This window comes from Aotus nancymaae, unplaced genomic scaffold (genome assembly GCF_030222135.1).
Source record: "Aotus nancymaae isolate 86718 unplaced genomic scaffold, 86718_ANA_hifiasm-v0.15.2.pri h1tg000049l, whole genome shotgun sequence".
NCBI classification, from domain to species: domain Eukaryota; kingdom Metazoa; phylum Chordata; class Mammalia; order Primates; family Aotidae; genus Aotus; species Aotus nancymaae.
The window spans coordinates 29,533,860-29,662,406 of record NW_026988463.1 but is presented as its reverse complement, the minus strand read 5'-3'; the positions used below and the strand labels follow the sequence as shown (position 1 = coordinate 29,662,406).

The following is a 128,547-nucleotide window of genomic DNA, read 5'->3' as shown; positions in this document are numbered from 1 at the left end:
GATTGTAAAAGTAGTATATGCTTGTTATTTGGTATTTCATTATTCAGTTTCCCCTTTGGTGTGTAACTGAATATGTGTTATTTCCTAGATTGTGTAATTATCAAGAGGATATAGTATTTCACCTTGTTTTTATAAATGAATTAAAACTAATACATCCTACATATTATATGATTACCTGTGGTTTATCTTATGAGAGAGGTCTAAGATTCCTAAATAGCCATTGGAAGGATAGTGTTTTTCCAATCCTTAAATAATTTTTCCTTCCTTTGACTTGGATATGGCTATCTGCCAAGTAAAGACAGTTACAAATCCTTTTAAGCAAAGGTTGTAAATGTGCTTTAAGAGCATGTGAGCTTCCCTGTGTGGAGACACCACTAAGTGTTTTTAGTTAATAATGATTTAATCTCTTCCTGTGTGATAGACAAAGAAATTAACTAAATCTGTCCCTCCAAAATGAAAGTGAAAGGGACTCCAAACTTCTCTTTCTCCCCCTCAGATAATTCGCATGACCAGCAGACTTTACATCACTTACTTTTTTCTGGGTTAACTTGAAGGTCTAAATCTCCCAGATAATGTGGTTTTGGATTTATTCATCTTAAAATGTTTTTTAGGAATGCAGTCTCATGAAATATAACCTAATATAGGATGGGTAAACTAATTCACAGACGTAGAGTAATTCATATAGGTGGCAGGATATGTGAATATTCAATTAGTTTTACTATCTGATTCTTACAGGAGGAAATGAATGAACATTATCACCACTTCAAATCTGGACTGGCCATTTTATATGCAGGTTCTATTCCTTATGTCTGCCAAAGGCAAAGAAAGCCATATGTTCTCTTAGGGACTTTTCTCAGGTATAGGGAAATTGGCTTTAGGGTCATTTCCTGTCACTTTCCTTAATGGTCTTAAACATGTGCATAGCTGTATGCTAATAAAGTACAGACATTCATAATATTACAATTCAAAATGATCAATATCTGATTAGTATCAGATCAATCATGTGAAAAAGGTTCTAGAAGACTTTCTAATCCCCAAATTATTTTGCTTTTATTCCAACTATATAAAATAAATTCCCCTCATTAAATCCTCATTTACTGTTCCCTGTAAATAACCTGACCATTAATTTAAAAGTCATTCCTTCAAAATTTTTTATTCCCAAGATACTAAACATTTAATTGTTTCATTCTTATTGGAGGAGAAATTATATTTAGGTATATTTGGAATCAGCCTAAAGTGCACTCAAATCAGACTCCAATGCTTAGCATACTATGTGACCCGTTTGATCCTCGGGTTCCTCATCTGTGAAAAGAAGATAGTATTAATAATATGTATTTGTTAATATTAAGTGTAATACTATATGAGAACAGGTAGTCCTGACTCTCACATACATGGTAGATATGTAAATATTCAGGTATATGCTATTGTTTCATGGCCCTGAGGGAAACTGGCTGACAGTTTTCCACTTAGCTGAAAGGTCCCTCTCATGTAGATGCTGTTGACTGAGTAATAAATTGCTGAAGAAGGAGCATGGCTATGGGTTTGCTTGTGGACATTTTGAGACATGGGACCATGCATATAAAAATGTCTAGAAAGTAGATGGATACATGGAGCTACAGCCAAAGACAGTGAACTCGTGGAGCTGCAGAGCTAAGAATGTCAGCCTTTAAGTGTTAGTTGGAGCCTGTGACTTCACACACTGCTCAACAAATATTTATTAAGTACCTAGTTCATATTAGAGACTGTCTTAGGTACTGGAAACACAGGGGCAACAACACGATGCCACTGCTCTCCTGGGGTTTGTATTCAAAAGGAAAAGAAGACAATTAAAAGCCAAGAGAAGTAAGAAAGTCTCTGATGAAGATAGTATTAGGAAGAAAATAGTGTGAAATTCCAGTGCGAGACAAGTATATACAGAATAGCCAAAGAATGCCTCTCTGAAAGTTGAAAACTGAAAGAAAATCAAGAACCACCCACACAAAGATCAGAAGGAATAATAATAATCATCAATAACAACAACAACTATCCCTTGCTGCAAAGTACTAGTGTATATTGACTATGTACTCATTTTTATGCCACTTTATAGAGGTAAGATTGACATACAAAATTTCTGCATGTTTGGTGTATACAACTAAATGAACTTGGAGATAAGTATACACTTGTGAAATCATCACCACCCAATCTATGCCATAAATGTATTTAGTAAAGTTGCTGGATACAAAATCAACATACAAAAATTAGTTGCATTTCTATACACTAACAAGGAAATATCTGAAAAGGAAATTAAGAGAACAATTTTATGTACAACAGCATTAAATATAGAATACTTAGGAATAAGTATAGCCAAGGAGGTGAAAGATTTGTACCCTGAAAAGTATAAAACAATGTTAAAATAATTAAAGCAAATACAGATAAAAGGAAAGGCATCACATGTTCCTAGGCTGGAATAATTATCATTGTTAGAATGTCTGTACTACCCAAAGTGATCGACAGATTTGATGCAATTCCTAACAAAATCACAAAGAAAAAGGTCATAGTTGTTAGAGTGGTGTGTATAGCAGACAGAGGAGAATTATAGGCAAATAATTCAGGACCTTGAAAATCATAAGGCTTGTGGATTGTGTTATAAGTGAAATAGACATTACAGGGACTTAAGAGGGAAACAGTATGATTTCTATTTTTATATTTTATTTTAATTTCTATTTAAAAAATATAACTGGCTACCTTTTGGAAATACACTGTCAAGTTTAATGAGGATACAGAGAAAGGTGGTAGGAGGTGATTGCGCTCATTCAGGTGAGAACAGATGGTGATTTGATCAGTTAGCAGAAGGGAAGAGAAGCCAGGGAATATTTTTGAAACATGGCAATAGTTATGGGAATTGATTGACTATTTATGGGAATAAGGAAAACAAAGGAATTGAACGCAGCTTCTTCATTTTTGAAACTGAGCTATTAGATAGCTATTTCCTGAAGGAGGAAAATGGAGGCAGGGAAAGTGTGCTGTGGGGAATTTGGAGGCAAAAATCAAGAGCGTTTTAGGGTGCATTAGGTCTGAGAGGCCTCTTAGGCATCAATATAAAGATGCTGAGTGGGCCGCTATTGTAATACAGCACTCAAGTGGATATCAGGCCTGGATGAGAGTCCCGGGGGAGAGGATGAGAAGACAAGAAAAAGACCAAAGACAGTCTTTCAAAATTGTAGTCCCAACAAACTAGAGGTCTAATTGTATCAATCATTTGAGAAGAAATTGTATTTTGCTATTTTTGGAGTCAGCCTGAAGTGAACTCAAATCAAGCTTTGCTTCTTAGTACTTGTGAGATGTCTCTGACACTCAGGTTTTTAACCTGTGAAAAGATAATAATACATGTTTCACAGGATTGCATGAAATAATGTATGAAAACATATAATATCACAACTAGCATATATATGAAATATATGTAAATATGTATGTATACATAAACTCATACTGTAAATATACACCATATATACACATATAAAACCATATAAATTATGGAATGCAGATACATAAGATACAGATATAGAGAGATCTACAGAGATGTAGATATATATATCTCTATTCCATCATTCAACCATTGTAAGACTCAATTTCATCACCTACAATGAAGAATATTTATGAAGGAAGGAAAAAATGGAAAAGAAACTCCATACCTTGTGGATGATAGGGTCTGAGCACACGCACTTGAAACATGATTCTGAGCCACGCAGAAGGAAGAGTGCTCTGAGAAACATAGTAGGCCCCAATATATTAAATTGTCTTTTATTAAAAAAAAAAAAAAAAAAAAAACTTCAAATTAAGCCCATTTGGATATTTGACTTCCATATTCTCTATTCTTCCTTTGCCCAAACATTGTAAAATAGTACTTTGATTCTCCGCCATTTAAAAAAATCTCATTTGTTTCTCAACCCATTGAAATCTGATTTGAGGGTGATAAGTAATTGTTGAATGACCAAATCCAAACCTGCCTTCCACTACCTCATTATCTCAACAGCACCTGGTGCAGCTGGCCATCTGCATCTTCCTGAGAACCTCTTTCTCCTTTGCCTCTACAGTACCACACTGCCCTTCCTTCCAATTCTAGGACAACTCTACCTGGTATAAAGCTCAGTTTCCTGTATCTAAATGTGGGGCTAATAAAAACATGTCTTAGGGGTATGGGAGGCTTAAGCGAGCTGACCTGTGGCTCTTGGCATTCTGAGCTGGCAGAAAGGACAAGGCTGGAGGAAGCCTCAGTGTCCACTGCACCCCTTCACCCCATTTGTTTGGAAGCTCCAAGCTCAGAGCCAAACTGGTTCACTAGTGCTGGAGAATAAACCTCTTGGTTCTCGTTCAATTTTGCCTGAGCTTCAGGCTTTAACATAATTCCTTCTGTTTTTCATTGTCTAGGGATTTCTCATCATTTCCAATCTATGAACAGTTGCCTTGTTTATTTTAAAACATGATGGTAATTGTTGGAATGTGGAGCATAAGGAAAGTCCTGATGAAATAAATTAAATGTTTTATTAAACATACGTTACTACAAAATGAAGAAATTTTTGCCAATATTTATAAAATATTTCTCTTTCACTGCTTTTTAAGTTTCACACACACCCTTCTGTTAGACACCTGTCTCAGTCCTTAGTTTTACAACTTTATGCACATAAGTAGTCAAAGATATAAAATTGTACTACTTCATAGTCTGAATTCTTATTCATACAAACACAGATCATGGTATTCCCATAATATCTAACTAAATACACAGTGTTTAAGACATTTTTATACTTTACTAAATTTTGCTTTTAGACCAAAAGATTTTGAAATGACTTTCACTTCTACTGTAATATATTGATACTTTTCTTTCAGCTCTCTGAAAGCCATAGTGAGCCAATTAAGTTCAGAAATAAATATTTTTGAGCAATACAGTATTTCAGATTCTATACTGAACATTGGTAAGCCAAAATAAATAGGGCACTGGCTTCTGTTTTGTGCAGATGTGGAAACAGGAAGACATATATAATTACACTACTGTGAGACATTCACAATAATAAAATACAGACACGGCACCGAGCAGCCAGTGGCTGACTCTTTGGGAAATGGTCAGTGAGGAAATGATACCTGAGCAGAATGTTGAACAGGCAGACAATTAAGGCAAGAGCAGGTGGCAAGGTGTGAAGGTGCTGACAAGGATAGGAGGTTCCAGGAACGGCAAATAGGTCAGTCTAACCGGAGAATTATATTACAAGAAGTGAAGAAAGACATGTCTGGACAATGTGCAGGACCATTTAAAGAAAAGCCTTTCATAATGAGAAACCTAGACTTTACACTACAGATAATGAGAAGAGAATTCCATATTAAAAGAGGTGTCATGGAGGTCAGATTAGAATTCCAGATAGACCCATTTTTGTAGGAATTTGGAGGACAAATTTGGAGAAGCAAAACCCAAAGAAAAGCAATAAACAAGGGGCCAATGTTTATAGTCCAGGAGGGATGTGAAAAGAACTAGAACTCGGGTGTTGAGAATAGAATAGAGTCAAGTAAGTAAATAGGGGCCTTTTTAAAATAAGCACAAATTATTTAGGTCCACTATTATCTTTTCCATGCATGACAAGTGGTTATGAACCCAATTGTCTATATAGTCAACCACTGACCAAAGTCATTCTGACAAACTTGACATTCAGCACAATTTGTCCTTCTTGATAAATATTCCAAGGAGTCAAGACAGTCACCTGTCAAAATTGATAAGTGAGATGACAGTGGGGAATGCAGGCTTATTTGTAATGGCACAGCTGCTAGCATTTGCAGCCTGTTTACCTCTAGACTGGTTCTGTCTCACTCTGAGACTTTTCTTTGTCCATCCAAATAGCCCCCAAACACATTGAGGCCACGCCTACCTATGTGAGATACTCATTTCAGACCAGTCTGTAAGTGCAGGAGGAGGATAAAGAGGCTACTTTCATTAGGCTATTCTCACAACTGAAGAGTTTCAGTAGGTTTGAAAGAGAAAGCATGAACTTCACCAATCCTCTGTAGGCATTTAGCAAAAAGGCAGTAAATTTTGTGAAATAGAAAAGCCTACAGGATTGCGGTAGCACCTTAATCTTAAAATGTGCATCACCTCAGGCATGGACGGTGTCTGAGGAATAAGGAGCCATTTTTTTTATTAAAAAGACTTAGTTCTGAACAATAGAGTGGCTGCTATTTTTAAGTTAAATACACAAGAAGGCACTTGAACTTCATCTTCTGATTTTGTGAAAGAAAGAAATGCAAGTCTCAGAGCACCACCCAGGGGTGAAGTCCACGATGTGCCCTATACAATAAACTTCTTTCTTTTCTCTTTACAAATGGGATTGTGGTCATTTATGTACATGAACACATTGCTTGCAAGACCTAGGGAGAAAAGGGCCAAAATCTTAATGGAGCAACAGCAGGACTTTGGTTTACCCACTGTGTGGTCACTAGCAAAACTTCCATTCATGGTGGAAACTCAAAAATTCTTGAACTTAAACATGAGTGTTAGACAAACTCTAATTAAGGCAGACTCACAGCCACTCCTTTTTAGTTCCAGACCATCCTGCCTCACATTGTTTACATTAGGAAAACATATTTTTGAAAATTAAACTGATTTTTATAGAAAGAAAATAACAGTTGTTTGAAACTGCAATTTCCTTTACTTTCCAGCACACAGCAGTTAACACATAAGTTTTCAAAAAGTGTTATAACCCTGGTCATGTTCTCAAGGTCCTGTGTCTTGCCTGCTGCAGACATTTACCCTATTGACAGTTTAAATCTAAAATTTTATTGCTGTTTTTTAAGTCATTTTTTTGATACAGCCTTCACATTCACCTGCTGAGATTATTTCAAGACCTAATAGACTCCATCATTAGAAAACATTTTATAGTACTCAAATCAGCTTTTCCTATGTTGAATTTCATCCAGTTTTTCATCTCCGTTGCCCATTACAGAAGTAATTTGCAGAACCTCTGCATTTTAGCCAGGAGCATTCAGGGAGAGTGACTTCCTGGGGTGCTGGATATCAATGGCATTGCCAAGCTGGAAAGGACTGAGCTTTCTAGGGCTGGTATATATTCAAGAGAAGCGTGCAACATTTACTTGTGTGTATGTGTGTGTGTGTGTGTGTGTGAGAATTTCTGATTTCCAGTCTACCTAAATTACTGTCTCTCTCTATTACAATCATTTCTCATTCCCTTTATAAGTTGAAGGAAACATGTGTTTGCACAGGCCTCTGTCCACATCCATACATGTCCTAGATTAGATATTGAGTTAAATTTGGTTACACCTAATAGTATTAGACTAATTCAAGAGGACTTTAGTGCTACCATAATCATGCACCTTCTTTTTTTTTAAAAAAAAGATATCCCTCATATCTAGCATCAGACACACTTAAAGTTGTTTTATAGATGTTCTGTTCGATTTAATGCATTTATGCAAAAAGTGTTTATTCTTTTTCATTTGGTAAGGTACTACTAGGATGAAACACATATGCACTCTCTGGCCACAGTAATTTAATATTATTCATTATAAGTACACAAATAACAGATGCCCAGTTTTCTTAGAAAATGTGGCACACATCCACTGTGGGATACTATGTAGCCATAAAAAAGGATGAGTTTATGTCCTTTTCAGGGACATAGCCGAAGCTGGAAACCATCATTCTCAGCAAACTAACACAAGAACAGAAAATCGAACACCACATGTTCTCACTCATAAGTGGGAGTTGAACAATGAAAACACATGAACACAGGGAGGGGAGAATCACATACCAGGGCCTGTTGGGTGGTGGGGAGCTAGGGGAGGGATAGCTTTAGAAGAAATATCTAATGTAGATGATGGGTTGATGGGTGCAGCAAATCACCATGGCACATGTATACGTATATAACAAACCTGCATGCTCTGCACGTGTACCCCAGAACTTAAAGTAAAATAAAAATAAAATACCAACCTTAGGCAGTTATAAAACTATTTTCCTGACTCTGCTCTTTTCTCCATGTTTTTGTGGGAGTTCATCAAGTCACTCCTCAAAACCCTTCCAGAATATTCTGAGTGTCCTTAGGGTATGTGTCATATGTGATCTCAAACTCTTTTGTTGCTATTCCATGAAATCTGACATCTTCCTTCTCTCTGGCTTCAACTGTGCTGATCACATCCTTTTCTGAACCTAATTTTCTAAGGCCCACTCTCTTTCTCTCTCTCCACTTCTGACTGGCTCAGAGAGCTTGCCCAGATCACAGCGTAAGGCATGCCAGGTTCTAACAATTATCTCAAGGAGAAGAAGCAACCTGTGCCTGTCTTTATGCATTTGGTGTCATCAAGAGCTGAAATGGGTCTTTCATTTTCACTGTTTCTCTATTACACTTTTAGAACAATGGCATAAGACTTCAATGGCAGATCTACAATACTTGAGTGATAAATATTATGCTACGATATCAACTTGCCTTCAAAGATTCAGTGAATGATGTCTACTCAACACCCACATTTAGAAAAAGAACATGATTATGACATTGCAGTTCTGTGCATGCCTGAACCACTATTTTGAATTTTATGTTTATTGTTATCTTGCTTTATAATTATGCCACATAAGTTTGTAGCTCTAAATAATGTGTTATTTAACTTTGTATGTTTATATATTTGCAACCATACTGAATACAGAATGGTTCTTCTGAAATCTGTATATTTTTTTCTGAAAATTCTGAACCTAGTTCCTAGTTCATCCAAGTTGTAATGTGTAGCTGTAAATCAGTTGAGTTCACTGCTATATAGGATTAACATTTTTTAAAATGGTGCAGTTTATGTATTCACTTGGTGGGCATTTGGGTGTTTTAGTTTTGTAATAATATGATGTGCTGTGAACATTCTTTTATGCTCAGACTGGTGCATATTAAAAGAGTTCTCTGGGGGCACTCCTGGGCATAGGATACGCACATTGTTATAATACATTTACTAAGAAGTTAGTGCTTGAGCCAATTCTGACTCATACTAATCATGCAGAGGTGCTCCTAGAGCACCACGTTCTCACACACGCTGGGTGGGCATGATCGGACTTATGATTTTCCTTTTAATTTTCTGCAGTTGGTTTGAAATTACATTATATTGCGGTTTAAAATCTTCCTTCCCCTGATACCTAATGAAGTTGAGCATTATTTTGAAATGGGAAAAGTTCCCTTGTCCCTCTCGCATGGAGTGTGATGGGGGTGTGACTCGCTTCTTCAGTGCCCCACTGCTCAGACCTCTAGGGGAGCATACAGACCAGCAGGCGGTGGGGCTCTGACCCCACAGCAGCGTCTAGGGGTGGATGTTTACAGCTCTTGAAGCCCCGGTTGGCAGGTGCTACTGTGTGCTCTTTTAGTTTTGGCGGCTGCTGTTAACCAGCTCAGCTGGACCCTCTACTTTGTTGCAAGGACAGAGGGCTTTCTGTATCCTGGGTTCTTGCCTTGGTGTACTAGAAGAATGTTATCACATCTGGGTCTGGAGGATGAGTTGCAAGGTTTTATTGAGTGAAAGTAGCTCTTGGGAGATCAGGGAGCCAGAAGGGAGATGATTTTCCCTTGGAGTCTGCTGCTCAATAGCCCGGGCTCTCCTCCCACTGCCCCAGCCAAGCTCCTTGTCATTCTGTTGGTGGATGGCCTGCCAGTGTGCCGGTGCCTGTGGATGTGCTCCCGATGTCCTGTCGGTGTGCTCCTGATGTCCTGTCGGTGTGCTCCCGATGTCCTGTCGGTGTGCTCCCGATGTCCTGTCGGTGTGCTCCCGATGTCCTGTCGGTGTGCTCCTGATGTCCTGTCGGTGTGCTCCTCATGGCCTCTCTACATGCAGCTGCTTGTGTGCTCCTCCACCGATACGTTTCTCTGAACATGCAGGTGCCTGTATCTTCTTCCACCAACCTGCTCTTCTTGAGGTCCAGCCTCTTGAGTGTCTTCCCACTAGGGTCTCAGGTTTTTATAGGCCCAGGATGGGGCCATGGCAGGCCAGGGTGGTCTTGGGAAATGCAACATTTTGACATGAAGAAAAAAAATGCCTGTCCTCACCTAGGTCCGTGGGGCTGGAGCCCTAGCTAGGGACCATGCCATTCCGTTCCCAGCACTTCTCTTCCCCAACTTTCATATCATTTAAAAGGACCATGTTCTTGTCTATCGAGCACTTCCGTATCAGTTCGATATGTTTATTAGCCTATTCTGTTTTCTTCTTTCTTATAATGCTCATTTCTATGTGGATTGTCTTTATTTACTTTTTAGATCTTTATATATTTGAAAACCAATCCTTCATGTGCTGCAAATGCAAACACTATTTCCCAGTGTGTGACTTACTTTATGATTTTTTATGGTATTTATGATAAACACAAGATCCTAATTTTAATGCCATAAAACAGATATATATTTATGGTTCATGATTCTATCTAGTCTAAAGAAAATCCTTCTTACACAAAGAAAAAGTGGTTTCTATTTGTATTCTAAATTTTAAAAAATAATTTTGTCTTTGATTTAAGTTTTTAACCCACACAGGTTATTTTTAATTGTGGTTAGAGTTTGGGACCCAAATTTATTTTTCTGTTATGTACAACATATTCTCTCTAATTGAAAGTCGATTTTTTACCTGACATGTAATTAAAGCTCCATCATAAATCAAGTTTCTGTATATGCGTGAGTCTGTTCCAGTCTCTCCAATCTGTTTCATTAGTCATTTTGTTGAGCTCTGTTTCATACTACACTGTCTGAAATTGTTTTATATCTTTATTAGAAGTCTTGGTAGCTGGCTGACTAAGCCTCTTACTTTATTCTTCTTACCAATATCTTCACTATTCTCTGTCCTTTGGTAGTTCATATATATTTCTGAGTTAACTTTGCATGTCTACAACAATGTTGTGGATTTGAATCTATACATTCATTTAGGAAAAACTGACTCTTTTGCCGTTGATTCTTTCATATCATGAGTATGAGCTCTTCTTTTCTCTAGGTCCTCTTTAATATTGTCCACAGATTTTATAATGTTCTCCATAAGATTGCACATATTTTTATTAGCTTAATTCCCAAGTAGTGCACACTTTTCAGCAATATTATGCAGTAGGTAAGGGAACAGACTTTGGAAATCCCAGATCTTCCATTTTCTGATTGTATGACCTTGGAAAAATCACTTAGCCCTTTGTGCCTTGGCTTTCTCATCTATAAAGAGGGAATATTTCTATGCCAAATCCCTGGAATTGTTGTGAGGACTAAATGTATTCTAAATTGTTTGCAACACTGCCTGGCACAAATAAATGTAATGTGTTTGCTATTATTATGTTGAGGAGAACATTTTTCATAAAAGATTAATTCGTGCCTGAAAAATATATATATATGCATTTATTGGGAAGAATAGTCCATACTGTACACTCTATCAGCTTTTTAACCATATTGTTCAAATCATCTACATGCTTAAAAATATATTACCTAATTGATCTATCAATTACCATTATGTTAATAGATTTGTCAAACACTACCTCTAATTCTGTCATTTTTCTTTTCTGCAATTTGAGATGATGAGTTGAGATGCATCCAAGTTCAGAAATGTTTGTTTCTTCCTGGTCAGTTTAGCTTTAAAAAAAGTTTAGGGAGTCCGTCGGGTCTCAGGTCATGGCGGTCCCTGGTCCCGTGCCCAGAGCTGGCGCCAGAGCAATTGGTGATCTACCATGTTGGCTTGATCCCCAGTCCCTACTATGGGGTCCTGGGAACAAAGACTTGGAAGCATTTAAGACTCTGACATTCCTGGCTGTCATGCTCATTGTTCTGAACTCCATGGGCCGTGTGCACTACACTCTCAACGTGCTGTGCGATGACATCGATAACCCAGACCAGCGCATCAGCCAGGATGTGGAGTGATTCTGCCGGCAGCTCAGCAGCATGGCCAGCAAGCTGATTGTCTCCCCCTTCACCCTTGTCTACTACACTTACCAGTGCTTCCAAAGCACAGGCTGGCTCTGGCCTGTGAGCATCTTCGGGTATTTCATCCTGCGGACTGTGGTGAACAAAACTTTGATGGGGCCCATTGTGACGAAGCTGGTGCATCAGGAGAAGCTGGAGGGAGATTTTAGGTTCAAGCACATGCAGATTCGGGTGAATGCGGAGCCTGCTGCTTTCTACAGAGCTAGGCGTGTGGAGCACATGAGGACAGACCGCAGGCTGCAGAGACTCCTTCAGACTGAGAGGGAGTTGATGTCCGAGGAGCTCTGGCTGTACATCGGCATCAACACCTTTGACTATCTGGGCAGCATCCTGAGTTACGTTGTCATCGCAATCCCCATTTTCAGTGGAGTCTATGGAGAACTGCGTCCCGCAGAGCTTAGCATCCCCGTCAGCAAGAACGCCTTTGTGTGCATCTACCTCATTGGCTGCTTCACTCAGCTCAGCGACCTGTCCACGACGCTGCTGGACATGTCCCTGAAGTCACAGGACTGTGAGATCCTGGGTGAGAGTGAGTGGGGCTTGGACAAGGCCCCGGGATGTCCAGCAGCAGAGCCAGCAGACACAGTGTTTCTCCTTGAGCAGGTCTCCATCTCTGCTCCCTCGTCTGACAAACCCCTAATCAAGGATCTGAGCCTACAGATCTCCGAGGGACAGTGCCTGCTCATCACAGGCAACAGAGGCACTGGCAAGATCTCCTTGCTCCGGGTTCTGGGCGGCCTCTGGATGAGCACACTTGGCTCAGTGCAGATGCTGATGGTCTTTGGGCCTCATAGGGTGCTATTCCTGCCACAAAAGCCGTTCTTCACTGACAGGACCCTTCGGGAGCAGGTGATATATCCCTTGAAGGAGATTTACCCTGACTCAGGTTCTACTGATGATGACAGGATCTTGAGGTTCTTGGAATTGGCAGGCCTGTCCAGCTTGGTGGCAAGGACAGAGGGTCTGGACCAGCAGGTGAATTGAAACTGGTATGATGTTCTGTCCCCGGGGGAGATGCAACGGCTCTCCTTTGCCCGACTCTTCTACCTGCATCTGAAGTACGCAGTGCTTGATGAAGCCACCAGTGCCCTGACAGAGGAGGGGGAGAGCGAGCTCTTTTGCATTGGCCAGCAGTTGGGGATGACGTTCATCAGTGTGGGACATCGACAGAGCCTTGAGAAGTTTCATTCCTTGGTTCTGAAACTCGTGAAGGAGGAAGATGGGAATGGATGAGAATCAAAGAGGAATGAAGCTCCAGCTTTTGGAAGGAGAGCTACACTCTGGTGGATCGGCAGCCCTCAGAGAGACCAGGAGGACTGACAGGGAAGAATGAGCCCAGGTTGGCCACATAGGTCCTGTGTAGGAGCCCTGGCAGTGGTGGGCTTAGCCCAAGTCTGGGTCTCTGGTGGGGACACTGAGTCTCCCAGGGTTCTGTCTCCCAGGATTCTGCTGCCTCAGCCAGAGCCTCCATATGCTTGAAGTTCTGATTACCTACAAATGATTTCAGATCGTGTTTGCTAAAAAGAAATCTGGAAGTGTGAAATCTGTAAGAAATGAAAGGTCAGGTTGGAAAGAAATCTCTTGGAGTCAAGACATCTGGAAATCTTTTAATCAGTTAAATTTTGCAGCAATAGATTTTTAACTTTAATCAAAAGACTCTAAGTTTTTTTATATAAGTTTTTTACAAAGAAAAGCTAAACATTAAAAATAATTGCAGATTTTTCTCTTTTTTATCATTAAAAAAATTTAGTAACTGTCATTATTTATTGTGACGTTGTTTGTCCAAATATATTTTTTATTTGAAAATATAGCTATACCAGCTGTCTCTATGTATTTTGTGGCATATCTTTTGCCAATCTTTTACTTTAAACTCTTCTGAACTGTTACGTTTTAGATGTTTTTATTATAACTTCTTAAAGCTTCTAACTGCAAGTGTTTCCTGTGCATTTTTGGTATAGCTGGGTTATTATTGCTTTAAGGTTGTGGTGGTTCTCGTTCACATTTTCATTTTTGTCATTTTCTATATTTTGCTTTATTTACACTTATTATAATTATTTACTTAGAATTACTTCTAATGTGTTTAATGACTTATATTAAGGTGATTCATCAGGCCATAATATATCAGATGAATTCAAGAGGGTAGAACAGTTAGGAAAGAGATTACGTTGTCTCAAACTGTAGCAGCAACAAAGGGAGTAGGAAGGAAGGGGGAAAAGAACCCTGAAGAGAAAACCTAAACCTGGATAACTGGCAAAATGATAAGGTCATTAACCAGCTTGGGAAGAAGTTCAGATTTGTGAAGAGTCACTGAGACAAACCCGCTCATCTGGAGATCTGGTTCTGGTGCCAGCACAAAGAACTTCAGGCACTAAACTCCACAGCTGAAAAGCTTGGCTGCACTCCACCGAATCAATCAAATTCCACTTTTCTGTTGATTTTTAATTAATATTTTCTAGTAAACAGGATGATCAGATAGGAGAGAAAGAAAACAGATGAGCAGATTTTTATAGTATATCCATTATTTATTTTATTAAGGACGATTATTTGTATTTTAAAATCATTTTATTTTTCTTATTTTAATTTTAATTTATTTCTTTAACTTTAGGTGCATACTATATCTAGCATTTCTCCCCATGTTATGCCTCCCCACCCTCCCTTCCCTCCCCACGCCCCACTGTCTCTCCCCTACACCCCCCAACTGCCCCCAGTGTGTGATGCTCCTCTCTCTGAGTCCACGTGTTCTCATTGTTCAACACCCAGCTATGAGTCAGAACACTTGGTGTTTGGCTTTCTGTTCTTGTGTCAGTTTGCTGAGAAGGATGGTTTCCAGGTTCATCCAAGTCCCTACAAAGGACACGAACTCATCGTTTTTTATGGCTGCATAGTATTCCATGGTGTATATGTGCCACATTTTCTTTGTCCAGTCTATCACTGATGGGCATTTGAGTTGGTTCCAGGTCTTTGCTATTGTACACAGGGCTGCAGTGAACATACGTGTGCATGTGTCTTTATAGTAGAACGATTTATAGTTCTTTGGGTATATGCCCAGTAATGGGATTGATGGGTCAAATGGAAATTCTATTTCTGGATCCTTGAGAAATCGCCACACTGTCTTCCACAGTGGTTGAACTAATTTACACTCCCACCAGTTGTATAAGAGTGTTCCTATTTCTCTGCATCCTCTCCAGCATTGTTGTCTCCAGATTTTTTAATGATCGCCATTCTAACCGGTGTGAGATGATATCTCAATGTGGTTTTGATTTGCCTTTCTCTAATGGCCAGTGATGATAAGCATTTTTTCATATGTTTGGTGGCCTCATATATGTCTTCTTCTGAAAAATGTCTGTTCATATCCTTCACCCACTTTTGAATGGGCTTGTTTGTTTTCTTCTTGTATATCTGTTTTAGTTCTTTGTAGATTCTGAATATTAGCCCTTTGTCGGATGGGTAGATTGCAAAAACTTTTTCCCATTCTCTTGGTTGCCGATTCACTCTAATGATGGTTTCTTTTGCTGTGCAGAAGCTCTGAATTTTAATTAGATCCCATTTGTCTATCTTGGCTTTTATTGCCATTGCTTTTGGTGTTTTAGTCATGAAGTCCTTGCCTATGCCTATGTCCTGGATGGTTTTGCCTGCATTGTCTTCTAGTGTTTTTACGGTATTAGGTTTTATGTTTAAATCTTTAATCCATCTGGAGTTAATTTTAGTGTAAGGTGACAGGTAGGGGTCCAGTTTCTGCTTTCTGCACATTGCTAGCCAGTTTTTCCAAAACAGTTTATTAAACATGGACTCCTTTCCCCATTGCTTGTTTCTGCCAGGTTTGTCAAAGATCAGATGGTTGTAGATGTGCGGTGCTTCTTCTGGGGGCTCTGTTCTGTTCCATTGGTCTATGTCTCTGTTTTGGTACCAGTACCATGCTGTTTTGATTACTGTAGCTTTGTAGTATAGTTTGAAGTCCAGCAGTGTGATGCCTCCGGCTTTGTTCTTTTTGCTTAGGATTGTCTTGGCTATGCAGGCGCTCTTGTGATTCCATATGAAATTTAAAGTGTTTTTTTCCAGTTCTGTGAAGAAGGTCATTGGTAGCTTGTTGAGGATAGCTTTGAATCTATAGATTACCTTGGGCAATATGACCATTTTCACAATATTAATTCTTCCTATTTATGAGCATGGAATGTTTTTCCATCTGTTTGTATCCTCTCTTATTTCATTGAGCAGTGGTTTGTAGTTCTCATTGAAGAGTTCCTTTACATCCTTTGTTAGTTGTATTCCTAGGTATTTTATACTCCTTGTAGCAATTGTGAATGGTAGTTCGCTCTTGATTTGGCTCTCTGTTTGTCTGTTATTTGTATATAGGAATGCTTGTGATTTCTGCACAATGATTTTGTATGCTGAGACTTTGCTGACGTTGCCCCAAATCTGTTTGAGAAGATTTGGGGCTGAGACGATGGGGTCTTCTAAATACACAAACACGTCATCTGTAAATAGAGACAGTTTGACTTCCTCCTTTCCTAATTGAATACCCTTTATTTCTTTTTCTTGCTTGATTGCTCTGGCTAGAAGTTCCAATACTATATTGAATAAGAGTGGTGAGAGAGGGCATCCTTGCCTAGTGCCTGATTTCAAAGGGAATGCTTCCAGCTTTTGCCCATTCAGTATGATATTGGCTGTAGGTTTGTCATATATAGCTTGTATCATTTTATGATACATTCCATCAATACCTAGTTTATTGAGAGTTTTTAGCATGAAGGGCTGTTGAATTTTGTTGAAGGTCTTCTCTGCAACTATTGAGATAATCATGTGGTTTTTGTCTTTGGTTCAGTTTATGTGGTGGATTACATTTATGGATTTGTGTATGTTGAACCATCCTTGAATCCCCTGGATGAAACCTACTTGATCATGATGGATGAGCTTTTTGATGTGTTTGCCAGTATTTTATTGAAGATTTTTGCATCGATGTTCATGATGGATATTGGCCTGAAGTTTTTTTTTTAGTTGAGTCTCTGCCTGGTTTTGGTATCAGGATGATGTTGGTCTCATAAAATGAGTTAGGGAGGATTCCCTCCTTTTTTATTCTTAGATACAGTTTCAGAGGGAATGGAACCAGCTCCTCTTTGTACGTCTGGTAGAATTCATCTGTGAACCCATCTGGACCTGGACTTTTTTTGGATGGTAGGCTGTTGATTGCTGCCTCTACTTCAGCCCTTGTTATTGGTCTATTCAGGGTTTCAACTTCCTCCTGGTTTAGTCTTGGTAGAGTACAAGTGTCTAGGAATTTATCCATTTCTTCCTGATTTACTGGTTTATGTGAGTAGAGCTCTTTGTAGTAATCTTTGATGTAGCTTGTATTTCTGTGGGATCAGTGGTGATATCCCCTTTGTCGTTTTTATTGCATCTATTTGATTCTTCCCACTTTTCTTTTTTATTAACCTAGCTAGCAGTCTGTCTATTTTGTTGATCTTTTCACAAAACCAGGTCCTGGATTTATTGATTTTTTGAAGGGTTTTTTTGTGTCTCTATCTCCTTCAGTTCTGCTCTGATCTTAGTTATTTCTTGTCTTCTGCTAGCTTTTGAGTTTTTTTGATCTTCCTCCTCTAATTCTTTCATTTTTGATGATAGGGTGTCAATTTTAGATCTTTCCTTGTTTCTCATGTGGGCATTTGTTGCTATAAATTTCCCTCTTGACACTCCTTTACAGGTGTCCCAGAGATTCTGGTAAGTTGTGTCTTCATTTTGATTGGTTTTGAAGAACATCTTTATTTCTACTTTCATATAATTGTTCATCCACTTGACACTCAGAAGCAAGTTGTTTAGTTTCCAAGTGGTTGTGTAGGTTTGAGTGTGTTTCTTAATCCTGAGTTCTAGTCTGATTGCGCTGTGGTCTGATAGACTGTTATGATTTCCATTCTTTTGCATTTGCTGAGGATTGACTTGCTTCCAATGATGTGGTCAATTTTAGAGTAAGTGCAATGTGGTGCTGAGAAAAATGTATATTCTGTGGATTTGGGTTGGAGTCTTCTGTATATGTCTATTAGATCCACTTGGTCCTGCTCTGCATTCAAGTCCTGGATATCCTTGTTAATTTTCTGTCTCGTTGATCTGTCAAATACTGACAGTGGACTGTTGAAGTCTACCACTACTATTGTGTGGGAGTCTAAATCTCGTTTTAGGTTGTTAAGAACTTGTTTTATGTATCTGAGTGCTTCTGTGTTGGGTGCATATATATTTAGGATAGTTAGTTCCTCTTGTTAGATTGATCCTTTTACCAGTATGTAGTATCTTTCTTTGTCTCTTTTAATCTTTGTTGGTTTGAAGTCCATTTTATCAGACTAGGATTGCAACCCCTGCTTTTTATTGTTCTCCATTTGCTTGGTAAATCTTCTTCCATCCCTTTATTTTGAATTTATGTGTGTCTTAGTATGTGAGATGGGTTTCTTGAATACAGCACACCAATGGGTTCTGACGTTTTATCCAATTTGCGAGTCTGTGTCTTTTGATTTGGGCATTCAGGCTGTTTACATTCAATGTTACTATTGTTATGTGTGAATTTGATCCTGCCATTTTGTTACTGGCTGATTTTGTTTCCCATTAGTTGACTCATTTGCTTCATTGCATTTTTGGTCTTTGTCCACTGGTTTGCTTTTGCAGTGACTGGTACTTGTTCCTTTCTGTGCTTAGTGTTTCTTTCAGGAGCTCTTGTAGGGCGGGTCTGGTGGTGACAAAATCTCTCAGTAATTGCTTGTCTGTAAAGGATTTAATTTCTCCTTCACTCACGAAGCTTAGTTTGGCTGGATATGAGATTCTGGGTTGAAAGTTCTTTTCTTTAAGGATATTGAATATTGGCCCCCACTCTCTTGTGGCTTGTAGGGTTTCTGTGAGTCTGATTGGCTTCCCTCTGTGGGTGACCTGACCTTTCTCTCTGGCTGCCCTTAGTAGTTTTTCCTTCATTTCAAATCTGGTGAATCTGACAATTATGTGCCTTGGGGCTTCTCTATATCTTTGTGGAGTTCTCTGTATTTCTTGAATTTGAAATTTGGACTGCCTTGCTAGGCTTGAGAGGTTCTCCTGGATAGTATCCTGGAGTGTATTTTCCAGCTTGGATTCATTCTCCCCATCATATTCAGGTACACCAATCAAGCATAGGTTAGGTCTTTTCACATAATCCCATATTTCTTGGAGACTTTGTTCATTTCTTTTCACTCTTTTCTCTCTTGTCTTGCCTTCTTTTTTATTTCATTGAGTTGATCTTCAATCTCTGATGTCCTTTCTTCTGTTTGATCGATTCGGCTAATAAAACTTGTGTTTCTTCACGTAGTTCTCATGTTGTGTTTTTCAACTCCATCAAGTCGTTTATGTTCTTCACTAAGCTGGTTATTCTAGTTAGCATTTTGTCCAATCTTTTTTCAAGGTTTTTGGTTTCTTTGCATTGAGTTAGAACGTGTTCCTTTAGCTCAGAAAAGTTTGTTACTATCCATCTTCTGAAGCCTGTTTCTGTCAATTCATCGCATTCCTTTTCAGTCATGATGTGATCCTGTGTTGTTGAGGAGTTGTGATCTTTTGAAGGAGAAGAGGTGTTCTGGTCTTTGATTGTTTCATCTTTTTCGCTGTTTTTTTCCCATCTTTGTGGGTTTACCTGGCTGTGTTGTCAGGGAGCTGCTTGATGAGTTCACTTGTCTGCCTGTGGAGGCACTACTGGGTTTCTAAGGACTCCTTTAGGTTACTAGGGAAGCGTCCTGTATCTTTTTTTGTTTATACTGGGAGATTAAGCCCACCTCCTCTGCTGACCTGTAGGTGCTGCTGGGTTGTCAAGAATGCCGTCCCATTGCTACATAGGCTTCCTGTGTTTTTTGTTAAAACATGTAGCCCAGTCCCACCCCTCCAATGGTGGGTTGTGCCCTTCCTCCACTGGGCTGGATCATTCAGGGTTCAGCTCAGGCTGTGGCACTGGCTGCACAACCCACTAGAGTCAGAACTTCAGCCCTCTGGAGTTTGTGAGGGAGGGTAGGGACCCTCCCGGTAGCACCCAGCCATCTCCCCCATCAGCTTCCTGTCTCTCCAGTCATCGGGTAGGGGCCACCCAGCTGCTCCCGTTATAGCTCCCTCTCTCTCTGGTGTGGGTAGATGGCAATAGCTCACTTCACAAGTTCTGCCAGCCGTATACATCTGTTTAGGTCTGTGTGCCAATCCGGGATACCGTCCTGGATTATTATTAAACTCCATTCTTGTAATTCCCCTCGCTTGACTGGCAAAGATCCCCCATTCTGTGTATTGCTCAGGCTTTGGGGGAAGCACTGTACTGGACTGGAGTGCCAGAGGGGGAGCCTCCCACTCGCTGGTCAGATGCACTTTCTGGGTGAAACAGCACCCCCTCCTCCTCAGTCTGCCCTGAGTGGGCTTTGCTCACCATCAGACTAGACCTGTTGAAATGCACCTGGTACCTCAGTTGGAGCCAGGATATCTCTGTATTTCTGTGTCTCTCTCACTGGGTGTTGTGTGCTGGAGTTGTATCTATTCAACCATCTTGGATCGCTTGAATATATATTTCTAAACTACATTTAAATTTATCAAATGAACATAAATAAGAAATTTATTAAATAAATAGATGAAAAAACAATTTGCCTCCTTCTCTACTTTTAAAACTGACAAACACCCAGGATTTAAGTGCTTATTTATCTATTGTTACTGGAGTGAGAGTAGTACTCAATAAGAAATCTTTTCATATTTCTATTTATGCTGTATATGAATACATGGAAATTTGCTAACCTCAATTACACCCCAGATTGACTGGTAAGAATGAAAATGAGTTACAAGCTACTAATGTGGTCACCTTGTTTTCAGGATTAGAATTTTTTATGACTTAACAGAATCAAAAAATAAGAGCTTATACATTTCCTGTACACTTGTTGTGTGTGGAGCCCTCTTCTGGCACCTTTATTTGCATTAATTGCTTCCATTTTACCAAAACGCTAGAATTTTGGCAGTGTTATCCTCAGTGTACAGCTGAGGAGTCAAGCACAGAGAGGTCAAGAAACCGTATTCAGGTCATTCAGCCCATAAGTGGCTGAACTAAGATTCAATCAGGAATAACCTGATGCTGAGTTTCAATCTTAACCATTAGGCCAAACAAGCTCTAACCCAATTCTTGTGTTCATTCCTGACCACACATTTTAGATTTGAATTTTCTAATTTAGTAAAATAAAGAGAAATTAAAATACCACATTTTTTCAACCCTTAGCTACTACGTAGAATTTCATTTTTAGTTTAAAGTACTTATTACAAAGTCCAAAACAAATAATTTGGTAAAGGATTCTAACAATAATATCCCTCTTATGACTTAAAAAAGACAGTAATTTTACTTTTAAAATAGATTGAATTTTTGTGTTAGAAGCTAAAATGAGCCTATTATTATCTAGAAAATTTGTGGTCCGCATGCCCATCATCATCCATTGAGTTATCTAAAGTTTCTGAAAATTGCAGAAACACTAATATAAAATACTTTTTCTAATTGAATAATTAAATGATATTAAGTTTTCTCAGTGACTAAAATTATAGATTGAAATTACTGGTCAGTCACTTACAAGGTGGTTTTAAATGTTGTTTACTGAACACGTGAATTTTTTAAAAAAATATTCATTTTAATTACTTGCTTTTATTGCTTTCTCACATCTATTTTTAAAAAATTTCTGTTACTATAAATCTATAAATTTTATTCAGACATAATTATAGTCCTAATCTTAAAAAATCTATATACTTAGGAGTATGCAAAGCCTATTCTCTACACTTAGAAAATAAACTACTTCTTTCCAGTAAATCCAGTGTGGCGATTGTGACACAAAATCATAAGCTATTAAAATATTAACAGTATCCTTTAGATGAAAGTTTATGTATCAGCATGTTCAAGTTATTTACCTTAATAATTCAGAAATTAATTTTTATAAACTATAAAACAAACTAAAAATATAAAGTATTATTTTCAGTTTTTAAATATTATCATTACAGAGGTGCACCAGCAGATTTGGCTAATTTTTTAAAATTTTTAGTAGAAATGGGATTTCACCATGTTGGTTAGGTTGGTCTCGAGCACCTGACCTCGTCATCCTCCCACCTTGGCCTCCCAAAGTGCTGGGATTACAGCCGTGAGCTACATGCCCAGCCAATATCAGTATTTCTAGTTGACATACCACTAGCTTTTAGATGCTGTCTCTGTAGAAACTAAAAATGCCATGATTAACTCTGCCTTATTTTCTGCCTTCCTATTTTACATGAACACAGCAGCATAAGAAAGGCCATTAATGCTACATTTTTGTTGTTGAGATAGGGTCATGCTTGTCACCCAGGCTGTAGTGCAGTGCTGCCATCTTGCCTCACTGCACCCTCCTCCTGGGCTCAAGTGATCTTCTGCCTCAGACGCTTGAGTAGGTGGGATTACAGGTGTGCACAAGCATGCTAAGCTAACTTTGTATTTTTAGTAGAGATGGTGTTTCACCATGTTGGCCAGGCTGGTCTCAAACTTTTGACCTCAGGTGATTCACCTACCGTGGCCTCCCAAAGTGCTGGAGTTACATGCATGAGCCATCACGACTGGCCAGAAATGCTACATTTTGATTGAAACACACCAATACCCTTCTAGGGAGAATATGTGTGAGCATATTAACTTGAAATTAATGCCATCTTTTGTTGAAGTGGAGACTTCTATATGTCAAATAATAAAGCAAAAAAATCTGACACAGCAATTGAATCAGAAAAGTATTCTACAAATACTTTCTAACCCATTGTTCCTTTTTTCACCAGAACCATTGTGATGGAGTGAGCATTTGCAAAACGTACCTCAAAATAATAAAAGCTATCTGTTACAAATTCTTAGCCAACATTATACTGAACAGGCAAATGTGGATGCACTCTTCATATGAACAGAAATAAGACCAGACTATTTACTGTAAACACTCCTATTCAACATAGTTCTTGAAGTCCCAGTCAGAGCATTTTAACAAAGTGAAGAAATAAAAGGCATTTATATAAGAATAGAGAAAGTCAAATTATCTTCACCGATGACATAATTTTCTACCTAGATTTCACCAAAAGATTCCTAAGCCTAAAAATGACTTCATTAAAGTATCAGAAAACAAAATCAATACAAAAACAAATGAGTAGCATTTCTGCACACTAATGACATTGAAGCTGAGAACAAAATTAAAAACAGTTCTATTTACAATAGACACTAACAAAATAATACCTAGAAATACATTACATTAAAGAAGTAAAATAGCTCTGCAAGGAGAACTAAAAAATACAGCTGAAAGAAATCAGAGATCACACAAATGTTAATGGAAAAGCATTCCATGCTCATGACATTGAATAACCAATATAATTCAGATGTGCAGGCTGACTAAAGTAACCTGCAGATTAAGTGCTATTTCTATCAAACTATCAATTCCATTTTTTATACAATTAAACAAAACTATTCTAAAATTTATATGAAAGAATGAACCAGTCCAAATAGCCAAGGTAACTTTGCACTAAAAGTATGAACTTGGAGACCTCAAATTACCTGAGTTCAAACTGTACTACAAGCTACAGTTACCAGTATAATATGATTCTGTTACAATTATATATATATCTCCCTGGAACAGTTGAGAGAACCCTGAAATAAAGCTACACTTCTACAACCAACTTATTTTTGACAAAGTCAACAGAAATAAACAAATGGGAATTAACCCAGGTGAATAAACAGCCATGTTGCTCACACAAAGCCTGTTTGGAAGTTCTCTTTATTCAAAGCACATGTTTTTCAACAAAAAGCAATGTCCTAAAGTCAGTAGGATTTCTATACACACACTAACAACTATCTCAAAATGAAATTTAAAAACAATTTTATCTACAATAACTGTAGTAACTATATTTTGAAATAAATTCAACCAAAAAGTTGAAACACTTTACATTACACTCAAGAGTATCAAATAAAAAATTAAATAAAACACAAATGGAGAACTATTACACATTAATTAATTGGCATTAATATTGTTAAATATTTCTATTACACATAATGATCTACAGATATAATGCAACCTTTATCTAAATACTAGTAACGTACTTAAAAAGGTGACAGTTCCTTAGGGAAAAGACAGTATCTTTAATAAATGGTGTTGAGAAAACTTTATGTCCACATGCAAAGCAATAAAATAAGATTCTCATCTCAGAATTTAAAATAAATTAGTTACTTAAATGTAAGGCTGGAAACTCTGAAACTACTACAAAAAATACAGATTAAAAACCTTATAACATTGATCTGGAAAGTGAATTTTTAAATTTAACCTCAACATCCCAGGAACAAAAGAAAAAAATGGATGAGTCAGATTCTTTCAAAGTAAAAACCTGCTACACAGAATCTGATACAATCAACATCATGAGACGATTGAACAATGGGTGAAAATATTTGCAAATTTTGTGACAAGAAGATAATATAAAAAAAATGCAAGAAACTCAAATGACTACAAAACAGAAAAGAAATAACTATGAGAAGCAGGCTTTTTTTTTCAGATGGAGTCTCACTGTATTGCACAGGCTTGAGTACAGCAGCACAGTCTCAGCTCACTGCAAACTACACCTCCCAGGTTCAAGTGATCCTCCTGCTTCAGCTCCCCCTAGTAGCTAGGATTATAGGCATGCACCACCATGCCTGACTAATTCTTGTATTTTTAGTAGAGATGGGGTTTTGCTGTGTTGGCCAGGCTGGTCTCAAATCCCTGACCTCAGGTGATCCACCCACATTTGCCTCCCAAAGTGCTGGGATTACAGGCATGAGCCACCATGCCAAGCCCAGGCTTAAATATATTTTTCAAGAAAAGATATGGCCAAGAGATAAACTGAAAAATGCTTAATGTCAATTATTGTCAGAGAAAGACAAACAAAAAATACCTATGAGATATTTATAAAATTTACCTATGAGAAAAACAAAAATACTAAAACAAAAAGAAATGCCTATGAGATATTTAGGTAAAATAAAAAGAAAACATTGGTAAAGATGTAAAGGAAATGCTTACACACCATTGGTTTGGATGTAAATGAGGACAACCATGAAAAAAAAAAATAGAAATTTCTGAAAAAAAATTAAAATTGAACTACCATATAATCCAGCAATTGCACTTTTAGATATATATTCAAAATGAGAATGAAGAAATACTTGCACTTCTCTGTTGTTTGCAGCACTCTTCACAGAAGCCCAAATACGGCACCAACATTTCAACATCTAATACAGAAGTGAACACAATATGCTATATATACAAAATGGAATACATTTTACTTTTTTGAATAATTCTATTATTTTTAGTCACATGGATTAACCTGGAAGACATTATATTTGTTGAAATAAGCCAGTCACAGAAAGACTAGTATCTCATGATTCCACTTACAAACGTATTCTTAAAAAATTTAATCTCACTGAAGTACAGAATAACATGGTGAACACCAGGTGCCAAGGTAATTAGAAGAAAAGGGAGGTTGGAAAAATATCTGTTAAATAATACATAATTATAGTTGTATAGAAAAAAATAATTTCAAGAGATTTATTGTACAGCTTGATGACTATAGTTCATAAAAATGTATATGTATTTTTGAAAAATGCTAAGACAATACCATGTGGTCTCACCAAAAAAAGCTAACTCTGTTAGTTAATGCATTTATTACACAGGGCTAAGTATTCATCAATGTATATATACTTCAAAATATCATGTTTTAAAAAATAAGTACCCATTTCATGCCAAGTTAAAAAATATGTTTTTAGAACTTTATAGAAAGTTAACAATATTTCAAATATGATCTATATTTGTCATAAACTTGACTGAATAGTATTAACAATATATAGCTTTGTGCTATTCTGTCATATGTCAATTATAACCATAGAAACTTCAATACTTAACATCATGCCCTGGACCCTGCACACTGCCTGGACGAAGCTGATTTACTTTAGGACTTTAATGTTAAGTTTGGGGCACCTGAAGTTTCTGGTGCTAATGCTAATGATATAAAAGACAGTAGAAAGGCAGGTGATCCCATGACTGCTGGTGGTCCCATGACTGGCCACTCTGTGAACATACTAAACAAATTTGCATGCAGAAAAACAGAAAATATTTTAATTCAAAAACTAGCATAATCTTCACATGTTTTCCAGAGAAAATAACCAAGGAATTGGCTACAGATAGGTGACCAAGTATGAAAACTGTATGCTGAACTTCACCTCCCAAACACATATATAAAATAACAGTGAGAAATTCCTTCAAATTATAATATCAATATAAAAATTCAAATTTAAAATCTACAGAGGTTATTTTACTATTTGGCAATCTGTAACATTCACACTTAAATATAGAGATTTTGCATGAAAACATAAATTGTGCCATAAGCATGTCATGAAACATTAAAAATTTATTACCATTAACTATTAGAAATTTAATTATAAAGATATATTTCATATTTGACACACTTTCTGTAAGAATCTTTTAAAATTTTTCTTTTACAAAAAAAAATGCTAAGTAATTTAATTCTCTCCCCCTGTGAATAGTGTCTACCGTTTATCTGATGTCAAAGGTATATTGACAAACAAACTCTCCAGTTAAAACCAACTTTTACTGCATCAAAAGTTTCAGGCCAGGCAGTGTATCATGTCTGTAATCTCACCACTTTGGGAGACCAAGGTGGGTGGATCACCTGAGTTCGGGAGTTTGAGACCAGCCTGACCAACATGGAAAAAACCCACCTCTACTAAAAATGCAAAATTAGCTGGGCATTTTGGCACATGTTTACAATCCCAGCTACTTGGGAGGCTAAGGTAGAAGAAAAACCCAGGAGGCAGAGGTTTTGATGGGCAGAGATCATGCCCTTGCACTACAGCCTGGGCAAAAAGAGCAATACTCCATCTCGAGAAAAAAAAAAACAAAAACAGAAAAAAATTTTCTCATCAAAATCTACAAAGTACCATGTGAAATGACATGACATAAAAACGAAAGTGAGAAGACTGTAGCCATAACACAGAAAAAGAAGGTCTGTGATGCATATATAGTTAAAACACACATAAGAAGAAAAACAAAACTGAAGATAATCAGAAAAAAAAAAAAGAGTAGAATTCCTCTTTAAATTCAGCAAGTGTCTCCTTTGCAGCCTGGAAAAAATGTTCTCTCCACATGAAGAAGCAACATTATTTCTTTACCATTGATATTTTCCATATCTGACTTGAGCTGGCAAACTAACTCCAGCAAAAATACTTATGGCTTATTATGGAGCATCTGTTACATGAGAAGCAGTGTCATGTTTGTTTGCTACATTTATGTATGAAAACATTCTCACTGGGCACAGTGGCTCACACCTGTAATCCCAGCACTTCTGGAAGCTGAGGGTCAGATCAAATAGGTAAGGAGTTCAAGACCAGCTTGTCCAACATTGTGAAACGCTGTCTTCACTAAAAGTACAAAATTAGGTTGGTGTCATGGCAGACACTTTGAATCCCAGCTACCTGGGAGACTGAGAAAAGAATTTCTTGAACTCAGGAGGTGGAGCTTGCAGTAAGCTGAAACTGAGCCACTGCCCTTCAGCCTGGGTGACAGATCGAGACTCCAGCTCAAAAAAAAAACCCAGAAAGAAAAACCTAAAATCCTCATGATTCATGAAGCCTCCCAAGTAATTCCTTGAATAAATTGGCTTTATAGATAAATTTACTTATGCCAATTACAAAAAGTTAAAGCAACAATAACTAGAGGAGAGTAGGCTTATTGATATTTCTCCAATTGAAAACAATAAAATGCTCTAAAAACAAAACAAAACAAACAAAAAACATGAATTAGGAAATTACATCTAAAAATTATTTTGTCTGCCCTACTACATTTTATGAAAATTATCTAATAACTGGCTTACAATGAATATTTCTTATACTGTAAAACAAAAAACTAATTATAAGAAACAGGAAATTATGGGTCTGTACAATAATGAATTAAATAAAAAATAGAGTATAGATTTGCATTCAGCATTCTTGAAGGTTTTAGTTTCCTAGTAAACTAGTCACTGTATTAATTTGTTTTGTTTCAATATTGCTCTTTTTCTGAAAATTGGTAAAACTCATACACACAAAAACACTCACTCTATAATTCTATTACACTTAAGACATTTCATTAGACTAACATGTATATATTTAACTGTATGTGAATCAAAACTAAAAGCCTGTATGTATAGGTAGTTCACATGTTCAAAGAAAAATATATAACAAATTTTTTAAAATATTTGAGACATAGAAACATATTTTATTTATACTTCTATATAATTTTTATTGTGACCATAAAAATACAATATGCCACATGAAGTAAATTGTGGTTGAATTATTATTCATTTTCTAAAAATAAATCTGTAAGGTTTTTAAATGAAAAAAGTATCCTTTGAATGCAACTACGACTCTCAAATTTTCTTTTGTTAAAGTTATATAGAAATAATTTATCTAACAACTTTACTTTTGGATAAATTCTACACTCAACACTCCAATTTAGTGTAATGCCTGAAGGGTCAGTGTCTTAGTTTTTTCTACTGTGAATTATTGATGTTGACATAGACTTAATTTTGAAGTAAATGTTGTTTTCATAGTTACTGCATCTGCAAACATATATTTTATGATGAACTCTCTGGTGTTTTCTTAGCTGTCATTTTTGAACAATCCTTTAGTTAAACTCATTACTTTTATTAGTTTTTTTCTCCAATATAATATAAATTCCCTGATGTTTAATAAGTTTTGAGAAACTGCTTCAGGCTTCTTTCTAATACAAAATCTGTACAATAACATCTATGAAACAAGTAATGGTACTACAACTCTCTTTATATTTGTAATGTTTGTCTTCAGAATGAATGCTCTTCTTCACTTTAATGACATATTTTCTGAAAGCTATTTTGACAGTAATTGCACTTGCTATGCTTTTATTAAGTATAAACTCTTGGATGTTGAGTAAGATATGAGCAGGTATCAATGGATTTTCCACCTTTTTTGATATTTGTAGAATTTTTCTCTAGTATAAATGCTTTCTTGTGCAATAAAATGTGAATAGTAGTTAACAGTTTTGTCACATTTTTCAAACATGTAGTTTTCTACAGTGTGAATGATCTTACCAACAATCAAGAGTGACAACCATTTAAAGGATTTGACACATTCTTCACATTTCTGGGGTCTAGGACCATTATGATTTATTTTATATTGTGAAAAGCATTGTCCTAACTTTTAGGTTTGTAGAGTTTCTCTCCAATATAAATTATGTCTGCTAAAAATTGAGGAGTTGTAAAAGGCTTTGACACATTCTTTATGCTAGTAGGATTTCTCTCCAGTATGAATTGTGTGTAATAAATGTTGAGAGCTTGTTAAAGTCTTTGTCACATTTTTCACATTTGCTGGAATTCTCTCCAGTATGAATTACCTTATGTTTAGCAAGGGTTAACAATATACTAAGGGCTTTGTCACATTCTTAACATTAGTAGTTTCCATCCATTATGTATTATTTTGTGTTCTGTAAGGTGTAAGGACTAGTTAAAACTTTTCCACATTTTTTAAAAGTATCAGGTTTCTCTCCAGGATGAAGTTGCTTATAGTTAGTAAGGGTTGCTGCTAAAAAGCTTTCCCACATGCTGTAGTATGAATTATTTTATGTTTACTAAGTGCTGAGGATTCACAAAAGCCTTTGCCACATTCTTCACATTTGTATAGGGTTTCTCTTCAGCACAAATTCTTATATTCAGTAAAGATTAAGAATACACAAACACCTTTTCCACACTGTTCACAATTGCAGGATTTCTCTCCATTATTAATTGTCTAATGTTTAGTAAAGTTTGAGAAATGGATAAAAGCTTCACCACACTTTTCTCATTTGAAGGGTTTCTCTCCACTATGAATTCTCTTATGTTTAGTAAGGTGTGAAGAACAGTCAAAAGCTTTGCTACATCCTTCACGCTTGTAGGGGTTCTCTCCAGTATAAATTCTCTTATGTCTAGTAAGGTGTGAGGACTAGTTAAAAGCTCTGTCACATTCTTCACATTTGTAGCATTTCTCTCCACTATAAATTATCTTATGCCTAGTAAGGTGTGAGGACCGGTTAAAAGCTTTGCCACATTCTTCACATTTGTAGGGTTTCTCTCCACTATGAATTCTCTTATGTGCAGTAAGGCTTGAGGACCAGTTAAAAGCTTTGCCACATTCTTCACATTTGTAGGGTTTCTCTCCACTATGAATTCTCTTATGTCTAGTAAGTGTTGAGGACTCATTAAAAGCTTTGCCACATTCTTCACATTTGTAGGGTTTCTCTCCACTATGAATTCTCTTATGTGCAGTAAGGTGTGAGGACTGGTTAAAAGCTTTGCCACATTCTTCACATTTGTAGGGTTTCTCCCCACTATGAATTCTCTCATGTTTAGTAAGGGTTGATGACCAGTTAAAAGCTTTGTTACATTCTTCACATTTGTAGGGTTTCTCTCCACTATGAATTCTCTTATGTCTAGTAAGGGTTGATGACCAGTTAAAAGTTTTGTTACATTCTTCACATTTGTAGGGTTTCTCTCCACTATGAATTATCTTATGTGCAGTAAGTTTTGAGGACCAGTTAAAAACTTTGTCACATTCTTCACATTTGTAGGGTTTCTTTCCAGGATGAATTATCTTATGTCTAGTAAGGTGTGAGAACTGGTTAAAATCTTTGCCACATACTTCACCTTTGTAGGATTTCTCTCCACTATGAATTCTCTTATGTTTAGTAAGGTGTGAGGACTGGTTAAAGGCTCTGCTACATTCTTCACATTTGTAGGAATTCAATCTAGTATGAATTCTTTCATGTTGAATTAGATGTAAAAACATGCAAAATGATTTGTCACATTTTTCACATTTATAAGCATTCTTTTTAGCATATCTTATCTTAGATGTATTTGAATATGAAAATATATGAAAGACTTTTACATATTTATAACATAGAAATGTTTTGCACTGGGTATCTGTCAAACATTTGTGAAGTTTACTATAAACTCTTTTGTGCATTTTACAATCATCCACACTTTCACATTCGTTTCTTAGTGGTAAATTTTCATTCCCACAGTTTCCATATCTTCTCATTATCACTTTTTGAAATGATTTTTTTATGTCCTGCTCTGGCCAAAGGTCTTGGGCAAAATAAGAACACATAGCTGAAAAGAAAATAAAAGTAACAAGTTACTTCACTTGCTAGGCTAAGATTTGTATACTCTATAGATCTAACCTACAAAATTATACAAACTGCATGAGCAAGATGGCATAGAAAAGCACCACAGGCCCTACTTCCTTTATAGACATCTAAATTCAACAAAAACATACTGACCAAAACACATTTGTGGAAGATTTATAAATAAGTTACTTGTGTGCAGTACCCCAGGTGAGCACAATGCAAAGAATCACATAGAAAAATAATTCTGTTACACTTATCCAGTAAAGCTCTTCCTGCTCCCAAAACAGAATGTAGTGCCTTTAGAAGTAAACTGCCAACTTGTTTTTCAATTTTACCAAAATAAATAAATAAATTAAATAAACCCCAGAAAAATAGTGACACATACATTTCTATTTCTAGCTTCTAAGAGTCTTTTCACAAACTGGTTTCTGTCTTCCATGGCATTAAATACTAAAGAAAGTGGTGGCTAATATGGTTTGGTTCTGTATTTCCACTTAAACCTCATTTTGAATTGCAGATTTCATAATTCTCACTAGTTGTGGAAGACACCTGGTGGGAAGTAATTGAATTATGGGTACGGGTATATCCTATGTTGTTCTTGTGATAGTTAGGAGTCTCATAAAATCTGATCATTTTTATAAAAGAGAGTTCCTCTGCCCATGCCCCTTCTCTGACTACCACCATGTTAGATGCCACTTTGCTTTGTCTTTATTTTCTGCCACAATTATGAGCCCTCCTCAGCCATGTGGAACAGTGAGTTCATTGAACCTTTTTTCTTTATAAATGACATAGTCTTGGGTATGTCTTTTTGGCAGCATGAAAGCAGACTACTATAATAGCATTTTTTGGCATGACAGTTTGAATCTGCTAAGATCTAAGGTAGATGCTACAGCAGTAGAGAGACTGCAGTACTACAAAGAGAAAACACATGTAGCAAATGAGGACTGGCCATTAAGCAAAATCACTAATAAATTTCTTTAACTAAAAATAAACACAAATTTTCAGACAAGATATATCCTAAGAACGTGTCTGAGAAATTCCCAGAATCTCTGGCTAAAACAATAGGTTTCAATGTATGCCAGAAAAAAAAGCTACATTACAAAGACTGTGACAGGTAGATTTTTTTAAAATGTCCAAATCTCATCAAAAATTACAATGAATAGAAAATATTATAGCAAAATATCCCCATATAAAAATTATAAACTGTTGAGAAAGGAAACATAAAATATGATGTATAAACTAATTTTTAAATATTTAAATAAATTAAATAATAGAAAGAGGAACAGACAACTATTAAAAATTTAAAAATTAGAATAAGCACAAAAATATTTAAAATATCAAAAAATTGTAAAAGATAAATGTGCAAAAAGAAATAACAACTAAAAAATTCTAGAAGAAAAAATAATGTAAAAAGGTAGAAGTTCAATAAAACAAACTGGGATATGCACATAGATATTTATAAAAAAGATATATAAATACAATTTCAAAAGTCACAGATGAAAAGAAAATCTTGGGTGCTGCAAGAGAAAAGTGATGTGTCATTTACAAGCATAGTCTTATAAGATAACCAGTGAATTTGCCAAAAAAATTTGCAGGCCAGAAGGAAACTCTGTGTTACAGTCAAAGTCCTCAAAAAAAAAAAAAAATTCTGTTAAGTGAGAATAATATCAACAGCAAAACTGTTCTACAAAAATTAAAATTTAAAAAAAACCTTCCAAAATAACTAAATTCTGAGAAAGTATATTGACACAGCATGAGTGCCATATATCAAAGATGATAGAATTAATTTCTTTCACTGAAAATAACATGATTCAAATAGAAACACTTAATTATTTTAAAATACATTGTTCTGGAAAAGATATGCACATACAGAAAAATTGAATTCCTTAGCCTTATCATGATAGTGCAAGAAAATTTAAATTATTCTTTAAAATTTATAAAAGCATAGAAATTTTTATAAACATCTGTTAATACATGTACAACATAAAAAGATATAATTAGTCATATAAATAACAAATGAGAGAAAATGTAACAAGGAATACTTGCTTGCAACTGAAGCTTTTTTTTATAAGATTAAAGTATATTGTTGTACCTTTTAGAGGTTTTATGTAATCCCCAAGTTAACACAAAGAAAATGTCTGTATAGATATATGAAAGAAAATAAGAAAGCAAAAGCATACTAATACAGAAACTAAAAAGACACAAAGGAAGATTAGAAAGAGAGGAAATGAGGAAGAAAGATACAAGAATCAAATAAAACAACAAAATAACATTAGTAAGTCTTTCTATTTAAGAAAATTATATATGTGTATATTCAAAAACACATATATATAATTAAATTTCCAATGAAGAGACATACTTTCAATAATGAGATTTATAAAACATACTTTAAAAACAACCAAATTGCCTTTCTATAAGTCAGTTCATATTTCATGACAGAAAAAAAAAAAAAAAAAACCTGAAAGTGGCAAAATAGTAGATGTTCCATGCAAATATTAACCAACTGAGAGTAGAACAGGTAAAAATAATATATGAGCTATATTTTAAGTTAAAAACTATCATATTTTTAAAAATTTACTTTAAGTCCAAACTCCAAAGATACAAAGAAAGATATTAAGTAATAACAGATTCATTCACTGGGAACCTATGACACATTTGTATGTACATTTATTTGTGTGTGTGTGTGTTTCTGTGTGTGGTGTGTATCTCACATTAAGGTTCCAAGTATATAAAGAAAATACTGACAAAACTGAAGAATCATAGAGCATATATAAGTACAGTAGGTTATTTCAATACCCCACATTCTATAATAAAAATAAAAAACAAGACAGAATATTAGTAAAGAAAAAGAGGACTTGAAGGCAGTATAAAACAATTATTCCTAACAGAGGTATAGAGAACACTCCTCTACAAAATCAGGATACATTCATCTTTAAAACTCATACAACATTCTCCTTCCTAGACCACCTGTTAGGCCAAAACAACAACAACAACAACAATAAAGTCTTAATAACACAAGAGAGCAACATTTTTAAAACTAATATCATCAAATATCATTTAAAACAAATATCAAAATGGAATGAGAGTTTAAAACAACAATAAAAACTGAAAAATTCACAAATATATAGAAATTAAACAACAAACTGTTTAACATGCTGTTGTTCAAAGGTGGAAATAACTAATATTGTAAAGATGTTCATACTGCTCAATGTACTCTACAAATTTAAGGCAATGCTGCTGGAATTTCACATTGCATTCTTGAAGCCATGCAAATTTCTGTCACCAAATCATTCAGTAGGTATCATTTAAAATATAAAAAATACTAAACATTACTTGGTTTTCAAAAACTAGAAAATAGGAGAGGAGAGATCCAAGATGGCAGGTTAGGAGGAACTCAGGATTACAGCTCCAAGAGAAAGCACAGAGGGTGAGTGGACACCGCATTTCCAAACGGATTTTTACTGCCCACAGACCAGGAGATTCACAGGCGGAAGAGCACCACAGGTCGCCAGCACTGCTGGCTTACCCGGCGTGGCTGCTTAGCCTCCGCCCTGAGGCAGGGGGCAGTGGCACCTTCTGCAGAGTGAGTGAGACTGAGTTCCCTGTAAGCCAGCAAGCAGAGCTGAAACAGGGAGTTGAGCCAAGAGATTCCTGGGCAAAAACGTGCCATGAATCTCAGAGCCGCCCCTCCAGCTGACGCAACGGCTCACAGGGCAGCGGATTTTTACTGCCCACAGACCAGGAGATTCATAGGCGGAGGAGCCCCATGGGTCACCAGTGCCATAGGTTTGACTGGCGTGGCCACTCAGCCTGCGCCCTGAGGCAGGGGGCAGCACCTCCTTCTGTAGAGTGAGTGAGACCAAGTCCCATGTAAGCCAGCAAGGGGAGCTAAAACAGGGAGTCAAGCCAGGAGATTCCTGGGCAAAGAAAACACCACAGGAAACACAACTGAATCCGGGTTGGTCCAGCTCTGTGGGGGAGGGGTGTCCTCCATTAGGACACACCCTGCAGTTCCCAGGGCAATTTGCCGTAAACAAGGCAACCCATCATTACAGGGGCGTGCCAACATAGCGGAAGCAGCTCTAACTACACCCATATAAACAGGACTGCAGGGAAGTTCACAATGAAGCTGGGCGGAGCCCACAGCAGCTCAGCAAAGCCTCTGCAGGCTGAGTGCGACTAGGCTGCCACCTTGTGGGCAGGGAAAACAACAGCAAGACAGTGGAAAATCATAAAGCCCAAACTCCCTGGGACAGAACACCTGGGGAGAAGAAAAGGGGGTTTATGAGTTCTGCTGCTGCAGACTTAAAAGTACCAAAATCAGAAAGATAGCAACTACAAAGTCGATAGGTGGATAAATCCACAAAGATGGGAAGAAACCAGTGCAAAAAGGATGAAAACACCCAAAATCAGAACACTTCTTCTCCTACAAGGGAGCACAACTCCCCACGAGCAAGGGAACAAGATTGGATGGAGAATGAGTGTGATGAAATGACAGAATCAGCTTTCAGAAAATGGATAATAAGAAACTTTCGTGAGCTAAAAGAACATGTTCTAACCCAATGCAAAGAAACTAAGAACCTTGAAAAAAGACTTGATGAAATGCTAACGAGAATGGACAACTTAGAGAGGAATATGAGTGAATTGATGGAGCTGAAAAACACAACACGAGAACTTCATAAAGCATGCACAAGTTTCAACAGCCGAACTGACCAAGCAGAAGAAAGGATATCAGAGGTAGAAGATCAACTCAATGAAATAAAAGGAGAAGGCAAGATTAGAGAAAACAGGGTAAAAAGGAATGAACAAAGTCAACAGGAAATATGGGACTATGTGGAAAGACCTAATCTACGTTTGATAGGGGTACCTGAATGTGACGAAGAGAATGCATCCAAGCTGGAAAATACTCTCCAGGATATTATCCAGGAAAACTTCCCCAACCTAGCAAGGCAGGCCAATATTCAAGTCCAGGAAATACAGAGAACACCACAAAGATATTCCTCTAGAAGAGCAACCCTGAGGCACATAACCATCAGATTCACCAGGGTTGAAATGAAGGAGAAAATACTAAGGGCAGCCAGAGAGAAAGGTCGGGTTGCCCACAAAGGGAAGCCCATCAGAATCACAGCAGATCTCTCAGCAGAAACCCTACAGGCCAGAAGAGAGTGGGGGCCGATATTCAACATCCTTAAAGAAAAGAACTTTCAACCTAGAATTTCATATCCAGCCAAACAAAGCTTCATAAGTGAAGGAAAAATAAAATCCTTTGTGAACAAGCAAGTACTCAGAGATTTCATCACCACCAGACCAGCTTTATAAGAGCTCCCTAAGGAGGCACTACACATAGAAAAGAACAACCAGTACCAGCCACTCCAAAAACACACGAACTGGTAAAGAGCATCAACACAATGAAGAACCTGCATCAACCAATAGGCAAAACAGCCAGCTAGCATCAAAATGACAGGATCAAATTCACACATAACAATATTAACCCTAAATGTAAACGGACTAAATGCCCCAATCAAAAGACACAGACTGTCAAATTGGATAAAAAGCCAAAACCCATCAGTGTGCTGTATCCAGGAAACCCACCTCACATACAAGGATACACAAAGGCTCAAAATAAAGGGATGGAGGAAGATTTACCAAGCAAATGGAGAGTAAAAAAAAAAAAAAAAGCAGGAGTTGCAATTCTCATCTCTGATAAAATAGACTTTAAAGCAACAAAGATCAAAAGAGACAAAGAAGGACATTGCATAATGGTAAAAGGATCAATGCAACAAGAAGAGTTAACGATCCTAAATATATATGCACCTAATAGAGGAGCACCCAAATACATAAGGCAAGTTCTTAAAGAATTACAAAGAGACCTAGATTCCCACACAATAATAGTGGGAGACTTCAACACCCCATTGTCAATATTAGATCAACGAGACAGAAAATTAACAAGGATATCCAGGACTTGAACTCGGACCTGGAACAAGCAAACCTAATAGACATTTACAGAACTCTCCACCCCAAATCCACAGAATATACATTCTTCTCAGCACCACATCACACCTACTCTAAAATTGACCACATAATCGGAAGTAAATCACTCCTCAGCAAATGCAAAAGAACGGAAACCATAACAAACAGTCTCTCAGACCACAGTGCAATCAAGTTAGAACTCAGAATTCAGAAACCAACCCAGAACCGCACAGCTTCATGGAAAATGAACAACTTTCTCCTGAATGTTGACTGGATAAACACTGAAATGAAGGCAGAAATAAAGATGTTCTTCGAAACCAACGAGAATGAAGACACCACATACCAGAATCTCTGGGACACATTTAAAGCAGTCTCTAGAGGAAAATATATAGCAATAAGTGCCCGCATTAGAAGAAAGGAGAGATCTAAAATTGACACCCTATCGTCAAAATTGTAAGAGCTAGAGGAGCAAGATCAAAAAAACTCAAAACCTAGCAGAAGACAAGAAATAACGAAGATCAAAGCAGAATTGAAGGAGATAGAGACACGAAAAACCCTACAAAAAATCAATAAATCCAGGAGCTGGTGTTTTGAAAAGATCAACAAAATAGACAGACCACTAGCCAGACTATTAAAAAATAAAAGAGAGAATAACCAAATAGATGCAATAAAAAATGATAAAGAGGATATCACCACAGATGCCACAGAAATTCAAACCATCATCAGAGATTATTACAAGCAACTCTATGCACATAAATTAGAAAACCGGGAAGAAATGGATGAATTCCTGGACAGTTGCCTCCTCCCTACCCTAAACCAGGAAGAAGTTGAAACCCTGAATAGACCAATAACAAGGTCTGAAGTTGAGGCAGCAATTAAGAGTCTACCACCCAAAAAAAGCCCAGGTCCAGATGGGTTCACAGTCGAATTCTACCAGGCATGCAAAGAGGAACTGGTACAATTCCTACTGAAACTATTCCAAATAATCCAAAAAGAGGGAATCCTTCCAAAATCATTTTATGAGACCAACATCATCCTGATACCAAAACCTGGCAGAGACTCAACAAGAAAGGAAAACTCCAGGCCAATATCCATGGTGAACATAGATGCAAAAATCTTCAATAAAATACTGGCAAGCCGATTGCAACAGCACATCAAAAAGCTTATCCACCATGATCAAGTAGGATTCATCCCGGGGATGCAAGGATAATTCAATATACGCAAGTCTATAAATGTAATTCACCACATAAACAGAACCAAAGACAAAAACAACATGATAATCTCAATTGATGCAGAGAAGGCCTTCGACAAAATTCAACAGCCCTTTATGCTAAAAACTCTCAATAAACTAGTTATCGACGGAACGTATCTCAAAATAATAAAAGCTATTTATGACAAACCAACAGCCAATATCATACTGAATGGGCAAAAACTGGAAGCATTCCCTTTGAAATCTGGCACTAGACTAGGATGCCCTCTCTCACTGCTCCTATTCAATATAGTACTGGAAGTTCTAGCCAGAGCAATCAGGCAAGAAAAGGAAATAAAGGGTATTCAATTAGGAAAGGAGGAAGTCAAATTGTCTATATTTGCAGACGACATGATTGTATATCTACAAGACCCCATCATCTCAGCCCAAAATCTCCCGAAACTGATAAGCAACTTTTGCAAAGCCTCAGGATACAAAATCAATGTGCAAAAATCACAAGCATTCCTATACACCAATAACAGACTTAAAGAGAGCCAAATCAAGAATGAACTGCCATTCACAATTGTTACAAAGAGAAGAAAATATCTAGGAATACCACTAACAAGGAATGTAAAGGACCTCTTCAAGGAGAACTACAAACCACTGCACAACGAAATAACAGAGGACACAAACAGATGGAGAAACATTCCATATTCATGGTTAGGAAGAATCAATATCGTGAAAATGGCCATACTGCCCAAAGTAATTTACAGATTCAACGCTATCCCCATCAAGCTACCAATGACCTTCTTCACAGAACTGGAAAAAACCACCTTAAACTTCATATGGAACCAAAAGAGAGCCCACATAGCCAAGTCAATTCTAAGCAAAAAGAACAAAGCGGGAGGCATCACACTACCGGATATCAAACTATACCACAAGACTACAGTAATCAAAACGGCATGGTACTGGTACCAAAACAGAGATATAGACCAATGGAACAGAACAGAGGCATCGGAGGTGACACAACATATCTAAAACCACCCGATCTTTGACAAACCTGACAAAAACAAGCAATGGGGAAAGGAATCCCTGTTCAATAAGTGGTGTTGGGAAAACTGGCTAACCATATGCAGAAAGCAGAAACTCGACCCCTTCCTGACACCTTACACTAAAATTAACTCCAGATGGATTAAAGACTTAAACATAAGACCTAACACCATAAAAACAATAGAAGAAAACCTAGGCAAAACCATTCAGGACATAGGTGTAGGCAAGGACTTTATGACCAAAACACCAAAAGCAGTGGCAACAAAAGCCAAAATAGACAAATGGGACCTAATAAAACTCCACAGCTTCTGCACAGTGAAAGAAACAGTCAATAGAGTGAATTGGCAACCAACAGAATGGGAAAAAAATTTTGCAGCCTACCCATCTGACAAAGGGCTGATATCCAGAATTTACAACGAGGTAAAATAGATTTACAAGAAAAAAGCAAACAAGCCTATTCAAAAATGGGTGAAGGATATGAACAGGTACTTTACAAAAGAAGACATACATGAGGCCAACTAGCATATGAAAAAATGCTCATCATCACTGGTCATTAGAGAAATGCAAATCAAAACTACATTGAGATACCATCTCACGCCAGTTAGAATGGCGATCATTAAAAAATCTGGAGACAACAGATGCTGGAGAGGATGTGGAGAAACAGGAACACTTTTACACTGTTGGTGGGAGTGTAAATTAGTACAACAATTGTGGAAAACAGTGTGGTGATTCCTCAAGGACCTAGAAATAGAAATTCCATTTGACCCAGCAATCCCATTACTGGGTATATATCCAAAGGATTATAAATCGTTCGACTATAAGGATACATGCACACGAATGTTCATTGCAGCACAGTTTACAATAGCAAAGACCTGGAACCAACCCAAATGCCCATCGATGATAGACTGGACAGGAAAAATGTGGCACATATACACCACAGAATATTATGCAGCCATCAAAAACTATGAGTTCGCGTCCTTTGTAGGGACATGGATGAACCTGGAAACCATCATTCTCAGCAAACTGACACAAGAACACAAAATCAAACACCACATGTTCTCACTCATAGGTGGATGTTGAATGAGAACACATGGACACAGGGAGGGGAGCACTATACACTGGGGTCTGTTGGGGGGGAGTGGGGGGGACAGATGGGTGGTGGGGAGTTCGGGAGGGATAGCATGGGGAGAAATGCCAGATATAGGTGAAGGGGAGGAAGGTAGCAAATCACACTGCCACGTATGCACCTATGCCGCAACCTTGCATGTTTTTCACATGTACCCCAAAACCTAAAATGCAATAAATAAATAAATAAATAAATAAATAAAAAATTCTCAAAAAAAAACTAGAAAATATTCTAACAACTATAAAAATGCATTTCAATGGCATTATGCAAATAAAATAAGCCTGCCAGAAAAAGAAAGAGATTGTATAAGATACAGAAAGCAGTGGCACTCTCAGAAACAGAAAACCGAGTGGTGTTTGAAAAGTTCCAGGAAATGGGACCAATTTATGTTATGTAATGTGTATTGAGATTTAGCTTTGCAAGATAAAAAAATGTAGCAATATGTAGCATAATGATGTCAATGTAATTAACAGGACTAGAATGAATACTTAATAATATTGTATTGTAAATTTTGTTGTGTGGTTTTTGACAAGTAAAAATGAATAATGACTAGAATACGTTCAGATATATAATAGTTTTCAAATTATCTTCAAATGTAAGATTTTCTCCTGGCCAGGTGCAATGGCTCACACCTGTAATCCCAGTACATTGGGAGGCTGAGGCAGGTGGATCATGAGGTCAGTAGATTGAGACCATCCTGGCCAACATGGTGAAACCCCATCTCTACTAAAACACAAAAAATTAGCTGGGTGTAGTGGCAGCACTTGTAGTCCCAGGTACTCCAGAGGCTGAGGCAGGGGAATTGCTTGAACCCAGGAGGCAGAGGTTGCAGTGAGCTGAGATTGTGCCACAGTACTCCAGCCTGGTGACAGGGCAAGACTCTGTCAAAAAAAAAAAAAATTTCTTCCACACAAAAATAACATAGATTCACAAATAAATGTTGAAATTAAAAAAAAATATGATCTCAGTGAGATAGGGTTAAATAATCATTCACAATAAACATACACAACAAATACACAAGTCATAAAAAAAAGTAGGGATAATATTTATCCATGTAAAAAAACATAAGAGATCATTATATTGGCAATAGAAATATGGCTCATTCATATTTGATGCTGCTCCACACTGTCTTAAATTATAAACAGTTAAATATTGTCATATACAATTATAAACATGATTAATAATGTACTATAATTATAAAAACATTGTCATATACAATTATAAATTGTGGTTATAATCATAACACAATTAACTGGTGTGAGATGACATATCCTAAAATATATAATACAAAAATATAAAACTCTGAAAGAAAATTAAAAATGGAATGAAAAACTGATTGGACATCATCAAGTACATGAATATATTCATAAAAGGAATCTTAGAAGAACATAGGAAAAAAGGAATACAGAGGTTACTTGAAAACAAAAAAGTCAAACAACTTCCCAAATTTTGATGCAATAAAAAAATTTCTTACCACTAATACTTAATAAATTATTTTACTTCAAAATAAGATATAAATAAATACTTTCCAAAATAAAAGGTGAGAGTGTTCATCATTACTACCATAGTCCTAACTCTGCATGGAAAAAAAAAAAAAAAAAAAGGCTAAAATGAGTCCATTTGTTGATAAATAAAATGATACTGAACAGCATCATAAAACCACATACATATATAAAGCTCTCTATTAGATGTAAATATACACACATATAGAAGTCTTTACTACTGTAATCATGGTGCATAAAACTCTTAAGGTTGTACAGAATATGATAAACAAAATACAAGTCTGCATAAATCTGTTAATAGATATACAATATAAAATAATTTTAAAATCAACAACACACTGGAAAATACAGAAGTATACTTTTTGTATTCAATTGAGGTTGTTATGAGATTGAAATATATTTTTTTAACTTGAGATGCTTTATGTAATTTCCATATATCAAAATGGTTACAAAAGGAATACTTATAAAAATATGCAAAACAAAATAAAAAAATAAAACATCACTGCAAAATTAATATAAAGATTAAGGCAGCAAAACAGAAAATGAGAAAACAAAGCTGCAAAAAACACAAAAACAGTGAGAATGAAACTGGCAATACCAACTGCACTTTCTTCTTTTCTTTCTTTCTTTTTCTTTTTTTTTTTGAGATGGAGACTTGCTCTGTTGCTCAGACTGGAGTCTCGCTCTGTTGCCCAGGCTGGAATGCTGTGGTGCAATCTTGGCTCACTGCAACCTCTGCCACCCAGGTTCAAGCAATTCTTCTGCCTCAGCCTCCTGAGTAGCTGTGATTACAGGTGCCTGCCACCATACCCATATAATTTTTTTGTATTTTAGTAGAGACTGGGTTTCACCATGTTTGACATGCTGGTCTCAAACTCCTGACCTTGAGATTCAACTGCCTTGGCCTCACAAAGTGCTGGGATTACAGGTGTGAGCCACCACACCTGGCAATTAACTGAATTTTTAAAGCAGTCAAATAAAATACAAATAAATTAAACTACTTAATAAAAAGAAATGTAATTCCAGGACTTTGGGAGTACAAGGTGGACTGAATACTTGATCCCAGGAATTCAAGCCTAGCTTGCACAAAACAAAAAACTCAGAGTAACATTTTAGACTGTATTCATTACTTTGCATATAGAGGAATACCTAAACGTGGACAATTTATAAAGAAAAAAAGGTTTATTTGGCTGACAAGTCAGCAGACTGTACAAGAAGTGTGTGTCAGCATCTGCTTCTGGTGAGGGTCTCGGGAAGCTTACAATCATGCTGGCAGACAAAGAGTAACTGGACATATCACATGATAAGAGACACAGCAAGTGTGAGTGAAGTAGCCATGTTATTTTAAGGAACCAGCTCTCACTTGAATCAATGGAGTGTAAACTTATGATTACCAAGAGGATGGTATGAAGCCATTCATGAGAAACTTACCCCATGACCCAAACACCTCTGACCTGCTATGACCCAAACACCTCTGATCCCCTATGACCCAAACACTTCCCACCAGGTTCCAGATCCAACACTGAGGATTATGATGCAGGATAAAATTTGGAGAATATGGACATCTGTACCACATAATAAACCATCCATACCATATAATAAACCATCCATACTATATAATAAAAATAAAAAAGTTTTGTACTTTCCAGTCAAAAGCAAGGGAATACATAATATTCTTACTTGTACCTGGTGTACTCTGTTAGGACACATAACATGTCTTATTAAATTGAAGAATACTCACTAAGTACAGTGGCTCATGCCTATAATTCCAACACTTTGGAAGACGAAGTTAAAAGGATCACTTGGGGCCAGAAGTTTGAGACCAGCATGGCTAAAATAGTGAGATCTTGTCACTGCACATAATCAAAAACTGTGCTAGTGCATGTCTGTACTCCCAGCTACTTGGGAGACTGAGGCAGGGAGGATCACTTGAGCCAGGGAGGTTGAGGCTGCAGTGAACCAAAATCATACCACTGTACTCTGACCTGGGAAACAGAGTAACAACAGCAACAATAAATAATAAACAACAACAAATAAATGTAAGACTGTACTGGTACATTTTCAAATTGCTGATAAAGAACTACTTGGGGGTGGGGGGAGAGTTTTATTGGACTTAGAGTTTCACATGGCTGGGGAGGCCTCAGAATCATGGCAGGAGATGAAAGGTACTTCTTACATTGTGGCAGCAAGAGAAAATGAGAAAGATGCAAAAGCAGAAACCCTGATAAACCATCAGATCTCATGAGACTTGATCATCACCACAATAACAGAACAAGGGAAACTGCCCCCCTGATTAAAATGATCTCCCACCAGGTCTCTCCTACAAAATGTCAAAATTATGGGAGTGCAATTCAAAATGAAATTTGGGTGAGGACAGAAAGCCAAAATCATATCAAAGACCGAAATAATCCACATGTGCTTTTTGACCAAAACTGCATGTAACTAGGAATTAATAGCAAAAGTAAAACCAGCAAATCAAAAACCATATGAAATTAAAACACACTCTTCAAAATATTCTTGCTCAATAGTCAAAAACTTAAATTTTTGATGTCAATACAACATACAAATGTAATATAATTTCTATAAATACCCCAATAGCAACTTTTTACAAGAATATTGGTTGAAATTTTAAAATTTGATTATGAACTATACCAAACATCCATGAAAATTAACAAAGAGGCATTAGACTTCCTAATTTGAAAACATGTTAAAAGCTGCAATAACAAAAACAATATACTAGCACAAAGATAAACAGATGAAAGAACAGAATAGAGAGCTCAGAAATAAACTGTTTTGTATATGATCTAATAATCTTCCACCATGTTGTCATGACCACACAATAAAGAGAAATAATATTTTATCAAATTTGAGTAATAATTTTGATTTTATAAACAAAATATAATGTTGAAAACCAAAAATCTACACTGATAAAATCAAGTTGGATCATTCTCTTGAGCCATATACAAAAATAGTTTAAATAAAATACTTAGACACAATAAAATAACAAATCTCTTAGAAACAAAATAAGGGAAAGACCAGACATGACATTGGTCTTGGCACTATTTTCTTCGATATAACATTAAATGCAGGACCAGCAAAGAAAAGAACAGAAACATTTAACTACATTATAATTCAATATTTCTGTACACCAAAGAAAACATTCAATAGAGTGACAATACCTTTAAAATGAGTCAAAATATTTACTAATCACATATGATAGGAGTTAATATTCAGAATATATGAACAATTCTTAAAATTTAAAAACAGTTGAATAACTAGATTTAGAAATGGACACATAATTTAACTAAACAGAAAGAAGCATTTGAGAGGATATTAAAAAATTAGTAATTTGTAGAGAAATGCATGAAAATTATAATGAAAACTGAAATCACCTCACACCAATTCGAATGGCCATTACAAATCTTTTAAAAGCAGCAAATCCACTGATGATGCAATATAAATGCAACACATGCTGATTGTTGGTGGAAGACAAAAATGTAGCCATCATTTAAAAATGTTATAAATGTTTCTCAAATAATTAAGCATGAAAGTATCATCAAATACAGCATTTTCAATGATGAATCTATATCCAAAGTATGCAACTCAGGACCTGGAAGATATTTAACCATCTATGTTTATTGAACCAATATTTACAAAAGCCAAAAGGTGGAAACAACTCAGTTGTTTTTTGATTTGTAACACATCAAAAAATATAACATTTACGTACAGTGGAATATTATTTAGCCTTAAAAAAATCTTGTCACATTTGAAAATCTTGTCAGATTTTAAGATAAACCTTGAGAATAGTCTATCACCTAAACTAAGCCAGTAACAAAACAATGAATACTATATGATAACACTTATATGAGATATGTCAAGCAATCACATTTATAAAAACAGAAAGGGGAAGAAGGTTTCTCAAGGGCTAAAAAGAGGGTAAAATGGGCAGTTGTTACTTAACAGGTTTTGAGTTTTCATTTTACAAATGTAAAATTTCTTGAAGTGTTTTGAATAACAATGTGAATATACTTAACATGCCTGAAGTGTACAGTGTTTTTTTTTTTTTTTTTTTTTCAAAGACAGGGTAAGGCTAGGTGCAGTGGCTCATGTCTGGAATCCCAGCAATCTGGGAGGTTAAGGTGGGTGGATTGCCTGAGGTTGGGAGTTCAAGACCAGCCTGATCAACATGGAGAAACCCCATCTCTACTAAAAATACAAAATGAGCTGGGCATGGTGGTACAAGTCTGTTAACCCAACTACTTAGGAGGCTGAGGCATGGGAATCACTTGAACCCAGGAGGCAGAGATTGCAGTGAGCCAAGATCATACCATTGCACTCCAGCCTGGGCAACAAAAAAGAAACTCCATCTCAAAAAAAAAAAGAAAGATAGGATATCAGTCTGTCATCCAAGATTCTAAGATGAAGTGCAATGGCACAATTATGACTCAATGTAGCCTGACACCTTCAGGCTCAAGTAATTCTGCCCCATCAATCTCTCAAGTTGCTGGGACCACAATCCCAGCCATGCCTGTCTATTTTTAAATTTTATTTGCAGAGAAGAGTTCTTTATATATTTACCAGGCTGGTGTCAATGTTTTGGGCTCAAACACTTAAATCAAATACTGTGAAAATAATAAAGCTATGATGCCTTTTAGATCATGGCTACCACTCTAGTGGGATGGTTAACACACGAAAATGTGGTCTTATAAATCTCATAGTAGGACATTGCCCCTGGGAGGAAAACATAAAGTGACACCAGTTCCCACCTAAAGTCAGAGATATCTGACACTCTAAGATTGGATCCCAAAAGGGGACACCCCTGGCACAGATTCTGAGATCTAGTACTAAACCTTACTTAGAATTGTCTCTCAGGCTGCGCATGGTGGCTTATGCCTGTAATTACAGCACTTTGGGGGGCCAAGGCGGGTGGATCACCTAAAGTTAGGAGTTCGAGACAGCCTGACCACATGGAGAAACCCCATCTCTACTAAATGTACAAAAATTAGCTGGTCATACTGGCACATGCCTGTAATCCCAGCTATTTGGGAGGCTGAGGCAGGAGAATTGCTTAAACCCAGGAGGCAGAGGTTGCAATGAGCCGAGATTGCACCATTGTATTCCAGCCTGGGCAACAAGAGTGAAACTCCATCTCAAAAAAAAAAAAAAATTCTTACATTTGAAATACTGCTTCACCCCGAACAGTGTATGAAATGTAGAGTTTACCACTGAATGGGAAAGTGAAATGGCATTGTATGTATACAGACTTTTGTGCTGTGGTTCTAAGCAGTGGGCATAATTAGCATGTGATGCTCTCCTTTGGTGCTGTTTGTTCCCAGAGTTCATTGGAGTCTGGAGAGGTTGGGCCTTTAAACTACCTTACCCAAAATTTTGGTTCACAGCCTTTATTGGATTAGCTATTGGGCCAAACCAAATAAAACCAAGGAGATTGAACTGCTGTGTCATGGCTAGGGTTCCAAGCTATTAGATCTTAGTTTGCGTGTACACATGTCTAGATGTGTTTGTTTATATACTTATTGTTAAATGTTGTGTCTACCAAATTGGTCTGTAGGTAAGAGCGCTCATGTAAGTAAGTGTAAGCAATTTTTTCTTTCTTTCTTTCTTTTCTTTCTGACTTTCTTTCTTTCTTTCTTCTTCTTCCTCCTTCCTCCTTCCTCCTCCTCCTTCTTCTTCAACAGATTCTCACTCTGTTGCCCAGGCCTGAGTGCAGTGTTGCTATGTCAGCTGACTGCGACCTCCACCTCCTGAGTTTAAGTGATTCTCCTGTCTCAGTCTCCCAAGTAGCTGAGATTACAGGTGTGCCACCATGCCCAGCTAATTTTGTATTTTTAGTAGAGATGGAGTTTCCCCAACTTTACTAAATTTAGCCAGGCTGATCTTGAACTTCTGACCTCAGCTGATCTGCCCACCTCGGCTTCCCAAAGTATTGAGATTAAAGGCATGAGCCAATGCACCCAACCAGCAATTTTTAAATACATGTGACTTAAATATAACTTAAGTAAATAAGCTAGCTTTAAAATTATTGCTAAAATAAAAATAGAAATGTCTATAAAATGTAGATGTACTTTTCAAATTATGCAAGTAAGAAACTAGGTTGGTTAAATGCTTCAAGATCACTAACTGCTTCTTTGGACTTTTAAAGTTGTTTGACTTCCCTGCTTTACAGGTTGCTAAGAGCTGGAAACATATGCCATGTCCCTAGCTATGCCAGAAACAGTCAAACCTGATCTGCACCTAAGTATGTAAAACTGAAATAACTTACCAGGTATTTCACCAAAATTAAGGATTGCTAACAGTTGCCATTATAACATGTAATGAGACTACTGAAAACAGATTTGCATGCAAGGTGTGTAAAGAAAGTGAACTATGTCTTTAGTGAAAGACTGTAAGAAGGTGTGAAAATGCAAATTTTTGCTTAGTTTAGAGAGTTAAAGGATTGTTTCTAAATAAGATAAACATGAAGGTTTAAACAAGTTATGGAAAATGTGTAAAAATTATAAAGAGGATCTATGTGTCCACATATTGATTAAATTCAACAAAATATCATTTGGTTTTTCCATAAATTGAACATTGGAATAAAAGCACAACAAGGGTGTCTTGAAGCTCTGACCTACTCTTTAACACAAATTTGTAAAGGGTTATAAAAGTTTAATAATAATTGCACCTCATGGTCAAACTGGTTAAGATTGGATGAAATTATCTATAAGGTTTCATTTAAAAAGTTGGGGTTGACAATAGTAGACTAATGCAAGTGTGAAATTTGGCTTTCTTTCCCTTGAAAAAAGATTTTTCTTTGACTTATGAATAAACCATCTAAAAAAGAAGGAAAAGACAAGAAACAGATTGTTTGAAATACTGGATCTTCCCTTTTGCCAAGTTTTTGCTTTAAAAAACAAAACAAAACCAAACAAAAAAACTATGTGTCTTTTAAACAGATGACTTATGGTAACCTAAATTTCTATTAAGTGTTTTGAGTCTTTAAAGCTTCCAAATTGTCTTTTTTAACCCCTAGCTTTTGGATGCTGCAGAGGGCCCCTGGGGCATCCAAGGGAGTGGTAAGCAGGATTATTTGACATGTTTATTGACATAGGATTGTTGATCAGATAGTGTTTGATTTTCAGGTAATATTTTAGTGAAAATGTTAATGTGTGTTCCAAAAATTATATGGGATTCCTGGAATTCTGATGTCTGAGTTTGTGTTATCGATCATAATTAAAGTTATTGTGTTAGGTTATTGTAAATCACAAAGGTGACTAAATTTCTTTTGTCAATCATATTTTTCACAGGGGGTGGGCAGGATCTTCCCTCCCAGGTGCAGCAGCAGCTGTCCAACTCATGGCTACAGACCTGGGCCTCCTGCTACACAAGGACAAGCAGGAGCTCTGCCCCTTTTGAGTTGGTGGGGTTGGAGCTCCCTAGGAGCAACTGCAGCCACCCTCCCATGTAGAAGACATGGGCATCTCTGCTGCCTCCAGCCTTGGGGTCCTGGGAAGGTGCTCCCCCATTTCTGCTGCCTTGGAGGTGTCTGCTCCTGCTTCATGGCCTCTCTCCTCTCCCAGTGCCTGCACACTCCAATCTCAGAGCAGGGTTGGAGCCAAGCCCATGGGTCATAAATGGCAGTAGGAGGTAACAGATTTCTTGACAGAAAAGAGTGAGTCCCTTGTAGAGTGCCACTTTTAGGGGCCCACAGACCAGAGTGGGGACTTCTGGTGCCTCCTCCTGGACTGCCCATGGCCACCCATGGACCAACTGTAATGACCTTACTCCCCTCTGAGGTCCAGAAAATCCCTGGCCTCAGACAGAGAGGGCAGAGGACACAGAAACCATGTGATGATCAGCTGCAGAGATGAGCTACCTTCTCTGCTGGCAGCTTCAGAGACCTTCAGAGACCTCTGAACAACCTGCCTGCAGAGAGAAGCCTCTCCTCAGGGCCTCCTCTCTGCTGAGAGCTAAACACTTGATGGGATGACCTGCCTACAGAGAAGAGCTACCCACTGTGGGTCCCCTCTGAACTCTTCTAACACTAAATAAAGATCCTCTTTGTTTTCTCACCCTTCACTTCTCTGCATACCTTATTCTTCCTGGATGCAGGACAAGAACTCAAGCAATGGGGCCACTGGCCACAGAGGGTTTCCATGAAAAAAAACCTGACACCTCAAAGATTCTGTAACACATGCATAACGTGTATATTCTAACATATTGTCCTAAATGTCTGAATCTAATGTGGCAGACAAATTTGAAAGAGAAGGTAGAAAGTAGAAATCGATAGAGATAGTAACATCAGTAAAATGGAAAAATAACAGGTGCTCTATTTTCTCATTCCCCCAGAGCAAGAAAATTTATCAGCCAACCCTGACAAAAATGCCTACATACTGGAGTCAGACATCATGGCTCACCCCTATAATGACAGCTACATGGTACATTGAGGTTGGAGAATTGTTGCAGGAAAGTATTTCAAGACCAGGCTGATTTATGTGGCAAGACCCCATCTCAAAAGTAAGTGCCTTTAATAGAGCTTTGAGATCCAGGAAGGAAGTTTTGAAACTCTGCTAAAGCCCAAAATTGAGAAGTGTCCCTTTCAGAAGGCAGGCCTTCATTAATGTAGCAAACTACAGGACCTCTGCTTGGCTAAAGACCAGGAAATGAATGGTCCACCCAACTTGGTCTCACTGAGAATTGTGAACTTAATCTGTAACCATCCCAAACTCCTCCCAGCAACCATCTGGGAGAGGCCTTCCACTCCAGAGGCCTGGAGGAATATACAAATTAATAGACCTGCAGGCAGACTGGCAGACCTTGGCCTTTACTGTGATCTCTGAAGATGTTCAATGACTCAGTTTCAGCTTCCTGGACCACAGTTCATGGTCAGATATGACTACATAGAAACCCACACAGTGACCTAGAAAAATCCTATTATGGGCTGGGTGCCATGGCTTATTCTTGTAATCTCAGCACTTTGGGAGGCTGTGGTGGGTGGATCATGAGGTCATGAGTTCAAGACCAGCCTGGCCTAGGTGGTGAAACCTTGTCTTTACTAAAGCTACAAAAATTAGCCAGGCATGGTGGCAGGCACCTGTATTCCCAGCTACTCAGAGGCTGAGGCAGAGAATTGCTTAAACCTGGGAGGCAGAGGTTGCAGTAAGCCAAGATTGTGCCACTGAACTCCAGTGTGGGTGACACAGTGAGACTCTGTCTCAAAAGAAAAGAAAGAAAGAAGAATCCTCTGGTATTCAGTGAAAGCCATACTGATCCACATCCTGATATAAGGCCCACTGCAGACACCTCCCTTAGTGTCTGCTCTAAAAATCAAAGTCCTGAAGGATATTCAGTCTGTCTAAAAATAAAATGGAAATTACAACTACCCAAGCTCTTTGTCACAAGCCAACTAAAGATGGACCCTGATATAGACTCAGAAGTCTTGTGACAAACCAAACTACAAACCTTCTCCACCAAACCCAGAGAGCATCCCATCACCCAGGGGGCCTAGCAAAAGAAAATCTTTACCTTCTAAAACCATTTTACAAAAACTTGAAGAGGTATTTGCTCCTTCAAATTCACAGACACCAATGCAAACCTATATTGTGCCCATTGTCAATGCTTCTATTTTAACACAGCATTGAAACTACGTGGCAGAAGAATTAGTCAAAAAGTTTTTTAAAGACATGGAAAATGAAGACAAATAAGTAAAAAGTTGCTGTTTCCAGCTTGTATAGTCTTATATATAAAACTATAAAGAGTACATTAAAACCTGTCTAAACTAATAAATATACTCATTAAATTAGAAAAATAAGATAAAATTAAATTATAAGTTATGTTTCCATACACTTAAACTCTCTGATATAACAGAAAAACAATCTGTTTAGAATAGTATTAAAACAATAAGTTTCTAAGAAAAAAATTAAGCAAATGTAAAAAATATTTGCAAGATAGCAATAAAAGTAATAAAATTAAAATTAAATAGAAATTAAAGGAGACCCAAATAAATTTAAATTTTTTTATGTCTATGGAATGAAAGAGTATTTTTAAAGTGCCATATTATCCAAAGTAATCTATAGATTCTCTGAACTCCTTATCAAAATTTCAGTGGTATTTTTCTTAGTCATGAAAAATGCAATTATAAAATTTACATGAAACTACAATAAATTTTGAATAGTCAAAGCAGTCTTGAGGAAAAAGAACAAAGCAGAAGGACATCATACTTCATAATTTCAAACTATATTTCAAGGCTATAGTAATAAAAAGTGGATGGACTGTGTAGAAAAATGAACAACAGCAACAAAGATGGGACATAAACTACCACTCACACATTTAAGTCATGATGCTAAAAGAGAATTTAAAACAAGAGTTTAACATAGAGATTTCACAAAATTATGCAGATATGTGTGTGTCACCCAAAACAATGGAAAAGCAGTCAGATTGTGTGGTCTCTTATACTTCATGAAGAGGACTTTGGGCTCTTGAAAAGATCACCAAAGAGAAAGCAGAATCTTTGTGGAAAATTAAAAACATAAGACACAAGGTACCTCTGTGTGAGAGCAAAATACAAACTCCTCAGGCATCCCAGAAACTATTTCCTTTGGAACAGAGCTTCCCAAATCACATTTTAAGGACTATCTCTTTGACTTTTGGACCTCTCATCTGTCGCATTCATTCTCACATACCTGGTGGTTTGGCTACAGTCTCATGTCTCTTCATCAAAGGCTCTTTTCCTTGCTCAGGATAGGTGATCAGGTCTGGCTTAGAGAAAGCAGTACCTGTTTTATTAAAAATAAATAAAGTAACATGAATGTTGTTCATATTCTCCAATTCTCAAGCTAGTAATTTGCTCAGTAAGAATGACATAATAGAATATCTTAGTAAATTAATTCCAAAATAATTTACAACAAAAATTTTTAATATTTAAAAAATTTTTAATTTGTATTTTTTTTTTGTTTTTGAGATGAAACTTTACTCTTATTGCCCAGGCTGGAGTGCAATGGCACTATCTCGGCTTACTGCAACCTCCAATCCCTGGGTTCAAGTGATTCTCCTGGCTCAGCCTCTTGGGTAACTGGGATTACAGGCATGTACTGCCATGCACAGCTATTATTTTGTAACTTTAGTAGAGATGGGATTTCTACATGTTGATCAGGCTGGTCTCAAGCTTCTGACCTCAGGTGAGTGAATCCAAGCACCTCCAAAGGTTCTGGGATTACAGGCATGAGCCACTGTGCCTGGCCTAAATTTGTATGTTCTTAATTTCACTACCTAGTACTACTGAATCAAAAACTGGTGGAGGAAGGCCAGGCACAGTGGCTCACACCTGTAATCCCAGCAATATCAAAGACTGAGCCAGGTAGATCACCTGTGGTCAGGAGTTAGAGACCAGCCTGGCCAAAATGGTGGAACCCCATCTCTACTAAAAATACAAAAAAAAAAAAAGTAGTTGGGGGTTGTGATGTGTGCCTGTAATCCCAGCTACTCAGGAGGATGAGGCAGGAGAACTGCTTGAACCCAGGAGGTGGAAGCTGCAGTGAGCCAAGCTTGCACCACTGCACTCCAGCATGAGAACAGAGAAAGATTCCATCTCAAAAACAAAACAAGACAAACAAACAAACAAAAAAACTGGTGGTGGTAATTAGATTTTAAGGTACAGGAAACAATACTTTAAGCCACCAACTTTCTGTCATTACCAATAATCTACAGTAAAAAATACAGATCAGCTCAGGAATGTGAAAAATTCAGATCAACATGAAACATCTTGAAGATATTCCTCTCTAAACAAATTTTCAAAATTTTTTGCAAAAGAGGAATCTTAAACTTATTTATACCAAGCAAAAATTACCAAAAACATTTTACAAATAAAATAGAATAAAATATTTAGGGTATATTATGAATGGCTATTGAAATTATTCTCACCAAGGAAGACCAGGTTTCTGTAGTTCTCTAGCATCACATCTCTGTATAAATTCTGTTGTTCAGTGTCCAGGCATTGCCACTCTTCCAGAGAGAATTCTATGGCCACATCCATAAATGTCAATGGTCCCTGATAAACACACACACACATATACACACATATATTTATCAAGCAGCCATGGGCAGAATTTTAAATTTGACTCAAGATGAAATGAGAGTAAAAAGAAGTGCTTCTAAACTTATAGGACTGATTTATAAAATAGTTCTCAACACAGAAATATATTCTAATTCATTCTCTAACTCTGAGTAAAGAGAGTGGCATAATCCATGACATCATCGTATATATAATAGTTTTCTGGATTACAAAGTATAAAATTTAGGGCATAAACACAAATGCACATTTTTAAGTGCTGCATTTGCAACAAACAAAATGAGTTGTGTATATTTTTCAGATGGAAAAGACATATTGAGTTAGAAGATACCCCTCAAATTTCAATGTGTACAATGAACTGGAGATCTGGTCTTGCAGATTATTTTCTTCAGAAGATTAGAAATAAAGACTGATTTCTGAATTTCTATTAAGTCCAGTAATGTAACTGTTTTTGGCCTAATAAGAATATTTTGTCAAACATCCAGTAAATGAAAGAACCTGTTTTTTCCCAGTTTCTCTCACCCATAAACACAAGTAAAGAGATTTCTGCAAATTGGCCATGTAATTCTAATTAGAAGCCTGGGCTGATAATTGCTTAGCTAAGAATTACCTCTCAAGTTTGAATGACCTTATACATCTCTTGGTAATTTTGGCCCCACTCTAGGTAATGTGATTTCGGAGGTTTGCAAAGGGTCCATAAGTGTGTGTTTTAACCAAGTCCACTGTCAGTGCTGATGTTGCTCCCCCTGTGCTCATCATTAGAATTAGTTTGAGAAAACAGGCACAGCACAGAATCCCTTACACTCAGCTCTCTTGTCACAACACAAATAATTTTGGTACAAATGAAGACAATCAATCTCCACCCTACAATATCATATTATTTGCTGAATCTTTAGGAGAAAGTAGTAAGTCTGCATTTGGAAAACAGCATGTACACAGGTATTAATGCAATGTTTATTAAGCAAGTACTATGTGATCAAGAGTATGTTACAAAGAACTGTGCTGGGAATAACATATTATGAGATTTAATCTTCATAACACACTGGGGTTGGTACTGTGTCTAATAATTCCCCTTATTTAGATAAAGGGCCCAGCATTTTTATTTACTTTTCTGTTTCTCTATCATTGGTTGTTTAAAAAATGTATAGAATAAAAGCTAAATATAGTCAGATGAGAGGGATACAGAAGAGGTTAATGTAGTTTAGAGAAATCATTATTGCATTTATGTTTATTTTCTTGTTACTGCTTTAACAACTACTGGATCTGAAGGAATAGAAAACAAGTTGCTAGATGGAAAGTCTCTGCAAGCACTGGTTATAATAGAAAATTTAAAAATTAAGACAACATACATACTTGATTTTTTCCATTTATCTCCTTTTGTGTTTCAGGAAATTGTGCACAACAGCTCTAGAAAGGTAGCAGGATTCAGCCAGGCGCAGTGACTCACACCTGCAATCCAAGCACTTTGGGAGGAGGATTACAAGGTCAGAAATTTGAGACCAGCCTGGCCAACACAGTAAACCCCATCTCTACTAAAAATACAAAAATTAGCTTTGTGTGGGTACACCAGTGCTAGGGAGGCGGAGGCAGAAGAATCTCTTGAACATGGGAGACAGAGGTTGTAGGGAGCTGAGATCACACCACTGCACTCCAGCCTGGGCTACAGAGCAAGAGTCTATCAGAAAAAAAGAAGAAGAAAGAAAGAGAGAGGAAGGAAGGAAGTAAGGAGGGAGGGAGGGAGGGAAGGAAGGAAGGAAGGAAGGAAAGAAGGAAGGAAGGGTACCAGGATTCACCACACAAAACTCTGATTTTCTCTAATCAGTTCTCTGAGGCAAGACTCCAAGGTGGGGCCAGATCTAAATGAAGCCCCCAAATAAGGTTAATCTGAACAGAACTGGGTGAGGGAGAGTACCCTATGTAGAATTCTGTGCTCTATGCCTCTGGGGGGCATCTCCAGTTCTGTTTTTTCTAAGTTTACCTAGGAGAAACTTCAATGCCAGAGTTTGTGTAATTTTAATCTTTTTTAGCCACTGTGTTTTCAATTTTATAACATGTACTAATAAGCAATTAAGACAAATCTCTTAAGATTTTCCAAGGTAATTTCTAAGAGGATAAATATGTATTTCTACAAGGTAAAATAAATACAAAAAGTAATAATAACTATTCTTTCCCTAAATATCTCTTAAGATGATGACATCAGAAGTTGCAAAAACATAAAGTAGCCCAAGTAAAGCCTAAGGTTTTTTGCACACATCTATTTATTGCACCAACCATATGATTCTTTTTTTCTCCCTTTTTCGAGATGGAGTCTTGCTCTGTCACCCAGACTGGAATGCAGTGATGTGATCTCAGCTTACTGAAACTTCTGCCTCCTGAATTCAAACAATTCCCTGCCTCAACCTCCTGAGTAGCTGGGATTACAGGCACCTGCCACCACACTTGGCTGAATTTTGTATTTTTAGAAGAGATGGGGTTTTACCATCTTGGCCAGGCTGGTCTTGAACTCCTGACCACCTGATCCATCCTCCTCAGCATCCCAAAGTGCTGGGATTACAGGTTTGAGCCACCACACTTGGCCCCGACCGTGTGATTCTTAATCCAACAATGTATCTTGTCGCTAGTCTATACTAAAAGTTCCTGGATGGTAAAAACCATAACTGCTTCAAATATTTTCTGAATGGCCACAAAAAATAAAAAATACTTTATCTGTTTGAGTCTCCAGACCTTGTTTTTCACCCAAGTACCAGGAAACTGGAGAAACTTTCATCTGGATACTAAAGACATCCTTTGTATGAGGGGAGGAACAAACACAGGCTGACTCATTTCTCTTACACTGAGACAGGAGAATTAAACACTCTTGTCTGACTGACACAGTTCTGCTCTGGACATCCTCAGATTTCTCAACAACACCCAGGTGATTGTGAGAGGGCTTCCAGTGAGCCTGGGCTGATGGCTCCATGGTAAGCCAGGCAAAGGAAACTCAGGCTTATTCTAAATAGAAAATAGAACTGCCCTGGTGTAACTTTAGATCCTGAATCACCTTGTCCTGACTAGCTACCTCTTGGGTAAGAGAAAAGAGAAGAATATTGCACTACAGCATCACATTTTACAGGTAGGTGTGTTGTGAGTATGCTCTGGGTACACTGTGGTCTTGATCTCTCACTCCTAAGATGCCTTTTTACACTTGCAGATTTTGCCATCAGATTCAGTTTACACCTGGAGCCTCTCTCATAATTATATCAGGTCACTGGATAAGAGCTGAAAAGCTCAAAGTGCCACATTCTCAAAAAGAAACTTTAAGGTGTCAATGTTGACATCAGACAATGCAGAAAAGGCCTCTTGTTGGTTTTCAGTACATTTTTAATTCTACATCTGGCCCTGTTTTGTAATACCAGGCAGAGGCCAGAACTTACGTGCAGATTGTAGGTGGGATCAACCAGGCTCTGCACTCTTGGATGTTACAGCAAGTAGAGTACAATCAAATGAGAAAGCCCCTCTTACAGGCTGCTCTAGTACATTCTAAGTGATATGTCTACCTAAAAGAAAAAAGCTGAGTCAACATGAATATGAGTAGACAGTGTATTTGGGCCAAATATGAGGACTGTAACTTGAAAGCAAACATTCAAGTTGCCTGGAATCTACACTTTAATTAGCAGTAGTTACCAGTGAATTTGTAAAGGTAAAAATAGGATAGAGATTGGACTGATACAAACATTCTTATTTATTTACAGAAATAACATTAATTATTGATTGCATATACATTGTCAAGATTTAGGGTATGGGTTATAGTGTCTGGTGTGACATTAGTAGTTTAATTTATAGCTATTGTCATTTAATTAATGGCAACAGCAAACAGATTTAAGAGATGAATATAGTTCAAAGGTGAAAAAAAGACAAAGCTGTGCTCTCATCTTAATGTCTCTCTGAGTTTGACAACTGAATTCGTATTTCTCAAATAAAAGGTTTTTGTCCCACAAAATCTCAAGATTCAGAATTTGGAGCTTCAGGTTTAGGTCCTGGATTGTTGAAATAGTAACAGATGTTACCTGCACCTTTGTGGACATTTTAGTAAGAAGAAATGCATTTTAGCAAGAGGAGGAAGGGGAAAGTGAAGATTCTCATGTCTACATGTCATTACTCTGATTGGGTTTCTGGGCTGGCCCCATGGTTTGTGAATCAGTTTCAGGTCTGAAACACAACAGTCACTGAAAGAGGTCATATGATTGATTGCTGCCCTGTGAAATTTGTAAAAATCTGATCTAGCCTCTATAGAAGTGACTGTAGGAGACTACAGATAGAAAATATGCAGAGACACAATTCTGCCTGCATATTCAGGGAACAGCATGCACTCTGCAGCACAATTATGAGTTTACTGGAAGGCAGAGGGGGAAAGTCCTTGCTAGAGTTAAGCTTGGTTGGCACCTTATATGTTTATATCATTTCTGATGATTCTAGACAGTATTTGGAAAATATAATTAAGAGAAAAATTTTTTCCAGCCCCAGAGAAACTCCACAATAATAAAAAAGAAAAAAACCATTTTATTATACCATTAAACTAGAATATGACATATATCAAAGTCAATCTGCTTAAGAGATTGCAAAGACAGAAAAATGGTCACCATAATTAGTCCACAAGTAGAATTTATAGCACCATGTCACACATAGTTCATTCTAAATTCACCTGGTAACTAAGGTGGTCATCCATGTATGCTAATTACTTATATTCAATGACAAAATCAACTTTTCACATCTTTGTGACAGAAGGCAATTTTGCAATTTGAAGCCAGGTGCCTGCTGAAGGTAGACGCTCACTCTCCAACATAAATGGTTGAATAGGGTGCTACCTTTCTGGCTTTTTACATTTTAAAGCAATGGCTCTCTACTCCCTGAGCACTAGGCTATGGCCCTCCTGCTTGCCCACTCCTGGTGGCTAGTGTCCTCTCTTGATTCCTACCATCCAACACATAACACAGCTCACAGCACAGAGCTTACAGTGACATCTCACATCATATGTGAACATCAATTGCCAAAGCAGCATTCCAGTGCCACATTAGAGACTGAAGCCTGAGCTATAGGAGGAGATCCTGCAGTCCTCCTGGGTAGAACTGTAGCTTTGAAATAATAGGAACAGGAGCAGCATTTCAGCCTCAGTTTCTATATATAATAGTGTCATAGAAAAAATACTGTTGGATTTCTAGCATGAGTCTAGATAGAGACAGATCCAAGAGCTCTCACTGTGACCATGTACCTCATTCACAGATGCCATGAGATACTAAAAGGGCTTCTGAAAGACACCCAAAGTTGTAAAAAGAAAAAACAGCTCTCAGTCTAGCAAGATTACATTGAAAAAAAAAAAGTTAAAAGCATCTTAAGAAAAACCTCAGATTACATACAAGACTAAGTCAGCCAGAAAATATTTTCCCAAAAGAAATTTATCTCTAAACACCAAAAGTGTATGGCTACTCTCAGCATGAGAAACATAAGCACTATGAAGAAAGGGGTCATACTCTCAGCAGAATTTTGTAAGTTTCTCTTTTATCTCTGTTGCTCTCTCATTTCCTGCCATTGAATGGGGAATCTATATTGGAATACATTTGACAATTTCCACCATTTTGATAAAAACTTGGACTCTGACTTTGTTGGTATAGTAGAATATATTTGAGCTTGGACCATAGGCAACTAAAGAGCTATTATAGTGTTTGGGTGGCCAAATCACTTGTTTGTCCTGTAATAGCAACATTCAAATTTAGTAAAATAAAAGACACTAAACTTACACTTACCTATAGTTATTCCTACTAGATAAATTAGTAAGTGTGTCAGACTAATTAGCTCTTGTAACAATTTGGTAGTAAATATGCTCTGGATACTAGATATAAATGTCTAAGTATAAATAATTTTAATGTAGTAGTCATAATGTATGTAGGATTCTTAAAAAATGTCTTTAACCATAATTCAATTAAAACAATTTATATTTCAAAAGTATTAATGACAATATTAAAATAACTAAGAAATATATTCAGCCCAGGCATGGTGGCTTATGCCAGTAATCCCAGCACTTTGGGAGGCTGAGGCAGGTGGGTCACCTGAGGTCAAGTGTTCTGGACCAGCCTGGCCAACATGGTGAAACCTTGTCTCTACTAAAAATACAAAAAGTTAGCCTGATATGGTGGCAGGCACCTGCAAACCCAGCTACTCAAGAAGTTGAGGCAGAAGAATCACTTGAATCCTTGAGGTGGAGGTTGCAGGGAGTTGAGATCATGCCATTGCAGTCAGGCCTAGGCAGCAAGAGCAAAACTCCACCTCAAAAAAAAAATATATATATATATATATATATATATTCAAAGTAAATAATATCATGACCTTATATTCATGCTATTTTTAAAAATACTGATTAATTTATGTAAATGCATGTTGTTTAGAAACACTACACATAACTATGCTAATTGTTCTAAAGTAATAAACAGAAGCCAAAGTACAGCTACAGACTCCACTGTTCAGTTAATATACTGAACTGCTTTTGCAGTGTAAGTACTTCATCCTGCAAATATTCAATAATTACCTTGGATAATCACTTTTCTATCAAACAAACTTAATCAGCATCTTTTAGACTTTATCATTCTGTAATGCTAAATTTAATCCTGACCTTGTGTTCAACTTTTGTGTTCTCTTATAAGGAGCCTTAATCTAAACAAATCTGTGTCTACTTTAAAAGACTAAAAATAGAAAACATAAACCTTTGCCAAAGCAAAAATAAAAAGCAATGACTCTAAGGTTCTAAATGAATACAATCCTGAGTCAATAAGAATGAGAACAGGTTCATTTAGCTGTTACAATTACTTACACATATTTTCTAAAAGCACAGAACAAACCTACATATAATCTAAATGCTTTAAGAGAGATGAGCAAAATATTTTCCTTGATTTTTAGATAGGAGAATAAAGATATTTATTTCTCATTTATGTTTTCTCCAAAAGTAGCCAGGTCTCTGGACATGTTTTTGAACCCTAGGACATCTGAATTTTAGTTAATACTGGATTCAGGCATCTAAGGAGTAGCCCTGGGCACATGGTGCACTTGGAAGTATGTTTCATATTTAAAAAAGCAGAAGAGAAAAAGTGTTATAAAAAGTTCATGGTTGCACATGAATAAAGCAAGTTCTTAGAGTCCTATAAAGAGATTTAGATTCTGACACAATAACAGTGGTAGCCTACAACATCCCATAGACACTATTAGACAGAATTTTGAGACAGAAAATTAACAAATATATTAGGACCTAAACTCGACACTTGACCAAATAGTCTAAATATACATCTACAAAACTCTCCATCTAAAACCAGGAAAATATACACTCTTCTCATTACCATGTGGCACATACTCTAAAATAGGCCACACTGATGGGCATAGTGGCTCAAGCCTGTAAAGCCAGCACACTGGGAGGCTGAGGCAGGTGGATCACCTGAGGTCAAAAGCTTGAGACCAGCCTGACTGACATGGTAAAACCCTGTCTTTACTAAAAATACAAAAACGAGCCAGGTGTGGTGTTGGGCACCTGCAATCTCAGCTACACAGGAGGCTGAGGCAGGAGAATCACTAGAACCTGGGAGGCTGAGTTTGCAGTGAGCTGAGATTACATCACTGCACTCCAGCCTGTGTAACACAGTGAGACTTCATGTCAAAAAAATAAAATTGACCGCACAATAAGAAATAAAAAAATTCTCAGCAAATTCAAAAATCCCAAAAATCATACCAATCACACATACAGACAACAGGTTAATAAAAATATAATTCAATTTTAAAAAACACTTGATATTATACAATTACATGGAAATTAAACAACCTTCACTTAAATGACTTTTGGGTAAATAATAAAATTGAGGCAGGAACTAAGAAGTTCTTTGAAACATATGAGAATAAAGATACAACATAACAGAATCTCTGCAACAGAGCTAAGACAGTGTCAAAAGGAAAATTTATACCATTAAATGTTCACATCAAAAAGGTAGAAAGATCTCAATTTAAACTTAACATCATCAATAAAAGAATGTACATCTATTTTGTATTTTGAAACTCTGCTAAAGATGCTTGTCAGTTTAAAGAGCTTTTCCACTGAAACTGTAGTTAAATAAATCACTAGCTAGATTAATTAAGAACAAAGATTCAGACTTGAAATGGCAAAAGGGTCATTATAAGTGACCCCACAAAAATATAAATAACCATTGAAGTCTACAATAAACACCTCTGTGCACACAAACTAGAAAATCCAGAAAACAATGGATAAATTTCTAGACAAATACATCCTCCCAAGATTAAAAAAAAAAAAAAAAAAAAAATGAGTCCCTGAATAGACCAATAAGCTCCAAAACTACATTTGTAAATAAACAACCTACTAACCAAAAATACAAAAAGCCCCGGACCAGGCAGATTCACAGCTGAATTCTACCAGATGTACAAAGAAGACCTGGTACCATTTCTACTAAAACTATTTCAAGTAAGTTGAGAAAGAAGGACTCCTCATCAAGTCATTACATAAGAACAGCATCATTCTGATACCAAAACTTGGCAGAGATAAAACAAAAATAGAAAACTTGAGGCCAATAACTTTGATAAACATTGATTAAAAAAATCCTCAACAAAATATGAGAAAACCAAATCCAGCTGCACATCAAAAAGCTAATCCACTATGTTCAAGTAGGTTTTATCCGTGGGATGCAAGATTGGTTCAACATACAAATTAATAAATGCTATAAATCACGTAAACAGAACTAAACATAAAAAACACAAAATTATCTCAATAGAGGCAGAAAAAGCTTTCAATAAAATTTAACATCTTTATGTTAAAAGCCCTCAACAAACTATGTGTTGAAGTTACATACTTCATAATAGTGAGTTATCTATGACAAGCCCAAAACCAAAATACTGAATGAAAACAAGCTGAAAGCATTTCTCCTTGAAAACTGGAGGAAGACAAAACTGCCTTCTCTCACCATTCTTATTTAACATAGAATTCAAAGTTCCAGCCAGAGCAATCAGGCAAGAGGAAAAATATAAACATTCAAACAGAAAGAGAGGAAGTCAAACTATCTCTGTTTGCAGATGACATGATTTTATATTTAGAAAATCCTACAGTCTCAGTGGAAGAGCTCTTTAAACTGACAAGCATCTTTAGCAGAGTTTCAAAATACAAAATAGATGTACTAAAGTCAGTAGCATTCCTGTACATCAACAACAACCAAATCAAAAGCCAAATTAAAAAAAAAATCTCATTCACAATCTCTAGGAATACAGCTAACCAGGGAGGTGAAAGATCTCTTTGAAAAGAATTATAAAACACTGAATCAAAAAGTCAGAGATGACACAAACAAATGGAAAACCATTTTATGCTCATAAATAGAAAAGATTAATATTATTAAGATGGCCACACTACCCAACAAAATTTACAGATTTAATGCTATTTCTGTTAAACCACTGGTACCATTTTTAGTAGAACAGTAACAACAACAACAAACTATTTTAGATTTCATATGGAACAACAACAACAAACAAATAACCAAGGCAATCCTAAGCAAAAAGGATAAAACTGAAGGCATTACATTACCAACCTCAAACTATACTACAGAGTTACAGTAACCAAAGCAACATGGTATTGGAAATGAAACACAACACAACACAACAAAACACAATGAAAAACAAACAAATGAACAAAAAATAGACCCATAGACCAATGCAACACAATACAGGCCTAGAAATAATGTCACACACCTAAAACCATCTGACCTTTAACAAAGCTGAAGAAAAGAATTTAGGAAGAAATTCCTATTTAATAAATGGTGCTGAAATAACTAGCTAGTACTATGTAGAAGATTGAAACCAGATTCCATCCTTACACTATATACAAGAAAATACTTAAAATAAATTAAAGACTTAAATGTAAAACTTAAAGTTGTAAAAAATAAATAAAAACACTGACAGATAATCTAGGAAATACCATTCTAAACACAGAAACTAGCAAAGATCTCATGATGAAGTTACCAAAGCAATTGCAACAAAAGCAAAAATTGACAAATGGGACCTAATTAAACAAAAAAGCTTCTTTATAGAAATGAAAACTATCAACAGAGTAAACAGACAACCTGCAGAATTAAAAAAAAAAATTGCAAACTATGTTTCTGTCAAGGGTCTAATATCCAGAATCTTTAAAAAAACTTAACCAAGTTTACAAGAAAAAAAGCAAACAACCTCAGTAAAAAGTAGGCAAAAAAACATGAACAAATGCTTCTCAAAAGAAGACATACCTGCGGCTAACATGTATATTTTTTTAAATGTTCATCACTGATTATCAGAGAAATGAAAGGAAAAACCACAATGAGATACCATTTCACACCAGTCAGAATTGCTATTATTAAAAAGTCAAAAATTAACAGATGCTGGCAAGGTTGTTAAAAAAAGAAAATGCTTATACACTGCTGGTGTGAGTTTAGTTCAACCACTGTGAAAACCAGTGTAGTAATTCCTCATAGAACTAAAAACAAAATTATCATTTGATCTAACAATTTCATAATACAATTTTTTTTTTGCAAAAAACACATATGTCGGGTGAGGTGGTTCACACCTGTAATCTCAGCACTTTGGGAGGCCAAGATGAGAGGATCACCTGAGGTCAGGACTTCAAGACCAGCCTGACCAACATAGAGAAACCCCATCTCTACTAAAAATACAAAATTAGCTGGGCATGGTGGTGCAGGCCTGTAATCCCAGCTACTTGGGAAGCTGAGGCTGGAGAATTGCTTGAACTAGGGAGGCGGAGGTTGCGGTGAGCCAAGATCACACCACTGCACTTTACCCTGGGCAAGAAGAGCAAAACTCCATCTCAAAAAAATAAAATAATTAAATAAAAAGACACATGCACATGCATGACCATGGTGGCAATATTCAAAACAGCAAAGACATGGAATCTGCTGGGTGCGGTGGCTCACACCTGTAATCCCAGCACTTTAGGAGGCCTAGGTGGGCAGATCACCTGAGGTCAGGAGTTCAAGACTAGCCTGGCCAATATAGTGAAACCCCGTTTCTACTAAAAAATATAAAAAAATAGCTGGGTGTGGTGGCGTGTTCCTGTAATTCCAACTACTTTCAGGAGGCTAAGGCAGGAGAATGATTTGAACCCAGAAGGCGGAAGTTGCAGTGAGCTGAGATCTCAACATTGCACTTTAGCTTGAGCAAAAAAGAGTGAAATTTCATCTCAAAAAATAAATAAACACACAAAAACATGGAATCAACCTAAATGCCTAGCAACGGCAGACTGAATAAAGAAAATGTGGTATAGATGGGCATAGTGGCTTCTGCTTGTAATCCCAGAACTTTGAAAGGCCGAGTCAGGTGGATGGCCGGGGTCTATGAGCTCAAAACCAGCCTAAAAGACAAGGCAAAATGCCATCTCTACAAAAAAGGCAAAACAAAATATTAGCTGTGCATAGTGGTGTGTGCCTGTACTTATAGCTACTTGGGAGGCTGAGGGAGAAAGATTACCTGAGCCCAGGAGGTTGAGGCTGCAGTGAACCAAGATGATGCCACTGCACTCCAGTCTGGACAACAGAGTGAGAACCTTTTTTGAAAAAAGTAAAATAACATAAAACAAGATTTAATACAAACAAAATATGTACAGAAACATTATGGAAGACTGTGTGGTCATAAAAAATAGCAAGATTATGTTCCTTGCATCAACCTGGATGGAGCTGGAGGCCATTAGCCTTAGAAAACTAAAGCAGAAACAGAAAGCCAAATGCCTCTTATTATTTAAAAGTGAGAGCTAAATAATAACACATGGGCACAAAGAAGGGAACAGACACTGAAGTCTAGCAGAGGGTGGAGGGTGGAGGGTGGGAGGACAAAGAGGATCAGAGAAAAACACCTGTTTGGTGCTCTAGTACCTCAGTGACAAAATAATCAGCATGTCAAAGCCCATGACCCAGTTGTACCTATATACCAAACCTGCACATGAACCCCTGAACCAAAAATAAACATTAAAAGGAAAAAAAATCCATGGGTGGGAGAGAGTGTAATGTAGGTGGAAGAGACAGTTTGTGCTACAGACAGTGGCCCAGGTGAAGCTGCACTCTGGTTTATTTCTGTGTCCATGCAGGCAGATGAGACTATAAACAGATGGTCCAGAACCCTAGGCTGGCAGAGAAAACAGGTTGCTGCTGCAGATTCAGTGTCTGGGGGTGGGGATATGCCAGGAGACTTCTAGATACTTTAGTAGGTTTTTGGCAAGAAACGCTAGGATCAAAAATGCTGTGGTGTAATTCCTAAATGTGTCTAGTCCTGGGAGTGCTGTAGACACAGCAATGTCTAGTGGGTATGTCGGTGAGTGGGTAGAAATCCTGCGGTGGCAGCTGTGGGAAAAGGGGGTCTGCTATCAGAATTCCCTTCCTCTAAGTTTTCAATAATCTGTCACCCTGGGAGAAGACCTGGAATCACAAGACAGTGGGCAGTGTGACATCCTGTGTGCAGGAGAGTAGAGCCTCCCATTCCCAGACACCCAGAGTTCCACTCCAAGCCAGACCAGGCCAGGCCTCTGTGATATCTTCCTTTTGGAATCAATTCTGTAAGGTTCGCTGAACACCAAGCAATTCTCCAACACCAACTCATTGTCTGATATTTTAATTCTGACACCACCCAGAGTCAGCACAGATTCTAATTCAGGACTTGGTCCCACAACATTATCCTTACTGTATATGTCACAGAACTCAGCAAAACATTGTATCTTTTACCAGTTTATTATAAAAGATACAACCCAGGACAAGTCAAATGGAAGAAATGTATAGAACAAATAAAAAGATGGGCAGAATGAGCCACATAGATAATCCAGGTGAATAGCTGTGATTAATAGAATTCTCCAGCCTATGAGTTCTCCAGGAACAGTTGGTGGAAAGAAACACCCTTCCCACTATGACTTAGATGGCATTGTCTTTTTTTTACCTTTCACATACCCAGACACAGGCTCTCCACATTTTCTTTTTTCCATTAAAAAAAAAAAATCAGCCAAATTTGTCTTCAGTGATCAAAATAAAATACTTCTTCATCAAACTTTACTCAAGTTTACCTCCTTTCCACAGACTCCTGGACTTTGAGCTACCCTCAGTCTCGGCCAACATACAAATGTATCTTATGTTTCTCATAAGAACATGCTGACTTCAGGGTAAAACACTCTCTGACCTAAAATCTGATTATTCACCCTCCATTTGCCATTCCCCTTGAACCTTCTTTTTAATCAGCTTTGCTCCTCCCTATGAAAGAAAGCCCTTGTCTGCCTAAATTTTGCAATCTTTATGGATCTTATGGTTGCTACTCCCTCCTGTTGCAATATTCCTTGGGAATTCAATTTTTATTTTTTACTTAAATCTAACTGCTTTATTTTACAAAATCTAGAAACTACCTCAAAACAGTAACAACTTCATTTTCAGTAAGACTCTCCCAGTCCCCTTCCATTTGCCCGTGGACCCCCAGCTTTCCAGGGATCTGAAGCTTCTCTCAGTATAAAGGTTTCTTCCATGGCTGAGGTGAGCAGGCTGAGACAGCTCACACAAAGCTCCTCAGAAAGCAATAATTAGGCCTTTAATAACCTCTTGGTGCAGGTTCAGTATTACTCTTAGCTCAGAGTCACTGGGTTCAAGCTTTAATTTTCATCTCAGAGTAATTCACATGGCTTTTGAAACTAAGTGTGTGTACAATCCAGAAAGTTACTCAAACACAGTATTAACATAAGATGAAGAAATTTTAAGGTGTCTACATTTCATACCTCGATAAGAAAAGCATAAGTATCTATTGATTTCAAACAATAAATGTATTATTGGATAATTTTAATTAAAATTATATAGTAAACAATTAGTCACATGAAAACACTTCTAGGGGGTACCAAGTTTCATCTAATAAAATCTAGCATGAAACTCAGAAATCAAGATAACGGGATAGAGAACAGAGATAGTCACTGTCACAAATGTACCCTGCAAGAAGAGGACCTAATGTTTTCATGAATCTGTGTAACTCACCAGTTATCCACCACATTTTCTTGTGGAAAGTATTCATTTTCTACAGCCAAAATGGAAGAGAGATTTTTCCTATTCTTTTCCTTCCTAGCTAGCATTCTGAAAGCTAAGCCTTAAAATTCTGTTTGAAATCACCAAGCCATAAGAAACTCACCTGAGAAAATTTCAAAACTCACGTTGGGGAAGAAAAAGGTAAATGAGAATTTTTAACAAATGGAGTATATAATTAGATATTATTTTTTGTTTCTGAAACCCACCTTTTCTAAGCCCTTTGCAAATATTGTTTTTTTTTTCCTTTCAAGTCCTACTAATAAAATGCAACTTACAATTAAAAACTGAGGTTCAAGTAAGTGAACAAATCTTTTAAAGGTGACAAGCCCAGAGAGTGGCAGTGCTGATTAAAAAACAAATCCGCCTTACTCATGTGTCAATTAAGGCTATTCAATCACTTGACTCTCCACCCCATCCTCTCACTTAAGTGCTCAATAACCACCTGCTCAGGCGACTATGTATGACTGCGCATGCCCCAGTGAGTGCTCCAGATGCGTTTTCCTTTGCAAGTTCTTACACCATCTCACTGGGGTCAGGTTGTTTCTGACTTTTGGGATGCCATTTTTTTCTTTCACAAATTTTTCAATATTTTATTTAACTATATTTATTTCACTATTTTTCTGGCCCCTTAAAAAATCCAGAGGTCAGAAATTATTTCTATGTTTTATCCTCAATACCAGCATCTGATTGGCTGACCAGCAATGCGTCTCCAAGAAATCAAAGCTGGGTCAAGTAAACACAGTTTTAATGTCTCAAGGTGTTAGCTTTTCAAAAAACAGAGTACACAAGGAGATGACTGTCAGCCCCACCACATCCATCTGCTTCCTTGAGAGGCTACACTCCATACCTCAGGTTGTCCTATGAGAAAAAATAACCCGGGAGCTGGTACTCACTAGACACTCCAGCAACATAACCTTGGCGAGTATCTTGCTTTATCCCAAAACAGTACTGAAACCCAGGACCAGGATGACTGAGGACAAATGACCCCAAAATTTTCTAAGGGAATCCTTGACCCGAAAACATTCTGATAAGACCTCTGCTCCTAGGGAATATAAAAAGAAAAGAGAAACTTAAAAAAAAAAAAAAATACAGTGTCAGAGGTTTATTCTTTATTCTCAGGGATAATATTTTTCAAAGAGAAAACACATCTTGGTAAAAGTCCCATCCAACGCTTTGTCAAAAAATGATTAACTAATGGCCATGTGCAGTAGTTCACTCCTATAATCACAGCACTTTGGGAGGCCAAGGAGGGCAGATCACTTGAGGTCACGAGTTTGAGACCAGACTGGCTAACATGGTGAAAATCTGGCTTTACTAAAAATACAAAAGTTAGCTGGGTGTGATGGTGCACACCTGTAATCCCAGCTGTTCAAGAGACTGAGGCAGGAGAATCATTTGAACTGGGGAAGCAAAGTCTGCAGTGAACCGAGATCACTCCACTGCACTCCATACATCTTTTTTTTTTTTTTTTATGACTAATGAAAATACTGCATCTAAAATGTACACTAAAAGACAAGGAGTTGATAATGTGAATTAGGGAGGGGAAATTGGCATTTGGAAATGTTAAAAAGAACTGGAAATGTAGTATTTTACTGCAAGCCAGAGTTAGGATGAAGGAATGCAGGGTGGGAGTGGAAGGTAGACTTGAGAGGTTGCTTGCACCACATGTGAAAAACGCAGGGGAAAATCACTTTCCTGTGCAATAACTAAATAACTTTCCTGCAAATAACTAAATGGCAGGCAATGAGGCTGACGCGGCTGTAGTCTGGATTTTCACTTAAAAATAAAATCCAACTCAAGTGCATTTTTTGGGGGGGGGTAAATTACTACATTGGGAGAAAAAAATTCAGACTTAACCAATTATAAACTGTCAATTAACCTGACTGCATAACCAGGAAATTTGGAAGCTCAGAGTGGAAATTAAGAAACTACCTAACTGTACCTAACCGATTAATGAATGTAGGTTTCTCTTAATCATGCACCTTATAAAAAGTCTTCTTTTTTTTTTTTTGAGAGGGAGTTTCTCTCTTGTTACCCATGCTGGAGTGCAATGGCGCAATCTCGGCTCACCGCAACCTCCGTCTCCTGGGTTCAGGCAATTCTCTTGCCTCAGCCTCCTGAGTAGCTGGGATTACAGGTACGCGCTACGGCGCCCAGGTAATTTTTTGTATTTTTAGTACAGACAGGGTTTCACCATGTTGACCAGGGTGGTCTCGATCTCTTGATCTTCTGATCCACCCGCCTCAGCCTCCCAAAGTGCTGGGATTACAGGCGAGAGCCACCGCGCCCAGCCTAAAAAGTCTTCTCTTAAACCCTGTCGCATGGACCACAAATTACAAACCATAGCTGGGTGCTCTACAATTTTTGAACCACTGTTTGAATAAATTATTTAATATTTTTGTGATGACTCCAATAAATTTTTTATAAAAGAGGGACCAAAAGCTCTTCCGATTCCTGAACCCCACACTCCAAGTCAGGATTCTCCCCTGGCGACCCTCTCCTGGTCCCTGCGCAATCCGGGAGAGACGAGGCGCGGTGGGTGCAGAGTTGCCCAAAGGGGGCTCCAGGCCAGGGCACAGTCACTGTGCAGGCAAGAAACAGGACTCCCAGGGTCCCGCCTGTCCGCCCAGCCGCCATCTTATGGCTGAAGGGGACTAAAGTTCGAGCTGCGCCAAGGCGGACTCGCAGCCTCAGATTTTGGAGCTGACTGCTGGGGGCCTGAGTCCCACTACAGACACTTCCCACCGCTTTCAATCAGCCCCTTCCCACTCTCTAGATGTCGGATCCCGCACTCTCACCATTTTGAGGTTTCCAGCGGCTCCTGGCGTCTCAGCTGTGGATCTCTCAATACCTGAAGGTCACAGGACCACGCAGACTGGATCTCCAGGAGTGGAGGACACAGAACAGCGGAGGACATAGGGCAGCAAAGATGAGACCTGTGGCTCTGACTGCAGGAAGAGACAAAGAACCCGCCAAATCCCGGAAGCCGTCCGGTACTTTTCATCTGCGTGTCTTATTGGACGGTTCCTAGTTTAGAGTCTCTGACTAGGTAACGCTTAAGGCCCGCCCCCTTTAGTCCCTGAATGACAGAAGATTTGACCAGACACTGGGCTAAATGAAGAAAGAGTGACAGCCTGGGCTGCAACTTTTTCAGACGGGGATTCCTCCCTGAGCTGAGCCGGGACCAACCAGGACGGTATTTGCATTTAACCCTGTGTAAAAAGTGATATGCATTTATAAATAACATATTATAAGGCTATTCACAAATGGAAAGAATCTAATAATTATTTAACAATTTCAGATTTTATGACCTTCCTGGCTTCTGATCCTTTGAGCAAGCAGCCTGAGATTTTAAAAAGGATGGAATCCTCTGAAATAAAATGTGAGCCAAATGTGAATTTTACAATTTCTATTAGCCAAACTTTTTTTATTTTATTTTTATTTATTTTTTATTTTTTATTTTTATTTTTTTGAGGCTGAGTCTCACTCTATCACCCAGGCTGAGTGCAGTGGTGTAATCTCTGCTCACTGCATCCTCTACCTCCCGGGTTCAAGCGATTCTCTTACCTCAGCCTGCCTGGCTAATTTTTTTTTTTTTTTTTCGTATTTTTTTGTAATTTTAGTAGAGACAGTTTCACCATGTTGACCAGGCTGGCCTCTAACTCCCGACCTCAGGTGATCTCCCCTACTCAGCCTTTGAAAGTGCTGGGATTACAGGCGTGTGCCACAGCACCTGGCCTTATGCAGCATTTTTAAAATAAAACTTTTCTGTGATTTCATTTCTAGACAGACATTTTATTGGATAGTGTTTGGATTTTTTTGGAAGCCTCTTTAAAGGATTAATTTGTGGTTGCATTATAAAGTTAGTTGGATGCCAGTTGCACAACCAGTTTGCTTTATTTGCATTCTGAGGGTATTTTTTCTAGAGCAGCCATAGTGTACTGTGGGAAGTGGAGCTGGGCAGCGTCCTTCCCTGACTGTATTATTTTGCCCTTCTGCTTTGTGCAGTGCTGAGAAAACCTCGGGCCTTGATTATCTACACAGTGTCTCTGGGGACATTATTGACCCATTACTGCTGACTGCCTGTGACTCTTGATTTTTACACAGCCTCCATGACATGCATAATAATACATGTTGCCTTATTGCTACTCAGCTCTGGGAGCTAACTGATGCGGCTTTAGAACACCACAATATTTCTGGAGAGCGTTTATTGCATATGGGGTAAAATGTTGTAGCAATTTTAAAATTCTGTCCTGTGTTGTTTTAATAGCTACCTCTATAGCAAGATTCTACACACAGTTAAATTTTTACTGTCTAAAGATTTACATATATTGTCAACAGAAATTTATCATGATTAATATAAAATCTTATACTTTTAAAATATTGGGATACTGAAGAGAATATTTTGTATTAACATTAGATGACATGTTGTTATAACATGTATCTTCAAAATTAAATTTTAAAACATTTTGCAAGGATTATGCTGTGATTTGTTACTATGCTAGATATTACAGTGAATGGAGAGGATTTGGGGGTTTAAGTTTCTGATTGCATTTTAGTATATTTCTAATTTCCCACTGTCAAAATGTCTTCCAAGATACATTTTAACTTCTCTATATCAAGTTACATGAAATTAAGTAAAACCGTCCATTAATTACCCTGAAAGTTTTTTTTAATTGAAGCTTTAATAAGAAAATAGGTTTCCTTGAATGTGTAGCTTTTTATTTTATATTGGTATCTTCATATATTTTATTTATATTATATTCTTTTAATTTTTATTATTTCCCATATATTTCCTAATCCACAATTAGCATTAATATGGTACAATAATTTGTACCCTAAGTGTTGATGGAAATTATAACATTTCAAAAGCAGCTCAGATATCCTAAGAAAGAGGCTTTATTCTGTTGGTAGGGTGAATAAAATGTACACTCTACCAACATTATAAAGATAATTTATTTAAGAATTTAAGATAGTTTAAATATTTTAGTGTATTTTAACTACTATTACTGTAGAGGAGGCCATCAAGCTAAAGAAACAGCAATTAATGCTTGTGTTGGACAGTTTTATAGAACAGATAGGTCACAAGCTGGGTTAATATTGTTGTTGCTTTTTAGTAAAGTGGTATAGTGTTTTCATTAGAACAAAATTTTCTTTAACAAATCTTACTTTCAATAAATTTGATCTTTGGGGATTAAAATAGAGCTAATTTCTCCTTATTAGTATGTGTTCGACTTCATGAAAATGTCTACTATGCCACTGACAGCAATACGTTCAAATGATTAGTAGTTCACACCTTTGAAGTATTAAAAATTTGACAACTTATATCAGTGAATTTTGGATTTTGAAAAAGAAAGAGAAAAGGATCTTTCTTTTAAACTGCCATATTATCAAACTACCAACATCTTCAAAAGCATTTTGAAATGTTCATTCCTTTGTTTTAATTTATGTATTTAGTTTTCATGTTTTCTAAAACTTTAGTAGTAGATTTTATGTTTGAGGGATACATAGTTTTATAGATATGTACTTTTAAAAATATCAAACCATTATAAAATTAGAGAGTTTTTTCTTTGAGATGGGGTCTCACTCTTGTTGCCCAGGCTGGAGTGTAATAGTGTGACTAGACTCACTGCAACTCCCACTTTCCAAGTTCAAGCGATTCTCCTGCCTCGGCCACCTGAGTAGCTGGAATTACAGGTATGTGCCACCACACCCGGCCAATTTTTGTGTTTTCAGAAGAGATGGGATTTCTCCATGTTGGTGAGGTTGGTCTCGAACTCTCAACCTCAGGTGATCCATTTTGGCCTCCCAAAATGCCTGAGCAACTGTGTCCAGACTAAAATGAGGATTTTTAAATTAAAGCTTTTGCAAAGGTGGCTTCAGAGAGTAGGGTGGTACATAGTGTAGCCTTACTGGGTTGATCTGTATGATGGGTATGTACAGAACTCCGAACAACAAACTTGCCCCTAATTTGAATCTAGTTGTTTCTCAGCTCATTTTGTTTCAATTTATGTCCACTTGATGTGAATAGAACCCAATGAGAGAAAAAAACACAGGAAAGGCATTCCACTTCTCATCCTTGCAAATTAGTATTGTTCCTTTAAATTAAATAATTGCATATCCTCATTTTTATGCCAAACTCAGGATATTTTAAGACACAGGATGACAGTAGATGCCACTAACTGTCTCTAAGTCTCAAGCAGAGGCCTTTTTTAAAATCAAGGTACAGTTCAGTAACCTTTGAAAAAACAAAGATTACAAGATCCTATTCCTACATTTTTTTTTCAAAATTTATTTCAAGGCCTGAAAACATTCAGACTAATCAAAACGGTACTACTGTAATTTCTTATTAAAGTTTTGAAAAATATAGACACAACCCCTCAAACACCACACTATCCAATTCTCAGAAGCAATGGCTATTTAACAAGATGTAAAGGGATGATAACATATCAATGACCTTTCACACACCCAAAGAGAGCATTTAGTAGCAAGCTAGTCAGACAAAACACAAACACTTTCATATTTCCCATGTTTGTTATTAACTTTGCTTCATGAAGACACTGATAACAGAGGTTTCTTTCAAGTATAGGATTTCTAACTTTAAAAACTGTGCTTTTGACACATTTTTATTAAGAAATGAAAAGTAAAACATAGTCCGACTGTATTTATGAGTCCCTCTTCTCCAACAGCTTTAGATGTTTTTCTGAATACTTTTTACACAAAATAAAGTATTTTTATTAAAATCAGTTCTAATTTATTTATGCAGATTAGGGGAAATGGTTCATCATAAATTAACTTTAAAATTACCCTCTATGTTTCTATCTCTATCCCCCAGTCACCACCAAATCTGTTGCTACAGTGAACAATGATGCAATGTACTGTTTGAGGGGGCCCAAAGTAATCTGTAATCTTAATTTCCCACATATTAGTTAGCTGGAGGAAAAATCCACAGTATGAAGACTATTTAACTAAAACTTTATGCTTTTCCCTCAAGTGATAAGTACTTTTCAGACTAACATTAAATTATATTGTGCATATACAACTACACCAGTTTAGATTTGCCTTGGAACAAAATTAATTTCAAGGCCTTAAATATTAAAAATAAATAATTTATTAACTATTTCATAGTTTAATTGACTCTTTAATAGTTTTGCTAGGGAGGGAAACATTTTGTGTTCTTTAAGAAACTGGTACATGTAAAAGAATATGTGTTCACTTAGATCTTGAGAAAATCCAAAGATGAAGTCTGTTTTGTTTTTCCTAAAAAAGGAAAAAAGAACCAAAGAAAAATGTTGAAGAACAAGAATATTTACCCTTAAAACTAAGAAGCATTATCCAACAAAAAGGAGGCATATAGATTTGAAAACACTTATTTCACTGTCTTCAATAACAAAAAACAGATAGAAGAAGTCCAGAGGACTTAGAATTGAAGCAACTCTATACAGAAATGAAGATGGTACAATGATGTGACTTCAAAGAAAATGACTAAAACAAAATTTTACAAACATCTTCATGTTTGTAATGTATTAATGCACAAAATATTAAAAATACAAAATCTGGGTTTCTTCCCTGTAGGTTTATGATAAACTATCAATTTTCTATATAATGCATTCCTTTTTTTTTTTTTTTAAATAGAGATGGGGTCTCGCTATGTTGCCCAGACTGGTCTTGAACTCCTGAGCTCAAGCAATCCTCCCACCTCAGCTCCCAAAGTGCTGGGATTACAGGTGCTAGCCACTGCACTTGGCCTTAATGCATTCACTTTTATAAGCCTTCTTTGTTTAGAAGTATACACTATACAAGTACATACATGCTGGTATTTTACGCTGAAAATTTCATTTTTCATCTCAAACTAGTGACTTGCCTTTTTACCCATACTTATACACAAGTGATACCTTTCTAGTGGTACATTTTAATCAATACATATTTTGTGAATCTTGATTTTTAAATGAATCTCTTTAGTGCTATGACATGATGGGCTTCATTTAACAGTAGAAGCATGATGTGGTAACTACATTGTACTATTTAATTCACAACTGTAGGAAAGTGTTTGATTTTTAAAACATAACCAAGATGAGGCTGGACAGTAATAAACACAGAAACACTAGAAAAGAGTGAATGGATAAACAATACAATGTTTCATCAGTGGCCATTCATTGTTTTGCTTTTGGAAACCTGGAAGAAGTTGTCTTCTTTGAGTTTCAAATGCTCTGGTAAATCTAGTCGTTTCTTAGCTTCCTCAATATCACCTTGAATTGCTGAAATAAGTGACTCTAAAGAATCAAAGTTCTTTTCTGGTCTGAGGTAGCCAACAACGGCCACATTGAGGATATCACCATAGAAGTCCTCTTTGAAGGTGTGCATGATATGTGTTTCCATGGACTTCCTATTCTTGTAGTATGGGTTCCAGCCTGTGCTCACCACCATCTTATGAACACCTCCACTTCCAACACTGGCCCAACCATAATTAATGCCAGTGGATATATCAGCTGGAAGATTATCTACCACTTGCTCAGGAAAATTAGCTGTGGGGATGCCCAGCTGCTTGGAGCCGCGGCCGAAGCCATGCACCACTTGGCCGCGGCAGAAGTAAGGCAGATGTCCATAATGCAGTCCGCTCCAGGCATGGACTGTGGCCTTGTCCGTGTTTCCTGCGGAACCGCCGTCGACGCAATGCCTGGACCTTGGTACAGCCTGGGGGCAGGAGTGTGAGCTCTGCCTGCCATGGGGCACATCGGGGGCCGGGCAAAGCCAGCGACACGCCGCGGCTGGTCCCTGACGCCGTGGACCCAACAAAAGTCGCCCAGCAACTGCGGAGCTGCGTCTCTCTGTATTTTTTTAATTAGCCAGGTGTAGTGGTGCCTTTATTCCTAGCTAATAGAGAGGCCGATGTTGGAGGATCACTTGAGCCCAGGAGGTAGAGGCTGTCGTGAGTCATGATGTCACCACTGTATTTCAGCCTAGACAACAGTGCAAGACACTGTCTCAAAAAAAAAAAAAAATCAGGGTAAATGTGTGATAAGCCACTGTCTATAGGTAGATGAGAAACAATCAAAAAAGACTTGAAAGGGGCAACAGGAGGAGAAAAACAAGAGGGTGGTATCCTAGACGCAGGTGAGGTTAGACGGTACCTTTCTCCGGAACTCACTGGAAAGGCTCCGTGACCGTCAACACATGATTAGCTGGAATAACCAGATTGCACAATAGGAGAAAAAAATGCAAGTTGCTGGAATCACATTTACAGATATACTCAAATACATTACATGTCTGGGTAAAAGACTCTTGTAGGTGCTCCAAATATATATCCTTCTAAATTTGTAAACCACAGCGATCTCTGAATCAAATCTTTACTTAGAACTTTAGTTCTCAAGTGAAATAACAGACAATTAAATACCTTGTAAAGTTTTTAGTATGATAATTTTCAATTTATTTTTGACAAAAACAGGAAGGGCAACTACGACCTGACATTCCTGAGTGAAATAGGAAGATTTGGAAAAGCGCACAAAGAGGGCCGGGACATGAGGTCCAGACTTGCAGCTGCTTCTGAGAAGATCTCACTCCAAGGGTAAGCTCAAGTCCCTGGGTGAAATGGCCAGGATGCCCTCCTGGAAGGGAAAGTTGGCAGAGCCCTATGAGTAGGGACTCCCCCACCACAGCAGCATCTGCATCAGCCCAGTGAGATCAGAGATGGGATGATGAGAAACCGGAGAGCAGAGGTGATAGACACCCAGAGAAGGGGACAGAGACCCAGACAGAGGAGCACAGGAATCAGGGGAGACAGAGTCCTAGAGGGAGGAGGAAAGATGGAGCCTGAGGAGGATCAGAGCCTGAGGATCAGGGTTAGACTGAAACCTAGAGTGAAGAGTCAGAGAAGGAAAAGAGGGTCCTGGGATGTGAATGATTCAGGGCTGTGGCTTGTGTGCAAATCCTGATTTCAACACTCTGCATGATGGAGACTTTCCACCCCAGCAAGACAAGGATAATAACAGATCCCCATAAGGTTGTAGTGGGGGCTGAATGGGATCATTCCATTGAAATCTCTGGTGGAGGATGTGACCCACTAGGGAAGCTCGCCTGCTATCAGTCCTATAACTGGATGTTGAAGTAGGCCACAAGGGCATGCGGGTAGTCATTCTGCGCTTCACCTGCAGGCAGAAGTGGGAGGTGAAGGTCCCGTCTTCCACCTTGACAGTGTATATGTCCACCTCCTGCAGGACAGGAGCAGGAAAGCTCTGAGATGTGGCCCCATCCCCACTTCATTTCCTCCTCCCCCAGCTTCCCAGCTCCTGGAGGGCCCATTACTTTGCTGTCCCGTTTCTGCTGGTCCTCACTCACTGGTTCCTGAGCTCGACTCCTCATTCATTTCTCATCCTGCCTGTCTCACTCCCAACAAACCACGCAGGTTCAAACCTGTGTTCCTCGTTCCCTTCTTTCCCACACCCAAACCTGGCAGCTCAACCTCAATTCTGTCCAGTGCCCACTCCTGCCCCCCCACCTGGCCAGACTTCACTCAAATGCAGGTGTCCTGCATTGCTGCCTCCCTAACCTCTTCTTGAAAAGTCCACCAATGTGATGACCTCAAATATTGACCCAAATGCTGACCTAAAACCCTGCTCCATCTCCCCGTGTTCTCAGGAGGGTGACTTGGGTGGGGTTCCCGTCCTTCCAGCCTCCTCTCTGCCACTCAACAACTTCCTCCACCCCTCAACAACTTCCTCTGCCCCCCATATCAAACCTCAACCCCCCAGCTCCAGCTCAATAAATACTGACTGTCACCATTCTTTTTTTAAAAAACAGGTCTTCAAAACTAAAAAAAGAGAAACAAACAAACAAAAACTGTTGCCCAGGCTGGAGTGCCCTGGGGGAATCACAGCTCGATGCAGCCTTGAACTCCCAGGCTCAAGTGATCCTCCTGCCTCAGCCTCCTGAGTGGCTGGCACCACAGGTGCAGCTCTGAGCCCAGCCTATCCCCATGCTGTTTTGCAGTGGCCCGTGTGCCTGTGGCCTGGCCCATCGCCCTGGGGTTGTGCCTTTCAGTGCACATGCTGCAGGCTTTGACCTGCCAGCTTTGGTGTGTCCCCGAGTGGATGTGCTGCTGGACAGGGCCAGCAGCCTCACTCACCACCATTCCTGGAGCTCAGTGCCAAGTGTCAAGCATGGCTGTCACAAGGCAGAACTCACAAAGATATTTAAAGGACAAAGTGGCTTTTCTGGTCCTCTAGCACCACCTCTGACTGACAGGTCAGGCTCTGAGACCTCAGGCCAATGTTCTGGCCTCCAAAGTCCTGCACAAGGTCCAGGGGATGGTCTCTCTTTGGTTTCAACCCTGAGGGCATCTGGAGATGCCCACCTGCAGGAGGCAGGCAGAGAAGAGGGTGAACTCACAACAGCACACTCGAGACCTGGCCCACTAGCTCCCGGGCTGCCCTCACAGTGTATCTTGTAGACTTTGGACTGCTGGTCCTCGATGGCCCTCACATACAGTGTGGCTTGGTGTGGAAGCTGATGCCATTGGACACCTGCAGAGGGGCAGGGTGAGGGCAGGAAGGGTGGGACCTGGCAACATTGCCAAGAGCCTTGACAATGTGGCCTCCTACTCTGGTCTGAGCCACCATCATGTCACAGCTGCACTCACACTCACCCTCTGGTCTATTTGCCACAGGGCCACCAGAGGATGCCCAGAAGCACCTCAGCCAGCTCCTGTCCTTCAGAAGTTCTGGGGATTCTGAGACCCTCCCTGGCTGCTCTGAGAGAAAAAACAAAGTTGCATGGGTCCCACAAGTCCCACAAAATCTGGACACCTCCTACCACCCCTCACCTCTACTCCAACTTTTATTGCCATTCTAGACCCTCCTTCCACACTAGCCCTTCCACGGCTCCACACACAACAAGTACATGCCTGCCCTGGCCGTCCCTCCACCCAGAATGCTTCTCTTCCCAGATCTGAGTGGCTTCTTTCCATGCTTCATTCAGCTGTCAGTCACCCCTCCCAGAGAGGCCTGTTGAAACCCGAGCACCTGGGCCATTGCCCTGCTATGGTTTTCCTGTCCTGATGAACCCCCAACACCACACCATCTCCCTGCCAGCATCCAGCTCCAGTGCCTGTTACACCTGGCTTGGGCTGTGGCCTTCTGACAGCTTGCAGCCAAGCCCCCATACTAAGTCCTGTCTGTGGGAAAAACTGAGCATGGTTTCACCTTCTGCCTGGACCCCAACGCATGTGAGCTGCATGTATTCCACTGGGGGCCTCACCAGCCACTTATCCCCAGCATAGAGCACGGTGTTGAGCATGGACAAGTGAAAGGGGCTGATGATGAGGTCCACCTTCCTGACTGGGATCTCCACCTGCTCCACCTTCCCCTTATGATGGTCACCACTGCAGAGTGGACAAGGGCAAAGGGCAAACAGGTTAGCCCTCAGGAGCTCTGCCCCTCACCTTTCCCAGGGTCTAGAGCCTGGAGACTCCACCAGGCAGCCTGGATTTATAGATCATAAAGAACTTGATGAGCTGAAGCTATTAACACTTTTAACACTGTTTTCAAACTTATACATTAGTCTAGATATTTTTAAGACAGGAGAAGAAATTTTATGTGGACAGTATCAGGTGATGTCAAGATTTTGTCTTTAATTGGGTGGACCTGAAATAGTAAGTAACAGCGTGGTCACCTTCTCAAAACAGCCTTATGTATTAGATAAGACACACAGAGACAGATTTACCAGGGAAATTGCATTACAGTAGAAATCTGCTTCAAATGGAGAGAACATTTAAAGTTGAGTTATGAGGGCTTCTGGGTTCATTACAATAGTCTCTGTAATAAAATCATGTCAGTTGCCAGAGGGAAATCTACCACCTTAGCAAGTTTTCTCCCCCACCAACCTTGCTGGGGCAATTTAGCAAGAGCTACCAAACTTACTAACTCACACTTCACTATGTCACCAAGGGTGGTCTCAAAATCCTGGGTGAAATCAATTCTCCTATCTCAACCTCCCAAAGTGCTGGGATTACAGGCATGAGCCACTGAGTCTGGCCACTATCAACTAACTTTTGGGCCAAGCAAACTCCTTTCATAAATTGACCTCACAAATAAAATAATTTGTGTATGAAATGACATTATGTGCAAAGGATGAAAATCTCAGAGCAGGCTGGGTGCAGAGGCTCATGCCTGTAGTCCTAGCACTTTGGAAGTCCAAGGTGGGAGGATCTCTGCTTGAGCCCAGAAGTTCAAGACCAGCTTGGGCAACATGGCAAAACATCATCTCTACAGAAAAATTTTTTAAAAGCCAGACATGGTAGCACATGCCTGTAGTCCCAGCCTCTCAGGAGGCTGAAGTGGGAGGATGGCCTGAGCTCAGGAGGCAAAGGTGGCTGTGAGCCATCACTGCACCACTCACTGAACTCCAGACTGGACAATAGAGCCAGGCCCTGGTTCAAAAAAGAATGGACGCTATTCTCCAGACCACCTCACAGGCCCCCAGTAGTGTCTTCTGAGAATATTTTGTCCCACTGAAACCTCCTGTGGAGATGGCACATGCACTTGGCAGACAGGACAAATGTGCTGTGTCCATGTGGCCCCTGTAGTCAACCCCCTTCTCCCGTCATGACCGCACCACCGTCACAATGCAGGGTCCCTCCAGCCTCACTCCAAACAAGATGGAACACCTACCACAAGAATCTGGATATAAAGGAGCCACCAACCCTTCACTCTGATGATAGAGGGAATCCTGATTGGTGGCAGCTGATCTGAGGGACCATTCCCACAGTGAGGGTCCCTCTCTGTTGCCAAGGCTGGAGTTCAGTGGTGCAATCATGGCTCACTGCAGCCTTGACCTCCTGTGCTCAAGTGATCCTTCCACCTCAGCCTCCCAAGTAGCTAGAAACACAGGCATGCGCTACCAAGTCCAGCTTTTTAAAAAATTTTGTGTAGGGATGGTGTCTTGTCATATTGCCAGGGCTGGTCTCAGACTTCTGGGCTCATGTGATTCTCCCACCTCAGCCTCCCACATTGCTGGGATTACAGGCATGAGCCACCACACCCAGCCAACTGTTGGTTTTATTTTACTGAATGCTTTAGGGTTATAGTATTTACCTTTAATTTCTCACAGTCTACCTTCAAGTGATATATGCCACTTTGCATATAGTATAAGACCTTTAGTGTGCTTCCATTCATTCCTGCTCAGCCTTTATGCTCTTGTATTGTGCATTATAGTTTTACATATGTTACAAACCCCAAAATGCATTGTTATTTTTATTTAAATAGTTATCTTTTTTCCTAGAGAGAGGGTCTCACTCTGTCAACCAGGCTGGAGTGCAGTGGTGCAATTGTGGCTCACTAAGCCTCAAACTCTCTAGGCTCAGGTGATCCCCCTACCTCAGCCTCCTGAGTAGCTAAAACTAAAAATACATGTCACCATGCCAGGCCAATTTTTGTGTTTTGTGAGGAGATGGGGTTTTGCCATATTGCCCAGCTGGTCACCGACTCCTAGGCTCAAGTGATCTGACTTCCTCAGCTTCCCAAAGTGCTGGGATTATAGGTGTGAACCACTTAACCTGGCCTAAACAGTCAGTTTGCTTTTAAAGAGGCTTAAATAATAAGAAAAATAATCACATATATTTACCTGTGCTGTTACCATTTCCAGCACTCTTCATTTCTGATTCTATATGGCATCATCTTTCTGTCTGAAGGATGTCCTTGAACATATCTTGTAGTACAGATTTACTGGTGATTAATTCTTTCTGTTTTTGTATGTCTAAAAATGTCTTCCTTTTATCATTTTTTGTTTTTAAGAGATAGAGTCTCTCTGTCATCCAGGCTGGAGTGCAGTGGCAAAATCATAGCTCACTGCAGCCTTGAACTCCTGGGCTCAAACAATCCTTCCAATCTTAGCCTCCAAAAGCACTGGAATTACTGGTGTGAGCCACCATGCCCGGATTCACCTTGTTTTTTGAAAGATATTTTCATGGGTATAGAATTGTAGGTTGTCAGATTTTTTTGAAATTTCTTTTCAGTACTTTGAAGATGTTTCTTCCCAGTCTTCTTGTTTGCATTGTTTCAGATAAGAAACCTGATGTCATCCTTCTCTTTTTGTGTGTGTGTGTATTTGGCATCTTCCATTTTTCCCACTGGCCACTTTTAAGATTTTCCCTTTAGCACTGGTTTTGAGCAATTTGATTTTGACATGCCTTGGTATAATTTTCTTTATGTGCTTGGGGTTCTTTGAGCCTCCGGGCTCTGTAGGTGTCTGGTGTTCTTCGAATATGGAAAAATTTTGGCTGGTATTTTTACAAATGTCTTTTCTCTTTTATTTGTCCTGAATCTCTCCTTTATTTTTCTTCATGGATACAAATTACTCATAAATTAGGCTGCTTGAAGTTCAATTACTTGTGTTTTGTTTTCAGTTGTTTCTATTGTTATGTCTTCAAGTTGACTAATTCTTCTGCAATGTCTAATGTGCTATTAATTCTATTCAATGTATTTTTTATATTGTCAAAGTCTCTAACTTTTTAACTTATAGCATACTCTGAACTTTTTCCTCAGAACACTTCTGACATCAAACATGTGGGTTTTTTTCACATCAACAACCAGTTCTCCAACTCTCCAGACAACAACTGGGTGTCCAACAATTCAATTCAGTTCTGATACTAACTACCTGGCATTGGTGTCAGACCCCACAAGTTAAGGGCTTGGTCCCACAAAATTGTCTGCACTTCAGACACCAGTTGAAAACCCCAGAACTTCCATAATTGTGACTGATAGGATATAAATTGGAGGTTTCCAAAACCCCTTCCTCAGGTTTGATGATTTGTTAGAATGGCTCACAGAATTCAGGAAGACACTTTATTTACCATTACCAGTTTATTATAAAGGCTGCAACTCAGGGACAGATAAATGGAAGAGATTTATAGGACTAGATATGGAAGGGGTACCCTACCAGCATACTGGAACCCTCCTAGTATGGAAGTCTGGACTTCCATACCAGTCCAGAAGCCCTCCAAACCCTTCATTCAGGGGTTTTTATGAAATTTTCATTATGTAAGCATGACTGATAAATCCTTTGGCTGGAGACTGATGATTATCTCAATCTCCAGACCCTCTCCCCTTTCCAGAGGCCCATGATGGGGCTAACAGCTCTCATTTGAAGCTATCTAGGGGCCCACTGAGAGTGACCTCATTAGCATGAACTCACGGGTGGTTGAGAGGCATATTATGAATAACAGGATGACTCTCTCGCCCCATTATTCAGGAAATTGCAAGAATTTTGTGCCAGAAACCAGGAACAAAGTCCACATTATACTTCTTCTATCACAATATTACATGTAAAGTTATAATAACAGTGTTAATGTCCTTCACTGCTAATTCTAACATCTTTGTCTGTTCTAAGTCAGTTTTCCTTGATTGATTATTCTCCTTATTATGGGTCTTTTTTTCCTGCAAAGGCATTTCTGGTAATCTTTGATTGGATATCAGATATTGTGTATTTATCATTATTGGTTGCAGAATATTTTTGTATTCCTTTAAGTCACATGGAGCTTTTGTTCTGGGATTTGTCACTTTCTTGGCTATTGTGAATAATGCTATAATAAACACGGGAGTGAAGATATCTCTTCAATATATTGATTTTATATACTTTGGATATATACCCAGTAGAGGGATTGCTGGGCCATATGGTTGTTCTATTGTTAACTTTTTTAGGAACCTCCATATGCTCTTGTATAATTTCTATGCTAATTTACATTCCCCCCAACAGCCAGCAAGTGTTTTCTTTTTACCACATCTTCACCAACACTTGTTATCTTTTGTCTTTCTGATAACAGTCATTCCACCAGGTGTGAGATGGTATCTCATTGTGGTTTTGATTTGTATTTCACTGATGATTAGTGATTTTGAGCATTTTTCTCATATACCTACTGGTCATTCATATGTCTTCTTTTGAGCAATGTCTATTCAGGTTCTTTGCCCCCTCTCCTATTTGAGATAAGATTTCACTCTGTCACCTAGGCTGGAATGCCAGTGGCACAATTACATCATGGCTTACTGTAGCCTTGACATTGTGGGCTCAAGCAACCCTTCCATGGCAGCCTTCCAAGTAGTTGGGACTTCAGAGATGAACCACCATGCCTGGCTAATTTTTTGTATTGTTTTGTAGAGACAGAATTTCATCACGTTGCCCAGACTGGTCTTGAACTCCTGGGCTCAAGCAATCCTCCTGCCTCTACCTCCCAAAGTGCTGGGATTACAGGCAAGAGCCACTGTGTTTGACCCCATTTTTAAATTGGATTTTTTATTGAGTTGAGTTTTCTATGTATTTGGGATAGTAACTCCTCAGAGATGGTTGGATTGTAAATATTTTTTCCCATTCTGTAGGTTGTCTCTTCACTCTGTGAGTTGTTTCCATTGCTGTGCAGACACTTTTTAGTTTCATGTCATCTCATTTTATTTTTGCTTTTGTTTCTTCTGCCTTAAAGATCCTATCCAAAAAAATCAGTGTCCAGACCAGTGTCATGAAGATTATCCCCTATGTTTTCTTCCAGTTGTTTCATAGTTTCAGAACATTCATGGATGTCTTTAATCCATCTGGAGTTGACTTTTGTATATGGTATGAGATACGGGCCTGATTTCACTCTTCTTCAAGTGAATATCCAGTTTCCCCTACACTAGTTTTTGAAGAAACTGTCCTTTCACTATTGTGTGTTCTTAGCATCTTTGCAGAAAATCAGCTGGCTATAAATACATGGATGTATTTATTGGCTCTCTATTCTGTTGCATTGGCCTATGTGTCTGTTTTTATATCAGTACCATGCTGTTTTTCTTACTATAGCTTTATGATAAATTTTGAAATGGTTTAGTGTGACACCTCTAGCTTTATTCATTTTACTAAAGATTTCTTGGATTTTAGAAGTCTCTCTCTCTCCTCTTTTTTTTCTTGTTTCTTAGATCCAGGGACAGACTGCATATTCTGGATCTTCTGTGATTTCATGTAAATTTTAGGATTGTCTTTCTATTTCTGTGAAGTATGTAATTGGTATTTTATTTTTAAAGACAGAGTCTCACTCTGTCATCCAGACTGGAGTGCAGTGGCACAATATTGACTCACTACAACCTCTGCCTCCTGTATCAAAGCTATTCCTACGCTTCAGCCTCTGAGTAGCTGGGATTACAGAGATGTGCCACAACACCCAGATAAATTTTATATTTTTATTAGAGATCAGGTTTAACCATGATGGCCAGCCTAGTCTCAAACTCCTGGCCCCAAATGACCCATGCACCTCAACCTCTCAAAATCCTGGGATTACAGGCATGAGCCATTGTTCTGGCCTCATTCATATTTTATGTTTTTGAAACAGAGTCACTCTGTTGCCCAGGCTGGGGTGCAGTGTCATGATCACGGTTCACTGCAGCCTCCATCTCCCTGGCTCAAGTGATCTTTCTGTAACAGCCTCTCAAGTAGCTGGGACCACAGTTGTGGACCACCACACCCAGCTTTTTATTTATTTATTTATTTTATAGAATAAAGGTCTCATTATGTTGCCCTGGCTGGTCTTGAACTCTTGAGCTCAAGAGATTATCCCACCTTGGCCTACCAAAGTGCTGGGATTACAGGTGTGGGCCACCGCACCCAGTTATCACTGCTATTTTGATAGGGATTGCACTGAACCTGTAGATCACTTTGGTTATATAAAATATCTTACTTTCTCAGAAACAGTTTGATCCTTTCAGGTCTTGTTTTCATGATTTGTTGAGTTCTCTATCCAATGACCTGTGAGCTATGAGCATTTCAACTTTGGCTGGTGAGATCAGCCACTGTTACCCACCCTGTGTGAGTGCCCAGCATCATTCCCTATAATCCTTTCTGATGGATCTTTCTCAGCCTCAAGTAGAGTCCTCACACATATGCAGTGATTGATACTCTGCTGAAGATGCTGAGAGGACCCTCTGCCAATCTCTAGTGTTCTCTCTGTCAGAAGCTCTCTCCTCTCTCATTCTCTGTCTTGTAAACTCTAGCTATTCTGGTCTCTGTGGACTCTCAGCTATGTCTTCTCAACTTGGGGAGTCTTCTAGGCTCTGCCTGGGTTCCACTCCCCGAGCAGTTGTCTGGAAAATAGGTTAAGGCACTGAACCTGGAGATTCCTAGGAACTGTTAGAGTAGGTAGTCAGGCGGACATGAGAGACTCTCCACCCACAGTAATGTCAGGTGACTGTCAGGTGATGGTCAGACCATTGTTACACTGTCTCTCTGAAATAACAATTGGGCCAGTTGTGGTGGTTCACAACTGTAATTACAGCACTTTGGGAGGCTGAGACATGTGGTTCAACTGATGTCAGGAGTTCAAGACCAGCCTGGTCAACATGGCAAAGCCCCATCTTTGCTTAAAATACAAAAATTAGCTGGGCATGTTGGTGCACACCTGTAATCTCAGCTACTCAGGAAGCTGAGGCAGGAGAATTGCTTGAACCTGGGAGATGGAGATTGCAGTGACCTGAGGTAGCAGCACTGCACTTCAGCCTGGGCAACAGAGTGAGACTCTGTCTCAAAAACAAAAATGAAACCAGAAGCAAACAAACAAACAAAAAGAAGATAAAAATAAAGTAACAATTAGTTGCAGTGGACCCAAGGGAAAGGCAGTCTCCCAATGGATAGAAACACTTTCAGCTGGTGATCAGCAACTTCCTGATAAGATCTGAGGAGTTGGGCAAGTGGGCTCAAGCAGGCAGAGTAAGGCAAAATGGCAGAATCAGGGAGAAGGGACACAACCCCCCAGAAGCATGCAAGTGTATAAAACCCCAAGTCAAAGGTTGAATGGTGCACTTGATCTGTCAAGTTGCCCACCTGGTTTTCTTCCAAGTGTCCATGACTTCCTTTCACTCCTGCTGTAAAACTTGACTGGGTTTCTTCCTCTGCCTTAGGCTCTTCAGTCAAATTCTTTCTCCTTAGAAGGCTAGAATTGAGGTTGCTGCAGACCAGAGTTTCCTCTGCTAACAGGCTCACCTCATTTGTATTCACTGTCCTGCATTTTCTAATGTTCATTATTTTCAAAACTGTTATTGCATGTATTTTGTCAAGGTCTATTGTTTCAAGCAGGAAGTAAATCTTGTCCCTGTTATTCCACCTTGGCAACCAGCAGAAGTCCTTTTTCCCAACTTTTTTTTTTTTTTTGAGATGGAGTCTTGCCCTGTCACCAGGCTTGAGTGCAGTGGTGCAATTTCAGCTCACTGCAACCTCTGCCTCCTGGGTTCAAGTGATTCTTCTACCTCAGCCTCCTGAGTAGCTGGGACCACAGGCACGTGCCACCATGACCGGCTATTTTTGTATTTTTAGTAGAGATGGGGTTTCACCATGTTGGCCAGGATGGTCTTGATCTCTTGACTTCATGATCTGCCCACCTCGGCCTCCCAAAGTTCTGGCATTACAGGAATGAGCCACCATACCTGGTCAATAATCTTATTTTTAATCAGCAGATTAACAATCTTGATTTCATCTGAAACCTTATGTCTTCATTGCCATGAGTTGTAACATATTCCCAGTATCTGTCAATTAACATGTACATTTTTAGAAGACAATATTGTGCTTACCAAAACTCTACTAATTTTATCACCTAAAAATGGTCCTGGCTTTCTTCAAGCTTACTGTCCATCCAAGAGATCTCTTATGAGACTCTCTTCTTACCAGTATAAGATTGTCACCACTCAATTGTCAAGAAAAAATCACCACTTTAATCACTTTATGACAAAGATGAGGTTGCATCAAAGTAATCCATGTTGATCTTTCTTCTGCGATGTATTACTAACTTACTACAAAGATACTCTCAAATGCCTAGAAAAATACTCTCTCCAATAATAAAGACAATTCCCATAAGGTTTTCTCAGAAAATCTCCAATAGCAGAATATCTTGTAAAAGTTCACAAGAGAATTTTGCAGTTGCTATTTCATGTTACTTAGTTTGAATTCAGGCATCACAGTTTAGCAACTGAATTTAATCCAGGACTTAGAACAGTTTGGCTTCATGACATAGAGAAATAGAAACCACCATATTCACTAAGATTCCTTTAAGGCGGGAGTGTGTACAACTATATATTCCTGGTCACAACACTATACTGCTCCATAAATATGCATTAGCAGGCAATGCCAAATTTTTGACAGTTAGCATTTCTGTGTAATAATCAGCAATTAATGGCTGACATAAACATTGCTCTAAAGCTGCCTCATGTATATGATTTTGTAGACTTTAGTGTCTATGTGATGGTATAGCTGGTTAAGTGATTTCTTCAAAGGCTTACTCTAGCAAGAAAACACATTTATTTTAGGAGCAAGACCCAAACAACAAAGAGCTCCTCCCGGCATACATTGGCATCCTTGGCACCCTTTGGTTCTACTAAGAATTTGGAACCAGAAGCAGTGATGGGATCATATTAAATTAATAGCTTAATGTTCTTCAAATATTAAACTCACACTCTGGTATTGCTAACAGAATAGTTGGACATGGACTGATAATATGTGTACATATCAGCCTGCTGTCAATCACCCAGTAAAGGTAGAAGGTGCTTTTATATATATGTATGTTTTAAGTTCTGGGGTACATGTGGAGAACATGCAGGTTTGTTACATGGGTATACACGTGCCATGGTGGTTTGCTGCAACCATCACCCTGTCATCTACATTAAGTATTTCTCCTAATGTTAGCCCTCCCCAGTCTCCCTACACCCTGCTATTCCTCCTTTTGCCTCCCCACCCTCTGACAGGTCCTGGTGTGTGATGTTCCCCTCCCTGTGTCCATGTGTCCTCATCGTTCAACACCCACTTATGGGTGAGAACATGTGGTGTTCAGTTTTCTGCTCTTGTGTCATCTTTGTGAGATTGATGGTTTCCAGATTCATCCATTTCCCTCAAAGGACATGAACTCATCATTTTTTATGGCTGCATAGTATTCTATGTTGTATATGTGCATATTTTCTTCATCTAGACTATCATTGATGGGCATTTGGGTTGGTTCAAAGTCTTCGCTATTGTAAACAGTGCCACAATGAGCATAGGTGTGCATGTGTCTTTATAATAGAACAATTTATAATCCTTTGAGTATATACCCAATAATGGGATTGCTGGGTCAAATGGCATTTCTATATCTAGATGCCTGAGGAATTGTCACACTGCTTTCCACAATGGTTGCACTAATTTACACTCCCACCAATTGTAAAAGCATTCTTATTTCTCCACATCCTCTCCAGCAACTGTTGTCTCCAGATTTTTTAATGATCTCCATTCTAACTGGTGTGAGATGGTGTCTTAATGTGATTTTGATTTGCATTTGTCTAATGGTCAGTGATGAGCATTTTTTCATATGTTTGTTGGCTACATAAATGTCTTTTTTTGAAAAGTGCCTGTTCATATCTTTCATCCACTTTTTGACGAAGTTGTTTGCTTTTTTCTTGTAAATTTTCTTTAGTTCTTTGTAGATGCTGAATATTAGCCCTTTGTCAGATGGGTAGCTTGTGAAAATTTTCTCCCATTCTGTTTTTTGCTGGTTCACTCTAATGATTATTTCTTTTGCTGTGTGGAAGCTCTGGAGTTTAATTAGATTCCATTTGCCTATTTTGGCTTTTGTTGCCATTGTTTTTGGTATTTTAGTCATGAAGTCCTTGCCTATGCCTATGTCCTGTACAGTATTGTTTAGGTTTTCTTCTGGATTTTTTTTTTTTTTTTTTGAGATGGAGTTTCGCTCGTTACCCAGGCTGGATTGCAATGGCGCGATCTCGGCTCACCGCAACCTCCGCCTCCCGGATTCAGGCAATTCTCCTGCCTCAGCCTCCTGAGTAGCTGGGATTACAGGCACGCGCCACCATGCCCAGCTAATTCTTCTGGATTTTTATGGTGTTATGTCTTACGTTTAAATCTTTTTTTTTTTTTTTTTTTTTTTTGCTGTTTCATAATTGAGATTTTATTGGTTGAGGATCAGTATAATTTCAATTTGTACACAATTCTTAACATATGTAACAAAAATCTAAAAAGCCATGTATTGTAATTCTTTTTTAAAATTATTCCAGTGACTTTCCAGCTTAAAATTTAGATGTAAATTTTCCTTAAGAGGCCATCAAGTACCTGTATCTTCACATGTTGATAAGCTGTTACATACATCCCAGCAATTCATGACTGAATAGCATGTACACTACATGTTCAAATTTTTAATCGTTCACAGCACAGTAAAAAAGTTATTAGGAAAACAGGACTACCACACCAAAGATGTTACAGAGTGCACACAATTCTGACAGGGAGAGCCACAATTAGAGTGGTTTTCTCTGGGAAACAATTCTACTAAAAAACATGGGAATAGAAGTAATTTAAAATGTTCAAGACATTAAATGTAGGACTGACCCCATATTGCCATTTAACATGCTTTGTATTATAGGATATAAAAACTAATCCCCCATCTATGGAATGTTAAGCTGACACCCGAGACAGTAAAGCCTCCCATAATTCAATATCCCACACTATTTTCTGGTTGTACCAAAAAATAAACAACCAGAAAATGATTTCACTACTTAAAAAAAAGCATTTACACTTAAAAAATGGGATGAGATGGGATTCCCTCCTTCTTAAAAATGTTTCTAGAGCTATGAAAAATTTGCATTTACAAAATAGTTGGTAAAAATATTCCTCTGGATTGTACAAGAAGGGAGACATGGTATACGGTATTAATCAGACTTGGCTTCTTTCTCTCCTGCTTCATCAGAGGCTGGACTCTCCTCAGTTTTCATTTCCTCATTTTCTGCAGGTAAATCTTTAGTTTCTTGGTTAGCAACTTCAGCCTGTTTTCCTTTTGCTCCCCTTTTCCCTTTTGTTTGCACTTTTTTGTCTGAAGATTTATTCTTTGCTGCTGCCTTTTTCAGCTTTGCTTCCACTTTTTCAGGAGGTTTCGCTGAAAACCACGTGGATCTCCTCTTGGGCTCTTCCTTGGCGGCCCCTTTGGCGGAGCTGACCTTCCTTTGGGCATCCTGGTGGTAGGGAGGTGTGTGCCGGGTGCCTGCAGGCCATGGCATGCCAAAAGTCTTTGCTATGTTTAAATCTTTAATCCATCTGAAGTTAATTTTTGTGTAAAGTTGTAAGGAAGGGGTCCAGTTTCAGCTTTCTGTACATAGCTAGCCAGTTTTCCCAACACCATTTCTTAAACAAGAAATCCTTTCTCTATTGCTTGTTTTTGGCAGATGTGTCAAAGATCAGATGGTTTTAGATGTGTGGCATTAATTCCAAGGCCTCTGTTCTGTTCCATTGGTCTATATCTCTGTTTTGGTACCAGTGCCATGCTGTTTTGATTACTGTAGCCTTGTAGTATAGTTTGAAGTCAGTTAGTGTGATGCCTCCAGTTCTGTTCTTTTTGCTTAGGATTCTCTTGGCTATGTGAGCTTTTTGTTTGTTTTTTCATATAAAGTTTAAGGTGTTTTTTTCCAGTTCTGTGAAGAAGGTCAATGGTAGCTTTCTGGGGATAGTATTGAATCTATAAATTACTTTGGGCAGTATGGCCATATTCACAATATTGATTCTTCATAACCATGAGCATGGAATGTTTTACCATCTGTTTGTGTCCCCTATTATTTCCTTGAGCAGTGGTTCATAGTTATCCTTGAAGAGGTCCTTTACATCCTTTGTTAGTTGTATTCCTAGGTATTTTATTCTCTTTGTAGCAATTGTGAATGGGAGTTCACTCATGATTTTGCTCTCTGTCTGTAATTGGTGTATAGGAAAGCTTATGATTTTTGCACATTGATTTTGTATCCTGAGACTTTACTAAAGTTGCTTATAATCTTAAGGTGATTTGGAGCTGAGACAATGGGGTCTTCTAAATATGCAAGCATGTCTTCTGCAAATAGAGACAATCTGACTTCCTCCCTTCCTAATTGAATATCCTTTTTTTTCTTGCCTGATTGCTAAGGCTAGCACTTCCAATACTATGTTGAATAGGAATGGTGAGAGAGGGCACACTTGCCTAGTACCAGTTTTCAAAGGGAATGCTTCCAGTTTTTGCCCATTCAGTATGATATTGGTTGTGGGTTTGTCATAAATATCTTTTATTATTTTGAGATACGTTCCATCAATGCCTAGTTTAATGAACGTTTTTAGCATAAAGGGCTGTTGAATTTTGTCAAAGGCCTTCTCTACATCCATCAAGATGGTCATGTGTTTTTTTTCCTTTGGTCCTGTTTATGTGATAGATTATGTTTATATATTTGTGTATGTTGAACCAGCCTTGCATCTCTGAGATGAAGCCTACTTGATCATGATGGATAAGCTTTTTGATGTTCTGTTGCATTTGTTTTGCCAATATTTTATTGAAGATTTTGGCATCGATGTTCATCATGAATATTGTCCTGAAGTTTTCTTTTTTAGTTGTGTCTCTTCCAGGTTTGAGTATCAGGATAATGTTGGTCTCATAAAATGAATTAGGGAGGATTCCCTTTTTTTCTATTTTTTGGAATAGTTTCTGAAGAAATGGTACCAGCTCAACTTCAGGTCTTATTATTGCTCTATTCGGGATTCAGCTTCTTCCTGGTTTAGTCTTGAGAGAGTTTAAGTGTCCAGGAATTTATCCATTTCTTCTAGATTTACTGGTTTATGTGCATAGAGCTGTTTGTGGTAATCTTTGATGGTAGTTTGTATTTCTGTGAAATCGGTGGTGATATCCCCTTAATTTTTTTGCATTTACTTGATTCTTCTCTCTTTAGTTTGCTGGTCTTTGTGGGAGTGGGACCCACCAAGCCATTTTACTTGGCTCCCTGCCTTCAGCTCCCCCTCTTTCTGGGGAGTGGCAAGCTCTGTCTCACAGGCACTACAGGCACCAACCAAAACAGCCATCCAGATTTGCATTGCAACCTGCATCGCCTACTGGAATGGGCACTCATATCTGTACTAATAACTCATGGCACTTGTTGGCCCAGTGGGGATCTCCTGGTCTGTGGGTTGTAAAGACCATGGAGAAGTGCAGTATCTGAACCAGAGTGCCAGAGGGGAAAAGTCCCTGATGGCCTCCGTTGGGAGAGAGGGGAGTCCTCCAGCCAGTTGCAATTTCTAGGTGAGAGGCAGTGCCATGCCCTGCCTTGGTTTGCCCTCTGTGGGCTACACCCACTGTCCAACCAGTCCCATTGAGATGAACCTGGTACCTCGGTTGGAAATGCAGAGATGATTCACCTTCTGCATCACTCTCACTGGTAACTGTGCTCTGGAGCTTTTCCCATTCAGCCATCTTGGTGGAAGTCCCCCAATTGAATGTTTTATAATCTTTTGGGTATATACCCAGTAATGGGATTGTTGGGTCAAATGGTATTTCTAGTTCTAGATCCTTGAAAAATCATCACACTGTCTTCCACAATGGTTGAACTAATTTACACTCCCACCAACATTGTAAGAGAATTTTTATTTTTCCACATCCTCTCCAGCATCTGTTGTCTTTTGATTTTTTAATGATCACATTCTAACTGGCATGAGATGACATCTCAATGTGGTTTTGATTTGCATTTTTCTAATGACAAGTGATGATGAGCTTTTTTTCATATGTTTGTTGGCTGCATAAATGTTTTCTTTTGAGAAGTGTCTGTTCATATCCTTCATATGCTTTTTGATGGGGTTGTTTGCTTTTTTTCTTGTAAATTTAAGTTCTTTGTAGATTCTGGATAGTAAGCTTTATAGGATTGCAGGTTTTCATTTCATAATTTGGCTTTGTTGGCATTTTGGTAAGCACAATTGGTCCCTGATATGACCGTTTAGAGTACCCAGCAGGGAACCATGTTGTACAGTACCTACAGTCCTTTTCTGGGGTTGCAGGGGTGCAAGGTGGAGCAACTCTTGGCTTACACACATACTTATGAAGTTTGCTATGATGTCTTTCCCAGGTTAGGTTACCATAGATAGCAGAATAGACTATGCCTGAGTATGTTGCTTGGCAGGCATCAAAATACAAAGGATCCCTTATGGAATGGTGGGACCTCAGTCCTGTTTCAAAGAGGACATTCTTTTGACTCCATTCATATTTCAAACCAGGTCCCATGCACAGACTTAGGGACATAACATACATAAGGTGGCCATTGCCTGAGTTACAAACTGAATAAATTGTTCAATTGTAAGTATAAGCCCCTAGCTGAGTCTCTGTACACTTATAATATGTTTGATGCAACAAGGTCTTAACTACTGTATTCCCAATCCAAGTAGTCTGCAGGCAGTAAGTACATTTTTTTACCAGTTTCCCTTCCTTTTGTACAGATAATGAAGTTAACAATAGAATAAAAATTAACATTTCTATACCACTACACAGGGGCAGAGTAGTGTCCTTTTCTTGGACATAAGGGTTGGCAAAGATGACACCATAGTAATAGAATAGTTAACAATACTATAATAGCAATTAGACATAAAATTTCAGACTACAATGAATTTTGATGACTTCTTAAGCTTCAGTCATGCGTTGACTGGTCAGCTTCCGGTGGTGTGACTAGAGCAGGGCTGCCACCTTCATTGGCAGTTGGTCTCATCTCAGGATCAGCTTGTTTGGGTGTTCAGGATCTTGTTCACTTCTCCTGGGCTGCTGTGGGTTTTAAGTGGCTATGATGAATCCAGGGCACAATGCCTGCAACCTTAACAGTAGTCAGGTTCAACAAAATTACAATATGGGGCCCATTTTAAGTTGGCGCTAAGGTAGTCGGGTTCCACTTTTTAACCTAAACTGAGTCTCCAGGTTTGAAGAGATGTACTGGGTCTCTTAGGCTGATAGGTAATTTTTCTTTAATCCAGCCTTGTATTTCTTGCATAGTCATGCCTAAGGCCTGCATTTCATTTCTTAGGGTTAATTCTTTTAAGTCTCTCATGTCCCCTTTAATTTGGGTGATGATTGGTGGTGGCTGGCCAAACAAAATTTCATAGAGTGAATACTTCATCTGTTAGGTGGGAGCACACCTGATTCGGAGAAGAACCATGGGCAAGACCTGATCCTATTGCAGATGGGTTTCCTGGCAGAATTTCTTTAATAGTTGTTTGAGCATTCAATTTATATGCTCAACTTTTCCAGGGCTCTGTGGGAGATAGGCAGTATGCAATTTCCAGTTTATTTTCAACAGCCATGTTAGGTCTTGGAAAATTTTGGCTACAAATTTTGAGCCATTGTCTGAGCCTATAGTTGAAGGTAGCCCAATCTGGGGATAATATCTTTTAATAATATTCTAGTTACTTCACTTGCCTTTTCTGTCCTTGTGGGGAAAGCCTCTACCCAACACAAGTAGGTACAGACAGACAGTAATATATAGCAATAGCCTCCTGCTGATGGCAATTCTGTAAAATCTACAAACAAATTTTCACAAGATGCTGCTCCTGCTTCTTGAATTCCTGGAGGCCAGGTTGACCCTTGTTGTGGGTTGCTGTAAGCACAGATTAAGGATTGTTCATAAATGGCTCGGGAGATGACAGTGAGCTGTGACACATAGAGGTGGTGCCTCCTCAGCGTTTCTAGTGCTGTTTACAAACCTGGGCCCTATTACTTCAGGAATAGCTAATCTTCCATCTGATAATTTCCACATCCTTCTTTAGTATAGGCTCAATTTTCTTGAGCAAACCAGGTCTTCTCATTTTGGGGGTAATTTTTTTCTAGAGGGAAGGGTTCTGTTAGGAGAGGCAGGGCGCATGCTGTCTTTCCGGCCACTATGCTAGAAGGTGGGGTATTCATTGCTGCACATCTAGCTTCTGCATCTGCTTTTCTGTTTTCTTGGCCTCTAGGGTTTCACCTTTCTGATGGCCTCAGCAGTGTATGACAGCTATCCCTTTGGTTCCCATATCGCATCTAAAAGTTGTAAGATCTCTTCTGGATACTTTACACTTGTTCCTTGAGCAGTTAAGTGTCCTCTTTTTTTTTGTATATGCTCTCATGTACATGCAGTGTAGCAAAAGCATACTTTGAGTCAGTGTATATGTTCTCTCTTTTACCCTTAGTTAGCAACAGTGCTCTTGTTAAGGCTATTAATTCTGTTCTCTTGGCTGATGTTCCTATCAGCAGTCTTTGGGACTCTACTATTGAATCTAAAGTTACAAATGCATATCCAGCCAGCCAGACTCCTTCTGTTTCAAAGCTACTACCATCTGTAGAGTATTCAACATCAGGACTTTGGAGGGGGCGATGTGTGAGATCTTTCTTGCCAGAGAAAACTTTATCTACTGTTTTTATGAAGTCATGAAGGGGAGCTCCCGACTCTAGTGGGAGCAAAGTAGCAGGGTTAAGAGTGTTTACAGTTTCTGAAGTTATGCTGGGATTTTCACATGAATCCCTGGTATTGGGTCATCCAAGGATTTGGCAGCCAGTGATGTCCTCTTTGATCCATTAGCATTAGGACAGAGTGCAGCACCCAACTGCTATCCTAAGGTCAGTTTATCAGCTTCCTGTATGAGCATGGCTGTAGCAGCAAGGGCCTTAAAGCAGAGTGGCCAGACCGGGTGCAGTGGCTCATGCCTGTAATTCCAGCACTTTGAGAGGGTGAGGTGGGTGGATCACGAGGTCAAGAGATCAAGACCATCCTGGCCAACATGGTGAAACCCCATCTCTACTAAAAATACAAAAATTAGCTGGGCATGGTGGCATGTGCATGTAGTCCCAGCTACTCAGGAGTACTGAAGCAGGAAAATTGCTTGAACCCAGGAGGCAGAGGTTGTAGTGAGCCAAGATTATGCCACTGCACTCCAGCCTGGTGCCTGGCAAGAGTGAGACACTGTCTCAAAAAAAAAAAAGCAGGGTGGCCATACCTGAGCTACTGAGTTGAGTTGCTTAGATATGTAGGCTACTGAGTGGTGCCATAATCTTAGAATCTGAGTTCAGTTGCTTAGATAGGTTGGGTGGTGCCATAATCTTAGAATCTGAGTTAAGGCCCCAATAGCCATGCCCTTTTCCTCATATATGTAAAGGAACAAGGACTTAGTTATGTCCAGCAGTCCTAAGACGGGGGCCCTAACTAGAGCTGCTTTGATTGCATTAAATGGTTTTTGTTGCTCAGGTCCCCAGATAAAGGGTTCCTGTTTCCCCCCTTTGGTGACTTCATGTAATGATTTTTGCCATTAGTGAGAAATTTGAAATCCAAATACAGCCAAACGTTGCTGCCCCTAGGACCTCTCTTACTTTTCATCAGGAGGTTGGGGTTAGAATTCTACAGACTGCTTCCTTGCACGCACTACCTAGCATACCCTGCCCTTGGCTTAGGACAAACCCCAAGTATGTGATGCTCCCACAACAAACCTGGGCTTTCTTTCTGGATGCTTTATACCTGCCTTCCATGGAAGGTAGAGAAGGTCTTGAGTTCCTCTGTGACAATTCTCTAAAGTGGGGGCTGCTAAAAGAATATCATCCACGTACTGCAGGAGGACACAGTCTTTGTTTGGTGGGGTGTAGACATTGACGTCAGATGCTAGGGCCTCACTGAATATAGTGGGGGAGTTCTTGAACCCTTGGGGAAGCCTGGTCCAAGTAAGTAGCTGCCATTCTTCAGCTTGTGGTACTGTGAGGGCTAATACCATAACTCTTGATTGGTTAAAATCTAGAGTTGTGTCCCCTCTGTTTTAAAGAAAATCTGTGCTTGTAACTTTTGAAGCAAATCCATTTTTTTTTTTTTTTGAGATGGAGTTTTGCTCTTGTTACCCAGCCTGGAGTGCAATGGTGCAATCTGGGCTCACCACAATCTCCGCCTCCTGGGTTCAGGCAATTCTCCTGCCTCAGCCTCCTGAGTAGCTGGGATTACAGGCACGCGCCACCATGCCCAGCTGATTTTTTGTATTTTTAGTAGAGACAGGGTTTCACCATGTTGACCAGGATGGTTGATCTCTTGACCTCATGATCCACCCACCTTGGCCTCCCAAAGTGCTGGGATTACAGGCTTGGACAGGACTGCTGGGGAGATACAGGAATTCATGCTGGACCTCCCACCCTCCAATAACACATCTTTTTGACTGGCAGAAGGGTCTTTTCTTCTGACACTCCTGTGGCCCCAATAATGATGGTATAAGTTTTAGACAGTGGCCCCACCATTTTGTCACCACCGAATGCTCAGCACCTATGTTTACCAGAAAATGTATTTATTGGCCCCCTATCTCTACCCTGACCATACACCCTCCGGGCCTAGAGAAATGGAGTGTGGTCTGTTTCAGTCTTCATAGCTGTCTACACCAGCCAAGCCAATTAAGCCTGTGTCCTGATTATTTGGCTGACTTTCTGCTGATGGTCTAGACACTGTATGGGGGTAAAACTGTTGGCTGTGTGGGGCTACCTGATCTTCATATACTACTCTGGGCACTCATTTTTTCAATGTCCTTTCTTCTTGCACACCACACATTGATCTCTCTCTAATCCGGACCAAGTTTTAGGCCCCAGTCTGACTACGCCTTTCCCACGCCCTCTTGCGTATCCTCTTCCACATCCTCTCATTACACCAGATCCCCTCTCAACTAAGGCAGCCGCTAACTAGTTTGCCTTTTCTTTTGCCTTGTGCTTCGCCTTTCTTTCAGCTTCTTCCTCTAGATTGTGAAACACCTGTGTATCCACCTGTATGCATTTGGTAGCATCCTTGCTCTCAAATCCTTCTAGCTTCTGTAGCTTCCACCTAATGTCTCCTTGTGTCTGGCTGATAAGCCACATTCACCATACATTGCTTGGCAGGGGCTTCTGGGTCAAATGGGGTATAAAGCCAGCATACTTCACAGAGCCTCTCATAAAATTCACTTGGGCTTCAATCAGGTTTTTGGCAGACCTCTGAGACTTGCCCTATATTTATTATCTTCTTCCAGCTGCCTTCATCCCATTTAAAAGTGCAGCCCTGTATGTTTGTAGGTTTCCCAGCTCCTCCTCTTTATTGGGGTCCCACTTAAAGTCTATGTGAGGGAAATGTTGCACTGCATATTGCAAGGTATCATCAGTGCCTGCTGGTGCATTATTTTCTAGCCATTGCAGAGCTGCTTGGTTTATTTTCCTGCACTCTTCTGTATTAAATGATGTTAACAGCAGTTCTTGGCATTCCAGCCAATTAGGATTATGAGTAGCAAACATGGACTGTATCAGATCAATTAGTGCTTGGGGCTTCTCTGTGAAGAAGGGGGTGTGTTGTTTCCAATTTAAAAGGTTGATAGTGGAAAAGGGCTGGTGGACAAAGATTCTTTGCTCACCACGAACCTGCCTCTGCTCATCTAGATAGGCTGGTGCCCGTGTTTCACAGAGAGGCATCTGCAAAGCCTGAGTACAGCAACATCAGAAATTAATTAGCCACATCATTCTTTTTCTCTTTCTCTCTTCTTTCCTTATGTGGGGGAGACAGTGAGCTGCCCTCTGAATCTGACTCTACTTGAGACCCTGGGCCTAGGCCTGGCACAGCATGGGCTCCTGACCCTCGCTCTTCACCTTGCCTCAGGTGTGCTAGGGATGGATAGATTGGAGCATAAGGAGATGGAACTTCTCTTTCTTCAGGGGGAGCCTGTAAAGTTGGTTTCTCTGGTGCCTCTTGCCCTTCCTTCTCTTACCTTGTGAGCTTGGGGTCTGTAGGTTTCTTGGCCTCCTTTCCCTCCACGTGCCACTGAGGCTTTGCAGTAGGTGGCTAGACAAGGTTGCAAACACTTAGGGCATATCTAGGTTACATTTAGCCATGACTCAATATATGGAAACTGATCTGAATGCCCTGGTTGTCCTCCGACTTCAGTCATCACCCTAAACACACGGCCAATGGTTTGTCTATCATTCCCTTGGCCAGCCATTCAAACTTAAAGGAAGGCCATTTTTTTTTTGAGATGAGGTTTCACCATGTTGTCCAGGTTGGTCTTGAACATGTGAAGAACATGCAGGATTGTTGCATAGGTACATACATGGCAATGTGGTTTACTGCCTCCATCCCCATCACCTATATCTGGAATTTCTCCCCATGCTATCCCTCCCTACCTCACACTGTCCCTCCCCTAGTTCCCCCCACAGACCCCAGTGTGTGATGCTCCCCTCCCTGTGTCCATGTGTTCTCATTGTTCAACATCTACCTATGAGTGAGAACATGCGGTGTTTGACTTTCCGTTCTTGTGTCAGTTTGCTGAGAATGATGGTTTCCAGGTTCATCCATGTCCCATATATATATGTGTGTGTGTGTGTGTGTGTGTACATATGTATATATACACTTCAAGTTATGGGGTACATGTGCAGAACGTGCAGGTTTGTTACACAGGCATACACATGCCATGGTGGTTTTCTGCATCCATCATCCCTTTATCTACATTAGGTATTTTGCCTAATGCTGTCCCTCTCTTTACCTCCTAGCCCTGATAGGCCCCATTGTGTGATGTTCCCCTCCCTGTGTTTATGTGTTCTCATTCTTCAACTCTCACTTATGAGTGACAACATGTGGTGTTTGGTTTTCTGTTCTTGTGCTAGTTTGTTGAGAACGATGGTTTTCTGCTTCATCTGTGTCCCTTCAAAGGACATGACCTCATCCTTTTTTTATGGCTGTATGGTATTTCATGGTATATATGTGCCACATTTTCTTTATCTAGTCTATTATTGATGGGCATTTGGCTTGGTTCCATGTCTTTGCAATCGTGAACAGTGCCACAGTAAACATACATGTGAATGTGTCTTAATAATGCAGGGATTTATAATCCTTTTGTTATATACCCTATAATGGGATTACTGGGTCAAATGGTATTTCTGATTCTAGATACTTGAGGAATCAACACATTGTTTTCCACAATCAAAAATTAGTAAATTGAATCATTTACACTTCGTCACATTCAGGTACACCTATCAAACGTAGATTAAGTCTTTTCACATAGTCCCATATTTCTTGTTGACTTTGTTCATTCCTTTTTACCCTGTTTTCTCTAATCTTGACTTCTCGTTTTATTTTATTGAGTTCATCTTCGACCTCTGATATCCTTTTTTCTACTTGGTCAATTTGTCTGTTGAAACTTATGCATGCTTCATGAAGTTCTCGTGTTGTGTTTTTCAGCTCCATCAATTCACTCATATTCCTCTCTAAGTTGTCCATTCTTGTTAGCATTTCGTCAAGTCTTTTTTCAAGGTTCTTAGTTTCTTTGCATTGGGTTAGAACATGTTCTTTTAGCTCACAGAAGTTTCTTATTATCCACTTTCTGAAGGCTGATTCTGTCATTTCATCACACTCATTCTCCATCCATTCTTGTTCCCTTGCTGGTTAGGAGTTGTGATCCCTTGTAGGAGGAGAGGTGTTCTGGTTTCGGGTGTTTTCATCCTTTTTGCACTGGTTTCTTCCCATCTTTGTGGATTTATCCACCTGTTGACTTTGTAGTTGCTGAATTTCTGATTTTGGTAAGTTTACGTCTGCATCAGCAGAACTCATAACCCCCCTTTTTTTTCCCCCAGGTGTTCTGTCCCAGGGAGTTAGGGCTTCATGAGTTTCCGCTGTGCTGCTGCTGTTTTCCCTGCCCACAAGGAGGCAGCCTAGTCACTCTCAGCCTGCAGAGGCTTCGCTGAGCTGCTGTGGCCTCTGCCCAGCTGCCATGGGAACTTCCCTGCAGTCCTGTTTATATGGGTGTAGTTAGAACTGCTTCCGCTATGTTGGCCCTCCTCTGTTGTGATGGATTCTCTCTGTAATGGTGGGTTGCCTTGGCAACAGCAGGTTGCCTTGGGAACTGCAGGCTACCTCCGTAATGGTGGATGCCCCTCCTCCACAGAGCTGGACCACCCCGGGTTCAGTTGTACTTGCCGTGAAAGTCTCAACCCAGAGCATTTCCAATTGCTGTTTTTTTGTTTTTGTTTTTGTTTTTGTGGGGGTGGGACCAGCCGGGCCTGGTCACCTGGCTCCCTACCTCAGAGCCTTTTGTTTTTTAGTTGAATGGTTGGCTCTCTACCAGGTGACCTGGTCGCCTGTTGAATAGGTGCTGGGATCTGTGTGATTTCCCATGTAGTGACCCACTGCGCTGGCTGAAACCACAGCTCTGAGATTCGTCGTGCTTTTTTGCCCAGGAATCTCCTGGCCTGGATCCCTGCTTCAGCTACCGTTGCTGGCTAAGAGGGGACAAAGTCTTGTTTACTCTGACCTGGGAGCTGCTGCGCTGGCTGAAACCGCAGCTCTGAGATTCATGGTGCTTTTTTGCCCAGGAATCTCCTGTCCTGGCTCCCTGTTTCAGCTCCCCTTGCTGGCTAAGAGGGGACACCGTCTCGTTTACTCTGCACCGGGAGCCACTGTGCCAGCTGAAACTGTGGCTCTGAGATTTGTGGTGCTTTTTTGCCTGGGAATCTCCTGGCCTGGCTCCCCATTTCAGCTCCCCCTTGCTGGCTAAGAGGGGACACAATCTCGCTCACTCTGCACTGGGAACCGCTGCACCAGGGTGCAGGCCAAACAGCCGCACCAGCCAAAACAGCCGAGCTGGTGACCTGTGGGGCTCCTCCGCCTGTGAATCTCCTGGTCTGTGGGCAGTAAAAATCCGTCTGGAAATGGGGCATCCACTCACCCTCTGCGCTTTCACTCAGACCTGCAATCCCGAGCTCCTCCTAACTGGCCATCTTGGATCTCTCTTCACTAGATTCATTCTTATTTGCAAGTTTCATTTCCCCTATTTTAATGTTTTTGATGTAACTTAATGGTAAAATCTCAGACAGTTCTGGGTGTAAAAGCTATCCTTCCCACAGAACATGCATTGTCCTTACTTATCCCAATGCAGAAAGATACCCGACGTCTTATTCTTAATCTCTCAGTTTAGAGCAAAAGGGCTCTGGATGAGCCACAGAGAGAATGCTCTTCTGTCCTGTGCTAAAGGAGACCACTAGGCAAGGAAGGATCAGATGGGCTCCCTTTGACCTCTCTTGGAAACCACTTATGCAAATTTCTCACAGCCACCAACGTTACCATAATAGCAATTGCTGGGTCCACACACTTGATCATGGAATTCTAAATGCAGCCCTGATCCTCAACTCCAACTCTCAAACCTGTCTCTCAGAGCAGATTTGAAAAGTAGTAAAACATTCCTTTGGTTGCTAGACCGATGTAAAAAAAAAAAAAAAAAAAAAATATATATATATATATATATATATATATATATATATCATAAACTTAAGAAGAAAGCAGTAAAATAGCATTTGGGGGTAGTCTAAGCCATCTGAGAGTTTTCTGAGGGTCTTGTTTAAACTGTGGTTCTTGGTTTATTGACTCTTCTGAGAGTATAATGGAAGCTATCAACACACTCCCCAGCAATATGCAGTTCACATATGAACAAGTCCATGAAACTATACATTGGATGCTAAGTCAGGAAGTATGCTGAGCTACATCTGCTTATGAAACCCTTGAATGTGTTCCAGATGGAAGAAGGTGTGGAGGTAGCAGGGTGGCGGGGAGTCAGGTGCACTTCAGAACTATGAAGAATGAGGAGACAAATTATCACCCAGCCACTCATCCTGGCAAAAGTCCTTAGATCCATTCATCTCTATTGGTCACACAGATAACCATGGTCAGATAGATGGCTAGTGAAAGCTGTGCACTAGACAGGTAGGCAGTGGTTAGAATGTTGCTCAGTCAGACAAACAAATACCAAGTTGAGGTTAGAGCCCAAAGGCTCAGTATTGTCTCCACATTCAGAGTGGGAAAATCTGGTCTGAAGAAAATCACACATAACCCCATATTGTGGCATCCAAAGACCTTTTTAAGCAGATGGAAAGAAAACCTGGAGATGCATGGGTATCCAAGTGAGACTTCCACTTTCTGGAAACAAAGAGAGCCCTGCTGTTGAAGAACCACCAGGCAGGGAGGAGGCAAAATCAGAGCTCAGGGAGCTGCCCCCAAGGCAGTTGGTAAAGTTAAGGTTATTCTGAGGAACTGTCCAGAAGACAGAAAAGCAGGTGCAACCTGAGCCCTGAGCCCTGGACTCTGGCCTGACCTTGGAAAGATCCAGGTAAGCAAGAGAAAGTGTTTTGCCCTCAGGTAATGCAAATCCAGTCAGAACACAAAACTTCTGTATGGGGGTGGGGGAAACTAACAAATGGAATAAATAAAACCTTTAACAAAAAATATATGGGGAAAAAAACTTTAAGAAATAGAAAAATGTTGGATTTTTTTGTTTTGTTCTTAAAAGAGGGTCTTGCTGTCACCTAGCCTGGATGGCAGTGGTGCAATACACGGCTCACTGTAGCCTTGACTTCCCTGGGGCTCAGGCAATTCTCCCAGCTCAGCCTCCTGAGTAGCTGAGTCTACAGGCACATGCTACCATGCCCAGCTAATTTTTTGTATTTTTTTGTAGAGACAGGCTTTCACTATGCTGCCCAGGCTGGTCTCAAACTCCTGGGTTCAATCAATCCACCCACTTTAGCCTCCCAAAGTGCTAGGATTAAAGGCATGAACCAATGTGCCCAGTCTAAAGCACTGTTCTTTATTAAATGTATTATAGGCTGGGCATGGTGCTCACACCTGTAATTGCAACACTGTGGGAGGCCGAGGTGGGTAGATCACAAGGTGAGGAGTTCAAGACCAGCCTGGCCAACATGGTGAAACCTTGTCTCTACTAAAAATACAAAAATTAGCCGGGTGTGGTGGCGCATGCCTGTAATCCCAGCTACTTGGCATGCTGAGGCAGGAGAATTGCTTGAACCCAGGAGGCGGAGGTTACAGTGAGCCGAGATTGCACCATTGCACTCCAGCTCTGGGTGACACAGCAAGACTCCATCTAGGAAAAAGAAATAAATAAAAGTATTATAAAGCCATACTAACTAAAACATTACCTTTTGTATGAGCACAAAGAAGTCAGTGAAATAAATGTCAGAAACATAAAGGATATTAGTATTTGTTGGCTTAGTAATACTACCACAAGAACATGATAGCATGATGGTGCAGGCCTTTAGGGTATCTAGAAGAAAGGAGTCAATGCTGCCTTGTACAACACTCAGACTCTGTATGCCTTTCAAATGTCCACATGGACATAGGGACAGATCAATGAACAATTTAACTTAATAAACATAGTTTAAATGTAAGATATACATAAGATAATGGTAATTTCCAAGTGATTTTCTTGTGCTGATGCAATGAAAGTGCAATGAAGCAGAGAATCATTGTTTCTTACAATGGAATAGTGAATAACTTCAAAGGATCAGGCTCACTACATGGAGATTTCTAGGGATGGAAACACAGCTACCCATCAATCAATTTTTCCTAAAAGCATATGCTCCCCAGAGACTGCTATTAATATTTATGAATTAATAATTCTTCAAAAAGGTATGCCTGAGCTGGTTAAACCCCCTTCAGCTCTAAGAAATAGAAAATCCCAACTCAATCAGTATAATGAGGAAAAAAAACTATTATTTCATATAACAGGGTTGGCTAGTTCACCTGCTGGAGACATCACCGATCTAACTGCTTCCCAGTTTTGTGTTCTGCTATTGTCAGATCTTACCTCAAGACCAAAAAACAGAATCATATGTCTAGACATATGAACATCTAGCAAAATAAAAGGGCTATCTTATGTAATCTGTTAATCATTATGAAATCCTGTTGTCTCAAATTTCATTAAGCATTCTCAGTACTTCGCTGGACAGGAAACGTTTTTTAAAATTAGGGTGAACTAACAATTCTAGATAGACAATGAAACAAAATCAAGGTTCTACTGGCATGGAATAAGTGGGGGATAACTGTTGAGTAGCAAATCAAAAACCTGCAAAAACTCCTATAAATCTGTTGCAAGGAATAATGCTCCTCATAATAGAGTTAACACTTGGAATGTTCTATACACTGGTCTAAGTACTTTATTTACTAACTTCCTAATCCTCACTGGAACTCTGTGAGGGAGGTAACACTAGTATCATCATTTTGCAGAAGAGGAAACTAAAGAATATATGTTCAAGGATTTGCTCCAGGTCACACAACTAATATGGAACAGACCTGGGATTTGAGCCCAAGAAGTCTAGTTTCAAGGTCTGTGTTCCTAACCACTATATCAAGGGGTAAGCAAACTTTGGCCCAGAGGCCAAATCTGGTCGAGAGTCTCTTTTTCAATGATCCATGAGCTAAGATTGGGGGATGGGGGATTTAAAAAAAGTGACAGAAATCAATATGTGTCTTGGAAGGTTAAAAGTATTTATAGCATTTTATAAAAATTTTTGGCCAACTCCTGTACTATACCATGGTTTCCAGTACTAGGAAGTAACGGCAAATAACAACATAGATATGCTACATACAAATAGTTCCTGGGTTATATACAAGTGAAGCTCCGCACACTTGAGGCTTCCCATATAGACATTTCAAGATATTGAAAGATGGGTGGTTTTCTTACTAAGCATTTTATGGGATAGTACAATGAGCATTACCATTCTCAGTTGTTTTCTTAAACTAATTCAGGTTTGCTAAACGTAAAAATTATGTACTTGATCACTAAATTTTTTATGTAAATAATTGTTTTTTAAAAAATGTGTGGCTAACAAAAACTGTTTGGCATCTTTATTGAAAAGGCAGCTCAGTAAAAATGGTCATTTCTGTTAATATATGCCAGGAAGTTGTAGACGAAATGGTTGTAGTAGGATATTTAAAATGTGTCAAGTTTTGGCTCAATGAAAAGAATTCATTTTTTCCTTCCAGTTTTTTGATGCAAATACATCCTTGTTTCTCTAGTTTCATTTCTTCACCATTCCTCTGTACCTTCCTAGTATTTAGTATAAAGTAATGAAGTCAAACAAACTATATGATGTAAGATTTTTTAAATGTCAGCAGCAAAGTACTTTTTGTGGTTTTCCTTTGTTATGGCACCAGGAAATAATCAATCTATTTTTATGTCTTCCAGCTCAGTTTTGTCTTTTTAAGAAAAATCAGTCTCACCCAAATAAGATTTATTGAAATGTCCCTAAAATGCCCCCTATTTACCTATATCACAAGTGAAACATTCAAAATTTGGAAGCAGTTTGTGGAAATGGGTTTTTTCAATTTAAGCCTGTAAGTATAGTTTGTAATAAAAACCTGTCAATGAAGTAGATATTTTATCACATCTGTGTTAATTTGGGACTGCTAATTTATCATCAATAAAGCATTTGGCTTGAAAATGACATCCATATTTGATGGTCTGGTAATTTCTTTCTCCCATTTTTATGCCACAATAACTGCCCAGTCTTATTGTTGTCCATTATAAATATGTAAAGTTTTACGGACTAAGTAATGTCAAATGATGTCAAATGAGGCAGTGTCAAGCAGATTTGGAGACAAGATGGGAGTGTTTAAATGGAAAAAGAAGCTGTGTGGTCTATGCCAGCCTTGCTTGTAGTTTTGTTGTATATTGATCCCTTTTTACACACTGATTTAGCATCCTGAATTATGATGCAGTAAATTCTTTTTTTAATTATACTTTAAGTTCTGGGGTACACACGCAGAACTTGCAGGATTGTTGCATAGGTACACACATGCCATGGTGCTTTGCTACCTCCATCCCCTCATCACCTACATCAGGCATTTCTCCCAATGTTATCCCTCCCTAAACTCCCTACCCACTGCTATCCCTTCTCTAGCCCCCCAGCCCCCAACATACCCCAGTGTGTGATGTTCCCCTCCCTGTGTCCATGTGTTCTAATTGTTCAACAACCCATCTATGAGTGAGAACATGCAGTGTTTGGTTTTCTGTTCTTGTGTCAGTTTGCTGATGGTTTCCAGATTCATCCAAGTCCCTGCAAAGGACATGAACTCATCCTTCTCCATCCTTCTTATGAGCCAAGTCAGTCAACAGCTATTTATAAGACATGGAAGCTTAGAATTACATTGCTTTAAAGTATGAGGACTTCAATATTATGGCCTAACAACTAGCCAGTATATTTTTCAACACAAGAGCAAGCTGTCTGGTAGATCTCTGGCATTCTAAACCGACAGACCAAGTTCCCCCTTGGTTGTTTAGGCCTCTGTAAAGAAAGAAATGCAATCCAATAATGACAATATTAGCAGTGGAGAAATACCCCCAAACCCCTATTAAAGCTAATTCAGACAGATTTCCTGTACCCTGTAATGATATTTCAAGGCATCTTTTTTGGACCTGTGGTGGATTCAAGTGTGTATAATGGATCATAGAATAATAAGATTTTATCGTTCTTGGAATTGGATTGAAATATCTCTTTATCTCCCACCTCCTTCATTCTGACACATACCCAAGCCCTCTCTGCCCTGATCCCAATGAGACCTCAAAGCACACATCCCTCAGAACCAGTGCACAATGAGGATTCAGCACAGCTCTCACTGCCTTGCCTCACTGGAGTCTTTTGATTACCTTCCAGATATAGTTCTGAACCTTTTCCATGAAACACTAGCAGCCTTGCAAGAATTTTGCCATGACAAAAGTAAAATGAACTGGACTTCCTGATCAACCAGAAATAAACATGAACAGACCTGATCTCAGATCAAATCAACATCTCTACTCCTGCCCTGACAACTATAAATTTAGAAGTTGTCACCACATGAAGTGTCTCATGCACAAATACTTGAACTCTGACTTCCTTTCAACGGCCTTAATAGTGCTGCTTCCCATATCATTTTAACATGTCCTGGTCTTGTAATGCCATAAATGACAAGCTCAACTATGATCATGGTTCTAGTTGCCAAACCTAACTCCATATCACCTCTATCATGTAATAGGCAGCCCTAATGTGGCACACACAAGGTAACTCCCACCCCCACTCCCAGAGCCTCAACTCTCCCAAGCCTTTCCTTCTCTATTCTCCACATTCTTAGAATGTGGAGGCCTACAACCCACTACTGCAAAGTACAGACATGAAAATAATTAACCGTCTCTTCTATTCAGCTGTAACTTATATTCCTTCTGAGGAGAAAAAAATGGAGTGAGAGAAAAAAACCTCCAGGCCCAGAGACCCACATTTCATTGGGAACACTAGGAGTTCTTGGTGGAGATCATTAAAGTGTAGTTTGAAATTTAAAAAAAAAAAGTATCAAGTATTATTTCACATAAAAGACTGTATTAAAATACAAAAAGACTACAGTGATTTACAAGAATTAAGACACAATGGTTATTAAACTAAGGATTTAATGTTTGAGTTTGAGTCTATGGGGTTCCAGTGAAAAAAATCAAATACAGAAATTACCTGCCATGTAAAATACATATAAATCACCCCCAAACCCATAGCTCAAGGACTCTTCATATAGTTTAATTCTGTGTACCTGATTTACTCAGAATATTTGTGATGTTTTATAAAAACACATGTTCTGCAGTGGCCACATTCATAGGAAATCTTTTATGTTTAACAAAAATTTTATTTATTTTTTAATTTTTTGAGACAGAGTCTCACTCTATGGCCCAGGCTGGAGTGCAGTACCATGATCTCAGCTCACTACAACCTCCACCTCCTGGGTTTAAGTAATTCTCCTGTCTCAGCCTCCCAAGTAGCTGGGACTAGAGTCATGCACCACCATACATGGCTAACTTTTTGGATTTTAGTAGAGATGGAGTTTGACCATGTTGTCCAGGCTGCTCTTGAACTCCTGGGTTCAGGCAATCCACCCACCTTGGCCTCCCAAAGTGCTAAGATTATAGGCATGAGCCACCACCCCAACTATGTTTAATAAAAATTTTATTACCACAATGTAAACTTTTTTTTTTTAAGATAGGGTCTCGCTCTGACACCCAGGCTAGAGTCCAGTGGCATGATCACAGCTCACAGCAGCCTCAAACTCCTGACTCAAGCATGATCCTCCTGCCTCAGCCTCCTTGTGTAGCTGGGACATGCACCACATGCCCAGCTAAATTTTTATTTTCATAGAGACAGGGTCTCCCTATGTTGCCCAGGCTGATCTCTCCTGGTCACAAAATCCTCCTACCTCAGCCTCCTAAAGTGTTGAGATAGGAGGCGTAAATCACCATGCCCGGCTATGTAAACATTTTTCTAAAGAAAAAAATAAATCTGTTTTCTAAATTGTTTTCCTTTGTACGAATTCTCTGATATATAACAAAGTATATGATTTTGTGGAAAACTTTCAGAACATCAAATATTTATAAGGTTTTATTCTACTCTTATTTGCCTGAGGTTCAATGAGATACCACCTTATGGTAAAGACTATTTTTTTTTTTTTTTTTTGGTCTTACTCTGTCACCTAGGCTGGAGTGCAGTAGCATGATCTTGGCTCACTGCAAGCTCCGCCTCCTGGTGCCAGCAATTCTCATGTCTCAGCCTCCCAAGAAGCAGGGATTACAGGCATGCACCACCATGCCCAGCTAATTTTTGTATTTTAGTAGAGACAAGGTTTCACCATCTTGGCCATGCTGGTCTCGAACTCCTGACCTCAGATGATCCACCCACCTCAGCCTCCCAAATTACTGGGATTACAGGCTTGAGCCACCACACAGGGCCAAGACTTTTCTACATTTGTTGTCATCTCTGGATTTCTCTAATTACAATGAGTTTGATTTAGGGATGAGGCTTCTAAACATTTGGGATGTTGACAGGAGTTTCAACTCTCCTATGAATTCATCAAGATACAGTGAGTGCTGACCTCTCAATGTAAGGCATCTACATTCTTTTTTTGTTTTTTTTGTTTTGTTTTGTTTTGAGATGGAGTTTTGCACTGTTGCCTGGGCTGTTGTGCAGTGGTGCAATCTTGGGTGGCTGTAAGCTCTGCCTCCTGGGTTCAAGCAATTCTCCTGCCTCAGCCTCCTGAGTAGCTAGGATTACAGATGCCCACCACCACTCCTGGCTAATTTTTTGTATTTTTAGTACAGATGAGGTTTCACTATGTTGGCCACCCTGGTCTCAAAGTTCTGACCTTGTGATCTGCCCACCGCAGCCTCCCAAAGTGCTGGGATTACAGGCATGAGCCACTGCCCCCAGCTGGCATCTATATTCTTACTGACCAGAGAACACAAAAGTTTGCCATGGAGACCAACCTTTCAGACCTAGAAGTGAATTACATCATTTACACTTACATCCCACTGGAAAGATCTCTTTCACATGGTCCCAAGTGGATTTAAGATAGACTGAAATATACAGACTAGCTATGTGCCGAGGGAAAAAAGAAATCCACATGGATGATGATATTGCCAGGGTTTCTCCCTGCATGAGTTCTCTAAAGTAAATTCAAAGTTGACTTCTAGATTTCCCCCATTCATTACATCTAGGGCTTCCCTGGGTATACCTTCTGTCATACCAAAGGCTCTGAATTGTGATATGAGGGTTTCACTGCACTATTTTTACAGTGTTTCTCCTCGGTGTGTTTTCTCTGATGTGTGGCAAGACTTGGTTTCTGGCTGGAGGTCTTCCCACATTCATTACATTTATAAGGTTTCTCCCCTGAGTGAATCATCTTATGTTTAACAAGGGTTGAACTATCATAGAAAGATTTTCCACATTCATTACTTGATAAGGTTTCTCTCCCGTGTGTATTCTCTGATGTACATTGAGGGATGCCTTCTGACAAAAAGTTTTCCCATGTTCTTTATATTTATAGGGTTTCTCCCCTGTATGAAGTCTCTGATGCTTCCTGAGCTGTGACTTTTGGCAGAATGCTTTCCCACATTTGTTACATTCAAAAGGTTTCTCCCTGTACGAATTTTCTGATGTTTACGGAGGTTTGACTTCAGAAAAGTTTTCCTACATTCAACACATGCATAGGGCTTCTCCCCTGTATGGGTTCTCTGATGGTTAAGGAGATCTGACTTCCCAGAGAAGGTCTTCCTACATTCACTGCATTCATATGTTTTCTCCCGGGTGAAGTCTTCAATGTTTCCTGAGGACTGACTTCATATAGTATGCTTTTCTGCATTCTCCACATTGATAGGGCTTCTCCCCTGAGTGTATTCTCTGGTGCACAGTGATTCTGACTTTACACTGAACAATTTCTCACACTCATTACATTTATAGGGTGTTTCTCCAGTGTGAGATCTCTGTTGCACAGTCAGGTCTGACTTTCGGGAGAAAGATTTCCCACATTCACTACATTTATGAGTCTTCTCCCCTGTATGTGTTCTTTGATGTTGACCAAGGGCTGAGTTCTGGTAGAAGGTTTTCTCACACTTAGAACATTCACAGAGTCTCTCTCCTGTGTGGATTCTCTGATGTACAGTGAGGGATGACTTGTGGAAGAAAGTTTTCTTACATTCATCACATTCATAAGGTCTCTCCTGTGTGTGTTCTCTGATGTACTGTGAGGTTGGACTTCTGAAAGAAAGTTTCCCCACATATGTTACGTCCTGGTATTTCTCACCTATGTGAATTCTGTGATATTTCTTCCAGAGGACTGATTTATTACAGGTTTCCTCATATTCACTAAATTCATAGTAATTATTTCTGTAGTAAATCATCTGATGAAACATGAGGTTTGACTCATCCCTGGAGGTTTTCTCACAATAATAATCACAGAGCTTCTCTCTTTTATGAGTTTCCTTACATGTAATGAAGAGACCATTCTTGTGGAAGGCTTTAATGCATTCATTATATTCTAATTGTTCCTCCACAGTATGAATCTCCTGTTGCTGAGTAAAACCTTCATTATGATAGAAGATCTCCTTTTTATTAACTCTTTACATTTCTCTCTAGTATGAGTTTTCTTATGTTTAACATCAGGAAGCAGTTTCTCACACTGAATGGCACTATCAGATTTCTTTACTGAAAAGTTGCTATTATTTGTGGCAAACCCTGACAGATTTTTCAAACTGATTCCACCTAGGTTATATTTACTGGGCATTTTTCTTAAAGAAATAGAGTCTATGCACAGATTACATGTTTTTCTTAATACATTCTCCTGATGTATCCTCATGTTTTTGTTACTGATTAATACAGCTTCCCATAAATGTCTGTCTTGGTTTTCTTTGTGCTCTATCATGCTATCAACTTCCAATTCTGCAAGAAATAAGAAAAACATACCTATGAATCCAAAATTATTTCTTCTAAAACTGGGAAAATAAATAAATGATCTTTACATAGCTGACTCTTTGGTTTTAGATAGAGTCTTTTAGGATAAAAGTAATACCAAAGAAATATTTTCTATTCTTTACTTTTCTGAGGGCCTGTGGGGAAGGGGTGATAAAAGCTACTGTAGTGCAGTGTCAGTGGCTCATGCCTGTAATCCCTGCACTTTGGGAGGCCGAGGCAGGTGGATCAACTGAGGTCACGAGTTTGAAACCAGCCTGGCCAACATGGTGAAACCCTGTCTCTCCTAAAAATACAAAATTAGCCAGGTGTGGTGGCACATGCCTGTAATCCCAGCTAATTGGGAGGCTGAGGCAAGAGAATCACTTGAACCTAGGAGGTAGAGGTTGCAGTGAGCCAAGATCACGCCATTGCATCCAGCCTGGGCAATAAGAGTGAAACTCCATCCCCCCCCCCAAAAAAAGCTACTGTGGTAGGAAAGGGGAGAGTAATTGACAATGGATGCACATATTCGTTTGATGAGTCATGAATATACCTTTCCAAATGGAAATAAACATAAGAAATAGAGGATAGAGGATTTGGTAAGAATGGCTGAATTATAATGAGTGGAATTCACAGTGAGAGATGCTTGATCAGAAGAATATACAGCAAATGTGATGTGGAAAACAAGTAGACAGGTGTTATTCCAAGAAATTATTAGTGGAACAAACACAGGGTGAGGAGGTGGATGAGTCCAGGTGCTGACTCTATTATAATCCCACCTTCACTCTGTATCCAGAATTCAACCACTTTGTACACTCTATCCCCTCAAACCTGGTCTAGGACACTGGTAATTTTCCTGACTGATCTCCTTGTTTCTACTCCCACCTCCCCTCTAAAGGACGTCTCATGGCAGTCAGCTTCCTGCTTCCTGTGTCTCTCTCCGGTGAATATCTAAGTTCCATGAGATCAGGGGACTTTAATTCATCTACTTCTGAATTCCTTTCATTAGAACCATTACTAGCATGAAGCAAGTGATCAATTAATATTGATTAAATAACTTCCTAAAACAAAAGAAGTCCTTGACAATGAAGGGAAAGTGGGCAACTAAGAATGGCAGAGGAAAGGAGACTAAACAAGATAAAATACTTAGGAAATAGGAAGAATGAAATTCAAGGTAAAGGTAATAGGGATTACAGTCAAGCAAAAAAAGAGAACACTTATGTGTTACAGTAATATCCAGTGGTGAAGCTAGTTAGCTGAGACATGCAGGCTAACTATCCTTAGTCACTTCCAAACAGATGGGTCCCCTAAAAAGAGATTACTGAAAAACACTTCAGAAATGTGTATACCTAGGCCAGGTGCAGTGGCTCACATCTGTAATCCCAGCACTTTGGGAAGCCAGGGCAGGTGGATCACCTGAGAGCAGGAGTTCAAGACCAGCATGGCCAACATGGTGAAACCCTGTCTTTAATAAAAATACAAAATATTAGCTGGGCATGGTGGTGGGTGCCTGTAATCCCAGATACTTGGGAGGCTGAGGCAGAAGAATCGCTTGAACCTGGGAGGTGGAGGTTGCAGTGAGCCGAGATGGTGCCAACACACTCCAGCCTGGGCGACAGAACAAGACTCCAAAAAGAAAACAAAACCAGATGCATATACCTAAACTGACAACCTGGGCTCTAATGTCCCCTGGGTTACCTGGGTAACACTGGCTTGTGAATTCTTTCTCTAATATCCATGCTTCTTGCTGCAACTTGAAGATCCCATCTGGTTTGGTAATGCAATGCCCTGATAATGGAAATGACACAGGACACAGGAAAAGTTGCCTAGCTTCAGGCAATCAGAAGAAAAAGTTAGATCCAGCTTTAGAAGCTACAGAATGAAAAGGTCCACTGGAATCATTTGATGGCAAAGTGAAAACAAATATTTTTGGGTCCAAACCAAAATATCAATAAACTCTACAAAGATCCATATGGTTTGGTAACTAAGAAACGACATGCCTGATGCTGTTACTCAGAGAAGTTGTGCTTACCCAGTGAGACTAGGATGCTATAGCTCTCCAGGGATGTGAATCCCTGTATAAAGTCCTCTGTTCAGGGTCCAGTTGACTCCATTCCTCCTGGGTGAAGTTCACAGTCACATCCACAAATGAAATTGATCCCTGTAATAGCACACATCTGATCATCCTGAAGTGTTCAAAAGTAGAAGACAGAAAAGATATGTAGGAACTAATTCTTTGCCATGTTGACTGTTGAGATCATCAGAAAAAGTTAAAAGGTGTTTACTATATTCTCTGTTGTATGTCATATTTTGTGGGATAAAGAAAAATAGTAAAAATATCCAGTTGATTTGCTAATTCATGCATAACACATGCAGATAAAATATAACATGTGCATGACTCTGCCCTAGTTTTTGTGGATACTAAAATACCTAAAACACTTTTTGAGCTTTTTTTTTAACCAGAGTCTCACTCTGTCACCCAGGCTGGAGTGCAGTGACACAATCTCGGCTCACTGCAACTTCGGCCTCCTGGGTTCAAGCGATTCTCCTACCTCAGCCTCCCAAGTAGCTGGACTACAGGCACCCACCACCATGCCCAGCTAATTTTTCTATTTTTAGTAGAGACAGGGTTTCTCCATGTTGACCAGGCTGATCTCAAACTCCTGACCTCAGGTAATCTGCCCACCCTGGCCTCCCAAAATACTGGGATTACAGGTGTGAGCCACCACACCCAGTCAAGTTTGAGCTTTATTTATTTAAATTCCCAAGCTGTTTAGGGAATGGAATTATGTGGCAATTTGGGGATTATTCCTTTAAATAAGTGGTCTCCAAAGTATTTGATGACTCACCCTGCCAGGAAAAAAGTTTTAGCATTCACATATTTGTGACAATAGATAAGTGTGTATGAATATAGATGTATACCCAGATGGTCCACACTTTGCTTGATTCTGATATGCAGGAATTTCAATTATGACAATTCAATTAAATAACACCAGTGTCCTAACAACATAGGTCAGACTTCATCTAGCATGGTATATTATCTGTAGCTGCATAAAGTACAAACTTCATTGCTAGCTCTTAAGTCCACAAATTACCACATTAATAATAGATGCACACCAAGATCAATGAGGAGACAGCAAGAGCCATGCTGAGAATTCACACATGTGAATCTTACAAGATCTCACAGAACGTGGCTCTGCAACTTTTCACTTCCTAATGGTCAATTTCATTTTTCTTTCAGAACTAATCCAGGACTAATTCAACAAATCAGAACACAAATTGTTACCTGCCACATTTGTTCACTGTTGTAGAAGAAATACTCAAGATATTTATTTACTTACATTCCTACTGAGTTGTTAACCCTTACAAATCATGCTGCAGAAGATGATGGGAGTGCTTTGGGGAAATATCTGTTTAAAGAATTGTTTGCTTCTAACTCGGTTGCAACAGAACCTGGCAGGTGACTTACCTGTTAAAAGATGGATAGGTGTTTTCTATTTCTGCTCTGCCACTTACAAACTGGGTGAGTTGACAAATTCTGGGTGAGCCTGGACAGGTTCCTTATACATCCAAGAGTCAAGGTATCTCAGCTTTGCAATGATGCAGTCACAGACACCCCTACTCTCTGCCCCTATAGGGTCAGGGTAGATAAGGTGGCAGCACATCTCTAGAGGGCCCACATCACAATGGATATGATATGAGAGCAACTCGGAATCTGGACAAAGACCATGGAGACTGAATGTGGGGCATGTTTATTAAAGACTGGAGATAGATCTCCTCCAGCTATGCCCAGTGATCTCTCCTTGCAGACCATACCCACACCAACCCTCCAGGATTAATATTTCCTACCAGCCTATCCCTTGCCACCACTCAGTCCACTCACCTGTCTTTTCTGAAAAGTGGTCTAAACCTTTCACCATACTGGGGAGACCTTCTGGACGTGATGGCATTTACAGAGCATCCCTCATTCTAAGCAGGAGGAAGAATTACTTCAGGCTGTGTAAACCGTCAGGCTCTGTTCTTTCTGGCAGTTTCCTGTCTTAGCTCTGCAGTTGGGCTGACAACGTTCAGGTTAGAGGAGCGATCTTCAAAGTGGGATTCCTGTTCCTAGGGCGCCTTCTTCTTACTACACAAGAACTGCTTTCTTCCAAGGAGCTAAAATCTACACTTAAAGGACAAAATAATTTTACTCAGAAGCTTTGCTCAGGATTCCAAATCGTAAAGAATTTACTTGTCTAAACTCTGACGGCACTGACTATGCTGAAGGCTGGACGGTGCAGGAGTCCAAGCAACACAGGCATGCAGCCTGACCCAAGGGCTTGGAGATGCTGAGAAACCCCAGAATACACGACTGCAAGGAGAGACAGCTGCCCTCACTCACTTCAGTATCATTTCAAAAACACAAGATGCTTTTAGGCAGGGTGGTCTACCCTGGTCTTGTGACCTTGACCATTTCACTTGAACCCTCGGACCCTCAGTTTTCTTGTTTGTCAAGATGGAAGACAGTCACATAAAGGTTGTTATAAGGACTAAGTAAAAGAGCTAACGAGAAGAACAAAGTATCTTCTAAACACCTTATCAGCTGAGGTTAACTACTAAGCTCTTTGCCAAATGTTTTACATATGCCAAAATGTGAAACTCACAACCACACCACGTGGCACATATTATTGGTGGAATGTACTCTACAAAATGGCCTTACTCCGGTTGAGAGCTCTAAACTGGAGTTAGGAAGTCATTCTAAGGGCTGCCTGCACATCCTGCAAAACTGCAGAAAAAAAATTGGGGGGAGGGGAGCTTGCCTTGAACCTTTGAAGTGGGCCAAACTGCAACGATCACAAAATTCTGGAAAACAGCTGAATTTCGCCAGCTCTGCAACTTCTGAACAGTAACAACCAATGAATTATGGACTCAGGTACTAAACCACCTGCTTCCACCAACGGATAATTCCTTCAAAACTTGCGTAAACACCCTCAGTTCCTTTTGATTTTCTCCCCGCTCCCCTCCCTCTCTTCGGAACACAATTTGGCTTCCAGCCTAATGTGCCTCTCAAATCGTAATTCCTAAAACCCCAAAAAACGCCTTGCTTTACTGCAGTGCAGTCTGGTCTTTGACTCTTCTTGGTAGACATATTAACAGCCTCCCTCTACAGGTGAGGACTCCTCGTCCCACGCAGGTCCATCCTCTGGCTGTAGTGACTAATTCACACCCAGCTCAGCCTGCAGGCAAAGGTCGCGCCTCTCCAGGGCCAAGGCCTTAAACACCCCGTGCGAGGCCTGGACGCGCGTGCATGTGCCCGCTCTCGCGAGCCCCGGCCACCCTCTGCCTCACGGGGATGCCCCGCCCTGGCTCCCACTGCCCCAGAGCCACGCGGGACCCTGGCCCTAGCCCAACCCTCTTCCGGCACCCGGGCGCCTGAGAGGTGTGACTCACGACGGTAGGACTATACTTCCCGTAAGCCGTGGTGCCGCGCACTCTGCCCCTAGGGAGGGTCTGAAGCGCCTCCCCTGAAGCGCGGGGATTGCTTCCCCACTTTGCCTGGGACTCTCTCTCTCTCTCCTCACTGCAAGAGACTGCAAAACACCGCAGAACGCAGTTGTTGTGGACTATTCGGGACTCGTGAACTGCAGGATGTGATGGTTAATTCATCCCTTGTAATGTACTGGGTTTAATAGTGTGCTTTCAAAATTCTTGTCTACCCAGAACCCTAAAATGTGCTTTTATTTCAAGAAGGGTCCTGGAATATAGGCCTACCATGTCGTGTGTGATGGTATATCCAGATGTTTATGGTCTTTACCTGGGTGGCTCAGGTCTGATCAGCCGGACCTAACATCTGTTGATGCCACGGATATTCATTGTGAAGGGCCTTTTCCATGGGAGCCCACGTGGGTGATAGAGGTAAGGATCCTGGACTCTCTGCTGTCATAATGTACCACCCAATAGGGTTTAGGGCTTGTTCCCGCTGCCAAGTCTTGGATCACTTGCCGTCTTGTTGGCTGTTGCTATGAGTCAGTAAAAATGTAGAAAGTTCATTTGAATGGGTGCCATCCAGGACAAGCCCCATGGCCCACAACTCTGCCCATTGGTTGGAGTTTTCTTATTTGTGTAAAGTTTGTAAGTTTTCTCTGTAGGTGGACAGCCATAATGCCTCAGTACACCACTCAGCCTTTAATTTAGCTAATCTGTTAGCCCCGTCTGGGCCTCCTCGGGGACATCAATGTACCAGCACAACACAGATTCCAACCTCTGGGCTACCTACACCTAGAAAAGTGACTGGCTACCTTTCATGTATATGGAAGGTTTGATTGATGCTTAGGTGACTCTAGTTTGTACATTGATCAGGCACTAATATTTATAGCTCTAAAGGCTTATTAGAACCAATTGGCCTCAGTGGGAAAGCAGTCTGTACAGCTTGCTGAACAGCGAAGCACTCCTGTCTCTACCAACTCTTTATTAAGAGTTACATTTCTTGACTGACATTACATGGCTGGGCTAGTGAAGGCTGCTTGTGCATTTGTTCCAGTACCCATTGTAATTGTGTAATTTCTACACTGGGAACATCCCTTACAATTCAAAGAAGTATTACACATAATGAAAAGATCAATGTTTTACAATACATTTAGCATTATCAGTTACAGACACTTGAGTATATGGATGTCCATTAAATATTACCTGGTTCAAATGAGAACACATGGACACTGGGAAGGGAACATCACACACTGGGGCCTGTTGGGGGGTGGGGGAGCTACGGGAGGAATAGCAGGGGATGGGGGGATTGGGGAGGGATAACATTAGGAGAAATACCTATGTATCAGGAGTACATGCAGCCAACAATCACTCTACCAACTGTGGTCTTGCCTTTAGCCATATGTCCCACACCATTGTATTTTGGAAACAGATGATTTGTTCTTTTGAGTTTCACAGGTTTGTAGACAGAGAGGAATTTTACTCCAGGATGTACCATACTAAAAGTCTTACCCATGAATGATTAAGATGATTTATAAGATTAGATTTAGGAGTTTTTGAATTCATTATATTTAGATGTTAGAGTTAGTTAATGCTGTAATGGGTTTAAGATTTGGGGGCATATTGGGATGAGGTGAATATATTTTGCACATAGGAAGGATATGAATTTTGGCAGGGGTTGGGAGGGCAGAGGGCAGGTTGTTGTTGGTCAAATTGTGTCCTCTCAAAAAAACAAGTTCAAGATCTAACACATGGTACCTGTGAATGTAACTTTATTTGAAAATAGGGTATTTTCAGATGTAATCAAGTTAAAATGAGGTCACAGTGGATTAAGTAGGGCCTTTTCTAATGACTGGTGTCCTTATAAGGTGAGGGAAATGTAGACACAGAGACACATTGGAGGACACCATTTGATATGGAGGCAGAGATTGGAGTGATGTGTCTACGAGCCAAGGAATGCTAAGGATTGCCAGCAACAACCAGAAGCTAGGAAGAGGCAAGGGAGGATTCTCCCCAGCAGGCTTCAGAAAGAACATGGCCCTGGCCATGTTTTTACAGGCAATTACGCCTGTAATTTCAGCACTTTGGGAGGCCAAGGCAGGCAGATCACCTGAGGTTAGGAGTTCAAGACCAGCCTGATCAACATGGAGAAACCCCGTCTCTACTAAAAATACAAAATTAGCTGGACGTGGTGGTACATGTCTGTAATCCCAGCTACTCGGGTGGCTGAGGCAGAAGAATCACTTAAACCTGGGAGGCAGAGATTGCAGTGAGCCAAGATCTCACCATTGCACTCCAGCCTGGGAAACAAGAGTGATACACCATCTAAAAAAAAAAAAAAAAGAACAAACATGGCCCTACCATGTTGTAGAGGCTTAGAGGCTAGCCTCCAGAACTGTGAGAGAATAAATTTCTATTGTTTAAGCCCCCCAATTTTAGGTACTTTGTCATGGCAACCCCAGGAAACTAATACAAATGGCAAAGGGACTCCAGGGCACATAGCTTGGGTCACCAAACCTGGAAGACCCTAGCAAATAGACCATACAGACACACTACACTCTTCTTGAGGATACTACTAGCATTGACTGTGCTAGAAACATTTTTTGGGTGTGGCACAACAATTCCTATCTACATGGCAGATACAGATCATACTGCTCAAGAACTCCTAAGTGGACCATGTCACACACTTAAATTTCTAAACATAACTAGTCAAAGAATGATGCCACCTTTACAGCCAAGAATACCTAGCAATAGACAATTCTCTGGAGCATTCACTGGTCCTATCATGCCCCATCTTATTCAAAGAAGCAGTTACCATTAAGAAATTATAAACGGTACTGTTAAAGGAGAGCATAACAAGCTGAGCAAACAGCTAAGACTCTCACTAGAGCGCAAACTTAAGACAAAAAGTATGCATTATAAATGTGGCAATTTCCCAAAGAAATGCTCCTCCTTTAGATAGAACTATGAGATTTAATTATGACATTAGAGGAAGAAGGGAAGAAGAGGTCCCGACTAGCTGTTTGAGTTCCAAACCACATAATTAACTCTTCTTACTCTCCATTTTCCTCTCACATACCTCTGGGAAACTTGGCTACAGGAACCTATCAGTGGCAAAAAAGAGCTGACGGGTGGGAGACTCTAACCTGGTGCTTCTCTTACCACCTGGTTATGCTTGCCACACCTGGAAAGTTATGGATACTTTCAACAATCTTCATAAGTATTAATGACAACATGGAAGGTGGATCCCAGTTGGAAGGCTCCAACATGGAAGGTGAGGCCTACATATCAGAGGGCAGGAGATGTTCCAGGATGACATAAGGAATAAAACACTGAATAGTTGGATGGTAGATGTGATTAAATGAGATGTTAAAAATTATAAGAATGGGGGGGAAATGTGAAGTGGTTGCCTTTGGGAATTGGTTATTCTGATCATGTAGTTATGGAAAAAGAACAACACTTGGCTCGTGGGGAAGAAGCACCTTAGAAACTAGGAGGTCAGGGTTGGTGGGAGAGACTATTAAATTCTCTTGGCTCTTGCTGTGATTTGAATGTGTCCCCGAAAATTGCATGTGCTGGAAGCCTAATCCCCAATGTAACAGTACCACAAGGTGGGAATGTTAAGAGATAATTGGGTCATGAGGCTCTGCTCTCATAAATGCATTAATCCATAGATGGGTTAATGGATTAATGAATTAATGGGTTAATGGATTAATGGATTATCATGAAGTGACTTAGTTATCACAAGAGTGATCTGTTATTAAAAGCCAGGCTGGCCTTCTTTCATGAGCCCCCTTGTCATGCGATGTACTTTATCACCTTGGTACTCTGCAGAGAGTTCTCACCAGCAAGAAAATCCTCACAAGATACAGCCCTTTTACTTCCCAGCCTCCAGAACTGTAAGAAATAAATTTCTTTTATATGTATATTATCTATCTCAGGTATTCAGTTACAGCAACAGAAAACAGATTAAGACAGCTCTCATCTGCTAAACACATTGCCTGGCTCATCATCTTAGAATCTTTTGGTAACCTTGTTCCAGACTTTTACCACTGCCCTTAATTTAACTATTAGATACTATTTCACTGGGGAACCTTAAACTAAGGACAGCTGATTTGAGAAGTAGCTGGCTGACACCCAAGATAACAGAATAAGACTAATTTTCTCTACCATCATATGGTTCTCTTTGGCCTTACCATATTATTGCTGGTGCCCTGTAATTTCCTTGCATTGTCTAAGGGGAGTATATTAGTCCATTTTCACACTGCTGATAAGACATACCAGAGACTAGGAAGAAAAAGAGGTTTAACTGGACTTACAATTCCACATGGCTGGTGAGGCCTCTCAATCATGGTGTGAGGTGAAAGTTACTTCTTATATGGTGGCAGCAAGAGAAAAATGAGGAAGATGCAAAAGTGGAAACCCTTGACAAAACCATCAGATCTCGTGAAACTTATTCATTACCACAAGAACAGTATGGGGGAACTGCCCCATGATTAAAATTATCTCCCATTGGGTCCCTCCCACAGCACATGGGAATTATGGGTGTACAATTCAAGATGAGACTTGTGTGGGGACACAGAACCAAACAATATCAAGGAGGAACAAGAACTCCCTTTTACACTTTTTCCAGACCATAGACACTGCTGTGATTGATGACAGGTCATCCTCAACCTGACTGTGCTGAAAAAAACTTAATAGCTGTTTCTTTGTACATTTTAGAAAGTAGCACCCCTTCTCAGGTCCTTTCTAGTACCAAAGATCCCTCACATTATAGTCCCAAATTTTATAGACTTCTAAGAATTGGACCCTGAACCCAAGACAACAAAAGCTGTTACAGAGGTTGCTACAACCAAAAATAAACTTTCTAGTGTGGTAATGGCCAATCACATTACCCTGGATTTCCTGGTGGCCAGATATGACAGGGTATGTGTAATTTCCAAAACTTCTTGCTTCATTTGGATTAGTGAACCACAGAAAGTGAAAAAAATTGATCCACCTTAAAGAGAAGCAGTATGGCTCTACGTAGTCAATCTCAATGGCATCTTCAATAATTTACATGGCTTGGCTCTGGATAGGGAGCCTGGATGCAGTCTTCCCTCCAATTTACCATCCAGGTGGCACATATAGTTGTGACCACACTCATCTAATATTACAAAAGGAACAGGAATGCTCAGATAAGTCCTGATAAAATCTTCACCTTTTACTTCAGGCTGATCCTTAGGCTCAGAGAAATACTAAGTAGTGAAGGAATACCCAGCACAGAGCCAATCTACATAGATAGAATAAGATGTGTTCACTTTTTTTCTCTTTTTGGGGGTGGAGAAGGAGGACTGTTTCAGCTCCTCACACTCAAGGAAATTTCTGAGTATGAGATAAAGTAACAGAAACTTCAGTGATTACACATGACAAGCAATAGTCTTTGCAAAAATTGCTTGAAAAACTCTCAAAACAAATGGATTATATAGCCTCCAATGATCAACCATGTGGAACAGAGGAGAATCTAATTTCCAAAGCTACCACATAATAATAGTCAAATGCCCAATATTCAACAACAACAAAAAATAATAAGTCATACAAAGGGACAGGGACACATGGTTTATTCAAAGGAGAAAAATTAGTTGATGAAAACCATCTTTAAGGAAGTCTCAACATCAAATTCACAATAATTTTTTAAAATAACTTAAAACAAATGCTTAAATATATTCAGAGAGCAAAGAGAAGCCATGGGCAAAGAACTAAGGGAAACCAGGAAGACAATATATAAAAAATAGAATATCAACAAAGAGATAAAAATTATAGTCTGGGCATGGTTGCTCATGCCTGTAATACCAGCAATTTGGAAGTTGGAAGCAAGAGGATCATTTGAGTCCAGGAGTTCAAGACTAACCTGAGCAACATAGTGGAACCTCATCTCTACACGAAAAAAAAAAAATGGAAAAAAATTAACCAGGCACATGGTGGCATATGCCTGTAGTGCCAGCTATTCAGGAGGCTGAGACTGAAGGACTGCTTGACCCTAGGAGGTTGAGGCTGCAGTGACCTGTGATTGCACCACTCCAGCCTAGGTGATAGCGGGAGGAGGACAAGGAGAAGGATGAGGGGGAAAATGAATAGGAGAAGAAGGAGGAGGAAGAGGAAGAAGAAGAAAAAATTCTGGGGCTGGAAAGCACATAACTGAACGAAAAAAATTCACTAAAGGAGTTCAAGAGCATATTCAAGCAAATAGAATAATCAGAAAACATGAAGATAGAACAATTGAATTATTGACCTGAGGGGAAAAAGAAAAGAATGAAGGGGATTGGAGATCAAGATCCACATCATGAAGCCCCAGAAGCAGAAGAGAAAGAGGTAGAAAGATTTTTTGAAGAATTAATGACTGCAAACTCTCCAACTTTGATGAAATACATAAACCAACAATTCCAAGAAGCTCAACAAACTCCAAGTAGAATAAACACAAAAGGCCCACACAAGGGCACATTACAGATAGTCTATGACTTATAATGGTTTGACTTATAATTTTTCAATCTTTTGATAGTGCAAAATCAATACACATTCAGTAGAAACCATACTTCAATGCAGTATTTAATAAATTACATGAGATATTCAATACTTTATTATAAAATGGGCTTTGTGGGAGTGATTTTGCCCAACTGTAGGATAATATAACAGTTCTCAGCACATTTAAAGTAGGTTAGGCTAAGCTAAAATAATCAGGTTAGCTGCATTAAATGTATTTTCAACTTACAGTATTTTCAATTTATAAAGAGTTTATTAGGACACAACCCCAACAAAAGTTGAAGAACATCTGTATAATCAAATGTCAAAAGACAAAGACAAAGAAAGAATCCTGAAAGAATCAAGACAGAAGCAACTATTTACATATAAGAGATAATCAATAAGATTTTTAATCAGAAAATTTAAAGACCAGAAGGCAATGGGATGATGTTTTAAAGTACTGAAAGGGGAAAAAAATCAATCAGGAACTCTTTATCTGGCAAACCTGTCCTTCAAAAGTAAGGGAGAATTTAAAATTTCCTAGATATCAAAAGTGAAAGGATTTCACGACCACTAGACCTGTCTTATAAGAAATGGTAACAGGAGTCTTTCAGATTGCAATGAAAAAAAATGGTAGGCCATAACTCAACACCACATAAAGATATAAAATGTCCCAGGAAAGGAAAATACATTGACAAATATAAAAGTCAATATTAATATAATTTTATTAATTTAATAATTAAAGTTAATATAATTTTACTTTATAACTCCACTTTTTATTTTAAGAAGGATTTAAGAAAATAATATATAAAATAATTATATATCTCTTCTTGGCCACACAATGTACAAAGATGTAATTTGTGACATCAAAAATCAATAGAAAAGGAAGATCCAAGATGGCCAGTTAGGAGCAGCTCAGGATTGCAGCTCCCAGTGAAAGGGCAGAGGATGAGTGGATGCCGCATTTCCAGACAGTTTTTTCTTGCCCACAGACCAGGAGATTCCCAGGCGGAGGAGCCCCATGGGCTGCCAGCGTGGCTGTTTTGACCGGCGTGGCTGTTTTGCTGGTGCCCCGGCGCGGCAGATCCTGGTGCAGAGTAAACGGGACTGGGTCCCCTGTTAGCCAGCAAGAGAAGCTCCGGGAAGGCAGAGTTGCTCATTCATCTGATTTTAAAAAAAGGGGGGGACTGAAACAATGAGCCAGGCCAGGAGATTCCCAGGCAAACAATCACCATGAATCTCAGCGCCATGGTTTCAGCCGGCGCAGTGGGTCGCCACACAGGAAATCACACAGATCCCAGCGCCTTTTCAATGGGCGACCAGAACACCTGGGAGAGAGTTGACAGTTCAACTAAAAAAAAAAGTCTCTGAGGCAGGGAACCAGGTGATCAAGCTCAGCTGTTCCCACTCCCACAAAAAAAGCTCTGGGTTGAGAGTTTCACAGCAAGCACAGCTGAACACAGGATGGTCCAGCTCGGTGGGGGAGGGGAGTCCGCCATTACCGAGGCACTCCACTACTACAGAGGCAGCCTGCCATTGCTGAGGCACCCTGCCATTGCCGAGGCAACCCGCCATTACAGAGAGAGTTCATCATTATAGAGGCAGGCCACCATTGCCAAGGCAGTTCTAACTATACCCATATAAACAGGACTGCAGGGAAGTTCACACAGCAGCTGGGCGGAGCCCACAGCAGCTCAGCAAAGCCTCTGCAGGCAGACAGTGACTAGGCTGCCTCCTTGCTGGGCAGGGCAGCCCTGAAAAAAAAAGGCAGCAGCACAGTGGAAACTCATAAATAAAGCCCTAACTCCCCGGGACAGAAAACCTCAGGAAAAAAAGCGGTTTATGAGTTCTGCTGCTGCAGACTTAAACGTACCTGGCCAGCAGCTCTGAATGAATAACAGAGCTCACAGCTGAGCACTTGAGCTCCTATAAAGGACAGATTGTCTCCTCAAGTGGCTCCCTGATGCCCATATATCCAAAGAGTCGCCTCATAAAGGAGAGCTCAGACTAACATTAGGTGGGTATTCTTCTGGGACAAAGCAGAAGAAGAAACTGGTAGCGACCCTTACTGTTCTGCAGCTGCTGCAGGTGATCCCCAGGCTAGCAGGGCCCAGAGTGGACCTCAGCAGTCCTACAGAAGACGGGCCAGACTGTTAGAAGGAAAACTAAGAAACAGAAATAACTTAATCATCAACAAACAGGTCATCTACTCAGAGACCCAATCAGAAAGTCAGCAACTACAAAGATGACAGGTGGATATATCCATAAAGATGGGAAGAAACCAGCGCCAAAAGGATGAAAACACCCGAAAACAGAACACCTGTCCTCCTACAAGGGATCACAACTCCTCACCAGCAAGGGAACAAGACTGGATGGAGAATGAGTGGGATGAAATTTAACAGAATCAAGCTTCAGAAGGTGGGTAATAAGAAACATCTGTGAGCTAAAAGAACATGTACAAACCCAATGCAAAGAAACTAAGAACCCTGAAAAAAGATATGATGAAATGCTAACCAGAATGGACAACTTAGAGAGGAATATAAGTGAATTGATGGAGCTGAAAAACACAACACGAGAACTTCGCAAACCATGCACAAGTTACAACAACCGAATTGACCAAGCAGAAGAAAGGATATCAGAGGT

At 39.3% G+C, this 128,547-nt stretch overlaps 2 protein-coding genes, 1 long non-coding RNA gene and 2 pseudogenes across 4 annotated transcripts; 1 reads left to right on the top strand and 4 right to left on the bottom strand.

Moving 5' to 3' along the window:
* The first annotated feature begins 11,873 nt into the window (after positions 1-11,873).
* Positions 11,874-13,180, top strand: LOC105705682 (lysosomal cobalamin transporter ABCD4-like; annotated as a pseudogene).
* Positions 13,181-23,902: 10,722 nt separating this feature from the next.
* Positions 23,903-71,123, bottom strand: LOC110567470 (zinc finger protein 724-like). 2 transcript variants are annotated; one of them, XM_064362708.1, is made up of 4 exons: positions 70,928-71,123; positions 53,886-54,012; positions 52,649-52,741; positions 23,903-31,115 (listed from the first exon to the last, which is right to left on the bottom strand). In XM_064362708.1, the coding sequence occupies exons 1-4, from the start codon at positions 70,928-70,930 to the stop codon at positions 29,950-29,952; spliced, it is 1,389 nt and encodes a 462-aa protein (XP_064218778.1). In that variant the 5' UTR covers positions 70,931-71,123; the 3' UTR covers positions 23,903-29,949. The 2 variants fall into 2 exon arrangements, with proteins under 2 accessions (XP_064218778.1, XP_064218777.1); XM_064362707.1 differs by lacking the exon at positions 70,928-71,123 and having other exon boundaries at positions 53,886-54,211.
* A 5,148-nt stretch (positions 71,124-76,271) lies between these two features.
* Positions 76,272-76,795, bottom strand: LOC105705685 (riboflavin kinase-like; annotated as a pseudogene).
* Positions 76,796-91,459: 14,664 nt separating this feature from the next.
* On the bottom strand, positions 91,460-92,993 carry LOC105705684 (non-histone chromosomal protein HMG-14-like). Its single transcript, XM_064362893.1, has one exon. It carries the CDS (start codon positions 92,156-92,158, stop codon positions 91,814-91,816), a length of 345 nt encoding a protein of 114 aa, XP_064218963.1. The 5' UTR covers positions 92,159-92,993; the 3' UTR covers positions 91,460-91,813.
* Positions 92,994-113,843: 20,850 nt separating this feature from the next.
* Positions 113,844-118,124, bottom strand: LOC135269052 (uncharacterized). The gene is made up of 3 exons (XR_010337400.1): positions 117,827-118,124; positions 115,976-116,104; positions 113,844-113,931 (listed from the first exon to the last, which is right to left on the bottom strand). It is a non-coding gene; the product is annotated as an uncharacterized LOC135269052 (long non-coding RNA).
* Positions 118,125-128,547: the final 10,423 nt, after the last annotated feature.

Coding starts and splice junctions, on each gene's coding strand:
- LOC110567470 (XM_064362707.1), bottom strand. CDS start 54,033: ATGTGTGTGTGTGTTTATCAGGGACCATTGACATTTATGGATGTGGCC. Junction 52,742..53,885: donor CAGAAACCTGGTCTTCCTTG/GTGAGAATAATT, acceptor TTAATAAAACAG/GTACTGCTTTCTCTAAGCCA. Junction 31,116..52,648: donor GACTGTAGCCAAACCACCAG/GTATGTGAGAAT, acceptor TTTTCTTTTCAG/CTATGTGTTCTTATTTTGCC.
- LOC105705684 (XM_064362893.1), bottom strand. CDS start 92,158: ATGCCATGGCCTGCAGGCACCCGGCACACACCTCCCTACCACCAGGAT.